General features: G+C 39.0%; 2 protein-coding genes and 2 non-coding genes across 7 annotated transcripts in view; 3 read left to right on the top strand and 1 right to left on the bottom strand.

The window, feature by feature from the left end:
- The first annotated feature begins 4,586 nt into the window (after positions 1-4,586).
- On the top strand, positions 4,587-110,513 carry CKAP5 (cytoskeleton associated protein 5). 3 transcript variants are annotated; one of them, XM_061201695.1, is made up of 44 exons: positions 4,587-4,663; positions 38,657-38,730; positions 39,221-39,414; positions 41,544-41,750; positions 45,436-45,607; positions 46,829-46,961; positions 47,360-47,460; positions 49,291-49,404; positions 57,620-57,724; positions 58,996-59,085; positions 59,191-59,355; positions 59,853-59,981; positions 60,748-60,930; positions 64,486-64,599; positions 64,889-64,999; positions 66,721-66,813; positions 69,181-69,366; positions 69,895-69,989; positions 74,737-74,794; positions 74,883-75,008; positions 75,623-75,762; positions 75,899-76,073; positions 76,654-76,767; positions 78,194-78,322; positions 82,222-82,416; positions 82,793-82,928; positions 84,400-84,488; positions 86,515-86,640; positions 87,828-87,977; positions 88,283-88,486; positions 88,696-88,831; positions 89,261-89,454; positions 90,438-90,610; positions 91,785-91,958; positions 92,180-92,300; positions 101,432-101,611; positions 102,105-102,292; positions 103,280-103,355; positions 104,115-104,303; positions 104,396-104,533; positions 104,961-105,044; positions 105,139-105,298; positions 108,918-109,069; positions 109,220-110,513. In XM_061201695.1, the coding sequence occupies exons 2-44, from the start codon at positions 38,674-38,676 to the stop codon at positions 109,463-109,465; spliced, it is 6,102 nt and encodes a 2,033-aa protein (XP_061057678.1). In that variant the 5' UTR covers positions 4,587-4,663; positions 38,657-38,673; the 3' UTR covers positions 109,466-110,513. The 3 variants fall into 3 exon arrangements, with proteins under 3 accessions (XP_061057678.1, XP_061057677.1, XP_061057679.1); XM_061201694.1 differs by having other exon boundaries at positions 4,612-4,663; positions 38,637-38,730; XM_061201696.1 differs by lacking the exon at positions 4,587-4,663 and adding an exon at positions 22,764-22,787.
- Positions 88,940-89,050, top strand: LOC133100180 (small nucleolar RNA SNORD67). Its single transcript, XR_009702421.1, has one exon. It is a non-coding gene; the product is annotated as a small nucleolar RNA SNORD67 (small nucleolar RNA).
- LOC133100181 (small nucleolar RNA SNORD67) lies at positions 92,350-92,445 on the top strand. Its single transcript, XR_009702422.1, has one exon. It is a non-coding gene; the product is annotated as a small nucleolar RNA SNORD67 (small nucleolar RNA).
- A 2,022-nt stretch (positions 110,514-112,535) lies between the features above and the next one.
- The window catches only part of F2 (coagulation factor II, thrombin), a 24,961-nt gene continuing 11,712 nt past the window's right edge, over positions 112,536-125,784 (bottom strand). For both annotated transcript variants that reach the window (XM_061203299.1, XM_061203300.1), the window contains exons 13-14: positions 112,934-113,004; positions 112,536-112,779 (exon numbers count right to left, since the gene is read on the bottom strand). In XM_061203299.1, the coding sequence (XP_061059282.1) occupies positions 112,636-112,779; positions 112,934-113,004 (215 nt within the window). In that variant the 3' untranslated portion in view covers positions 112,536-112,635. The remainder of the gene's footprint in view (positions 112,780-112,933; positions 113,005-125,784) is intronic.

Raw genomic sequence — 125,784 nt, 5'->3', positions numbered from 1 at the left:
CTTCCATTAACCAGCTGACAGAGGCTAAGCAGAGCTCAGCATAGGGAACAGAGTTTTATTTCCAGTCAAGGCTCCACCTCACAATTTTGGATTCCTTCACGAGGTGCCGTTAAAACAGATCCAGACAGCCTAATTAAGGGTCTGAGTTTAAATCCAAGGCTGAGGTTAGCCCCAGGCTATACAATCTGCTTATTTCATTTTACAAGACACAGAGAGCCAAGAACTCTCACTTATCCTGCCCTTCTCAGTGGTTTTTCCTCCAGCCCCTAAAAGCCTGTTGACAGCTTGCTAAGGTCCCTGTCTTTCCCTCCTGCCTACTTCCTTTTTGGTGGAGCTGATCCTTCTGTGGTCGAAGTTCTTGGGCAGCCTACATTTTGGGGCCTATGGGAAAAATGGGCGATGACAAAAGAGAAAAAAATGCTGTCCATTCCTTCATTCAAGCGGCACCTATTAAATGCAACCAAGTGCAAGATGGGATAGGCTTTGCCGTCTTGGAGGCCAGTCAAGGCACTAACCCCACAGACACTTGATGTCTGTGTTAATGTCACCACTGCTGTCTCCAGGGAATAATGCAGGGGGTACCTGGACTGAAAGTTGAAGTTAATCATTGAAGCTGCTCCTTTTAGGCTGGAAGTATGGATCCATGTCCCATGCTAGGGATGTTTCCACCAAAATGTAGCTTGTGATTATGATGGAATGAGCACTGTCCCAACACTATTAGACTTCTCAGAAATGCTCAGCACAGTTACTCAGCAGCCACAATGTTTGGCATTTGTTTCCTACTTCCAGTTGCAATAATACAGTGTTCACTTAGATATCTAATGCCCACAAGGGTTTCACTGTCCTATTACTAACCTCCATATGTGGAACTATTGAGAGACCCCAGGAATAAAGTAGGTACACATAACTCTAATAAATACATAGATAAATGCCATTTGATGATAATCCTAGACTGGCCAAACATTTATTGAGCATCTACTATGGGCAAGGTACTGTATTAGGTTTCTACAAGGCTCTACAGAATCTGCCATTCCCTTCTCTCCATTATCAGACCTCAGCTCCTACTACCTTCCTGCTGCCAACTACTCTGCTCCAGCTATACTGGCCACCCTGTTTCTCAAACCTGCCAGATACACTCCCAACTTAGGGTCTTTGCATAGCTGTTCCCTATGGCTGGCACTTTCTTCCTCTAGATATACTCATGGTGAACTGCTTTGCCTTACTCAAGTTTTTGTTCAAATGTGATCTCAATGAAACTCTGACCACCCTTTATAAAATTACAGTCCTTCCAACTCCACTTCCCAATCTCTTTTACCTTGTTTTATTCTTTTCTATTTTCCCATTTCACATATTGTCTAATAATATACCATATGATTTTTTTTTTGTTTTGTTTCCTCACTATAATGTGAGCACCATGAGAAGAGGGAATATTTGAGAGGAGGGGGTCTATTTTGTTCACTGATAATCCCAAATGCCTAGGACAGTCCCTGCACATACTAGATGCTCAATAAGTATTTATTGAATGAATGAATACATTAATGGAATCAGACATCTAATGCCCCCTTCTAGTGGGGCTGCACTTAAACCATATAAGACAAAAAGGGATTTTGCCATCTTGTTCTAAAACTCTCCAGGATCTAGACTTTGCACGTTATTTAATGATCAGATTCCAGGTTACCATCACTCTCCACTTAAATGTAATTTTCAGTTTATTTCTGGTAATATTTAAATAAAGTAAACATGCCAATGATCAATGACTGAAGAAGACTATTTCTATATATTTCTAGCCTGTTTCTCAAAAGTTATTGTGGACTTCCCTGGTGGTGCAGTGGTTAAGAATCCATCTGCCAATACAGGGGACACAGGTTCAAGCCCTGGTCCGGGAAGATCCCACATGCCGCGGAGCACCTAAGCCTGTGCGCCACAACTACTGAGCCTGCGCTCTAGAGCCCGCAAGCCACAACTACTGAGCCCACGTGCCTCAGATACTGAAGCCCGCATGCCTAGAGCCTCTGCTCTGCAACAAGAGAAGCCACCGCAATGAGCAGCCCACGCACCACAACAAAGAGTAGCCCCCACTCACCACAACCAGAGAAAGCCCGCGCGCAGCAACGAAGACCCAACGCAGCCAAAAATAAATAAATAAATTAATTAATTAATTTAAAAAAAAGGTTATCGTGAGCTTTTTGCTTCGATTGGCTCCTCTCTCCTACCTCCACCTGTGGATCTGTCCTCATCTCCTATCTTTTCACTCTCTCCACTCTCCCACTCTGTGGTCTCATCCACAATTTCATCTTTTCACTTTATGAAGGTGATTCCCAAATCTATATCACTTGAGTCCTAATCTCTTCTCACAGCTCTCACTCTGTATTTCCTGGGCCTACTTACATGATTCCATTTGCATGTCTCATTGGTATGCAAAAGTAAACAGGTCTGAAACTAAATACCTTGTCTTCCCTTTGAGACTGGCTTCTCCTGACTTTCTACTTCCATTTGGGCAATCAATGCCTCCCAGTCCCTAGGCTCAAATCCTGGCACACTCTGACTCATCTCCCGAAATGGGCCCCACCCTCACCTTTATACCTAATCTAGTCTGTTGCCAAATCCTTCCCTCTTTCTTGAATCTGTTCTCATCATTTCCACCGCTCATATCAGACTCCTAACTGGGCTCTCAACTCTAACCCATTTTAGAATTAGACAATCAAGCTAATTAGCTTTCCTAAAGTGCAATCCTGATTTTGTCACTCCCTTGCTCAGAAACCTTCAATGGCTCCCCACTGCCTACTTTAATAAAGTACAAATTCCTTACCCTAGTATTCAAGACCCTCCAAAAACTGTTCCTAACTTTCTCTGTTAATCTGTGTCCCACTACTTCCTAACATGAACCCTGTTCTAAATTCAACCCACACGTTCAACTCCCAACATACTATGTACTTTCTTGTCTCTGTGCCTTTGCCTGTACTTTTCCAACTACTAGACATTCTCCCTGCTCCTTCTATTAAAAAAAATTTTTTTTAACATGTCAGTGGTAAAAAATTCATTTCCCTCCCTGGCAAGTCCCATCCCTATTAAGTTTTTTGAAATTCCAGTAATGTTCTAACCATTTTCAGGCATGCACACAAATATACATACATTTATAACCATATATAATAAAATCATTCCATATATGTATGCTTTTCTGCAACTTGCCTTCTTTTCAATTAAAGTTGGTGCATTTTTCTAACCAGCACGTATAGATTAACCACATTCTTTTTAACAGTTGCATAGTGTTCTATTGACTGGATTATACCATAATTTATATAATAAGTTCCCTATAGATGAACGTATAAATTTCAGGGTTTGTTGTTGTTGTTGTTTGTTTGTTTTCTAAATCAGTGCTGCAGTGAATGTCTTTGTACATTTTTCTTTCCATACATGCATAGGTCTGTATGACAAATTCCCATCAGTAGCATTACTTGGCCAGAGATTATGTACATTTTACATTTTAATAACTGCTAAATTGGCCTCCTAAAAGTTTGTACCAATTATATTTTTACCAAGAGGTGAGTTTGAGTGTGTATTCCTCTAACTCTTGGCTAACCAAAAGTTGTTAAACTGTTTCATCTTTGCCAATTTGATGGATTAAAAAAAATTGTTTTATTACTTTCACCCATCCCCTCTCCATTTCTTAGTCTCTTGGCTACATATGCTTTAAATCCCAGATTAAAAATCCATCCCCCTAAAAAACAAACAAACAAACAAAAACCCATCCCCTTCCCAGATCCTCCCCCATCTAATTTCTCCCTTCAGTTAAACATCTACAGCTTTTCTTTTATATTGTTCTCATACTGCTTTGAATTTTAGCGACTAGTCTATATGTTTTATTCTTCTGACCACTGTAGTTTGCAGATTCCTTGGAAGTTAGGACCAATGTTTCATAGAAACATTGAATGTACAGCTAAACAAGAATTTTCGGACCAAATTAACCAAGCCTCTCATTTTTATAAATAACAAGATTATTAAGCCTTTTAAGAATGCATTACTGTTCAAAGCCCATTCCTAGACATTCAATTAGTGTGAGAATATTAAATCCTCACACTAAGTTTATAAGGGAAACATCATTATCCCGTCTTACAGATGAGGAAACTAAGCTCCAGATTATTTACTAAGAAAAGTGCTTTACTCAGAGCAGGTATAAGACCAGAATCCAGCATCCCGGTTCCATTCACCCTCCTTCCACTATAATCCAGCAGCCTTTCTGGTTTCCCTCACGCCCTTAGCTGCGCAATCAATATTTGGTGAATGAAATGACTCAAATAAAAAATTGCCAAGTGTTGACAGCAGTTTAAGTATCTGTAATTAAATAAAGCAAACCTGCTGACGGCCGGGGTGCACAACTCTCCACAGACCTTTCGTGCTTCTTTCCGGGGTTGTCTGCATCTTTCGCTCCGGGACCCTCTCCCCACCGGACCAAGCAGCGCCGGGTTCCAAGGGAAACACGGCTGCGCGTGGCCCCTTTAAGGCTGGGGGCGGCGCGTGCCCATAGTTCTTTCAAATGGACCAATAAGAAGGGCGATGGGCGGTCCGCCGAGGACCAATAAACAACGAGGACACTGCGGGGTGTGCGGCGGCCCAAGCGGTTTCAAACGGCTTAGAGCAGCCCCTCGGTTCTGACCCAGCGGAGGTGAGTGGACTGTGGGCTTGGCCCACCCGCCTAGGCCCTCGAGTTCACGAGTCGCGCGCGCGTAGCGGCCCTGAACCCCGGGCGGGGGGCCTCCGCGGACGCGCGCCTCCCTCGCCCCACGAACCCGGCGGGTCTGAGGCGGCGAAGCGGGGCGGAGGCCGGGGGACTCGCGGCTGGGAGGGCGGGGGGCGTGGGCGCTTGTGTGGGGCGGAGGCCGGGGCTGGGATCTGGGTGACCAGAGCGCGCCGCGGCGGGGTTCGGGCGGTAGCGTCCTGGGGACGCGTGCGGCCCAGGGCCGTGCCTGGTGGCTCAGGGTGTTTGGGTACTGGGGCGGGGGCCTGCGAGCCGGCCCGGCTACGGCGCCCCTCGCGTAATTGTCAAATGAATGAATGAGTAAGAGCCTCCGAGGGCTGCGGTGGTCGTGAAGGGCCTGGTCGCCTCAGAGCGTGACAAGGACAGTGGTACCGGGGCCTGCCCGTGCACCTGGGTCCCTGCCCGCACACCTGGGTCCCCACCGGCTTGCTGCGATTTAAACGATTCGGATCATACCGCTCCGCCCTTCCGCCTGGCTTTCTCTCTCAGAAGGTGTCAGTAGAGTTAAGGTATCTTTCCAGCTCTGAAGGTTTGGGGGACCAATACAATAGCCAGCAGTGTAGGTTAAGCAGGCCTTGCTACTTTAAGGTGAGGGCTTGGTAAACTAGATTCTTGCTTTTTAGCTCTTACCACTCTGGCGGTTGCGATAGCTACCCTGCAATGGTGGTAATTGTCGGGCTGGATTTAAATGCATCCGTTTTGTTTCTGGGATAGAAAACGGTGAAAGTCGTGTTGCCAGAGTGGCTGCTGTGTGTTAGAAAATATATTCGTGTTGATGAATCTTAACAATGAGTTTTTCATTCAGCATCAATAGAGGATGAAGAGGTTTTTGCAGAACTTGCCCCAAATTTATGCACGGCTCCAGTTTAATTCTTAGGGGAATCAAGGCTTCAAATCGTGGCCCAGAAATGCTCCCTGTCTTATTTTATGCATAATTATAGTAATTGAAAACTCATTTTGAGAGAGGTGAACTCCTCCTTTCTCCATTTTTATCACCCTGAAAAGTCCTTCTTTGACCTAAAGAGCTGATAAATTAAGCTAACAATCTTTTGAAACTTTTAAGAAATCATAAAAGATTTGGACTTTTCTTAAGTGACTGGATAAAGTGTAATGTTGTATTTATAAAATGATATAGAGAAAGGTGAAATCAATATATTTTGCCAGCATAAATTAAACCTAGTTGGTAAACTCATGAGAAAAAAATTTTGCACAAGTTTTTAAAGTTTGTTCACTCAGGCAACGGCAAGCAAAGATATTCCTTAATAATATACTTTATAACGTATTACTTTAAAAATTTTAACAGACAGCTTAATTTTAGCAGCAGAGTTTTAACTGCAATAAATTTGAGTATCTTAGTATTATGAACACTGTCCTAGGTTTTGGGGAGGCAATTAAAAATAACAAACATTTAACAATGTTTTAACTGCAATAAATTTGAGTACCTTAGTATTATGAACACTGTCCTAGGTTTTGGGGAGGCAATTAAAAATAATAAACATTTAACAATGTCTTAGGTTATTGTTAAAAATCTTGATGAGGAAGGAAAACTTTTCTTTATATTGGAGCAAAGCCAGACTCTTTTATGCTCCTTTGACTTAATGGAGTCTCATTCATTCATTCAACAAATATTGAGATTGATGCCTACCGTGTGTTAAACATTGTTCTAGATTCTGGGAATACACTAGTGAACCAGAAAAAGACAAAGCCCCTGACCTAAGGGAGTTTGACAGTTTTATCTCTCAAACAATTTGCTGTAGCAAATTGTAGTTTCTGTAATCCCTCTGGCCAGCTCTAGTCCTTGAACAAAATAAATGCTCAAATACTTTTACCAGCAGTAGTTAACATTTATTGAATATTCACTAGGTGCCACGTTTTATCTTTCTTTATTCTCACAACTTTTTACAGATGAGGAAACTGAGTCTTAGAAAGGTTACGCAGCTTGCTCAAAATCATACAACTGATAGAACCTCAGTTTGAACCCAAGTTAGTGTGTCTTCAGGGCCTTTGCTCGTAACCTCTGGTTGTTCTATGTGAAGTAATGAGATCTGTTAGGGAGAATTCAGGATCATTTTCTGGGTAGAATCTCCCCCCACCCCCTCCTTTTTTAAACTTCTGTCACAGACATAATGAAATATGATTCATTATGGGTTGGTGGGTTTTAGAGGGAAGATGGAGCAGTTCAAAATACAGTATTTACCATATGGGAGATGGACAGCTGTGACAGTGGGAGGGGGACTAAGTGGGGGCCTAAAATTGAGATCTGGATCTCATGATTGATGGATTCCTGGTGATCAATGTTGGAGAGGTTTGAGATTTTTTTTTTTATTTTAATTTTAATTAATTTTAAATGCATATTACCTGTAGAGTTCAGAACATGTTACTTAGCTTTTTTCTGTCAGGGCAGTTGCCTTGCCTACTTGTTTATCTCAAACACATTAAACTTATTCTTTTTTTTTTAATTAATTAATTTTATTTATTTTTGGCTGTGTCAGGTCTTCGTTGCTGCGCGTGGGCTTTCTCTAGTTGCGGTGAACGGCAGGGCTACTCTTCGTTGCCGTGTGCGGGCTTCTCATGGCGGTGGCTTCTCTTGTTGTGGAGCACCGGCTCTAGGCGCGCGGGCTCAGTAGTCGTGGCTTGCAGGCTCAGTAGTTGTAGTGCACAGGCTTAGTTGCTCCGTGGCATGTGGGATCTTCCCGGACTAGGGCTCGAAGCTGCGTACCGTGCATTGGCAGGCGGACTCCCAACCACTGCGCCACCAGAGAAGTCCTAAACTTAATTTCTTTTTGGCCTTTGTGTTTGTTGTTCTCTCTGCCTGGGACTTCCCACCTGCTCTACCCCTACCTCAAGCCTGTCTTTGTATATAGGCTTCACTCAGTTCACAACTCAAATGTCATCTCCTTAAAGAGGCATTTTCTAAGCTCCAATTAGAGTAGCCCTCTTGGTCATGTTTACCTCACTTTCTTTTCTTTTTTTTTTTTTTAAACTTCATAGCGTTTATTACTATATGTTAGGCCATTTATTGTTTGCTTGTATATTGTCTGATTTCCTCACAGAAATGAAAACAGAGCAGGGGAGCATAGTGTTTTGGTTTGTTTTTTTTTTTTTCATCTGTGAGGTTACCTCAATGACTCAAGCAGTGCTTGGGTCAAATAAGGTGGTCAGAAAATATTTGCTGAACAAAGTTGGCCAAAACTGGCATAGTTTTCTCCTTGTAATGAAGTGATAAAGACAACATATAACTAACCAGCTGGCTGTGTTACAGTGTCTTTGGATGTGAGCAATATCTTAGCAGACTAATTTGGAAAGTCTTCAACTAAGAATCATGGGAAAATGATAGCTTTTTGTTTGTGTTGACTGGCAGAGAAGGTAGATCTGGCTTCCCCCTACCACTTTTTTTCCCCCTATTTTTAAAAACTTTCAAATCTGTAGAAGTTTTTAGGGGTACTGGTCAGGTATAGTGGAATGTTCCTGTATTGGAATTTATCTGATGTTTTTCTCATGATTAGACTGGGGTTATGAGTTTTCGGGTGGAAGATCACAGAGAGAATGCCATGTTCATCACATCATATAACATCACATCAGCATGATTTGTGACTGTTGATATTGATGTGATCATATGGCTGAAGTAGTGTTTGTCAGGTTTCTTCACTGTAAGTTATTCTTTTCCTCTTTTCATACTGTGCTCTTTGGAAGGAAGTAATTATGTACGGCTCACTTATGGAGAGAGGAGTTGTGCTCCCTGTCCTTGGGGTAGAATATCTACATAATTTATTTGAATTTCTTCTGCATGGGACATTTGTCTCTCTCTCCCCATTTATTAATTTAATTAGTCAAACATTTATATCAGTATGAACTGAAGGATATTTTATACTTTGAGTTATATTCCAACACTACTTTATTTTGTTGCTGAAATTGTTCCAGCTTTATCCATTGAGAGTTCTTTCTGTTGACTCCTGTGCCCCTTTAACATTCCCACATCTGTGTGCGTGTGTTTGTGTGAGTGTGTGTGTGTGCGTGCATGCTATTTTTATTTAATTATATTTGAGCACTTCCCTACTTTCTGGCACTATAAGGTGCTCTAGGCTCATCTTGTATATTTCGTGTCACAGTGCTAGAATTAGCCATTTCTCCAAGAAGCCCTGGCACCTTTTATTGGAGAATGGTAATAGAAACCAAGATCTGGGCAGTAAGTGTTATCATTGCTACTGTGGTGTCATTTTTTTTGGGCCCTCTCAGCTAACAGAACAAAGAAATATAGATGTATATGCTAACTGGTGTATATAGACATGTCTATAGATATTTCTATATGTCACCATCTGTATCTATGTTAAGTTAAATATGAGTTCTTACTGATATTTCCAAGTCTAATCCATTACCATATGGATCATTCTAGCCTCCTCCCCCTTGTTGATCTGAATTTCCACTTCAACAGTGAGAAACTTGGCTTCCATCATCCATTTACTTAATTGTTCAGCTCCAATATACATGTATAGCAATATCTGAATCGTTAATTCACACTCCCATAGGAAACTTTATTAACTAGAAGTACAGTGCTTATATGCAGTTCCTTTTGCCTTTAGTTTTCAGACTCCATTCATTTCCAAAGTTACCTAGGTCAGTTCTTTTTCCCCACCCACTTAAGTGAGGTGGTTTCACACATTTGTAATATAGTTAGATTCTCTTGTCACAAGTCTGCATTCTTTTATGGGATCCCCCAATCTCCTAAATGACTTTTTAAGATTAGCATGCATTAAAGTTTACTCTTTATGATGTAAACTTCTGTAGGTTTTGACATTCATAATGTTATTTATCCACCATTACAGTATCGTAAAGAATAGTTTCACTGCCCTAAAAATCTCCTGTAATTCACCTATTCATCCTTTTCTCCCTTGCCTACCTCCTTGCAACCACTGATCTTTTTACTGTCTCCATAGTTTTTCCTCTTCCAGAGTGTAATATAATTGGAATCATACACTATGTACCCTTTTCAGACTGGCTCCTTTCACTTAGGAGTACCTATGTAAGGTTCTTCCATGTCTTTTCTTGGCTTGATAGCTCATTTCTTTTTTATTGCTGAATAAGATTTCATTGTATGGATGTATCACTGTTTGTTTATCCATTCACCTAATTGAAGGATATCTAGGTCACTTCTAGTTTTTGACAATTATGAACAAAGCTGCTGTAAACATTTTTTTGTGTGTGGACATAAATGTTTAGTTCCACTGGGCAAATACCTACAAGTGTGATTGCTGGATCATATGGTGAGACAATGTTCAGCTTTGTAAGAAGCTGCCAAACTCTCTTCAAAAGTGGCTGTACCATTTTGCATTTCCACCAGCAGTGAATGAGGGTTCTTTTTGCTTCACATCTTGTCAGCATTTAGTTTCATCAGTTTTTTTGGATTTTAGCCATTCTAGTAGGTGTGAGGTATCCCACTTTTTTTAAATTTTGTTCTTCGAGACATGACTTTTTTGAAGATAAATGATAGGTTTTTTTTTTTAGAGGAAACTTTTAAAAAATAACCTTTTTATTTTGTAATAATTTTCAATTTACAGAAAAGTTGCAAAGATACAGAATTCTATATACCTCTCACCCAGTCTCCTCTGTTGTTAACATCTTACATGGTACATTTGTCAAAATGAAGAAACCAATACTGATGCATTCGTTTTAACTGAACTCCAGATTTTGTTAGGATATATGTAGTTTTCTATTTATATCACCTTTCTGTTTCAGGATCCAATCCAGGGTAACCTGTTGCCTTTACTTGTCATCCCTCTGAGTCTCCTCTGGTCTTTGACAGTTTCTCAGTCTTTCCTTGTCTTCATGGTCTTGACAGTTTTGAGTACTAGTCAGTTATTTTCTGGAATGTTCTTCCTTAGGGTTTGTCTGATTTTTTTTCATTATTAGACAAGGGTTATGTGTTTTTGGAAAGAATGTTACAGAATACCATCATTTCCTATCAGGAAATATGTGATATCCACATGACATCACTGATGATGTTAACCTTGAACACTTGGTTATGGTAGTGTTTGCCAGGTTAAGTAGTAAAGTTACTATTTTTCCCTTTCTATACTTTTTTTTTTTTTTTTTAAGTTTTGTTGTTGTTGTTTATTTATTTATTTTTGGCTGCACCATGCGGCATGCAGGATCTTAGTTCCCCAACCAGGAATCAAACCTGTGCCCCCTGCAGTGGAAGCAGAGTCTTAACCACTGGAGCACCAGGGAAGTCCCTATGCGTATTCTTTGGAGGTGAGTGACTGAGTCTAGCCCATCCTCAAAGTGGGTGGGGGGCTTAAATTCTACTTCCTGAAGGGAAGAGTAGCTACATAGATTATTTGGAATTTTGTAATGAAGATTTGTCTGTTCTCCCCCATTTATTTTTCTGTTTAACCATTTATCTATATCAGTATGAATATCTGTTTTAAAATCTGATTCTTTGTTATTTATTTATTTTTGCTCAAATTGTTGCAGCTTTCAGGTTGGCTCCTCCTGTGTTCCTTTGACATGCTCCTATCCTTTTTTTCTTTTTGAGCATTTCCTTTCTGGTACAACAAGATGCTCCAGACCCATCTTATATTTTCCCTGTCCCAGCCCTAGAATCAGCCCTGGTTCCTTTTATGGGACAGTGATATTTAGAAGCCGAGATCTGGATACTAGGTGTGCTTATTGCTAGGGTGTCATTCCTAGGCTCTCTCAGGAAACAGAGGTAGGTATGTATGTATACTAAGTCATTTATATGCTTATATATACAGTTGTTTTATATATTTCCATCTGTATTTACATTAAGCTAAACATGAATTCATACAGGTCTCTCCAACTTTCAGAGGAAACTTATGTCCCAAACACATGTCCTCTTTGTGGTATGCTTTTTACTGAGATCTAACTTCCCCCCCCATAACTCTTTTTTTTTAATTTTTAATAAATTTATTTATTTATTTATTTTTGGCTGCGTTGTATCTTCATTGCTGCGTGTGGGCTTTCTCTAGTTGCAGCAAGCAGGGGCTACTCTTCGTTGCGGTGCGTGGGCTTCTCACTGCGGTGGCTTCTCTTGTTGTGGAGCACGGGCTCTAGGCATATGGGCTTCAGTAGTTGTGGCTCGTGGGCTCTAGAGCGCAGGCTCAGTAGTTGTGGCACAGGGGCTCAGTTGCTCTGCGGCATGTGGGATCTTCCTGGACCAGGGCTTGAACCCGTGTCACCTGCACTGGCAGGCGGATTCTTAACCACTGCGCCAACAGGGAAGTCCCCCATAAGTCTTTTTAAGTACCACAGAAAACATTGTTTTCCCTTACTTGGTAACAGCAATTGTTTATTCCTAGAATATGATCTTTGTTCAGAGATGCATTCAAAATAAATTCTGACTCAGTTGGAATGGTCAGACATTTTTGGCATAGATAGGATGTCAGATAAGCCTTGGTGACCTCCTGTCTCTTCAGACATAATTTTTATTATTTTATTAAGAGATTAGAAACCTAATTCTTTGATATCTTGATTATTTTTCTTAGAGGTTATTTTTAAATTTTTTTAAAATTTATTTATTTATTTATTTATTTATTTATTTTTGGCTGCATTGGGTCTTTGTTGCTGCGTGTGGGCTTCCTCTAGTTGCGGCAAGCAGGGGCTACTCTTCCTTGCGGTGCGCGGGCTTCTCATCGCGATGGCTTCTCTTGTTGCGGAGCACGGGCTCTAGGTGCACAGGCTTCAGTAGTTGTGGCACACGGGCTCAGTAGTTGTGGCTTGCGGGCTCTAGAGCTCAGGCTCAGTAGTTGTGGTGCACAGGCTTAGTTGCTCCGCGGCATGTGGGATCTTCCCGGACCAGGGATTGAAGCCGTGTTCCCTGCATTGGCAGGCAATTCTTAACCACTCTGCCACCAGGGAAGTCCCTTAGAGGTTATTAATTAAAGTGACTTTTAAATTCTTTCTATAAAGATGAGAAAAAAGTTGAGTAGTCTAAAGTATTTCTTGAAATGAAATTCATTTGTTTAATGCAGTTGTCTTTTTTCTTTTTTCAAGCATAAGACTTAAAGTAGTGTTTTATTTATCTGTAAGTTAAATACCAGGAAATAAACCAAAAAAGTATTTTCTGCAGTCTAAATTTTATTGACTTACTTCAAGTAGATCCTACTCCCTCTTTATGCACAGTTTCACCCTGCTTGGTTCTTTCTTCCTTTCTTTCTTTTTCTTTCTTTTTTCTCTTTCTTTCTTTCTCTCTCTTTCCTTCCTTCCTTCCTTCTTTCCTTCCTTCCTCCTTCCCTCCTTCCTTCCTTCCTTTCTTTCATTTTTGGCTGCGTTGGGTCTTCGTCGCTGTGTGCGGGCTTTCTCTGGTTGCGGTGAGTAGGGGGCTCCTCTTCGTTGCGGTGTGCGGGATTCTCATTGCGGTGGCTTCTCTTGTTGCGGAGCACAGGCTCTAGGCTCGCGGGCTTCAGTAGTTGCAGCACACAGGCTCAGTAGTTGTGGCACACAGACTTAGTTGCTCCGCGGCATGTGGGATCTTCCCGGACCAGGGCTCGAACCCGTGTCCCCTGAATTGGCAGGCGGATTCTTTTTTTTTTTTTTTTTAATTAATTAATTTATTTATTTATTTTTGGCTGTTTTTGGGTCTTCGTTTCTGTGCGAGGGCTTTCTCTAGTTGCGGCAAGCGGGGGCCACTCTTCATCGCGGTACGCGAGCCTCTCACTATCGTGGCCTCTCTTGTTGCGGAGCACAGGCTCCAAACACGCAGGCTCAGTAATTGTGGCTCATGGGCCCAGTTGCTCTGCGGCATGTGGGATCTTCCCAGACCAGGGCTCGAACCCGTGTCCCCTGCATTAGCAGGCAGATTCTCAACCACTACGCCACCAGGGAAGCCCGGCAGGCGGATTCTTAACCACTGTGCAACCAGGGAAGTCCCCCTGCTTGGGTCTTTAAATCAAGAGCTAAAATTAGGTAGCACTGCTCTAAGCTAAAGTGTTAGTTTGATCACAAAGTTTGAGGAAGGAAAGCTACAAAACATAAAACATTAAAATTCAAAAAAGCCATATTGGAACCATTTGGTTTTGATGCAAGCGCCCCTCATACCTCTTTGGCAGTACATCTTGAGGGTTTTGCTACATTGATTGCTCAAATGGATTATCCTGAAAAGTTTAAATAATTATTAGTCTACTTTGTTTAAGAAGACTGGGAGGTTTATGTATTTTCTTAGATTTATTTTACATGGAAAAAAGTTACATAAAATAATTGATGTTTCAGGGATAAACCTCTGATACCTGGCAAACTTGGCTGTCTAGAACATCTCTTTCTCTAATTTGTTTTGCTGTTTTATTTCTTTTATGTATTTATTTGCAGTGTTTTTTTTAAAATCATTTCATGTCCTTATTCACTTAAAATATGAAGTCTCTCATTTTTAGATTTTAGGAATTTTTTTCAGTACTATAATTACACACTTTTCTTCTGGTCCTTTTTCTTATGTGATACATTCCTTTTAAAAAAGAAAGTCTCATGAAAACCCCCTAGTCTAGAACTAGCATGAGTTCTTCATTTGGGAGTAAAGACCAGATCCCATATCAGAAATCTCTGAGCAGTAAAGGAAAACAGTTTTTTTATGCTTTAGAGGACTGCCTACTTATTTTGAGCTATGTTTAATATGGGGGATTCCTCCAAACGAAATATGGACAGTCCCCTTGAGTATTATAAAATGACATTTACTTGTTTAACTAGTAGTAAATCTGCTTTCTATAGGATAAAAAGGAATAGATTGCTTATACACCCAATGAAATGGTTTGTTTTAGATCAGAGAAGACTTGCCTTACTTGGTCCCAAGAGCTCTAAGCTAACTTAGGCCTTTCTTGAACCAGAGGACTGAAATGTGGGTTTGGTTAAGTCTGAAGTCTTTCTAAAATCTCTAGATAACTCTGGGATGATGCTTATAATAATAACACAATAATGATAGCCACTGTTTCTTGAGTGCTTGATATTTGCTGTGCCATCTGTTAGTACTACTTCCTTGCATAAAGTCACTGGCTTTGTATGATCTGGCCCTTTTCAGTCTGCCCTTTCTCTCAACTCCTGTTTTGGCCACATGAGTTGCAGTTCTGTTCTTTATCTTGCCTAGCTCTTTCAGGCTTTCACACACATGCCTCAAACATTCTCTTGTTAAATCTAGTCATTATGCCTATGCCTGGCTAATCCGTATTAATTTCCTTTAGTTCTCAGCCTAAATATCACTTTCTCAAGGAGACCTTCCCTGACCCTCCAGTCTAGATTAAGTGCCTCTGTTACACTCTTATAGTATTGCCCCTGGGCTACTGTATTTCACTTCCTGTACTCAGTAAGTAGATAAGTGCCTAATATAGAATAGCGTCAGATCATGAGATGCTACTCTGTATTAGGTACTTAGCTACATACTAAGTGTACTTGTGGGACAGAGGAGTAATATGAGTATTTGGGGGGATTCTTAACAGGTATAAAGCAGAAATCTCATTTTCACTTCAACAGTTCACCATTACAGTTAGTTGAATCACCTTAGGCAAGTTAGTTAACCTCTGTGCCTCAGTTTTCTCGTCTGTAAAATGGGGCTAGTATCAGTCTCAGAGTTATGAGAATTAAATGAGTTAGTATATGTGAAGTGCTTAGAATAGTGCCTGGCACATAATGAATGCTCCAGAAGTGTGTATTAAATAAGGAACCACATGAAGATGGATAATGAAACTGAGGCTCAGCTAGTGTGTGACAAAGCAAGCTTTAGAACTCAGATCTAACTCCAGTGCCCAACACAACAGTTTAGATTGAATTTAATTTTGACTAGAGTGCTCTATAATAAGATTTGTTACAAGCAACTGTTCTGCCTTGACTTTACCAAATGAAAGATTCTAAAATTAAAATTTCCCTCCTTTAATGGATTTTATAATCAAAAAGTAGGTACTAAGAAAAGTGACAAAAATCTTATAAATTTTTTGAAATCTATTACTTAATAATTTTTCACTTTGAAAGTGGGTTTACTTTAGAATTCCATTAAATATATCATGTTTCCCTTTTACATTTGAAATACGCATTCAACGTTTTATTTATAAACTCAAAGAACACATTTATTGTATATTTAAGATTTCTATGATTTGATGAAATTGTGCTATTTTAAGAATTATGTGTTAGAGGACGAAGCACTCTGCTGGATGCTGGGGTAATAAATAAGATTCAGGGGGCTTCCCTGGTGGTTCAGTGGTGAAGAAGCCGCCTGCCAATGCAGGGGACACGGGTTCGAGCCCTGGTCTGGGAAGATCTCACATGCCGCGGAGCAACTAAGCCCGTGTGCCACAACTACTGAGCCTGCGCTCTAGAGCCCGCGAGCCACAGCTGCTGAGCCCACATGCCACAACTACTGAAGCCCGTGTGCCTAGAGCCCGTGCTCCGCAATGAAGAGTAGGCCCCTTCTCGCCACAACTAGGGAAAGCCCGTGTGTAGCAACGAAGACACAACGCAGCCAAAAATAAAAAAATAAATAAATTTATTTAAAAAAAAAAAAAAAAAAAAAGATTCAGATCTTTCTTTCAAAGGAGATATGGTGTCCAAAAAATGTTAAGGGGAAGAATTGAGGTTTATGGGATGAGTATAGACAGATCCAGCTTCAAGGTGCCAGGCTGGAATTTTAAAGTTTTAGAGCTTTTAAAAACATTATGATAGAAAATATTGAAGCTTGTTGTTTAAAAAAGAAAAAAGACATGGCTAGGTATTAAAGTGAGAAGTAAAAATTCTTTAGCTAGTCCCATAGACACTGTTTTAAAGTGGTCATAGTTAAGTTTTCTATGGATCCATCCAGAAAAGTTTTATGTGCTTTCAAACATGTACAATGTTGTATTAGTTTTCTATGACTGCTGAAACAAATGACCACAAATTTGGTGGCTTAAAACAACAGTAATTTATTCTCTCACAGTTCTGGAGTCCAGAGTCCAAAATTTAGGGTGAGTGGGAGTTTAGGATTAAAATATACACACTACTGTATATATAAAAGAGATAACCAACAAGGACCTACTGCACAGGGAACTATACTCAGTATCTTGTAATAACCTATAATGGAAAAGAATCTTAAAATACATACATATATATATATGTGTGTGTGTGTGTGCGTGTATGTATGTGTGTATATCTGAATCACTTTGCTGTATGCCTGAAACTAACACAACATTGTAAATCAACAATATTTCAATAAGAATTTTTTTAAAAATTTAGGGTGAGTCTTACTGGAGGCTAATATTGAGGCAAAGCCATGCTTCTCCAGAGGCCCTGGGGAAGCACTCCTTCCTTGCCTCCTCAGCTTCTGGCGGCTCTTGGTATCCCTTGGCTTGTGTTGCATCACTCCAGCCTCTTCTGATCTTGCTCTTCTCCATGTTCACATCGCCTTCTCTTCTGTGTGTGTCAAATTTCCCTTTGTTACCCTCTTATAAGGATACATGTGATTGCATTCGGGGCTCGCCCAGATAATCCAGGATGATCTCCCCATCTCAATATCCTTAATTTAATCACATCTGCAAAGACCCTTTTTCCACATAAAACATTTAAAGTTTTCAGGGATTCCAGCCCAATATCTTTGGGGGTCATTATCAGCCTACCACCAATGTGTATGACCCTCTTTTTTATTTTTACTAAACACAAAAAAAGGAATTAGACTTTATAGGCTATCTTCCAAATTTCTTTTTAAAACTTAATAATAGATTTCTTCCACATCAGTATTTAAATATCTTCTTTAGTCTTCTTTGTCTTTTTTTTCTTTAAATACCTACAGAGCATTTTGTTGAATAGACAAGTATCTCACTTTTTTTTTTTAATTGCAGCTTAAAAAAAAGCATGTAACATAAAAATTACCATCCTAATCATTTTAAATTAACTACATTCACATTGTGGTGAAACACATCTCAAAAACTTTTTCATCTTGCAAATCTTATACACTGTACGCATTAAACAACTTCCTTTTCCTCCTTCCCCCAGCCCCTAATAACCACCATTCTACTTTCTGTTGCTAATTTAATAGTTTAGATACCTCATATAAGTGGAATCATACAATATTTGTCTTTTTGTGACTGGCTTATTTCACTTAGCATGATATCCTCAAAGTTTATCCATATTGTAACATGTAACCGGATTTCCTTCCTTTTTAAGACTACTATTCCATTGTATGTATTTACCACATTTTGCTTATCCATTCATTCATTCTTCTGTGGACATTTGGGTTGTTTCTACTGCTTTGAACATGGATGTACAAATCTGAGCCCCAGCTTTCAATTCTTTTGTATATATATGTACACACACTCATACATACACTTAGAAGTAGAACTGCTGGATCATATGGTATTCTATTTTTACTTTTTTTGAGGTTACTCCATACTGTTTTCTATAGCAGTTGCACCATTTTACAATCCCGCCAACAGTGTACAAGTGTTCCAATTTCTATACATTCTTGCCAACATTTGCTATTTTCTGTTTTTTTTTTAATTTGTTTGTTTATTTGATAGTAACCATGCTAATGGGTGTGAGGGATATCTCATTGTGGTTTTGACTTGCGTTTCTCTGATGATTAGTGATGTTGAGCATCTTTTCTTATGATTGTTGGCCATTTGTATATCATCTTTGTAAAAACGTCTATTCAAGTCTTTTGCCCATTTTTAATCGGAGTTTTATTGTTGTGGGAGTTCTTTTTTTTTTTTTAACATCTTTATTGGAGTATAATTGTTTTACATGTTGTGTTAGTTTCTGCTGTATAACAAAGTGAATCAACTATATGCATACGTATATCCCCATATCCCCTCCCTCTTGCGTCTCCCTCCCACCCTCCTTATCCCACCCCTCTAGGTGGTCGCAAAGCACCGAGCTGATCTCCCTGTGCCATGCTGCTGCTTCCCACTAGCTATCCATTTTACATTTGGTAGTGTATATATGTCAATGCTACTCTCTCACTTTGTCCCAGCTTACCCTTCCCCCTCCCCATGTCCTCAAGTCCGTTCTCTACGTTTGTGTCTTTATTCCTGTCCTGCCCCTAGGTTCATCAGACCATTTTTTTTTTAAGATTCCATATATATGTGTTAGCATACGGTATTTGTTTTTCTCTTTCTGACTTAACTTCACTCTGTATGACAGATTCTAGGTCCATCCACCTCACTACAAATAACTCAATTTCGTTTCTTTTTAAGGCTGAGTAATATTCCATTGTATATATGTGCCACATCTTCTTTATCCATTCATCTGTCCATGGACACTTAGTTTGCTTCCATGTCCTGGCTATTGTAAATAATGCTGCAGTGAACATTGTGGTACATGACTCTTTTTGAATTATGGTTTTCTCAGGGTATATGCCCAGTAGTGGGATTGCTGGGTCATATGGTAGTTCTATTTTTCGTTTTTTAAGGAACCTCCATACTGTTCTCTATAGTGGCTGTATCAATTTACATTCCCACCAACAGTGCGAGAGGGTTCTGTTGTGGGAGTTCTTGATATTCTCTGGATATTAACCCCTTATCAGATAAATGATTTATAAATATTTTCTTCTCTTCTGTAGGTTATCTTTTTACTCTGTTTATTATGTCCTTTGATACACAAAAGTTTTTAAGTTTGATATAGTCCCCATTGTCCTTTTTGCTTTTGTTGCCTGTGTATTTGGCATCATATCTAAGAAATCACTGTCCATTCCAGCGTCATGAAGCTTTTCCTCTATGTTTTCTCCTAGGAGTTTTACAGTTTTAGAGCTTACATTTAGGTTTTTAATCATTTCATATTAATTTTTATGTATGGTGTAAGGTAAGGGTCCAACTTCATTCTTTTGCATGTAGCTATCCAGTTTTTCCAGTCACCATTTGTTGAAGAGACCATCCTTTCCCCGTTGAGTGGTCTTGGCACCCTTGTCAAAGATCATTTTACCCTAAACGCAAGGGATTATTTTTGGGTTCTCTATTCTGTTCCATTGGTCTGTTTGTCTTTATGCCATTACCACACTGTTTTGATCATTGTGGCTTTTTAATGTGTTTTGGAATCAAGAAGAGAGTCCTGCAACATTTTTTTTCAAAAGTGTTTTGACTATTCAGGGTCCTTTGAGGTTCCATATGAATTTTAGGATTAATTTTTCTATTTCTACAAAAAAAAATGCTGTTGGGATTTTGAGAGAGATTGTGTTGAATCTATAGATTATTTTCTGATATATGGAATCTTAATAATACTAAATCTTCCAATCCATGGATATGGGATGTCTTTTCATTTATTTGTGTCTTCTTTAATTTCTTTCAGCATTGTTCTGTAGTTCTCAGTGTACAAGTCTTTCATCTCCTTGGTCAGGTTTATTCCCAAATATTTTATTCTTTTCAATGCTATTGTAAGTAGAGTTGTTTAAACTAACACAACTCTGTAAATCAACTGTACTCCAATAAAAAAAATTTTTTAAGTTTATTTTAGTATATGTAAGTTACACCTCAGTAAACCTGACTTAAAAGTTCTTAGATTGGGAGACCTCTTTTCCCTCTGATCCTCTGTTAACGCTACTTCTGACAGCTGAGAACACAGGTAACTAGGAGCAGTCCGGGTTGGGGGGGGCTGCTATACATTTGCTTTTTAGTTTTAAAAGGAATGTAACAAAAAAGGCAGACAGTATTTGTTGAACGTTATGTATTTTATTTACCAAATACTTATGTATAGCAATTAATTCTAGGCACTTTACAAATATAATAAACTTAACTCATTTAATTCTCCTAATAACCCAATAAGGTGAAAAAAGTCCTCATTTTACAAATAGAAAACAGAAGCACAGAGAGGTAGGAGTTGTCTAAAACCACACAGCTAATAAACGGCACAACCAGGATTTGAACTAAGCATTCTGGCCCCAGAGTCCATGCTCTTAATCTCTAACTTGGCCTCTTTCCTTCACTGAGTATGATCTAATAAAGAATTCCAGTTAATGCTTAAAACTTCTTTCCCCCTTGCTCTGGCTATGTGTACAATAAATATTTTTCTTATCTCTGCTTGATTTGTTGCAGGAAAAACATTACAGTGAAGAAGGATTTTTTAAAAGCACAAGAAATGCCACCTTTCTAATATATGAATTATCATTTTCCCATGTTTTCTTCCATATATAATATTTGCTAAATCATTTCCTAAACAGTTTCAACTTTGCTCTGTTAAGGAGAATACTTCTATCTGGTAATTTGTTGAATTGTGAAGGTTTTACGTGTCCAGTTTAGTCTATTCATGGTATAGTAAAGAAAAGGATACAGTAACCAAAATAAGATGGGCTGTGTTTGGGCTGTGATATTTGGTAAGATATCTAAGTATTATTTAAAATTTTTTATATAAAATGTCTTTGCTTTGGGGCAAAAGATATAAATCTGATTGTACTGAGCTGTACAATAAATGGATTTTTTTCTCTCTAAATTCTTAATTCACTAATAAGCACAGCACTGGGTATTATCCATTTGTGTGTGTGCATGTGCACATATACTCACTGCATTATGCTTATTGAAGTTATCTGGATTCCTGTGTCAAAATAAGTGTTGGTCATACCTTTTGTGATAATTATTTATTGAGTATTCATTTGGTATCACACGGAAAAAAGATGAGTGAGCTACATTCCAACCTTTGCCCTTGAGGTGCTCACAATCTAATGGGAAGGCTGATCTACAAACCATTACTCTCAGAACAGTGTGATAAGCTTGATACAGACAGAATGAAAGAAGGTCTTAATTACTTAATTCAAAAGTATCATTCACAGTTAAATGCACTTTAAAATGAGATTTTTTTGGCAGTTCAAAATCAGACTATTCTAATCTGAATCAGTTTCTCTTCATGATAACCTTAGCCTAGAATTTTCTAAGACCTTCAGAATAAGGGTAACCTGGGTCTGCTCCATATTAGAGCAGTCTTTGGGCCTGTCCTTTGGAATCTAAATTTCCACTTGAACCCCTGTTTGGGATGGAAGATGTTAGGGCACTTATAAATGGTCTTTAGCTTTACTAAATTGATTCCCATACAGGTTTGGTGGTGACTTACGGTTTTAATAAGGTATGTTTATTTGTCAAGATTAGATGAAGGTAACACCGGCTTAATAACCACATAAATTTCTTTCCTGACGGTATAAAGGAGACACAAAATGCATACAGACCTTATAATCTGAGACTGAGGAAAAATTCCTCCTATGAAAAGAAATTTAAAATTCATTAATGACCTGTGGAGAGCTCAGAGACCATTACTTAACTCCCTGAGATATTAATCCAGTTTCTACTACAATTTTTCACAAGAACTCTTCATATTACATTAGATGACTGCACATCACAATTGTATTTGCACGCAAGATTTCTTTATCTACATAGACTTGTAGTGAATTCTTGGCCAATGTTTCAAAGATCACATTTTACTCACAAGAAGGAGAATGTTATTTTTCTATTTTGCCCCCTACTTCCGTCTTCTATTGTTGTCTAGGATTCCTCGTGTTGTACAGAAGAGAAAGAAGTCACTGAGAGGGTGAGGTGAAGCAGTGCAGGCTGGCAGAATTCTTTTCTGTGCCTTTGAGTTGCCATTTGAAAAACACCGCTCAAGTTAATGGAAGAAGCCACTTACATCATGGGGGCTATATATTTACCCTGATGCTTTGACTGTTTCCTGCAGCAACTTTTTTCGCCCCTGGAGGAGGAATTAGGATTGTGATAGTAAGAACAGGTCACCTCCTTTGTTTCTGGAACATTATCTGTGTTGCCACAAAAAAAGAGGTCCCCACCCAGCTGCGGTGGAGTTTTCCTAGCTGGGCCTTCATTCACCTCTTGCCTTGGAAGCCCTCTGGGCTGGAAGGAGCACCCTGGGTCCTGCAGACCTCTGAGCAAAGGCACGCTGCGGCCCCTTTAAGCCGTCAGTGTGTGCCGGGCGGGGGCGAGGTGGGGCGGGCACTCTGACAGTGCGCTCTGGGCCCCGCCCCCGAGGAGGCGTTTCTCAGCGGCCTCCGCACCAATGCCACCACCGCCCCCGCCCGCCCGGTATTCCTGCAGATTCTGCCTTGGACCGTAGGGCCCCGACCTCTCCTCCCTGCCTGGGGAGCGTAAGTTGTCAAGCTGCGGGCGAGGGTCAAGCATCCCGTGCCCATGCCGGAAGTCCTGGTGGACTGTACAGGGGACTTTCCTGGCCTATCAGAGGCTAAGGCGGCGAAAGAGCGTAAACAATGCCGGCTGCAGTGAGCTAAAGCCTGGGGCATCTGCTCTACTTCTGGGTGGTGGCAGCGGCCCTAGGGTGCTAGTCTGGATATGCAGTGGTTGAGCGGTGCCCAGAACCTAGCTTTGCCCCAGCCTGGTTCCTACTTGGAATGAGGAGAGGATTGCTTTTACCCTGTATAATCCCACTAAGCTAGATGGGTGGAGCTGGATCTAGTGCCCTGGGCCTTGGGTCCTTAGCCTGGGATTTGGAGACCTGGGTAGCCTTGGGATGAGTAAGCATTAGATTTTCAGCTACCTTGGTACAATTGAGCAGTAACTCTCAAAGTTGACCTAATTCACAGCTGGGTTTAGCTCTGTGTCTCCCCAGAGGCCTGTGTTGGTATAGAGTCCCCCTTTTGAAGACACTGACGGTGTGATCATCTATTAGGGAGAGTCCAGTTAACCCTCTTTCCCACTGATATGAATAGCACGGTGTGAAAGAGTCAGCTATTTACCCCTCTCTGAAGGAACTGGTGGGAGGCCACCATCCCAGGACTAGTACAGCAAGCCCACCCAAGTTTGTTGAGATAACCTACTAGAGGAGCAGTTCGCATTTCTGGCCCCCTGATAAAGCAGAATACAATAGGATAACACTTGTCCTTGTTAATGAGAATTACCTGGAGGTAGTGAGATTTTTTAAATTAGAGGGAAAGGCTTGTCATTTTTGTTACTGGCTACTTAAGTGATGAGATTTTGTCTGGCTTGGCCAAGTAATAAAATATAAAGTTTTCTGTGACAGTTAAATAATTGCTATGCTTCTTTAATCCAGTTGGCCTTCTTAGACATGGTTTGAGTAAAGATTTCTGGGCATGTTTGTGTATTTTGTCTTATCCTTGTTTTATAATTATTTCCTTTTTTGAGCAAATTTACATCATTCTTTATTGGTCGTTCAAAGGGGTTGCTTTTTGAGTGGGCAGAATTTTTCCTCAAACTTCCCTCAGACTCATTCTGTGCTTCTGCAATAGCATTTCCTTAGCCAGAAGTGAGTCCAGGAATGGTAATCAGATCTAGATCTCTTGTGTTGTGATAGTGAAGAGCTTTTGAAGGTCAAGAGCTTGAGAATTAGCCATAAAATAGTTTCACTGTCATAGCTTCTTCCCAAATAGAAAGCTAAAACAGTATGTTTAGTAGCTGTATAACTATTCTTTTAAGATGTCGTGGTACAGGAATTTAAAGTAAAGCGACGCTACACATGGACCCTTGAGTGATGGGGAAGAGTGGTGGGTGGACTGAGAGATAGGAGACAAAGGTTCTAGCCCAACTCTAACATTACTGATGACAATCTCCCTGTGCCTTACTTTTAGCTGGTTGATGAATGAGAAAATGCATAGATTGCAGGGGTCTATATGTTAATGATAGTACATAATGCACACTTAAATATTGAAGACTAAACTGAAATTTATTCTAAGTTCAGAGTTTATTCCAAGTTGTGTCTTTATGTATGTCTTTGGAAACATTTCTTAACCTCTGGTCTAAAAATAAATAATTACATCTAAACCTTCTTCAGCAGTAGTGTGGACTTTATGGTATTTGAGCTCTTTGGAAGACATTTTAGATACAGCAGTGGTATAAAATGATAATATTTCTGTGGAACAGATTTATTTTAGCTGGCTCCCTTGCCTTTTCCTTTGTTTTAGGCTAGGGTAAAACCTCCTGAGAGTGCCGAATAATTTGAAATTTCTGAATATTTGTAGTATTGACTAGACTGAACCATAGCAAGCATCATATATAGGTCAAATTAATTTTATTAATGCTTCTCTTTGTTGGCAATTTTATTTACTCTTAGAGCATCAAACCTTGCTGTGTAATGAAGACTTGGTTTCATACATCTATGTTTATAAAATCCAGAACCCTCTGTTCATTCCTGGTGCCACATTTCCAGCTACTTGAAGATCATATTTCTCAAGTCTAAAACCAAACTCATCATATTCTTAACTTCTCCTCCACTCCCCCAAAACAAACAACTCAGAACTTTCTTCTGACATTTTCTGTCATTAGCACCACTGTTCTCCAAGTCATGTAGACTGGAGCCTCCTACTAGGTCTCCTACATCCTTAGTTGCTAAGGCTTATTGATTCTGCTTCTTTTTTTTTTTTTTTTTTTTAAACATCTTTATTGAAGTATAATTGCTTTACAATGGTGTGCTAGCTTCTGCTTTACAACAAAGTGAATCAGTTACACATATACATATGTTGCCATATCTCTTCCCTCTTGCATCTCCCTCCCTCCCACCCTCCCTATCCCACCCCTCTAGGTGGTCACAAAGCACCGAGCTGATCTCCCTGTGCTATGCGGCTGCTTCCCACTAGTTATCTATTTTACATTTGGTAGTGTATATATGTCCATGACACTCTCTCAATTCCCTTCAGTCTCCTCTGCTCATCCTTTCCATTCCTAGGAGTCTGGCTTCTATTTATCTTTGTCCTCAAGTACTGCAATAATTTCCTATCAGGATTCTACTTTCTCTCCCTTCCAATTCATTCTGCATATATTTATCTTTCTAAAGTAATTAGGACATGTCATTGCCCTGCTTCAAGTCATCAGCATCCTCTGCTGTTTAGCTTAATATTCAAGATTATACATGATTTGACCCTAGTCTGTCTTTCTGGTCTTATACTTAATAAATGGAGCCATTTAGTGTTCCCTAAACATGCTTAGTACTTTTCTACTTCCAAGACTTTGCCTTTCTCATTTTCTCAGCCTAAAATATCTCTTCTCCACTCCTGGTTTTGTTTTTGTTTTTATTTTTTTAAATCTACCTATCATTTATCACTGAGCTCAGATGTCATCCTTTCTATGAGATTTTTCACTGACCATCCCTTGCTTACTGGCAGTTGATCCTGTCCTTGAACTCCCTTAACCCTTATTTGTCTCTTGCTTAGGGCACTTTCCACATATAATACATTTTGTATTATGGTTATTTGTTTAGACATCTACTTTTACTCCTGTGAACTTCTTGAGTCATCATGGTTTACCCATAGGGAAATTAATCAAATGAATGCTTTAGGTAAAATTGGAATGGAGTAACTCCTTAGTGTTAGACCTATTATTAGAAAAGACTCTAACCTTTACAGCCAGCCCATTCACATGTAAAATGATTGGCAACTTTAACAAACCACTCTCATCTCCTAAGGACTTCTGTTAGTAAACTTTGTTATTTTATTTGTTTTTTTAACAGTTTTAATGAGATATATAATTTACATACCATTCACCCATTTAAAGTGTACAATTCACTGACTTTCAGTGTATTCATAGATTTGTGCAGCCATCACCACAGTCAATTTTAGAACATTTTCATTACCCCAGAAAGAAACCCCACACTCCTTAACACCCTTCTGATATCCCCAAATACCTCAGTCATAGGCAACCACTCATCTACTTTCTGTCTCTATAGATTTGCCTATTCTGGACAGTTTATATAAATGGAGTTATATAATATGTGGTCCTTTGCAACTGACTTCTTTCACTTAATATAAGGTTTTCAAGGTTCATCCATGTTGCAGCATGTATCAGTACTTCACTTCTTTTCTGTGTGTACACATAACGTAAAATTCACCATCTTAAGCATTTTTAAGTATACAACTCAGTGGCATTAAATGCATTTGTAATGTTGTGTAGCTACCACCATCCATCTCCATAATTCTTTTCATCTTGTAGAACTGAAATTTTATACCCATTAAACAGTAACCCCTCATTACCCTTCTCCATCCATCTGCTGGCAACAATCATTCTACCTTCTATCTCTATGATTTTGACTACTCTAAGTACTTGATATAAGTGGAATCATACACTATTTGTCTCTTTGTGGCTGGCTTAATTCCACTTAACTTAATGTCTTCAAGGTTCACTCAGGTTATAGCATGTGTCCGAATTTCTGTCCTTTTTAAGCTGAATGGTATTCTTTTGTATGTGTATACCACATTTTGCTTATCCATTCATCCATCAGTGGTCACTTGGTTTGCTTCCATATTTTAGCTGTTGTGAGTAATGCTGCTATGAACATGGGTGTACAGATATCTCTTTGAGATCCTGCTTTCGATTATTTTGGGCATATACCCAGAAGTGGAATTGCTGGATCATATGGTCATTCTGTTTTTAATTTTTTGAGGAATGGCCATACTGTTTTCCACAGTAGCTGTACCATTTTACATTGTCACCAACAGTGTACAAGGGTTCCAATTTCTCCATATCCTTGCTAACATTTGTTGTTTTCTGGGTTTTTGATAGTAGCCATCCTAATAGGTATGAGGTAATACTTGTAGTTTTGATTTGCATTTCCCTAATGTTTGTAATCTTGAGCATCTTTTCATGTGCTTATTGGCCATTTGTCTGTCTTCTTTGGATAAATGTCTAATCAAGTTCTTTGCCCATTTTTTAATCAAGTTGTTTGCTATTTTTGTTGTTGAGTTTTAGGAATTCTTTATAGTACTTAATTTTTACTACTGAATCATATTCCATTCTGTGGATTTACCACATTTAATCTGTTTATCAGTGGATAGACATTTGGGTTGTTTCCACTCTTTGGCTATTATGAATGTTAGTTTGGTTTTAATTTGCTGTGTATATTGAAAACAGCACTACATTTCTCTAAAGAGATCATTCAGGCCTTTAACTTGTGTGACTTTTCATGAAATTGTTGGTTTATTCTACATGTATTCCATTTTATGAACTCTGAGGGTCCTCTTCATTACTTCCTGAATATGTTCTGAATATTCCTAAGGCCTTTACTTTCCTTTGTGATAATGGCTAGTTAAAATTTGCAGATAGAGGCAAAGTTTAACTTACAAACAAGTAGCCACTTTAATGAATTTCCCCTACTGTCCCCCCTGCAAATATTCTAGAATTATATTTATAAATGTAAAACTAGTATGAGCTATAGAGATTATAGTCTACCACCCTTTTGTTTTTTTACTAATCTCAAGGAAAGATTTTCCTTTTTAACTGGTAGAGTCAATATTCAATGGAATAAGCGTTGTGACGGAGAAAGGTCGGACTACATGGATAACCCCAAATTATAATTAAAACTGTAGTCATTTCTTTCTTACGCAAAGACAGGTTAACAGTGTTCTGCGGCCCAACTGGGTAGCTAGGCTTGATTATTCGGCAGCTGCTGATTAGGGATGATTCCCCCTTACCAACTAACTGTATTTTAAATTTCCCTAAATTACCTAAGTCCTTTGGAGGCAAATAAACTTGTCTTTCTTATATACTCTCATTTGCTCTTTATATTTTTATTGAGTTAAGTAATCACCAAAATAATTCTTACTATTTATACTGTAGAGTGTGAATAGATTTCACTATAGATAATGTAGAAACCATATGTAGGTAAGTTGTAGGAATTTCACCAAACTAGGTATCAAGAAATCTCTTTTAGGGATTTCCCTGGTGGCACAGTGGTTAAGAATCCGTCTGCCCATTCAGGGGACACGGGTTCGATCCCTGGTCCGGGAAGATCCCACATGCCGCGGAGCAGCTAAGCCTGTGCACCACAACTACTGAGCCTGTGCTCTAGAGCCCGCGAGCCACAACTACTGAGCCTGTGTGCCACAACTACTGAAGCCCGCGTGCCTAGAGCCTGTGCTCCGCAACAAGAGAAGCCACCGCTATGAGAAGCCTGCGCACCGCAGCGTAGAGTAGCCCCCGTTCACCGCATCTAGAGAAAGCCTGCGTGCAGCAATGAAGACCCAACTCACCCAAAAATAAATTTAAAAAAAGAAGTCTCTTTTAGACCATTCTCCCCTACTTAAGTGACCTTGGGCAGGACGCTGAACCTCTTTTTCCCCATATGTAAAAAGAGGATAATGATACTTTATTTATTTATTTGACCCTTTTGAGGATAGAGATTAATAAGACAAAAAGCTTTTGCTCAAGAGAATCTTATAGTTTAGTAAGAGTCACATAATTAAGAATAATATGAAAAAGAAAGAAACTAAATCTGAATGAGATAATATAACAGCGTGCTTGCATTTACATTATGAAATACATAGAAAATGAATGATTGTAAAAATACATGTAAACTATAAAGTGCTACTGAAATACAGGATGGATGTTAACTGTTATTTTAACTAGGGACTTTGAGATGATTGTAAGCAGTGCCCTAAAGTCTTTTTTTTTTTTTTTTTTTTTTTTTTTTTTACAATTCTACATTCACATTTATTTATCTAATACATTGGAAATACATAGGAGAAAATAAAGTCTCAATAAGTAAAGGACAGAGCTAGCTTTCTTCAACTTTTTAAACCTTTCATATTTTACTCTTAAAACTACTGTTGTCCAACAACACTTATATATCACAGTGTTTCCACATCAAAACTGATGGCAAGTTACATGTCCTCAGGGAATGCCCTAAAGTTTTTGATCATAGAATTTGAAAGGTTGTAGATCAAGAGATTTTAACCTGGGTTAGAATTCAGGGACTCTGTAAATTTGTATGGAAAAATAATTACATCTTTATTTGCACTAACCTTTTAACTGAATTTTTTTTTCTTTTTTTTTTTTTTTTTTTTGGTCTGCGTTGGGTCTTCGTTGCTGCGTGCTAGCTTTTTCTCTAGTTGCAGAGAGCGGGAGCTACTCTTCATTGCGGCGTGCGGGCTCCTCATTGCAGTGGCTTGCTTGTTGTGGAGCATGGGCTCTAAGCATGCGAGCTTCAGTAGTCGTGGCACCCGGGCTCAGTAATTGTGGCTCACGGGCTTATTTGCTCCGCGGCATGTGGGATCCTCCCAGACCAGGGCTCGAACCTGTGTTCCCTGCATTGGCAGGCGGATTCTCAACCACTGCGCCACCAGGGAAGTCCTAACTGAAATTTTGACATTTTCTTCAGTTAATAATGTAGGCAAGGGCTTCCCTGGTGGCGCAGTGGTTGAGAATCCGCCTGCCAATGCAGGGAACACGGGTTCGAGCCCTGGTCTGGGAGGATCCCACATGCCGCGGAGCAAATAAGCCCGTGAGCCACAATTGCTGAGCCTGCGCGTCTGGAGCCTGTGCTCCGCAACAAGAGAGGCCGCGACAGTGAGAGGCCCGCGCACCGCAATGAAGAGTGGCCCCCACTTGCCGCAACTAGAGAAAGCCCTCGCACAGAAACGAAGACCCAACACAGCCAAAAATATAATAATAATAAATAAATAAAAGCAATCTAAAATAAAAAAATAAAATTTCTTCCCTATTTAAAAAAAATAAAATAAAATAATGTAGGCAATAAACTACAATAATATTATTAGAACCTATGCCTTTGTCACCAATAGAAATCATTTTCATAATATGATATGTAGTATATAAAAATATTTTTATTCATAACTTAGGAATTATAGTAGTTATTAAATCTGCTGCTAGATTTTATTTAATATATTAATGGAGAAGCCCATATATTCACATTTCAAAATATTTTGATAACTATATTATATTCAACATACATAACTATTTCAACATAACTGATTTAATATGATCATATATTTTATGCATTAAACAGTATTCTGAGGTGCCTATAGACTTGCTCTTTCAATCCTATAAAATTCCAAAATAAAGTCAACTGTAATTTAGTAATGAAATAAATTCAAATTTGGGATGCCAAATAATGATAGTAAATTGCTAACATTTTTTGAGCCCTTGCTAGATGCCACGTACCTAGTCTAAGAGCTTTACATGTACTGACTCATTTAATCCACACAACAATCCTCTGAGGTACGTATTATTCCCACTTTACACACAAGCATGCTGAGGCAATATATATTTGGCTAAGTAACTTACCCAAGGCCTCAACCTCAAGTTAGTGGTGGTTTTGAAGATACAGAATTCTTTTAATTTTTTTTAAGTGTAGATTTGCAGCCAGACATAGAAAGTAATAAAGTTTCCCTCAAGTAGCAAAAACTCAAATTTGATAAGACTGTTACTGCATTTTGGATTATTGTGGGGTTTTTTCTTTCCCCAGCATACATTAATTGATCATTTTATATGTGTCAGACACTGTACATGGTGGTCTAAGGGGCTCATCTACCTGTCCTGTAGATGCTGGTTTCATCTAAACTCTAACCTGGGGCTCTTCTCACTATGTACTCTCCCTCAGTACTATCATCCACCCCCTTGGTTTTAATTACATTTATCTACTGATAACTCCTAAATTTTTATCTCTCTCTTGAACACCAGGCTTGAATCTCCAGCTGCTTCCCACATCTACCCTTGTCTAGTGTACATGTCAAACTCAGCTTGCCCAAAACTTCATTTTCATCCATGTCTTACACTCCCTCTACAGTCACTCAGTAAAGACAGTCTTTGACATTCCTTGTATCTCTAAAATCTATCCCCTTTTCTCCACCTGCATTGCTACTACTCTAAGTTCCAGGCCATCATCATCCTTCATTTAGATTACAGCCTTCTAACTGATTTCCCTCCATTGTTACTGCCTTCCAAGACATTCTTTACATTGCTTTTATATTTACATTATATAGTCTTTGAAAAATGCAAGTTTGATAACATATGAAATTTTCCTGTCTACAGTCTTTCAGAATCTCCTTCTACCTTTGGGATAAAGTCCAAATTCCTTAACATCGCTTACAAGACCTTCCAGGGTCTGATCTGGACTACTTTCTAGCCTTACTCTCTGTACCCCTTTACTTTTCTTGTTGCATTTTATACTTTAGACTTGCTGAACTTTTTTCAATTCCTCAAACCACTATAATAAAAGAAGTTAGAATAGATGTTATGGCAGTTTCTAAACACTTAGCTCTATTTCTGTACTTAACTCTGAATGATAAGTTTGTGAAACAGCACAGGTCTTTGGACCACACTTTTAGTAGATTTAAACTACAGTATACCACATGGATGAATTTTACAAATGAAACATTGAATGAAAAAAGCAACTTATGGAAGACTACAACATTTTTCTAAGGCTCACAGATAAGCACAGTTAATTTTGTTTAGGAATATGTGACTGACTACAGCATAGAACCAAGTGAACTTTAGGAAAGTGCTTCTGTGGTAAGAAGGATGAGATAGGAAAGAAATGCACAGGTGCAATAATAATATTAGTAGTGTCCTAATTTTCAGTTTGGGTGGTTGGTCAATATATCAATTTTATTGTAGTGCTTCCTAACACATATATTGTATATATTTTCTTGTATATGTAAAAAGTTAAATTCTAAAATTAATTTTAAAATTAAAATAATTATGGGGAAAAATTAGGGAAGTCCTTTTTTTCTTAGTATTTTGATCCTGGAAAATGATAAAGACAGAGCAGTAGTCCTCAGTGTCGCACGTACACACAAAACACTATCCATTATTTCAGTGGCTGGGAAAGTTTTGTTTTTTTTAAAATAAATTTATTTATTTATTTATTTTTAAATTTTTGGCTATGTTGGGTCTTCGTTGCTGTGCGCAGGCTTTCTCTAGTTGCAGTGAGCGGGGGCTACTCTTCGTTGCAGTGCACAGGCTTCTCATTGTCATGGCTTCTCTTGTTGTGGAGCACAGGCTCTAGTTGCGCAGGCTTCAGTAGTTGTGGCTTGCTGGCTCTAGAGCTCAGGCTCAGTAGTTGTGGTGCATGGGCTTAGTTGCTCTGCGGCATGTGAGATCTTCCCAGGCCAGGGCTCGAACCCATGTCCCTTGCATTGACAGGCAGATTCTTAACCACTGCACCACCAGGGAAGCCGTGGGAAAGTTTTGGTATGAAGCAAGCCTTTCCTTTGAATGGAAAGCAGCAAAATCATAAACACTAATTTTTTAAAAAACTGAAGCTGTGAAGTAGTAGAAGCCATTTCAGAAAATATAGCACAATGACATCAATATTTTATTTTGATTTTTTTTGAAGATTTTTAATCACAGTTTCAATTTCGTTACTTGTGATTGGTCTCTTCATATTTTCTATTTCTTCCTGGTTCAGGAAGTTTATACCTTTCTAAGAATTTGTCCATTTCTTCCAGGTTGTCCATTTTATTGACATAGAGTTGCTTGTAGTAGTCTCTTAGGACGCTTTGTATTTCTGCGGTGTCTGTTGTAACTTCTCCTTTTTCACTTCTAATTTTATTGATTTGAGTCCTCTACCTCTTTTTCTTGATGAGTCTGGCTAAAGGTTTATCACTTTTGTTTATCTTCTCAAAGAACCAGCTTTTAGTTTTATTGATCTTTGCTATTGTTTTCTTTGTTTCTATTTCATTTATTTCTGCTCTGATCTTTACGATTTCTTTCCTTCTACTAACTTTGGGTTTTGTTTGTTCATCTTTCTCTAGTTCCTTTAGGTATAAGCTTAGATTGTTTATTTGAGATTTTTCTTGTTTCTTGAGGTAGGCTTGTATTGCTATAAACTTCCCTCTTAGAACTGCTTTTGCTGCATCCCATAGGTTTTGGTTCTCGTGTTTTCATTGTAATTTGTCTCTAGGTATTTTTTGATTTCCTCTTTGATTTCTTCAGTGATTTCTTGGTTATTTAGTAATGTATTGTTTAGCCTCCATGTGTTTGCATTTTTTACGTTTTTTTCCCTGTAATTGATTTCTAATCTCATAGCGTCGTGGTCAGAAAAGATGCTTGATATGATTTCAATTTTCTTAAATTTACTGAGGCTTGATTTGTGACCCAAGATGTGATCTGTCCTGGAGAATGTTCCGGGTGCACTTGAGAAGAAAGTGTAATCTGCTGTTTTGGGATGGAATGTCCTATAAATATCAATTAAATCTGTCTGGTCTATTGTGTCATTTAAAGCTTGTGTTTCCTTATTAATATTCTGTCTGGATGATCTGTCCATTGGTGTAAGTGAGGTGTTTAAGTCCCCCACTATGATTGTGTTACTGTCGATTTTCTCTTTTAGAGCTGTTAGCAGTTGCCTTATGTATTGAGGTGCTCCTATGTTGGGTGCATATATATTTATAATTGTTATATCTTCTTCTTGGATTGATCCCTTGATCATTATGTAGTGTCCTTCCTTGCCTCTTGTAACATTCTTTATTTTAAAGTCTATTTTATCTGATACGAGTATTGCTACTCCAGCTTTCTCTTGATTTCCATTTTCATGGAATATCTTTTTCCATCTCCTCACTTTCAGTCTGTTTGTGTCCCTAGGTCTGAAGTGAGTCTCTTGTAGACAGCATATATATGGGTCTTGTTTTTGTATCCATTCAGTGAGCCTGTGTCTTTTGGTTGGAGCATTTAATCCATTCATGATTAAGGTAATTATCGATATGTATGTTCCTGTTACCATTTTCTTAATTGTTATGGGTTTGTTTTTGTAGGTCCTTTTCTTCTCTTGTGTTTCCCACTTAGAGAAGTTCCTTTAGCATTTGTTGTAGAGCTGGTTTGGTGATGCTGAATTCTCTTAGCTTTTGCTTGTCTGTAAAGCTTTTGATTTCTCCATCAAATCTGAATGAGATCCTGGCCGGCTAGAGTAATCTTGGTTGTAGGTTCTTCCCTTTCATCATTTTAAATATATCATGCCACTCCCTTCTGGCTTGTAGAGTTTCTGCTGAGAAATCAGCTGTTAACCTTATGGGAGTTCCCTTGTATGTTATTTGTCATTTTTCCCTTGTTGCTTTCAATAATTTTTCCTTGTCTTTAATTTTTGTCAATTTGATTACTGTGGGTCTCGGCTTGTTTCTCCTTGGGTTTATCCTGCCTGGGACTCTCTGCGCTTCCTGGACTTGGGTGGCTATTTCCTTTCCCATGTTAGGGAAGTTTTCGACTATAATCTCTTCAAATATTTTCTCAGGTCCTTTCCCTCTCTCTTCTCCGTTTGGGACCCCTATAATGTGAATGTTGTTGCGTTTAATGTTGTCCCAGAGGTCTCTTAGGCTGTCTTCATTTCTTTTCATTCTTTTTTCTTTATTCTCTTCCGCAGCAGTGAATTCCACCATTCTGTCTTCCAGGTCACATATCCATTCTTCTGCCTCAGTTATTCTGCTATTGATTCCTTCTAGTGTATTTTTCATTTCAGTTATTGTATTGTTCATCTCTGTTTGTTTGTTCTTTAATTCTTCTAGATCTTTGTTAAACATTTCTTTCATCTTCTCGATCTTTGCCTCCATTCTTTTTCCGAGGTCCTGGATCATCTTCACTATCATTATTCTGAATTCTTTTTCTGGATGGTTGCTTATCTCCACTTCATTTAGTTGTTTTTCTGGGGTTTTATCTTGTTCCTTCATGTGGTACATAGCTCTCTGCCTTTTTATCTTGTCTGTCTTTTTGTGAATGTGGTTTTTGTTCCACAGGCTGCAGGATTGTAGTTCTTCTTGCTTCTGCTGTCTGCCCTCTGGTGGATGAGGCTATCTAAGAGGCTTGTGCAAGCTTGCTGATGGGAGGGACTGGTGATGGGTTGAGCTGGGTGTTGCTCTGGTGGGCAGAGCTCAATAAAACTTTAATCCGCTTGTCTGCTGATGCATGGGGCTGGGTTCCCTCCCTGTTGGTTGTTTGGACTGAGGTGACCCAGCTCTGGAGCCTACCCAGCTCTTTGATGGGGCTAATGGCGGACTCTGGGAGGGCTCACGCCAAAGAGTACTTCCCAGAACTTCTGCTGCCAGTGTCCTTGTCCCCACGGTGAGCCACAACCACCCCCAGCCTCTGCAGGAGACCCTCCAACACTAGCAGGGATGTCTGGTTCAGTCTCCAGTGGGGTCACTGCTCCTTCCCCTGGGTCCCGATGTGCAGACTACTTTGTTTGTGCCCTCCAAGAGTGGAGTCTCTGTTTCCCCCAGTCCTGTTGAAGTCCTGCAGTCAAATCCCGCTAGCCTTCAAAGTCTGATTCTCTAGGAATTCCTCCTTCCATTGCCGGACCCCCAGGTTCGGAAGCCTGACGTGGGGCTCAGAACCTTCACTCCAGTGGGTGGACTTCTGTGGTATAAGTGTTCTCCAGTTTGTGAGTCACCCACCCAGCAGTTATGGGATTTGATTTTATTGTGATTGTGCCCCTCCTACCATCTCATTGCGACGTCTCCTTTGTCTTTGGATGTGGGGTATCTTTTTTGGTGAGTTCCAGTGTCTTCCTGTCGATGATTGTTCAGCAGTTAGTTGTGATTCCGGTGCTCTCGCGCGAGGGAGAGAGCGCATGTCCTTCTACTCCGCCATCTTGAACCAGTCTCTCATTTTGCTATATACCTGGTTTCAGGATTTAATAAAGCTCAGGTTCTTGATGTCCCATCGCAGAAAGAATTCAGTGAGAGACAAAGTGATAGGTAAGAAGTGGATTTATTTAGAGAGAAACACACTCCACAGACAGAGTGTGGGCCACCTCAGAAGGTGAGAAAGGCCGACATCAATATTTTATATGAGGCAGTTAGGTTAGATAACCTTTTTCTTCATGTTTCAAAAAGCAACCAACAGGAAAAAAAGAAAGTGTTGCAGAGAATTCACAGAATACCAACAATCAAATATTATTGTTCACATTCTCTTGGCTGGAAAATGTTTTTAAAACTTTCATTGACTGTTTCTCTTTGAAAATCAGATAGGAAAGATTGCTTTTGCAGCTCAAACTTGTGCCAAGAAAGTAACATTAGAGGGTTTTAACCCAGGTTGCATATTACAATCACCTAGGAACTTAAAAAAATAAATAGTTTTGTTGAGGTGAAATTCATATAACATAAAATTAACCATTTTAAAGTGAACAATTCAATGGCATTTTGTACATTCACAATGTTGTGCAACCACCATCTCTGTCTAGTTCCAAAACAGTAACATTTCCATCACATCACAGTAAGACTCCTTACCCATTAAGCAGTTTCTCCCCACTCCCACTCTCTCCCCCTCTCTCCGCAACCCCCGGCAACCACCAGTCTCCATCTGTCTCTATGGATTGATCTATTCTGGATATTTCCTATGAATGGAATCATATAATATAGAACCTTTTGTGTTTGGCTTCCTTCACTTAGCATCATGTTTGTGAAGTTCATCCATGTTGTAGCATGTATCAGTAAGTACTTCATTCCCATTTATAGCTGAGTAATAGTCCATTGTATGTATGTTTCACAGTTTGTTTATTCATCCACGGATAGACATTTGGGCTGATTTTTGGCCATTGTGAATAGTGCTGCTATCAATATGCATGTACATGTACTTGTTGGAGTACTTGCTTTCAATGCTTTCAGTTCTTTTAGTTGCTGTATAGTATTACACTCAGTGAATATACCAATATTTATTCATTTCTCTTTTTGATGAACTTGTAAAAAGTGTTTCCAACTTTTGACTTTTCTATGAACAACATTGCTGTGAATACCCTCATACAGGTCTTCTGGTGCAGTTGGCATCAATTTCTAGGGTATGTACCTAGGAATGGAGTTGCTGGATAGTAGGGTATGTGCATTTTCAATTTAAATAATGTCATACTGTTTTCCAAACTGTTGTACTATTTTATCTCTCACTATTGCTGTATTAGAGTTCCTGTAGATTTGCTCTTAAGGTTTGACTCCTGCTCTAAAACACACTGCTGTTGTTTCACAGAGTCTTGGGGATTTTGAAGAGAAGTCTTAATGAAAGTTCCATTTACTCTAATAAACTTTTACAATTCAGTCTCTAGTAACTTTCCCTGGGATATTTCCTACATTTTAATGGGAGGCAACAAGTTGTAAAGAAGAGGCATAGACTTGGAATCTTAGTGTGATCTCACGGCCTGTTAGTTTTGTTATTTTTGGCTAGTTACTGAATCTTTGTGAGCCTAGTGTGTAAAGTGGGGAGAATGTCTTTCTTTCGTGTAGTTGTTGTTAGTATAATGAATCAACATGTTTAAAAAGTAGTTTGCACAGTGCCTGACTCATAGCAGATACTATCAAGGCATATATTCATTAGACAAATATTTATTGAAGACATATTTTATGTCACACCAGGACTGGGGATGGAGAGATTAAGCAAGATCCCTTTTATGTTATTTATAATATTGAAAAACTTGAAACAATTTAAATGTCCAGTGTTAGGCTTGGTAATTATGGTAGATTCATAAAATGGAGTGTAGTGCAGCCTTTAAACATCATGTTCTCAAATATGAGGAAATGTTTGTGACAATGTAAGAAAAAAATTACAAGAGGATTAGCCCTTTTTCATATAATTTATACACTGCATGTGCATTGAAAAAAATCTGGAAGGGTTCAAGTAGATACACTTCAGTGTTCATTGTGGTTACTAATTGATAGTGAAATTGTATTTTAATGCTTTCCTTATATATTTTCTATACTTTCCAGATTTTCTACAGCTAACATAGATTACTTTTTTTTTTTAATAAGTTTATTTATTTATTTATTTTTGGCTATGTTGGGTCTTTGTTGCTGTGCGCAGGCTTTCTCTAGTTGCAGCAAACGGGGGCTACTCTTTGTTGCGGTGCGCGAGCTTCTCATTGCGGTGGCTTCTCATTGCGGAGCACAGGCTCTAGGCACACGGGCTTCAGTAGTTGTGGCTCATGGGCTCTAGAGCGCAGGCTCAGTAGTTGTGGCGCACGGGCTTAGTTGCTCCGCAGCATGTGGGATCTTCCTGGACCAGGGCTTGAACCTGTGTCCCCTGCATTGGCAAGCGGATTCTTAACCACTGCGCCACCAGGGAATCCCTCATTTAGAATTTTTATTAACTTTTTTCGTTTACTTTTTAAATGTTCTATTAATGGAATTAAATGGGCATTTGACTAAAGAATGAGATTTTTTACTCTCGTTGGTTTACACATGCTAAAATAATAATCTCAGAAAAACCTTTTTGTCTTAAGAGACAGCTTGGTTGCTAGAATGAATAGATACCGATTTTTGTCTGACCAGGAATTACTCTTAATTCTAAGGAGAAACTGGAAGCACAATGGGAGATGACAGTGAGTGGGTGAAACTGCCGGTTGATCAGAAATGTGAACACAAGGTAAGACTTTTCTGGAACTCAAATTTCAGTGTCATTGGCTTGTTTTGTCAGCAGTTATACTGTATAGTATAGTACAAAGCTGCCTAATGATTACACAGTACAACTGGAGAAACAGCCTACTTTGGAGATTGGGCAGTTTCAGCAGGAAAATTTTTCATGTTTGAATTGTTACATCTTTAATGTCATATTACAAAGAAGTAATGACTAATACTTGGATACAAAGTGGGATACATTTATAGTGGCCTGTTTATGAATTCTAGAAGGCCTTGACAGAATATCATAAATATTAAACACTTACAAGAAAAAGTTTATTAGCTAATCTTTAAAAAAAAAAAAAAGCTATCTGGATTTCTTAAACTCCATTTTTGTTTCTAGTCTGGGGTCCTTTGTTCAGATTACCTGGTATAAGATAGTCATTCCACCCCGCAACCCCAACGGTAGATAATAATGTCATTAAATTTTGTTTTGTTTCAAAATACTTTTCTTTTAGCTGTGGAAAGCAAGGTTAAGTGGGTATGAAGAGGCCCTGAAGATCTTCCAGAAAATAAAGGATGAAAAGAGCCCAGAATGGTCCAAATTTTTAGGATTGATCAAAAAATTTGTGACTGATTCCAATGCAGTGGTTCAGTTGAAAGGATTAGAAGCTGCGCTTGTTTATGTTGAAAATGCCCATGTAGCAGGAAAGTAAGTAGTTTCTTTCCAACTATTCTGGTAAAAACCCCTGTCTCGTGCTACGTGGATTAATTTATGTATATTTATGGATCACTGTGCTTAGTTATTACCACTTTTAGAGGATATTCATTTCTTAACTTTCATAGCTCCTTGACACTTGTTTTTCATTTCAGTCTTTATCTGCTCTCAGAAGTCTAAATGGTACAAGAGATCTTTAGAGAGGAGCAAATTAGAAATCAGATCTTGAGTTTTTACCTTAAGGTTTGATGAGCAAGTGCTTTTCCTTTTGAGACTTTTGTATGAGAATTACTCCAAGAGGGAAAATCTTTTGTAACTTTTAGAAGAAACTGAGGTAGTTAGCAAAGGCATCAAAATTTCACTGAAAACATTTGGGCATTACTTAAATCTTTTTCTACAGTGGTTCCAGGCTAGGTGATCTTAGAATCACATCTTTCTCCCTATGGTTATTAGGCATTTTTATCTCTTAGGAGAGGTAATGCGAACTAAATAACCTCTGTAACTCCCAGCTTATTGGATGATAGAGGTTTCCAGTCACCCCAGTCTCCCATACCTGATAAACCTGACTTTCTAACACTAGTCTTTATGTCATTGAAAGGAGCCCTCCATACAAAAAACAAAAAACAAAAAAACAGTGGGGACCCTTGACCTAATTGCACAAGAAATATATACACACATCCCTAGGTATCTGCATGGGAATTGGTTCCAGGACAAAAGTCCCCACCCCTATGCCCTAGGATAGCAAAATCTACAGATGCTCAAGTCCCTCACGTAAAATGGCCTAGTATTTGCATATAACCTACATACACTCTCCTGTATACTGTAACTCATCTCTAGGTTACTCTCAATACCTAACACAATGTAAATGCTGTGTAAATAATTGTAACTACAATGTAAATAATGTGTAAATAGTTGTTGGCTGCATGGCAAATTCAAGTTTTGCTTTTTGGAACTTTCTGGAATTTTTTTTCCCAAATATTTTTGATACAAGTTTGGTTGAATCCGCAGATGAGGAACCCGTGGATAAGGAACCCACCAATATGGAGGGCCGACTGTACTTGACTCACCTCAGAAATTATACCAAGAAAGACAGTCATTAATTTGACAGTTTTGTTAACCAGCATCACTGAGTTCCCCTTGCCATCAGTGAGACCATTGCTTTTTTAATTTCATTTTTCTTCTGATGCTAGAAACTTTTTTGACAAATGCATATAATTCCAACCCACTCAGTTTCTCTCATTTCCAGTAGTACAGGTTTTATTTAATTTAGAAGAAACTCAAAGCAATAAAGCTACTGTAAAGTCTTGCCAAGGAGTCAGGAACAGCCTTTTGTTATTAAAGGTACATATCTATTCCCTCTGTGAAGAAATTCCCTTGTCCTAGAAAGTGTTTAAAATGACTTTCAAAAATTTTCCAAAAAAGTAAGAACTCTGTAATCTTATTTTTGTAAAATGTATCTGTTTATCTCTGCATATAGAAAAGTCTAGAAGGATGGATACCATAAAGTTGAAAGTAGTTTTCTCTGGTTTGTGAGATTTCAAGGGATTTTTGCTTTCTTGTTTAAATTTCCTATATGTGTAAATAGAAACTATGGTTCTGTGTCATTGTCTGTTGTGACATGTCTTAACCTCTTATGGTTTGCATAAGTTTTTTTTTTTAATTCTTGAACATAATTTTTTTTAACTTTTTATTTTATTTTGGAGTATAGCCGATTAACAATGTTGTGGTAGTTTCAGGTGCACAGCAGAGGGACTCAGCCATTGATATACATAGATCCATTTTCGCCAAACTCCCCTCCCATCCAGGCTGCCATATAACATTGAGCAGAGTTCCCTGTGCTATACAGTAGGTCCTTGTTGGTTATTTAAATACAGCAGTGTGTACATGTCGATCCCAACCTCCCTGGCTATCCCTTCCCCACAGTAACCCTAAGTTCATTCTCTAAGTCTGTGAGTTTGTTTCTGTTTTACTTGAACATAAAGTTTTCAGAGTCTCATTTACTTTATTTCTCAGCATTTTTTAAAAGTATTTGTTTCCCCCACTTTCCATGACCTTTTCCAGCTCTTTCTACTAAAGTGTGTTTTTATATGTATGGTTGTTGTTGTTTATAATCTGTATTACAGAACCACGGGGGAAGTTGTATCAGGTGTTGTGAGTAAAGTGTTCAACCAACCCAAGGCCAAAGCCAAGGAGCTAGGCATTGAGATTTGTCTAATGTACATAGAGATTGAGAAAGGAGAGGCTGTGCAAGAAGAGCTCCTGAAAGGCCTGGACAATAAGAACCCCAAGATCATAGTGGCCTGTATAGAGACACTGAGGAAAGCCTTAAGGTAAAACCTTTTCTTTTTGCTTTAGTTCTGTTAACTAGAATATCTCAATTGAGTTTGGGTTCCTGGTTTAAACAGAAATGAAAACTGTTGGGCTTGACTTGGCAGACCATACCAACCAGAAAAGTGACCTGGAAAAGCTAAAGCCATTCCTCAAGTGTGACACTTTGTATTCAGTAATTTTAGCCTTTAAGTGTGTTGCATAGTTATTTTATCTAAATCTCTTTCTTTCGTTTTTTTTTTATAAATTTATTTATTTATTTATTTTTGGCTGTGTTGGGTCTTTGTTGCTGCGTGCGGGCTTTCTCTAGTTGGCAGCGAGCGGGGGCTACTCTTCGTTGCAGTGTGTGGACTTCTCATTTCGGTGGCTTCTCTTGCTGCGGAGCACGGGCTCTAGGTGCGTGGGCTTCAGTAGTTGTGGCACATGGACTCAGTAGTTGTGGCTCGTGGGCTCTAGAGTGCAGGCTCAGTAGTTGTGGTGCACGGGCTTAGTTGCTCCACGGCACGTGGGATCTTCCTGGACCAGGGATCGAACCCATGTCCCCTGCACTGGCAGGTGGATTCTTAACCACTGCGCCACCAGGGAAGTCCCTAAATCTCTTTCTAATGAAAATGAGTGGGGGATATTTCTGACCTTTTCTCAGATTATGAATTGACTTTTTCATGGAAAAGCACTCCTCAGGGTAAGGAGCTCTCTTTCTCTTGTTATCCTCAAGCATAAATTTATGTACTTTGAAATGTTGGCTGAAGCAAACCTTTGTTTAGGTGCTTTTTAAAATAAAATAGAAGCAAATGCTATATGCCTTTAAACAGAAGCATAGCAACAGAAATAGAAAATAACTTTTACTCTTATGTAATAAGTTATTTTCAACCCTAGAATTAAGTGTTGTTTGGCAGTGAAGTTTTTCATGAATGGGATCTCTTTCAGGAACAAGTGGCTGTAATTTTCTATGGAAATCTGAATTAGACAAAACACTGGTTTGTTCTGATTTGGCAGTCCTTCTAATCTGATATCCTGTCCCCAATACTTCCACATGAGATACTTTAGAAAGCAGCTCTAGTGAAATCCTGAATGTATGACCTGTGGGTGTGAAGATCATCCCAACTCACCTCTCTTGTGATTTTGTATATGACCTACTTCTTGGAGAATATGCTTCCTTTGGTGTTTATCTTACATGAAAGTATCAAAATTCTTAAATTTTGTTAAACTGTCTTCAATTTATGTCAGTAAACTTTGTCTTTCACTTGGTTCATAATGTTCTTTTATAAAATTTGACTTTCACTTAGATTCTTTTGTGATAAAATTTTCCTCATCCTTAGCCTATTCTAGTATAGTAGGCATGTATTTTTATGAGTAGTAAATAGTGTGTTCATTCTGTTGTCTTAGAAATTTAGTGAATTGACTGCATTGTCAAGACGGTGCTTGTCTTAATAGATCTGTTCTGTCCTTAGTAATGGGTTTCTTAATAAAAATATATATTATACTATATTCTACCTTAAAATTAGAAGTTTCTAATCTGGAGTTCTGTAAACTCTGGCTATTTCATTTTTAAGCTGACTGGGAGAATAAGGGTAGAAAAAGGACAAGTTAGGTATATTGTCTTTTATGTCTTCCTTATAGATGTTGTTGTTTAGTCCCATCCCTGTATGGTTCTTTATTTGTCCTAAGGCATCTCAGAATCTATAGTAGAACTACTAAGATATCTCTCTGGGACCTTCAGGAACTGTTCAGTCCTTGGTTCCAGAGCTTCCTCAAGCTATCTATGTTAGTGGTAGCTTCAGGAGACCAAAAATGTTCTGTGGCCCCTAAAACAAGCTTTTAGAACTTTTTCCCCCCTATAATAATATGTGTAGTATCAAGATTAGGTTTTGTATTGTTAAGGTATCTATTTTCCATTTGGACCTGCTCCATCTGTTTGTTTTTTAAATATCTTTCAGAACTAGGCCAGAATAGTGAAACAAATAAACAAAAATCAGATGAAACAGTAGTAATGTAAAGGAAGATTAAGAGATCCCAAATGTTAGGTTCTTCAGACACTGTGATGAGTATTCCTAAACAGAATGGTTTATCGTTGCTATAAGTTCTTATTTTTCCTTTAGTCTTAAAGGTCTGCTGAACCAAGTTAGAATGTTTTTTTTTTCTATTAAAATAAAAGAGATTTTAAAGGAAATATTGAAGATCATCTAGTTTATTTTCATGCTATGATGGCTATATTTGAACTATTTACACAAACTGGTGTCTTGTTAAATATCACTTTCTAGGGAAAGTATTTTCAGTCTCCTTCTAACCTGTTAGAGTGTGTCAGTAGCTATTACTGAAACATTTTGTTGCATTTGTGTACATTAGATAATAGATAAATAGTATATATGGATCCTACTACAGAATGTCAGTCTTCTTTCATAACTGAATCTCTCTTGCTCCAGAATTTGTTATTCAGAAATGTTAGCAGTGAATCAGAAAGCTATATTTTTAAGTTGGGAACTTAAAAATATGATATGTGACAGATATATAATGTTAAATATACTGCCTTTTTATTTTATTTTTTTATAAATGTATTTATTTTTATTTTATTTTTGGCTGCGCTGGGTCTTTGTTGCTGCACGCGGGCTTTATCTAGTTGCAGCGAACAGGGGCTCTCTTCGTTGGTGCGAGGGCTTCTCATTGCGGTGGCTTCTCTTGTTGTGGAGCATGGGCTCTAGGCGCGCGGGCTTCAGTAGTTGTGGCATGCGGGCTCAGTAGTTGTGGTGCACGGGCTTAGTTGCTCTGCGGCATGTGGGATCTTCCTGGACCAGGGCTCAGACCTGCGTCCCCTGCATTGGCAGGCAGATTCTTAACCATTGTGCCACCAGGGAAGTCCCTATACTGCCTTTTTAAAGAAGTCAGAATGCAACTGTTTTCCCCATGGAAAACTGAAGCAAAGAGAGATTTAAGTTGCCTGAAGTTATAGTGTGATAGCTTCGAGTCAGGAATGAAAGACACACTGCCAGGATTGGTGATCTATCAAGTGGAGTGAATCCCCGTAATTACATAGAAGAGCTAATAAAAGCTTATTAAGGGACTTCCCTGGTGATCCAGTGGGTAAGACTCCATGCTTCCAATGGAGGGAGCCTAGGTTCGAACTCTGGTTGGGGAACTAGATCCCGCAGGCATGCCACAACTGAGTCCGCATATCGCAACTACGAAGTCCACATGCTGCAACTAAAGATCCTGCATGCGGCACAGAAGATCCCGCGTGCTGCAACTAAGACCCGGCGCAGGCTAAATAAATAAATAAATAAATAAATAAATAAATAAATAAGCAAGCTTATTAAAAGTAGATTTCACTCATCTAAATATTTATAAATTGATTTGTTTCTATTTTAAACTTTTTAATGTACATACATATATATTTAAGATGTTACACAGGTGTTGATCCATTTTAGATTTGAGTAATTCCTAGACTGGTTACCTAGAAAGTTTTTAAATGGTAATATTATTTTGGGCTCTGGACATTAAATAATATTCTTGGAAGAATGGCATCTCAATACAGATGTTGTTATAAGTTCCTTTTTTCTTCTTCCCTAAAAAAACTCAACCTATATGTCTCTATTATATATAGATACAGAACTATGTTTGAGTGAATTCAGGCTAACACTTTACCCAAGCATATTACATGGTGACAGTTTTTTTCCCAATTTTTACTTCTAGTGAATTTGGTTCCAAAATCATCTTACTGAAGCCAATTATCAAAGTGTTGCCAAAACTCTTTGAGTCTCGAGAGAAGGCTGTTCGAGATGAAGCTAAACTAATTGCTGTGGAGATTTATAGATGGATTCGAGATGCTCTGAGACCCCCATTACAAAGTATAAACTCTGTCCAGGTGAGACACAAAGTTTTTTGGTTGTCTTTGTATAAGGTTAATATGAAGATATTTCCTTCCTGTCACTGTTGTTGATATTCTGTCCTTACAAATAATTATTTTTCATTCTTAATTTTGAAATCAGTTTTTTCTGAGCATACCTGTTTCTACTGTTACTATGTCCTCTCAAGTTAAATACTATGCATTCACTGATGCCAGTAGGTTAGTGTTGAATCTATAGCAGTTTATAAGATCCTTTTTTTTATTAATTAATTACTTTATTACTTTATTTATTTATTTATTTTTGGCTGTGTTGGGTCTTTGTTGAGGTGCACAGGCTTCTTATTGCGGTGGCTTCTCTTGTTGCGGAGCACGGGCTCTAGGCATACGGGCTTCAGTAGTTGTGGCACGCAGGCTCTAGAGCGCAGGCTCAGTAGTTGTGGCTCCGCAGCGTGTGGGATCTTCCCAGACCAGGGCTGGAACCTGTGTCCCCTGCATTGGCATGCGGATTCTTAACCACTGTGCCACCAGGGAAGTCCTATAAGGTCCTTTTATAATACTGTTGGGTGGCAGGACTTAATATCTGTTTAGACAAAATGCATTCTATCTTTTATATTTCAGTTGGTTTTGGAGACATTATTTGTTGCAACTATATGTGAATTCATGAAATAATGAGAGTGTCTTAAAAAGTGGATTTTATTCTTCTAAGTTCTTAGTCATACATCTTCATCTTCAGTATAGTAGATATACATCAATTTGACTCATACTACAAAATGTGCACAATTTGGGCTTCCCTGGTGGCGCAGTGGTTGAGAATCTGCCTGCTAATGCAGGGGACACGGGTTCGAGCCCTGGTCTGGGAAGATCCCACATGCCGTGGAGCAACTAGGCCCGTGAGCCACAATTACTGAGCCTGCGCGTCTGGAGCCTGTGCTCCGCAACAAGAGAGGCCGCGATAGTGAAGAGGCCCGCGCACCGCGATGAAGAGTGGCCCCCGCTTGCCGCAACTAGAGAAAGCCCTCGCACAGAAACGAAGACCCAACACAGCCAAAAATAAATAAATAAACAAATAAATTTATTAAAAAAAAAAAAAATGTGCACAATTTAAATTTAGCTTTTCTTGTTTGCCTTATTAGAGCCACATAAATAAGAAATTGGGTTCTGATCTGTTAGTAAATATAAATATATTCTCTAATGGCAGAGATATAGATATGTTTTTAAAATATTTTATGATATTTGCAGTTGAAAGAACTAGAAGAAGAATGGGTCAAACTGCCAACAGGTGCTCCTAAACCAAGTAGGTTTTTGCGTTCCCAGCAAGAACTAGAAGCTAAATTGGAACAGCAACAGTCTGCTGGTGGAGATACTGAGGGAGGTAAGCCACTTTTCAACGCTGGTTTCTATAAAAATTAGCAAGAACTGGCCCTGCCACAGTAACCTGTGTTCACGAGGTACATTTTATAGGATTGCTGTTTAATGAAATACATACAATGCTATGGTTTGTAGGATTAATAATTCTGATCCCTCCTTTATCAAGATTTCATCAGGGGTATGAAAGGACAGCTGATAACTGTTTAATAAGTAAAGCTATTTCATTTTTTTTTTTTTTTTGACCACACTGCATGGCATGCAGGATATTAGTTCCCCGACCAGGGATTGAACCCATGCCCACCCCCCGCATTGGAAGGCCGAGTCTTAACCACTGGACTGCCAGGGAAGTCCCCATTTCATCCATTTTTTAAGGGTTGTTTTGTTTTGTTTTCCTCCTGGAAGGTGGTGACGATGGTGATGAGGTACCACAGATAGATGCTTATGAGCTTTTGGAAGCAGTAGAAATTCTTTCCAAACTTCCCAAAGACTTTTATGACAAAATTGTAAGTAATGGTAGACTTCTTTCATTTATTTCATTTTAAATAATTACTTGAATATAATTAGAGTGCTCTTCTGAGCCCTTTTCCTGGTGCACCCTCTTCCACCCTGTATCTTCCCTAATAAAGTGAGTCAGTTGTTTCTTCTTTGTTCCCATACTACTTTGTATATGTACCTACTTTAGTCCTTCTTTTTACTTCTTGCCAGAAACCTGAACATTATTCTCGACTTATATCTTTTCCTCATTGTCTGTCTGTTTTTTACCTTTAAATATCTCTCAAATTCATCCCCCTTTCTCCATCGCCAGGATTTCTTTCTCTACCCCGGGGTTACTTCTTTTCCCCCCCACCCCCACCCCAGGCTTCCTTGACCTTGGCACTGTTGACATTTTTTGCCAGATATTTCTTTGCTTGGGGGATTGCATGTGCATTGTTGCATGTTTAGCAGCATCACTGGCCTTTACCGATCAGATATTACTAATACCATTCCTCCAAGTCATGACAGTCAAAAATGTCTCCAGACTTTGCCAAATGTACCCCAAGAGACAAAATTATCCCCAATTGAGAAAGTTTTATCCCAACCATTACCATCAGCTCTTGCCTTGTATGCTGCTGTAGTCTTCTTACAAGATTCCCTGTCTGCTCTTGCCTCCTTCCCATCGTATTTCACAATATAATTAGAGGTGTCATTTTTGAAAATGGAAATCTTCCCATATTATTGCCTCATTAAAATCCTTTAGTGGCTTCCATGGGTTTTAAGATGATGTCTGAAATCATACTGTAGCCATTGAGGTATGATTTATGGTGTCTTTGAGGTCCCCACTTACCTTCCAGCCACATCTCTAATTCCTCTCACTCTCCATGCTCCAGTCATACTGAATTTCTCCTGGTATCAAATGTGCCAAAATTTTTCCCCCCTAAACTCTGGGCCTTAACATATGCTGTTCTTTCTGCCTATAACATTCTTCTCCCCCCACCCCATTTACCTTATAATAACTCTTCATTGTCTAGATCCCACCTTAAGCATCACTTCTTGGGGGAGGTCTTACCTGAAAGCCTAAACTGGGTTAAGTCCTCTTGTTGTATTACCAAAGCAGCTTGTACTTCTCCTGTCACAGTCGTCATGACCTGATAGTTATTTATTGAAGATCATCCTACCTCTGCTATCAGCTCCTTGAGTATCCTGTTATCTTCTGATTAACAAATAAATATTTGATAAATTGAATTCAATTGTAATCTCCTTCAGGGTGATGGGTTTGTCATCTTGTTTTTATCCCCAGTTCTCTCCAACAGTGGGTATTCGAATTCTAGTGAAGCATATTCTACTTTATGGCCACAAAACAAAAAATTAGCATTATACCTACAATCTGGAAAACTAATATCCAGGATTAGAACAGTATTGGTTGTTGGTTATATGTTTGTTCTTTTCTGGTCTTTCTAATGTTATCAATATGGAAGTTCCTCTCTCCTGTAGATGTGCCACTGTGAGATATGCTAGAAATGCTTTCTATTAATGTTTTCTGTTTAACACTTGCTTAAAGTTTACCTAGAAAATGAGAAGGAAAAGTCTATGGCATTTCATTCTGTTTACTTATTGTAGAACATTAGGGTTATGAAATGTTACAAAAATACTTTTAATATATGAACAAAGTTTTATGTATATGAACAAAACATTCTGATTGGCTACACAGTTTTGTAATTTTGATTTCTGACTAGCTTTAGAAAGTTTCTGAAAACAAAAAATATATATCTTTGAATTAGTAGCATGCAAGAAATAGACTTTTATTTTGCGCTCTTATTTTCTGTTCTACAAGTGACTCATATTGTGTCTTGTAGGAGGCAAAAAAATGGCAAGAAAGAAAAGAAGCCCTGGAAGCTGTGGAAGTACTAGTGAAAAACCCGAAACTGGAAGCAGGCGATTATGCAGATTTAGTAAAAGCTTTGAAGAAGGTAAATGTGAGGAGTTTCAGCATTGGTATCCCAACAGCAGACCAGGCCATTGAGTTTTTCTTCATCAGTCAGTCTTTTTTTACCACAGTTGCATTACCATTTAGGGAACACTATTAATGGTTTTTGAATTATAGGCATACATTTTTTTAAGGGTTATTTAAAATGACTGTCTTAGGTTAGTTTAGAGGGATTGGTTTTCAGTCTTTGTTTATTATCACTTTGACTTTAAATATGCTATTTGGTAGCTTGTACAAATGTCAAGAAATAGAGACTCTTGCTGATCTAGAACCAGATATTCTAGTTTTATAATTCTACAGAATGAGCTTTTTTAAATTGGCTCTATTTAACGGAACAGATATTAAATACGAAGAGTGTTTTTCATTAGATAGCAAGGGATACCACCCTGTATTATATCAGCATGTAAAGTGCAGGATCTGGGGATATGTGGTCAATTATAAAGCAGGTAAGTACTAAATAAGAAAGAAATATTTTAGAAACTACTCCTTTGTTATTGCTTAGGTCCAAACAAGTTGAATGCTGGGGTGGATATTTTTGTATGTACTGGTAAATTTTTTAAAAATTTACTCATTTAATTTACTTATTTGTGGCTGCATTGAGTCTTCGTTGCTGCGTGTGGGCTTTCTCTAGTTTGCGGCCAGTGGGGGCTACTCTTCATTGCAGTGCACAGGATTCTCATTGCGGTGGCTTCTCTTGTTGTAGAGCGCAGGCTCTAGGCGCACGGGCTTCGGTAGTTGTGGCACACGGGCTCAGTAGTTGTGGCTCATGGACTGTAGAGTGCAGGCTCAGTAGTTGTGGCACACAGGCTTAGTTGCTCCGCAGCATGTGGGATCTTCCCAGACCAGGGCTCGAACCCGTGTCCCCTGCCTTGGCAGGCGGATTCTTAACCACTGCACCACCAGGGAAGTCCCTGAAGACATTTTCTTGAATATAGCAAGGATGAAAATGTTTTGTTTGCTTCGTCAGCCTGAAATTGCAGAGGATTAGCATGGTGGCGGGAGGAGGTTACTCTTTAATTATATGTATATATAAGAGTAATTCTCATTATTCATAGTACTTATGTTCTGTAAAGTCACCACAGACACTGAATTAGCAAATGCTGAACCATTGCTCCAAGGGAAGATACAGCGTTAAGGTCCTGCAACCCTCTGGTCACATTTTCATGAACCGATCAATGCATAACCTTGTTTTATTCTGTTTGAAGACATCTTATTCAGTATGTATTATTGCTCCATTAACATTGAACTCACAGCCAACAGAAATATAACTCATGCCTGAACAAAGCCTACCTAACACATTTATTTTCTCCGAAAGGGACATCACAGCGCTTTTGCACATAGGAACACCAGACGACACTTCAGCAATACACTTGGGGGTCATTTTAAACAGTGAAAGCACCAATCAAAAGCACAAAAATGCAAAAAAACATGGCACTAAATAGACTATGAAAAAGATACTTGGTTACGGTATGAGAGCTGAAAGAAGAAGGCAGAGTATTGCATTGTTCATCTCAGCTGGGAATGTGCGCATCAGGCAACATAGATTTTTCCCAGCTCCGTGCTTGTCTGTGAGTGACCAGGAAAGTGCCTCAATTCTTGATTTGGGGCTTATAAGTTAATTTTAATGAGTAGATGAATTCACAAATATGAAATCCTTAAATAATGAGGATGGACCGTATTTTCTCACAGTCAGCCTTCCTTTGCTTTCCTCTAAGTAGGATTTGGAGACAGGGATATTATTTGTCAAAATCGTTGTTCATCAGTCTTCCATCTTGAAGAGCCAAAGACCCAGGCAAGACTACAGTCATCTCTTGGTATCCCCGGTGGGGGGAGGGGGTGTGTTCCAGGTACTCCCACCTATACTAAATCTGCTCAAGTTCCTTGTATAAAAAGGCATAGTACAATGAATACTGTTGACCCTCCATATCTGCAGTTACAGAGGACTGACTGTAATTAAAAGGGAATTGCCCTAGGGAAAAGATTTCACCAACCTGGAGCCTGGGAGGAAGAAGGAAGGGTAGAAGGTGGTAAGGGGAAGTGAGATTCTAGTGGCCTTGAAGAGAGCTTCAGTTTTCTGTAAGTTCTAGCATATAATTTTTATCAGGAATCTTATGGAAACATATATTGCACTGAATTCTCAATGGCTCAAATAAAAGCTTTTATTTTTCCCTGTGTAATGATCAGGAATGTTAATTGGAATCAGGAATGTTAATAGTTGATGTTCTCTACATACATTTTCTTAGGATATTAGCTTTTCAAATGAAGACTGTTCTGTGATTTCCATTGGCATTGTGACTATGAATATAAGCTCTCTCTGTATTCTATACAGAAAAGATTATGGATCTTTATATTTGGGTAGATATAGACAGTGGATTTCTGTGAGATCTTAGGGTAGCAGGAGGTACTTTCCCTCTTTACATGGTGGAGTGGGGGCAACCAAAGGCAACAAACAAGTAAAAAGAAACTTAATTTTGTGGCTAAAATATTTAAAACAATGAAAAGTTAATGTCAATGTAAATTAACATGAAACATGACATTTTGTGGGGTTTTTTTGGTTTTTTGTTTGTTTGTTTTTTGTTTTTTTATTTTCGGCTGTGTTGGGTCTTCATTGCTGCGCGCGGGCTTTCTCTAGTTGCAACGAGCAGGAGCTACTCTTCATTGCGGTGTGTGTGCTTCTCATGGCGGTGGCTTCTCTTGTTGCAGAGCACAAGCTCTAGGAGCATGGGCTTTAGTAGTTGTGGCACACGGGCTTCAGTAGTTGTGGCTTGCAGGCTCTAAAGCGCAGGCTCAGTTGTTGTGGTGCATGGGCTTAGTTGCTCTGTGGCATGTGAGAGCTTCCCGGACCAGGGATCGAAGCCATGTCCCCTGCATTGGCAGGTGGATTCTTAACCACTGTGCCTCCAGGGAAGTCCCGACACTTTGTTTTGGTTTTTTAAATCAGTTTACTGTTTTTATGTTTTTTAATTTGTATTTATTTATTTTTTGGCTGTGTTGAGTCTTCGTTGCTGTGCGTGGGCTTTCTCTAGTTGTGGTGAGCGGGGGCTACTCTTCGTTGCGACACATGTGCTTCTCATTGCGGTGGCTTCTCTTGTTGTGGAGCACAGTCTCTAGGCGCACGGGCTTCAGTAGTTGTAGCATGCGGGCTCAGTAGTTGTGGCGCACGGGCTTAGTTGCTCCAAGGCATATGGGATCTTCCCGGACCAGGGTTCGAACTTGTGTCCCCTGCACTGGCAGGCGGGTTCTTAACCACTGTGCCACCAGGGAAGCCCTATATATATTCTTTTTCATATTCTTTTCCATTATGGTTTATCCCAGGAAATGGAATATAGTTTCCTGTGCTATACAGTAGAACTTTGTTGTTCATCCATCCTATATATACTAGTTTGCATCTACTAATCCCAAACTCCCAATCCTTCCTTCCCCCACCCCCTCTCCCCCCCATATTCATATTATATTCACCTGTGTTGGTCTTTGTAGACCCATCCCTCTTCCCTCCGTAAATAGTTTCTTCTCTCTAGTGTCTTTATCAAGTAATCTTACTAATTTCCCAATTTTACCCTTTAATGCATATAGTAAAAAACTATTCATTTTGAAATTCCTTATGATATTCCTGAAATTATTTCATAAACTGTCTTCTTCTGAGTTGTCACCTGACCTAGCATATTTTGATGGCTTTCCTGTTCTCACGGGTTATAGTTCTTTATAAGATTCCCTTTCTCCCTCCCTCCCACCCCTCAGATAGCTTCTTTGACTTTGTCAGTTACCTATGGATATTGGTTGGTATATATTTTTTTCATCTTTAAGATGTGGGTTTTCAAGGTGTTTTATTATATAATCTCCATTGACTTTCTCTGTGTTATTAACACTTTTTCACTTGGTCTTTCTACATATTCTCCCTTAATTATTGCTTGTATTCATTATAGTTTTCTAAACACAATCATGATGGGTTTTGGGGGGTTTTTGGTTTGTTTGTTTGGTCAGCAGTGTTTTTGTTTTGATTACTGTTAAGTGGCTTACATTACTAGTTAAAGATAAATACTGATTATTACTTAAAATCACATTGTAGGCCTAGATTTATGGGAGAAGTGACAGCACTTTTAATTACAGAATATTTCCCATTATTTAGGTTAAATTAACATTGTGGGGGCTTCCCTGGTGGCGCAGTGGTTGAGAATCTGCCTGCCAATGCAGGGCACAGGGGTTCGAGCCCTGGTGTGGGAAGATCCCACATGCCGCGGAGCAACTAGGCCCGTGAGCCACAACTACTGAGCCTGCGCGTCTGGAGCCTGTGCTCCGCAACAAGAGAGGCCGCGATAGTGAGAGGCCCGCGCACCGCGATGAAGAGTGGCCCCCGCTTGCCGCAACTAGACAAAGCCTTCGCACAGAAACGAAGACCCAACACAGCCAAAAATAAATTAATTAATTAATTAATTTAAAAAAAAAAAAAAAATTAACATTGTGAGCTAAAGCTTTCTTTCCCAGCTCTAGAACAGAGTTGCTGAGTTTTTCCTCAACGCTGGAATAGAGTCCCCCCCACATACACTGTTTTTCTTAAAAATAAACACTTTTCCATATTCCCCACTCCTGTTTTGTTTTGTTTTTTGTTTGTTTGTTTGTTTTGGCCACACAGCACGGCATGCGGGATCTTAGGAACCCGTGCCCCCTGCATTGGGAGTACAGAGTCTTAACCATTGGACCACCAGGGAAGCCCCCCCGCCACTCCCATTTCCCAGTTAAGAACAACTTGTTTAATCAAACTGAGATGTGTGACAGTGAGTGTTAATAGGCAGATATTGTAATAGATGCCTGGTTCATGGCTCACCAATAAATTCATACAATCTTTTACTATATCCTGAACTATAATAGGTTCACAAGATCCTCTTCAAAACTTTACATTAGGATCATCAGTGTCTGAGATTCAACTTCCACTGGTTATTGATCTAATGGTAACTTTAGAGGTAGTCTCTTTTTTTTTTTTTTAAATTAAGAATGTCTTCTTTTTTTTAATTCTATTTATTTATTTTTGGCTGCGTTGGGTCTTCGTTGCTGCACGCGGGCTTTCTCTAGTTGCAGCAATCGAGGGCTACTCTTCCTTGCGGTGCGCGGGCTTCTCTTGTTGCGCAGCACAGGCTCTAGGCTTGCGGGCTTCAGTAGTTGCAGCACACGGGCTCAGTAGTTGTGGCTCTCGGGCTCTAGAGCGCAAGCTCAGTAGTTGCGGTGCACAGGCATAGTTGCTCCACGGCATGTGGGATCTTCCCAGACCAGGGCTCAAACCCATGTCCCCTACATTGGCAGGCAGATTCTTAACCACTGCGCCACCAGGGAAGTCCGAAGAGGTAGTCTCTTAAGGATGGGATTGAATGATGGCCTTTAACTGGGGCAGTATAACAAAATCACCTTTTGAGCTGTATTAAAATACTGATATCCAAATCCCATCACAAATTCATTGAACTAGGATCTCTTGGAATGGGACCTGGCATGTTTTTGATGACCATTCCTAGAATATACATTTAGATGTTAAATATAAAATCTAGCATGTAAATAATACCTGAGCTGCTTTGGTAAGGAAAAATAATCCAAACGTTTACAAATACCAATCATGTGTTCAGTACAAAACTGAATAGAGTTTTTACTCCATAGATTTATAGTAATTACAGATTTAACAAAATGTTTATTAGGACCCTGATCTCATCTTCTCATAAGGAAAATGAATTTGCCATGAGTTTAGAGGGAGAATATGCTTTAGTAAAGAGAGCAAAAGCTTTGGAGTCAAAGCAGACCTAGGTTTGAATCACAGCACTACCATTTGCTAGCTCTGTGACTTTGAGCATGTTAATCTCTATTTAATTTTTTTTTAAATAAATTTATTTATTTTTGGCTGTGTTGGGTCTTCGTTGCTGCACGCAGGCTTTCTCTAGTCGCGGCGAGCTGGGGCTACTCTTCGTTGCGGTGCACAGTCTTCTCAGTGCGGTGGCTTCTCTTGTTATGGAGGACAGGCTCTAGGCACATAGGTTTCAGTAGTTGTGGCACACAGGCTCAGTAGTTGTGGCGCACGGGCTTAGTTGCTCCGTGGCATGTGGGATCTTCCTGGACCAGGACTTGAACTCGTGTCCCCTGCATTGGCAGGCGGATTCTTAACCACTGCGCCACCAGGGAAGTCCTCTATTTAATTTTTGAAATCCACAAAATTGAGATAATAATAGTACCTGCTTTATAGGGTTTGAGTGAAAATTAAATAAAATAAGGATTATAAAGCACCTATAAAATTATGGCATCTAATGTTTTAAAATTTTTATTGGAGTATAGTTGCTTTACAATGTTGTGTTAGTTTCTACTGTACAGCAAAATGAATCAGCTATACATATACATATATCCTCTCTTTTTTGGAGATCCTTCCCATTTAGTTCACCGCAGTGCATTAAGTAGAGTTCCCTGTGCTATACAGTATGTTCTCATTAGTTATCTATTTTATACATAGTATCAATAGTGTATATGTGTCAATCCCAGTTCCTCCCACCCCACCCCCTCTTCCCCCTTGGTATCCATACATTTGTTCTCTACATCTGTGTCTCTATTTCTGCTTTGCAGATAAGATCGTCTGTACCATTTTTCTAGATTCCACATGTATGCATTAATATACAATATTTGTTTTTCTCTTTCTGGCTTACTTCACTCTGTATGACACTCTCTTTGTCCATCCATGTCTCTACAAATGATTCAATTTCGTTCCTTTTTATGGCTGAGTAATATTCCATTGTATATATATACCACATTTTCTTTATCCATTCCTCTGCTGATGGACATTTAGGTTGCTTCCATGTCCTGGCTATTGTAATTAGTGCTGCTGTGAACATTGGGGTGCATGTGTCTTTTTGAATTATGGTTTTCTTTGGGTATATACCCAGTAGTGGGATTGCTGGGTCATATGGTAGTTCTGTTTTTAGTTTTTTAAGTTGTTTTTAATAAATGTTAGTCTTTTAATCCTTACTCCTCAGCACTTAGGGAATATATGTAGGTGCCAAATAGAACTTCCTTGAATGCTATGCATTAGGGGTTCTTTAATTCAGGGACTCTGGAATGAAGTGTTCTGCTTATGAAATACCAGATCTTAAGGATAAAGTCCAAAATAGAATGGAAGCATTACTTCTACCTGGGAAAAGAGTGAAAAAACAAGGGTTTGGGAGCACTTAAAAGTAAAGCAGCTTTTTAACACCAGCTGACTTGAGCAGTATACCAAAGTAAAATCTTAGCAGGAAGGAACTGAGGCACAGTCACTGTCTTGCTAAATTGACACAAATGCAGCTACTACCTATGACTTTTGATAAGTTCTGGGCCTTGTAGGGTATGCTATAGGAGGGTGGTAATATAAACATTGCTGGAGGAGACTCTGCTAAGAGACTCTGAATACAAATCTGATGATCACTACGTAACTAAAATGGCAGCTGCAAGGCCAGAAGCTCCCTCAGAGGAATGGTTGCAATGGCATTTGCAATTTAGAGTCCACATCAGCTTCGTTTTTTTTTTTTAATTTAATTTTTTAATTGAAGTGTAGTTGATTTACAGTGCTGTGCCAATCTCTGCTGTACAGCAGAGTGACTCAGTTGTACACATATAGACATTCTTTTTTTAATATTCTTTTCCATTATGGTTTATCACAGGATACTGAATATAGTATAGTTCCCTGTGCTCTATAGTAGGACCTTGTTATTTATCCATCCTATATATAATAGTTTACATCCCATCAGCTTCTTGAAGGTACCTACAACAGTTTCTACTGGTGTTTCTTGGGTATAAATTTTAGAGCTGCTACTCTGTGGTGTCTTTTGGAGATACACCATCTTTTGGCTTTCCCTGCCCCAAAGCAAAGTCAGCAGGCCTCCAGCTTCTCTGCCATTATCAGAGTCACCTCCTGCACAGTTGTGCAATGCTGACAGCCCATACTACCACCAATGGAGAGTTAGCGATTTGACGTGGTCTTACGTATATTTTATCGGTAGAACTTTAAGATAGGAGACTAAACATAATGAAGGGAAGCTCCCAAATTTGATATTGTCAAGGAAGAATCTTTCCTCTTTTGTAGGAAACAAAGTTGGCTATTCATTACCTAATAGCTTTCAGAGTTCTTTTAAGAATAAATTTTCAGTTCTCTTCTATGGGGCTGTGACTCTTTTGTTTTCCTTTCTTTCTACCCTTTGTAGGTTGTTGGAAAGGACACCAATGTCATGTTGGTGGCTCTGGCAGCAAAATGTCTTACTGGCCTGGCTGTTGGGCTAAGGAAGAAATTTGGACAGTATGCAGGACACGTAAGTAACACTCCTTTTTTTGATACAAATCAACGTTATCAACGTTGGTGGTGAGCACGCTATAGTGTATACAGAAATTGAATTATAGTGTGGTACACATGAATCTTAGATAATGTTATGAACTAGTGTTACCTCAGTAAAAACAAATAAACAATTTTTTAAAGTATACTGATTTTCAGGTTTATAACTAACGCTTAGTATTAAAAAGTCTTTTATATTTCTCCATGGAAACTGTATTCCTTCTGATCTGTATCACTTCTATGAAATTTTTTTTAAAAATTGGGTTGGGGGAGGTGCGATTGAGCTTTGCTATATATTTTAGACCTTAAAAAGCAACTTTAATTTGCCTGCCAGCACAGTGCCTGGCTACATATACTCAATACATATACTTGGTATTCAATAAATATTTAATGAATTAGTGATAGTTTATAAGATAAAATAAACATTATAAAAATTCTAACTTTACTGATCTAAACTTAGTACTTGAGTAAGAAGATATAATTCTGATCAAAATTGCTATAATTTCTGGTACTGTTTCTTTTTTCTTTAGTGTAGTGAAGGGGCAGAAGACATCTCAGTCCAAGTGAGGGCTATCAGAATCTTGGGTGGGGAGGAAGAATTGTATACTATACCTGTTCCCCTACCCTAAATCCACCTAGTTGAGAATCATTTTGTCCAATAAGAGTTACTGATAAAAATGATTGTAAGGTTGCATATAAGGTACAGATGCAAACAAAAAAGGTTGAGAAACATTGCTGTGGCGGTATAGGCGTAAGATTGTTCCAGCGTAAGATTCTTGTGCCCTTCAAGAAAGGAAATGACTTCTTAATCCAACTTAGATGTTTACTTTTTTTGTTTATTTTGGTAGAGGCAAACATTGTTTTAATAAGTTTTATTGAGATATAACTTACATACTATAAAATTCACCGTCTTAAAGTATATAATTCAGTGGTTTTAGTATATTCATAAGGGTGTGTTACCATCACTACTATCTAACTCCAGAACATTTTTACCACCCCAAAAAGAAACCCTATATCCATTAGCAGTCACTCCCCATTCTCCCCTCCCCCCAGACCCTGGCAACAACTGATACTTTATGCTTCTGTGGATTTGAAGTTTCGTACAAATGGAATAATACACGTGTGGTCCTTTGTGACTGGCATCTTTCACTTAGCATAATGTTTTCAAAGTTCATCCATGTTGTAGCATATATCAGTACATCATTCCTTTTTTTTTTTTGCCGAATATATTCCAACTATTCACTTTTAAAGGTTGTACCAACCATTTTGGAGAAATTCAAAGAGAAGAAGCCTCAAGTGGTACAAGCCCTGCAGGAGGCAATTGATGCAATCTTCCTTACTGTAAGTTGAGTTTGTGGTTTTGTCTAAAGTAAAGTTTGTCAGTGTGATATTTTGATTGTTCTTTACATTTGAGAAAAGCTTATTGACCACATTTTCTTTCTAAAGACCACACTACAGAACATCAGTGAGGATGTTTTAGCAGTAATGGATAATAAAAATCCAACCATCAAGCAGCAGACATCTCTTTTTATTGCAAGAAGCTTCCGCCACTGCACTGCTTCTACCCTGCCAAAGAGCTTACTAAAGCCCTTTTGTGCTGCTCTACTTAAGGTATAGACTCGCTTTGAAATTGGGGGAATATTTTATACCTAGGCAAGATTTTGTTTTTTCTACTGATTGTGTACAGTGACTACTTGACTTTAAGACTGTAGATTATTGTCTTTTGAGGAGAGACCCTCTGTAGCTTTGAAAATTGAATCCAAATTCTTGTATTTATGTTCCTGTTCTTGAAGAAAAGCACAAATTAGCTTTATAATTTCACTGACTACTAAAACTTTTATTTCTTATTTGGCCCATAAACTGATATTCAGCTGGATCTGGTCAAGCATAGGCATCCAGTTTAGAGTATTTGAAGATCATTTGAGTATGAAGCATTTTAGATAGAGGGTAAGAGGAAGAGTAACTTAATTGGCAAATAGAAAGCTAAGCTTAGATTCTGTGCATTGTAAAAAGCAAATTCTTTATCTAACAACCATCAGTCTGAATTAAAATCAGTAATACCTAAAGAACCTTGTATTAAGATCATCTTGCTTACTTCCGGACTGTAGCACATCAATGATTCTGCTCCTGACGTCAGAGATGCTGCATTTGAAGCACTGGGTACTGCTTTGAAGGTGGTTGGTGAGAAAGCAGTAAACCCATTCTTAGCTGATGTCGACAAACTCAAGCTTGATAAGGTAGGTTAGTAATGGGTTGTAATGAAATTGGATAGCGGTCCTGTCTCTGTGCAATATGGGTTTGTTTACTGGTATCCTTTTGATCAGAATTTCTTGATTAGTAGAAATATCTTTCAAATTATAAAAAATAAAATAAAATAAAATTGAGTGACCAATCTGTAGAGGAGGTAAAAATGATGTTTTGAGTTAATTTCATTTCTAATATCTGGAAAATTGCCTTTCTAAATATGAATGTCTTCCATCAAAAATATGGTTATTGTTTGTTTTTAATTTTTATTGGAGTATAGTTGATTTACAGTGTTGTGTGAGTTTCTGCTGTACAGCGAAGTGAATCAGTTATACATATACATATATCAACTCTTTTTTAGATTCTTTTAGGTCATTACAGAGTATTGAGTAGAGTTCCCTGTGCTATACAGTAGGTCCTTATTAGTTATCTATTTTATATATAGTAGTGTGTATATGTCAATCCTAATCTCCCTATTTATCCCTCCCCCCCTTCCCCCCCGGTAAACATAAGTTCATTTTCTACAAAAATGTGGTTATTGTAAGTTTAGTAAATTCTCATTTGCATAGAAATATAATGTAAGATGTCATTAATGTATATCTACTGCCAAGAAAATATGGATAATTTATCTTTGTTGCAAAGGAAACTTTTCTCTCTGAATTCTCATGTAGTTGTGGTTTAGAAATGACTTATTAAGTAATGTAGTGATTGAGTTTCAAAGTTAGGCTCAATGATGTCTATCTCAATTTCATTCTCCAGATCAAAGAATGTTCAGAAAAAGTAGAGCTCGTACATGGTAAGAAAGCTGGACATGCAGCTGACAAGAAGGAGTTCAAGCCTGTGCCGGGAAGAGCTGCTGCTTCGGGGGCTACAGGAGATAAGGACACAAAGGACATTTCAGCACCCAAACCAGGACCCTTAAAAAAGGCACCTGCTACTAAGGTTAATAGATGACTTGGAAAATATGGTTTAAAAATTAGAATTTAGTAAGGTAGGGTCTGAATCTTAGGTTCAGGGTTGTTCTTCAATATGATTTCATTTGAGAGATGAACTCATTACAACATTCAAAATACAGCAGAGCATCTTTTAATGAAGACAGCATATTCCAATAGTACATTTGGTTATTTGAAACCTATATAGAGATAAAAATGGTAATAAAGATACAGGAGTACATTTTTTTAAGGCATCAGAAAGTATCATTAAATAATGAAATAGGGACTTCCCTGGTGGTGCAGTGGTTAAGAATCCACCTGCCAATGCAGGGGACACAGGTTCGATTCCTGGTCTGGAAAGATCCCACATGCCGCGGAGCAACTAAGCCCATGTGCCACAACTGCTGAGCCTGTGAGCCACAACTACTGAGCCCACGTGCCACAACTACTGAAGTCCACACACCTAGAGCCTGTGCTCCGCAACAAGAGAAGCCACTGCAATGAGAAGCCCGCACACCACAACAAAGAGTAGCCCCTGCCTGCTGCAACTAGAGAAAGTCCGCGTGCAGCAACAAAGACCCAACGCAGCCAAAAATAAATAAAATAAATTTATTAAAAATAATAATAATAATGAAATAGTATGGCAAGGTACATAACATTAATAACATAAGGTCATTTTCTAACTTAACATAAGGTCATTTTGCTAATAATGCTCTGGAATTGCAGCACCGAGTCTCCATTCCATCAGGGTCTCACTTTGTAGTGTAGAAGAGGGGGAAATGACCAAGGGCAAATATGGCATTCTTACAGTGAACACTTTTCTTGGACTGGATTCTCTTAAGCATGAAGTTATCTGCTGAAAATGCAAGAAGTTTGCTTCTCTTTTCCACCCTGAACCCCAGCCTGGAGTTAGGAGAAGAGAACTGATATTTAGTGAGCTTTACTTTATGAAGCATTTTACCTACATAATCTCATTTAATCATCATAACAACCCTTGAGATAAGTGTTTTGTGATCCCTGTTTTTCCAGAAAAGGAAACTAGGGCTCAGCAAGGTTAAATGTCCTGCACATGCTCTTACAATTCACTTGTTTGTTTATTCTGTCTCCCCACACTGTATTGTAAACTTTAAAGGATAGAGATCTTGTCACTGCTTATTAACCCCTTGTGCATAGAAGAGGCTCTGGCATGTAGCAGGAACTCTGCATATATTTGTTGAATGACCAGAGTTGCAGAACTGGGATTTGAACCCAGATATCTAGCTACAGAGTCTGTGTACTTTCATGTTATGCTGTCTCTTCAGTACTCCAGTACAGGGAGTTGGCAGCTATTTTCTCCTTTCTCACCAGCTCCTGCCTCTCTGGACAGTGACCTGGGCGTAGCACCTTAAGAGCTTTTCTTATCTTGCTGAACCTTTCCATGCTAGCCAGCTTTCTCTTATAAGGGATTCTTTTCCTTGCCTCAAGAATAAGCTGTGGATGGGGTGGGGAAGGACCTGCTTTTGTTCTTCTGAAAAAAATCAGTAGGACAGTATCAGCCAATAAACCTACTAAGCCAATAAACATGTATGTCTATGTTTAAAAAAAAAAAAAGTAGGAGATTTATAATTGAGGTGCCTCTCTAAACAGAGTACTATTATATACAAGAAAGGATCCAGAAGAGGTGTTCTAGTAAATCAAAGAGTGTAAAATTTTCTATTTTTACAGTGAGAAAACAATTAAATCTTTCTTCATGGGGTAGTTATTATGAACCAATAAAATCATAATGCTAATGTGAACTGGCAAGTGTTAGAGGTTTCCATTGGATTAAAAACCAGCATCTTAGCTTTGCTAACCCCACCTTAAAAGCTCAGAATATGTTCAAGATAACAGTGGTTTCAGAACAGCTCTGGATGTTCAAGACTAATTTGGTCCTCTGTCATTTTATCTTTTCTTTTTAGGTTTGGGCATTGCTTAACAAATATCCAAAATAGGTAGAAGGAATGATGTGAACAGTGATGTGTGTTGCCATATTAATGTTACTGCCCTTGGCTGTGTACCTTATGATAAACTGCTATTTTCTTGTGACCTTTCAAAACTGGGGGTGACATAAATTTAAATCAAGATATTTAAATAGAATATTAGCAGATAGAATCCAGTGGGTACAATAGAAAGTATGAGCAACTGAAGTTTATTTCAGGATTGCAAGGATAATTTGATATTAGAAAAATTACTGAATTTATAGATCAAAAGAAGTCTAATTTCAGACACTGAAAAGGAATATAGTAAATTTCAGCATGTCTTCTTGATAAAAATTCTTAACCACATAGAAATGGATGGAGGTCTTCCCTCGTGGCGCAGTGGTTGAGAATCTGCCTGCCAATGCAGGGGACGCGGGTTCGAGCCCTGGTCTGGGAAGATCCCACATGCCGCGGAGCCGCTGGGCCCATGAACCACAATTGCTGAGCCTGCGCGTCTGGAGCCTATGCTCCACAACAAGAGAGGCCGCGACAGTGTGAGGCCCACGCACCGCGATGAAGAGTGGCCCCCGCTTGCCGCAACTAGAGAAAGCCCGCACACAGAAACGAAGACCCAAACACAGCCATGAATAGATAAATAAATAATAAATAAAAATTAAAAAAAAAAAAAAATGGATGGATACTTTGACATGATTAAGTATATCATTTTTATAGATTATATGATCATATTCTTGGAAAACCCAAGCAAGTCAACTGGAAAACTAATAAAACAATAAAAAAAATTCAGTGAGATGGGCATCTTCAACATAACTAGAACACTCACTGAAATTGGCATAACACCTCTTTTCCTTCACAAATTAGATAGTTCTACAGTGAGTAATAACATATTCTCATGTTATTGGAGTACTTTGTGGTTAAATAGTGAGTAAATGTTTTAACTCAGAAACTGCCCTTTACTAGTGTAGGAAGGATCTAGAGGCATTTAAAGGCATCAAACATTAATTATCAAAGTAATCTGTAAATGTAGCATAAATCCAATTCATTGTTTTTATTTCATTTATCTCATTAGCTCATTTTGAATTAGAGGTTCTTTTTTTTTTTCTTTTAATTTTATTTATTTTTGGCTGCGTTGGGTCTTCGTTGCTGCTCGTGGACTTTTCTCTAGTTGCTGTTGTCTTCGTTATGGTGCTCGGGCTTCTCACTGCGGTGGCTTCTCTTGTAGTGGAGCACGGGCTCTAGGCACGTGGGCTTCAGTAGTTGTGGCGCGCGGGCTTAGTTGCTCCACGGCATGTGGGATCTTCCCGGACCAGGGCTCGAACCCATGTCCCCTGCATTGGCAGGCGGATTCTTAACCACTGCGCCACCAGGGAAGCCCTAGAGGTTCTTAATACAGCTTCTACAGATTCCCCGTGAATGATCTTCAGGAGGTCTGTCTGCCCTTGAAATTGCTAAATTCTGTGGGCACAAAAAATATGGGTCTTTTTGTTGTTGCTGTTGGTTGAGTGATCCCTCATTTTAATCAAATTTTTGAGGAATCTCTAACCCCAAAATGTCGAAGAATCACTATTCTAAATCCTTAAGTGGTTTAATATTTTTCTTTTTGCTTTTAGCCTGGCGGGCCACCGAAGAAGGGGAAACCAGCTGCACTAGGAGGCACAGGGAGCACTGGAACCAAGAGCAAGAAAGGGTTGGAGACTAAAGAAATAGTGGAGCCTGAGCTCTCGGTCAGTATTACACAGTATGCCTCAGACTCAAAGCCGTGGAAAGTCATTGCCCATGAGGAGACTCAAGTTCTTTCTTTTCTGAGTTGTGTAACATATAGTTAATGGATGTCTTTTTAGCTTATTGAAACTGTGCCTTGGACAGACTTCCCCTTTACAGTAGTATAATAGAATCCTCAGATACTAAAACACACCTATGGGAGTGTTCTTGTAGTTTTGGCTGGGGTAGTCTTACATTCTTGCCATCTGTTTCCTTAAGCAATTATTAATGTTAATGTTTTGTATCTTACAGATAGAAGTATGTGAAGAAAAAGCTTCAGCTGTCCTTCCTGCTACCTGTATACAGCTTCTAGACAGCAGTAACTGGAAGGAAAGGCTGGCCTGTATGGAAGAGTTCCAAAAGGTGGGTGCACAGGGATGAGTTGAATGTGAAAGAAAATTACATCATACAGAAGTGATGAATTGATAAATGAAGGACTAGCCCTAATTGCTGTATTTTATAACCAGTGAACATGTCTGTAGGGTGTTAACTAAAGATGAGGTGGTGTTTTTGTTTGCTTTTTAGCTGTGTAGTATTTATCTTTCAACATCTGCTTTCTGTGGCTTCTATCAGCTCATAACCTAAGTGATGCGTACTCAAGAAAATTAGGTTTATTCTGAATTATAAGGCTTACATGAATTTTATTCTATTTTTAATTAATTTTTTTTTTTTTGGCTGTGTTGGGTCTTTGTTGCTGTGCTCAGGCTTTCTCTAGTTGTGGTGAGCGGGGGCTACTCTTCGTCAAGGTGCGCGGGCTTCTCATTGTGGTGGCTTCTCTTGTTGCAGAGCACGGGCTCTAGGCACACGGGCTTCAGTAGTTGCAGCACGTGGGCTCAGTAGTTGCAGCATGCAGGCCCTAGAGCGTGCGGGCTTTAGTAGTTGCGGCGCGTGGGCTCAGTAGTTGCAGTGCGTGGGCTTTAGGGCGCGCAGGCTCAGTAGTTGTGGTGCACGGGCTTAGTTGCTCCATGGCATGTGGGATCTTCCTGGACCAGGGATCGAACCCATGTCCCCTGCATTGGCAGGCGGATTCTTAACCACTGTGCCACCAGGGAAGTCCCTGAATTTTAATATTATGGTATTAAACTTACTAGGCAAACAGGTCTCTTCACATAAACCACCCCTCATCCATTTCTATGTTTCCCTCTTTGTTGTCCTGATTCTCAGAAGAATAGACATTATCGCTTGGTATGAGAAGCTTCTTTAAAAAAATCTGTGTTGGACAGGAGCATGTTGGTTTATTTTGGCACACACTCTTTTTTTTTTTTTTTTTTTAATTTTTTTTTTTAATTTTTATTTATTTATGGCTGTGTTGGGTCTTCGTTCCTGTGCGAGGGCTTTCTCCAGTTGTGGCAAGCAGGGGCCACTCTTCATCGCGGTGCGCGGGCCTCTCACTATCGCGGCCTCTCTTGTTGCGGAGCACAGGCTCCAGACGCGCAGGCTCAGTAATTGTGGCTCACGGGCCTAGTTGCTCCGCGGCATGTGGGATCTTCCCAGACCAGGGCTCGAACCCGTGTCCCCTGCATTGGCAGGCAGATTCTCAACCACTGTGCCACCAGGGAAGCCCTGGCACACACTCTTTGATTCTAATGAGGAGGGGTGTGGAGAAACTGCCAGAATGCTGCGACTTGAGCCAGGAGTCCTGGCTTCCAGTCCTGCATCCACCACTCAGGCTTAGCCCTGAGGTGTGCGCTTCTTTGAAACCTGTACTTAAATGCTTCTAACCTACTCTACTTTGCTATGTTTTTAGGAAAATCAAATAAGTCAAAATATGTATTAGCAGTTTCTGCCATACATTGGGCAAATTAAAAGTGTTACTGTTACTTTCTTTGGGGCAAATTATTTGTGAATTCCTGAAATGTGAAAAAAAGAGTTTCAGTGGCATCACTATAACAACCATATACCAAACATCCAACTTAAGAAACGAAGTATTATAACAGAAAGTAAACAAGCTCTCTCTGTGACCCTCCTCATTTCCATTCCCCTCACTCCTTCAAAGGTAAACACTTAATTGATTTGGTATATACTGTTCCCTTGGAACTAATCATTAATCCCTTAACTCTCGTACTATCTTGTTTTACTTCAAGGCTGTTGAACTAATGGACCGAACTGAAATGCCATGCCAGGCATTAGTGAGGATGCTGGCCAAGAAACCTGGATGGAAAGAAACTAATTTTCAGGTATATTTCAATTAGAGATTTAATGTCTTTTATTGAAGTAATTTTCATTACATCATCCTATGGCGTATTAGAGAGGTATAGTTTGGTAATTTTTAGCTTGTTCTTTTTTTTAAAATCACTCAGCCAATGTGTCATGTAATTTTAAATGAACAGTGGAATGTGTCCATTTTGATTAAACACATAACTCTAACTTTGTGCATTTAGGAGTTTATATATATACAAATACTTATTGTTTGTTAATTCATATGTATGCATTTTTCTCATTATTTAGGCCTGGAAGCCCTCTAATATAGGGAGGGATGAACAATGAGATAGCTTTCTTATTTCTTTGCATAAAAAATAAATGTAGTCTTTAAATTGCCAATAAAAAATTACCACATAATCGGTTTAACTCATTAACTGATAATAGAGATGAAATTGAGCAGTACCGTTATTTAGTCTAAAAAGTAGGTGTAAAGGGAGGTATAGGAAAGTAATACATGAAGGAAAATGAGAAAAGAGTTTTCTTCTCCTCCTCTAGACATAGATAGAGCTGATGGGAAACAAAAGTTTGAAATGTATCAGGTTTATTTTTGGCTTCCTGCTAGTCTCTTTTTTACTTCTGTTTTGCCACCTCTTATTCTCTGTTTAGGACCTTAGCTCCCTTGCTCACTGTTCCCTTAGCACTGCATTATAACCTCATCCATACCATCCAGCTCCACAAAGGTTTCCCGTGCCAGAAGGTTCTGATGCTGCCTTCTTCCCCTCACACCACCACTTTTAAAACTCCCCTTACATAGCTTCTCAGATAGGTGAAAGAAGCACACCTAATTTGAGCTAATACCCTTCTTTGTATTAGATCCATAACAAGAGGTAATTTTATATCTTTTTTTCCTTTATAACAGCTTTCCTGAGGGTATAAAATTGTTTTAAAGGGTACAGTGCAGCTGTTTTTAGTCTATTCACATAGTTAGCAACTCCTACCACTATTTAATTTTAGAATATTTTCATCACCCCGAAAAGAAACCCCATACCCATCAGTAGTCACTCTCTATTCCTCCCCAAGTCCCCACCCCGAGTCCCTGGCAACAATTAATCTACTTTCTCTCTCTATGGATCACTTCTCCTGGACATTTCATGTAAATAGAATGATGTGGCCTTTTGTGTCTGGCTTCTACTTAGCATAATGTTTTCAAGGTTCATCCATACTGTAGCATATATCAACTCTACAGTCCTTTATTGCTAAACAGTATTCCATCATATGGATATACAACATTTTATTTACCCATTCATAAGTTGTTTGTTTTTTCTTCGGCTGTGTCACGCAGCATATGGAATCTTAGTTCTCCAACCAGGGATCCTGCGCCCCCTTCATTGGAAGCGCGGAGTCTTAACCACTGGACCACCAGGGAAGTCCCTACCCATTCATAAGTTGATGGGCATTTGCATTGTTTCTGCTTTGGGGCTATTGTGAATAATGCTGCTATGAACTTTCATGTACAAGTTTTTGTGTGAACACATGTATCTACCTAGAAGTAGAATTGCTGGGTCTTACGGTAACTCTGTGTTTAACTTTTTGAGGAACTGACAGACTGTTTTCGAAAGTGGCTGTACCATTTTATCTTTGCACTAGCAGTGCAGGAAAGTTCCAGTTTCTCTACTTCCTTGCCAACACTTGTTATTTAAATATTCAAACACGACAAAGGGAAATATTTTTGGTCAAAAGTGTCTGAAGTCCCAGACATCTGCCATCATCACATTAATATCTTTAAATTGTTTTTCACAGTTCCTTCCATTCTTCCACTTAAAAATCTACAAATTCTTTAAATCTCTCAAGTTCTGGTGTGTGTGTGTGTGTGTACACGAGGGTTGTAATTTTTTTTGTGGGCAACTCTAGTAGGAACTCTGAATTAGTATGGTCATTTTATTATGTATTTCAGGATGTATGCTCAGTACTATATGCAGATAACCATAGGAGAAGGAGAAAATAGAAATTATATTTTTCAATTCATAAACTTCATGTGGTAACATTGCTTGTTAATATTTTAAAACACTGAGTGGTTTTTTTTCTGTCTTAGCTGTCAGCTACATTAATTGATAACAAAGGATAAAAATTATTTTGTTTCTTGGTTTAAAATTTGATTTTAGTTTGGTCATGTTCTCAGCTGTTACATCTTCAGGCTGCTATAAAAATAAGTAAATAAATAAATGTCTTTGGGCAATTCTCTGGCGGTCCAGTGGTTAGGACTTGGCACTTTCACTGACGAGGGCCCGGTTCAATCTCTGGTCAGGGAACTAAGATCCCACAAGCCACGTGGCATGCCTCACCCCCGCCAAAAAAAATGTCTTTGGCTTACTCATAACTTTCTGATACTTATCCTTGTTCAGGTGATGCAAATGAAGCTTCACATAGTTGCTTTGATTGCCCAGAAGGGAAATTTTTCCAAAACTTCAGCTCAGATCGTCTTAGATGGCCTTGTAGACAAGATTGGAGATGTGAAATGTGGGAACAATGCAAAAGAAGCTATGACAGCAATAGCTGAAGCTTGTATGTTGCCATGGACAGCTGAACAGGTTAGTGACACAGAGCTTTCTTTCCTCAAGTTTTCCCAGTTTTTTCCCAAATTTTAATTTAAGGTTATTAGTTAAACTTTAGTTCTTTTTTTCTCAAGTAAAACCTTTTTTGATACTGTTTTACTTTTACCTTTAGTAATTTTTGCACTGTTGCCTGATAATTAAAATTGTCTTAGTCAAGAATATTCTATTAAGAATGAAAGTAATTTTCTCTTAAGACATTATAATCCACAGTGACCGCTAATGAAAAGTTGTAAACAGTCCAGATTGCCTTTTAAAAAAATTTTTTTATTGAAGTATTAGTTGATGTACAATACTGTGAGAATGCTTTTAATACTTCTGTCACTTACCTCATTTTCTTGTGTAAATTAAATATTTCATTCCTAAGGCATTCTTGCAGTTGTGTTAGCATCAGGAAAACCACGCTTAATCCACTCCTGCCTTAATGTCAAGCTATATTTCTGTGAGAAATATGAGAGAAAACACAGATCTGTTTTGGTTTTTTGTATGTTTGTTTTTCCACTCCAGGTTATGTCAATGGCTTTCTCACAGAAGAATCCCAAGAATCAGTCAGAAACTCTGAATTGGCTATCAAATGCAATAAAAGAATTTGGTTTTTCTGGGTAAGTCAGAAAGAAATCAAGTACATGTTTTGCCAGTCTTTAACTGGTGATTATATTTGTTGTAGCTATTGCTGCTTATTTCTGAGAAGCCAGAGCTGGATTGTCTATAATTTTTATAAAACAAAACTACCTTTGTTCCTGAAAAGCCTATATTGGCTTGTGCTCCTGCATTTTGATATCCACTAATATTAGAGTTCTCTAAGTTATTTTTCCTCAAGTATTTGTAACTGTCCCACAGAAAAGCCAGTTCCAAGGATTTCTAGTCAAATACATTTGGAAAATACTATATAAAATCACACTTGTTTAGAGATCTATAGTGCACGTTGGAAAATTAAAGGCTCTCAGAAGTCCTGCAATTGAGACACTTGTATAACCCACTCTTTCCCAAAGTTATTTGCCTGTTGAACACATTTGTTTACAGTAGTCCCCCGCTTATCTGTGGTTTCACCTTCCACAGTTTCAGTTACCCACAGTCAACTGCAGTCAAAAAATATTAAATGAAAATTTCAGAAATAAACAATTTATAAGTTTTAAACTGTGGGCCATTCTGAGTAGCATGATGAAATCTCACTCTGTCCTGCCCGGGATATGAATCATTCCTTTGTCCAGTGTATCCCACCCATCAGTCACTTAGTAGCTGTCTCAGTTACAGATCGATCCTTGTGGTATTGCAGTGCTGCTGTTCAAGTAACCCTTATTTTACTTAATAATGGCCCCATGGGACTTCCCTGGCTGTCCAGTGGTTGGGACTTTGCCTTCCAGTGCAGGGGGTGCGGGTTCGATCCCTGGTCAGGGAGCTAAGATCCCACATGCCTCATGGCCAAAAAACCAAAACATAAAACAGAAGCAATATTGTAACAAATTCAGTAAAGACTTTAAAAATGGTCCACATCAAAAAAGTCTTAAAAAAAAAAAAATTGCCCCAAAGTGCAAGAGTAGAGATGCTGGCAATTTGGATGTGCTAAAAAGAAGCTGTAAAGTGCTTCCTTTAAGTGAAAAAGTGAAAGTTCTCAACTCAGTAAGGAAAGAAAAAAATGGCATGCTGAGGTTGCTAAGATCTACAGTAAGAATCTTCTATCCATAAATTGTGAAGGAAAAAGAAATTCGTGAGTTTCACTGTTGCACCTCAAATGGCAAACATTGTAAGTGCTTAGTTAAGATGGAAAAGGCTTTAAATTTTTGGGTGGAAGTCATAAACGGAAAGAAAACATGACTGATGGCAATGTGTTCCACCCAAAAGCGTGCAGACTATGAAGATTTCAGTAAGGGATCCCCTGAAACAAGTGACACCAAGCCATTTGCTGCAAGTAAGGATGGCTACATAGATTCAGAAACAGGTTGGGACTGAAAAATGTAAAAATTACAGGAGAGGCTGCGTTTGCCAGTGAAGCAGCCGCTGCATTTCTGGTAGAGTTGAAAAAATTGATTAAGGAGAAAGAGCACACTCACATAACTTTTATTACAGTATATTGTTATAATTTTTCTATTCTGTTATTAGTTATTATTGCTAATCTCTTACTGTGTCTAATTTATAAATTAAACTTTATCATAGTTCCATAGGTATAGGAAAAAAATAGTATATATAGTACTATCCACGGTTTCAGGTATCCACTGGGGGGTCTTGGAAGGTATCCCTCCCAGATAAGGGGGGACTACTGTATTTTATTTAACAAAATTTTATAGACTTACTTTATGCCTGGCACTTTCTAAATAATAACTCATTTGATTTAATCATAAAAATCATGTGAGGTATTGTTCTCTCCTTTTATAGATGAGGAAACTAGGGCACAGAAAGCTTAAGTGATCTGCCCAAGTCACAGCTAGAAAGTGGCAAAGCCAAGATTTTTTTTTTTAATAAAGTTATTTTATTTATTTATTTTTGGCTGCATTGGGTCTTCGTTGCTGCGCGCGGCCTTTCTCTAGTTGCGGCGAGCGGGGGCTACCCTTCGTTGCAGTGCGCGGGCTTCTCATTGTGGTGGCGTCTCTTGTGGAGCACAGGCTCTAGGGGCTCAGGCTTCAGTAGCTGTGGCTCACGGGCTTAATTGCTCCACGGCATGTGGGATCTTCCCAGACCAGGGCTCGAACCTGTGACCCCTGCATTGGCAGGTGGATTCTTAACCACTGTGCCACCAGGGTAGCCCCAAAGCCAAGATTTGAATCCAGGCATTCTGGTTCCAAGAGAGAATACTGTAACTGCTGTGCTGTGCTGCATTTCTCTGTGCCATGGTGCTTGTCACAACATGCCTCTTAGTAGGCCACTTGTAAAACAGTGTTCTGATTCTACCAAATGAAGATATAATACTCTAGAAATTATCTTTTTTTTTGGCCGTGCCACTTGGCTTGCAAGATCTTAGTTCCCCGACCAGAGATCAAATCCAGGCCCCTGGCAGTGAGAGCACCGAGTCCTAACCACTGGACTGCCAGAGAATTTCCTAGAAATTATCATTTAAGTGTCATTCAAGCAAAGAATGTTGTTATGTCGGTATCTGTGGTGTCCTCCTATAGTTGAGGGTATTGTTGTAATCCCCTTTTTTTAAAAAAATTATTTATTTATTTATTTGGCTGCACTGGGTCTTAGTTGCAGCACGTGGGATCTTGCGGCATGCGGGCTCTTCGTTGCGGTGCTCGGGCTTCTCTAGTTGCAGCGCACAGGCTCCAGAGCACGCAGGCTCAGTAGTTGTGGCACGTGGGCTTAGTTGCCCCTCGGCATGTGGGACCTTAGTTCCCTGACCAGGGATCAAACCTGCATCCCCTGCACTGGAAGGCAGATTCTTAACCACTGGACCACCAGGGAAGTCCGTTTAATCCCTTAATTGTATAGTCTTTGATGTAAAACTAATCTCTTGGCATAAATGACATAAAAGCCATGTGAATATTTTCCTCTTTGCAGTTCATCCATGATTTGTCATTTATTCAACAACTACATATTGAGTACCTGTGATATTCCAGTCATTTGTTTCAGGCCCTTGGGAATACATCATGGAGTAGATTAAATTCCTCCTTTCATGGGACTTATATTTGAGTAAGGGGAGCTGACAATAAACAGTAAAAAATACACCAGAGGGCTTCCCTGGTGGCGCAGTGGTTGAGAATCTGCCTGCCAATGCAGGGGACACGGGTTCGAGCCCTGGTCTGGGAAGATCCCACATGCCGCGGAGCAACTGGGCCCGTGAGCCACAACTACTGAGCCTGTGTGTCTGGAGCCTGTGCTCCGCAACAAGAGAGGCCGTGACAGTGAGAGGCCTGCACACTGCGATGAAGAGTGGCCCCCGCTCGCCGCAACTAGAGAAAGCCCTCGCACAGAAACGAAGACCCAACACAGCCAAAAATAAAAATAAATAAATTAATTAATTAAAAAAAAAAAAAAAATACACCAGAAAGTATAATAACAATGGAATAAAAATAAAGCAGAATGGGGGTTAGTGGTATCACCTTGGAGTGTTTGGGATAGTGTTATTTTCTATAGGGTAGACAGGAATCCTTCCTGAAACAATGACTTTGGGACACAGACCTTCAGGACATGAGGGAGCTATCTGTAACAATCTGGGAGAAAAACATTCTTTTTTTTAAAATTAATTATTATTTTTTTTTTTTGGCTGCGTTGGGTCTTTGTTGCTGCATGCAGGCTTTCTCTAGTTGTAGTGCGCAGGGGCTGCTCTTCATTGCGGTGTGTGGGCTTCTCATCGTGGTGGCTTCTCTTGTTGCGGAGCACAGGCTGTAGGCGCGCAGGCTTCAGTAGTTGTGGCACGCAGGCTCAGTAGTTGTGGCTCGCGGGCTCTAGAGCGCAGGCTCAGTAGTTGTGGTGCACGGGCTTAGTTGCTCCACGGCATGTGGGATCTTCCTGGACCAGGGCTTGAACCCATGTCCCTTGCATTGGCAGGCGGATTCTTAACCACTGCACCACTAGGGAAGTCCTGGGAGAAAAACATTCTAGACAAAGGGAACAGCAAGTGCAAAAGCCCTGTGGCAGGAGCACACGTGATATATTTTAAAATAGCAAGGAGTAATTGTTCTTCAGAATGCAGTTGGAGTAGAAGAGTGAGGGAGTAGGGAGTGGTAGGAGATAAAGATTGAAGAAAGAACAGGGGCCCAGGTTGTGTAGGGCCTCAAAGTTTTGAATAAATTGGAAACCATTAGATAGTTTTGAGCAGAAGAATACGAGGATTATTCAGACTATAGTCAGAGAGAACAGATAGTGAGGATCAAGGGCAGAAGCAGGGAGACTAATTAGAAGGCTACTAAAATAATCCTGTCAAGAAATTATATGGCTTGGAAGTATTATGACTCAGAATATATTTTGAAAGTAGAACTAAGCAGGATATTGAACTTAAGAGAGAAGAGGAGTCAAGGATGACTCTGAGGAGTCAAGGATGGCCTGAGCAACTGGCGAATGAAGTGGCTATTTACTGAGATAGGGAAGACTGTGGGAAGAACAGGTTTGGGGGCGGGCTGTGGACAATCAGGAGTTTGGTTTTGACAGATGTAGGATATCTACTAGACATAAAAATGGAAATGTCACAAAGGCAGTCAGATATATGAATCTGGAGTTCAGGAAAGAGATCAACACTGGATTGATCTAATGCATATAGATAGTATTTAAAGCTTACTTTAAATGAGTGTAGAAAGAGAATAGGTGAAACTCGGGACATATCTAAAAGGAAGCTGGTTCTAGAGTCTGGCTTTATAAAACTCCATTGAGTATTTTGAGGTTTCACTTGTTTTTCATTCTAAGTATTATTTCTTCTAGATTGAACGTGAAAGCTTTCATTAGCAATGTGAAGACAGCTCTTGCTGCAACAAACCCAGTGAGTACATACCAGCATGTATAGGAAGAGTAGTACAGCCATCTTTATGGTTCTGTTCTGATCTGAAAAGTTCTTTTTGTTCTGCCAGGCTGTGAGGACTTCTGCCATCACCTTGCTTGGTGTGATGTATCTGTACGTTGGTCCTTCTTTGCGAATGTTCTTTGAGGATGAGAAGCCTGCCCTCCTATCCCAGATAGATGCAGAATTTGAGAAGGTAAAGATTCCACAAATGATACAATCCATAGTTGACTTGAGAATGCTCATATTAGTTAAGTTTAAACTTTTAACCCTTTGGAATGAAGAATATGTATGTATTTGCTTTTATATGTGTAAGGTATCCCTGGGAAGAATTCATAAGAAATTGATGACTTTGTGAGGAAGAGAACTAGATAGCTATAGTATAGGATGGGACATTTTCCCCTTTGTAGCTTTGGAATATCAAACATTTTGAATGTATTACCTATTCCAAAAGTACACTAAATATAACATTAAATTTTTTTTTTTAAGTAGAAAGAAACTTGACCTTCCTTGAATAAACTTTCTAATTGAAATTGCTAAGTTTTGGCAGACTTGCTGTGTATTGTCTTGGGCATACAAGTCAAAAGACAGCTTTATGATTGAGAAGTCAGAGTCTAATAGGTTTGTATAAAGATATCTTTTGTCACATAGTCTCAAAATTGGAATCTAAGTAGGAATTAAAATATGTGCTGTGTGAATATTAAGTATTATGAAGGAATATGAAAGTTTGACACAGGTACCATTCTCTAACCAGTTTGCTGTCATATTCTTCATCAAGTTCATTAGCCTCACTGACTTATATGTGTGTAGATGCAGGGACAGAACCCACCTGCTCCAACCAGAGGGATTTCCAAACACAGTACAAGTGGTACAGATGAAGGAGAAGATGGAGACGAACCAGATGATGGGGGCAATGATGTTGTGGATCTTTTGCCAAGGACAGAAATCAGGTTTGTTGCTAATGATTTATTTGATGTATTATGCTTAATTCTTAATGGTTTCTTCTGTTTCTCAGTCAAGGGTACTTCTGTGACATCATTGTTCTTTTAGGCATCTGGAATTAAGGATTCTGTCTTCTTTTTTCAGTGATAAAATCACTTCAGAGTTGGCGTCTAAGATTGGTGACAAGAATTGGAAGATCAGGAAAGAAGGCCTAGATGAAGTGGCAGGTATTATCAATGAAGCAAAATTTATCCAGCCAAACATAGGTGAACTTCCAACTGCCTTGAAGGGTCGACTCAACGATTCAAATAAAATCTTGGTATGTAGAATATATGCCTGTTTTTTTCCCTCCCCTCTCTGCCCCTGCAAAGGGATCCTTTTCAGTAACCTTCACCAGCAAAAACAAAAAGGAGTTAGTCACTCTATTGCTTTGAACTAGAAATAGCTTCCTTTAATTTCTTAAGTGTGCCTCAAGATATGTTGGTAGATGGCAAGTTTATTAATCAAATTTTCATGAATCTCAGATTTGCTGTTTACAGGGCTCTGATATTAAGTATTTTTATATAAAACTGCTTGTAATACACATAAGCAAGTTAATTTCTAATTTTTAAATTTGGATTTTTATGTGAGATGTTTCTTAAACTAGGCTTTACCTTACTTTAAAATTATAAAGCATTATAATCTCTAGTCTAAAATTCTAATATTCCAATTTTATGAACTGATGATAAAAGGAGACGCCATCACCCAAAATTATTCATAAGCTGATTAGTATAATGAGCTCATTTTTTAAAAGTAGGCCAGAAACTTCCTACTGCATTGACTGTATAGCAGCAAACTTGCAAAACGTTGAGCACACCTTGCTATGGTTTGAACATAAGGTGTTGGCTTTTCCCACCCAGGTGCAGCAGACGTTGAATATCCTCCAGCAGTTGGCAGTAGCCATGGGCCCAAACATCAAGCAACATGTGAAGAACTTAGGCATCCCTATCATCACAGTGCTTGGAGACAGCAAGGTAAAACTGACTCTTTTTACCACAGCTCTGTTCTGGAATAGGCCAGCCACGTGACTGGGCTAAGAATAATCCTTTTTTTTTTTTTTTTTAATTTATTTATTTATTTGTTTTTATTTTTGGCTGTGTTGGGTCGTTGTTGCTCTGCGCGGGCTTTCTCTAGCTGTGGCGAGCGGGGGCTACTCTTCGTTGTGGTGCGCGGGCTTCTCATTGCGGTGGCTTCTCTTGTTGCAGAACGCGGGCTTCAGTAGTTGTGGTGCATGGGCTCAGTAGTTGTGGCTTGCAGGCCCTTGAGCGCAGGCTCAGTAGTTGTGGTGCACAGGCGTAGTTGCTCCGCGGCATGTGGGATCTTCCTGGGCCAGGGCTCGAACCCGTGTCCCTTGCATTGGCAGGCAGATTCTTAACTACTGTGCCACCAGGGAAGCCCCAATCCTTTTCTTACATGTAAGAGTGCATGTAAACAGTTTATAAACTTTGTTAGAGAAGAGAATATTAGGAGGAAAATAGTAAAAATTTTTACCTCCCAGGCATTATTAAGGTGATCAGATATCTCACTTACTAGCTTTGTGACCCTTAGATAAGTTGTTTTTCTTCTTTGAGGTTCAGTTTTTTATCTATGAAATTTAATTCTTACAGAATTAAATAAGCATCTGTACATAAAGTACCTGTACCTGTCTCATACAGTATATACTCAAAAAACGGTTGCTATTATGATTATGATATCATTGTTTAAGGTGTTGGTATAAAGAGTGAATAAACATATAAATTTTGGATCATGTATTTTATTTTCTACCTGTTCCCTCAACTACTAGAGTAGGATCTTCTGGTACTTCAGTAAGATATTTGCAGTTTCACAGTCCTGGAATTTGTCGCATTGAAAGTTGCAAGCTCTTATGTTTATCCTTAATTGAATATTCGAATGTCTCTTTATTCATTTAATTTGAGGAATTGGACTATTTTAATATTTTTCACGTCAGTAAGTCATTCTCATTCTGTGAATGCAAATTAATATAAAAACAAAAATGTTCAATCAAATTGTTAATTTCAGTCTAACTATTAAGAGTTCTCTAGCAGGTAGAATTACATTCTTTAGCAGATAACCAGGGACATAAGAGTCCCCAGAAGTTCAGGAAACAAAACCTAAGAGTTTGTTCCCCTAACATGATATTTTATGCCCAGGTCACTGTTTTCCCTAATTAACTGAGTATAGGATCTTTACAATTTGGAGTTTTATGTTTCTAATTTACTTTGGAGTTTTAGTACAACATGGATCTACATTCTGTTTCAAAGAAGATGAAGTACGTTCCAAGTATGTTCATGTGGACTTTAGAGAAACCTCCATTGTTCGTGTTTACAAAGTAATGGGCTTTTCACTCCCTACCTCCAAACCATAGCAGTGTTACCTTTACTGATTCTCTCTTCCATTCAGAACAATGTTCGAGCTGCTGCCCTAGCAACTGTGAATGCTTGGGCAGAACAGACTGGCATGAAGGAATGGCTGGAGGGGGAAGATCTTTCTGAAGAGCTCAAAAAGGAAAATCCTTTCTTGAGGCAAGAGGTTAGTACCACAAATATGATTTGCTTTACTCATGTCTTTTACCTTCATAGAGGCTTGGACCTACCTAGTAAATATACATGAATGGATAGAATGAGTTCCATTATAAAATCGCTAATAAAATGAAACCAAATTCCTGGAGCTTTTTTATTCATGTGCTTTCTTTTCTTTTTTCCTTTCATGTGCTTTCTTAACAATAAAACTTTTTAAAGGACTAGCCTTTTTGTGAAGTTTTCTCTTTTCTTGAACTCTTAAATGGTAAAGTAAGAGGTTTTAATCATGACATAAAAATAGTTCAACATTCAAAAATCTATCAGTGTCACCCATCATACCAACAGGCTAAAGAAAAGTCATATAATCCTATCAGTTGACACAAAAAAAGGATTTGAGAAAATCCAACAGCTATTCATGATAAAAGCTGTCAGTAAGTTAGTAATAGAAGAGAATTACCTCAAGTTAAATAAAAAAGCATCTGCAAAAAACCTCTATAAATGATAATATTCTTAGTGGTTAAAGACTGAATGCTTTCCCCCTAAGATCAGGAACAAAGCAAGAATGTCCACTTTCACTGCTGTTACTCAGCATAGAACTGGAAGTTCTAGTCACTGCAATAAGGCAAGAAAAAGAAGTGAAAGGCATACAGTTGGAAAAAGAATAAATAAAACTATCCCTAATTGCAGATAACATGACTGTTTACATAGAAAATTCCAGGAAATCTACAAGTAAACTCCTAGAACTAATAAATGAATTCAGTAAGATTGCAGGATACAAAATAAACACGATCACATTTGACAAAAGTCAATCACATTTCTTTATAATACATTGAACATATGGAAACCGAAGTTACAAACACAGTACAGTTTACAATCACTCCAAAGAAAATGAAATCCTTACCTATACACTTAACAAAACAAATACAAAATATGTCTACTGAAAATTACAAAAATGCTGATGAAACATTCAAGGAAGACCCAAATAGATGTAGAGACATGCCATGTTTGTGGACTGGAAGATTTAACATAGTAGAAATTACAAATGTCAGTTCTATACATTTAATGTATACATGATTGATATATGCATTTAATGTAATTCTTATCAAAATTCAAGAAAGTTTTTTTTATAGACAAAGTCAAGGTTATTTTAAAATTTATATTCTAACTTAAACAATCTTGACAAAGGAAAAAAAATGGAAAGAGCCTCTCTACCATATATTAGGGCTTACTAAATTAAATTGCTAACATAATCAAGACACTGTGGGGAATTCCCTGGAGGTCCAGTGTTTAGGACTCCATGCTTTCACTGCCAAGGGCTCGGGTTCAATCCCTGGTTGGGGAGCTAAGATCCCCCCCAGCCAAGCTGTGTGGCAAAAAAAAAAAAAAAAAAGACACTGTGATAGCAAGGGGTAGGAGGAAGAGGATTAGACATAGATAGGTGGAGCTGAAGAGGAAACCCAGAAATAGACCCACACAAATATGAGCAACTAATTTTCGACGGTGTTTCCAAAGTAATTCAGTGGAGGAAGTGTGGCCTTTTCAACAGATGATGCTGGAGCAGTTGACATCCAGAGACAAAAAAAATAAACCTTACCTAAACCTCACATCTTACACCAAAATTAACTCAAAATGGATTATGGGGTTAAATGTAGAACATAAAACTATAGAACTTTTAAAGATAGGAGAAAACCTTCAGGATATAGAAATTCTTCAGGCAAAGAATTCTTAGACTAGACACCAAAACCACAATTCATCAAAGAAAAAATTGATAAATTGGACCTCATCAAAATTAAGAACTCTTACTCTCCAAAAGACCATGTGAAGAAGATGAAAAGACAGGCTATAGTGGGAGAAAATATTTGCAACCTCGATGTCTGATAATGGACTATCATCAAGAATATATATATATATATATATATAGATATATACACACACACACACATATATATATATATAAAAAGAACTCTCAAAACTCAACAGTTAAAAATCTAATTACAATATAGGCAAAAGGCATGAACAGACATTTCACTGAAGAGGATATACAGATGGCAAATAAGCCCATGAAAGGTGTTCAACATTATTGGCCATCAAGGAAATGCAAATTAAAACTGCAATGAGATATCACGGACAACTATCAGAATTACTAAAATAAAAAATTGTGATAACACCAAATACTGGCAAGATTGTGGAGAAACTTGAACACTCTCCTGGTGGAAATGTAAAATGGTATAGCCACTCCAGAAAACAGTTGGGCAGTTTCTTGTAAAACTATATGTGTAGTTACTGTATGACCCAGCAAATCTTGGGCATTTATTCCAGAAAAATGAAAATTTATGTTTACACAAAAGCCTATATACAAATGTTCATAGCATCTGATTCATAACAGCCAAAATCTGGAAACAGCCCAGATGTCTTTCAACAGGTGAATGCTTAAACTATTTTATATCCATATGTGTAATACTATTTAGCAATAAAAGAAACAAATTATTGATACATGCAACAAGTTAGATAAATCGCCAAGGAATTGTACTGAGTGACAGTGCCAATTCCAAACAGTTACATACTATATGATTCTATTTATATGAGTTTGAAATCTCATATTTTAGAAGTGGATAAACAGATTAGTGGTTACCAGGGATTAGGGAGTAGGAGGAGGGATGTGAGTGTGCTTATAAGAGGCAACACATGGGATCCTTGGGATGGAACTGTTCAAAATCTTGACTGCGGGAATACACTAACACATGATAAAATTGTAGAGAAAGCAATATAGACACATACACAAATGAGACAAAATCAGACTGGGGCAATCTGAGTATGATCAGTGGATTGTATCAATGTCAATATCCTGGTTGTTTATACTATAGTATAGTTTCATAAAGTGCTACTGTTGGAGGAAAGGGAGTAGAGTGGGATCTCTCTATTATTTCTTATAACTGCATGTGAATATACAATCATCTCAATAAATATCTCAACTAAAAAATAAATGCAGGGCTTCCCTCGTGGTGCAGTGGTTAAGAATCCACCTGCCAATGCAGGGGACACGGGTTTGAGCCCTGGCCCGGGAAGATCCCACATGCCGCAGAGCAACTAAGCCTGTGTGCCACAACTACTGAGCCCGCGCTCTAGAGCCCATGAGCCGCAACTACTGAAGCCCGCGTGCCACGACTACTGAAGCCCATACGCCTAGAGCCTGTGCTCCGCAACAAGAGAAGCCACTGCAATGAAAAGCCAGCGCACCACAACGAAGAGTAGCCCCTGCTCACCACAACTAGAGAAAGCCCATGCGTAGCAATGAAGACCCAACACAGCCAAAAATGAATAAATAAATTTAGTTTTAAAAATTAATTTTAAAAATAAATAAATAAATAAATACAGATTTCCCTGGCAGTCCAGTCGTTAGGACTCTGTGCTTTCACTACCGTGGCCGGGGTTTGATCCCTGGTCGGGGAACTAAGATCCCACAAGCCACACGGCATGGCCGAAAAACAAAACAAAAAATAAAACGAATATTTTAGAGATATAGAGAAAAACTGTCTATGTAAGGCAGAAAGCAGAAGTCCTGGTAGAACTTGTCATCTTCTGATCAAATAAATATTTTGCATCTTCTCTAGCTGAATAGTTCTTAGAATTAAAAAAGAAGTGAAAGTTTGAGATGCATTAAGAACTATTAAAGCTTTATAACTTAATGCTCAAATGTGGTCCAAAAAACTGTGTCCTTATCTTAGCTGATTATCTTCATTGCATGTTTATCATTTCATTGGACAATGGAAATGACTGATTTCACACTGGAAAGTTGTAGTGTGAGAACTAATTCAGTGTTTGGTACTGATAAAATCATTAAGCTGAAGATCATAAATAATGACAGTTTTCTACGTGCAGTGTGTAACTGGTCTTTATTTCTTTTGGCAGCTTCTGGGCTGGCTGGCTGAGAAACTACCGACTCTCCGTTCCACCCCCACAGACCTTATCCTTTGTGTTCCCCACCTCTACTCCTGCCTAGAGGATCGCAATGGAGATGTGCGAAAGAAGGCCCAAGATGCCTTGCCATTCTTCATGATGCATTTAGGATATGAGAAAATGGCCAAGGCTACTGGGAAACTAAAAGTACTACTACTTGTTGCTGCTGTTAAAAGCCATTTAGAAAAATATTGAACATGAATTTATATAGGCAAAAGATCATATTACCTCCTATGAGTTTCAACTTGAAATCCCAATGAGAGCAGAAATAAAATATTTAGTAGTGTAGAACTTCTAAAGAATCTGCTGCCTTTGCAGGGATGAAAATTGTGACCTTCTAGAATGGCAGCTAATTTACTGTGACTTCATAATGTGTTACTTCTCTTGCACTATGTGCTGCCTCCCTTACTTCATTGGTATTTCAAAACTAGGAGCTCAACGTTTTGACAGCAGATCTGTTAGTAAGCATAGCATGAGTATATCGTTTATGTGGCCTCTCACCTCTGTTATATTGTCTCCCTAGCCAACTTCTAAAGATCAGGTGTTGGCCATGTTAGAGAAAGCCAAAGCTAACATGCCAGCCAAGCCCGCTGCACCTGCTAAAGCAACTTCCAAACCCGTGGGAGGATCAGCTCCAGCCAAATTCCAGCCTGCCTCAGGTAACTCTTACTTTGAGAGGGTTAAAGGGGAAGGAAATAGCCAAGGGAACTCTTAAAGAAATCCAACCTTCATTTTTTAATCACATTTCCTCATGGCTTAGATCCCAAGTCCTCCCTCCATCTCCTTACCCTCCTTTCATAAACATTTGTCAGGTTACCTGTTTTATGCCAGGAACTGTGCTGAGGGTTTAAGGATGATTAATTTGATTTCCAACTCCAAAAAGGAGTTTTGGAGTATCACAATGAAATACTCCAGAAAGCAAGTGCTCAATCTTACTTCTAAGGTTTCCACAACTATTTTCTGCTATTGGATATTACAGTTAGAAGGAGAATTGGGACCATCTAGCTTAACCCTCTTTATTAACAGGTAAGGAACACCAAAGGTTAAGTGACTTGCACAAGGCCAAACAGCCAGCCAGTGCCTGAACCAGCAGAGACCTCTGCTTAACTCATTCATAGATGAGTTCCCCTTCCACTACACTTGGCTGTTTGCTGATCCATTCTAATTTTTTTTTTTTTTTTTAACTTTTGGGTTTATTTATTTATTTATTTATTATTTATGGCTGTGTTGGGTCTTCGTTTCTGTGCGAGGGCTTTCTCTAGTTGCGGCGAGCGGGGGCCACTCTTCATCGCGGTGCGCGGGCCTCTCATTATCGCGGCCTCTCGTTGCGGAGCACAGGCTCCAGAGCGTAGGCTCAGTAGTTGTGGCGCACGGGCTTAGTTGCTCCGCGGCATGTGGGATCTTCCCAGACCAGGGCTCGAACCCGTGTCCCCTGCATTGGCAGGCAGATTCTCAACCACTGCGCCACCAGGGAAGCCCCCATTCTAATATTTACTAAACTTCTTCAAGGGAAAATTCTTGATTTCTTCATCCTAATGTTAAAATTCCAAAATGTACAAGTAGAGCACTAACCTGTAACCACTGCTCTTCTAGACTTATTGCTTAAACAAAATAATAATATTCTGTTTAGTGGGGTAGAAATTATTGATGCTATAAAGTTAGAAATTTTACATGTAAAATGGTTGGTATCAAAGTATATATTCAGTTATAACATTTATTGGGATCTTGCTATATGGTATATATAGTTTACTATAGTATCAAAGATGATAGACTCTTCCCTTAAGGAAGTATCAGTCTAACAAAAAGGTTTTTTAACTGCTATTTAGAAAATGGTTTTAAACTGCAGTTTAAATGTTGATAAAGGAGATGTAGATTTTCTGAATTAATTTCATGAGGAAATCGGGGAAAAAAAAGATTAGGAAAAAAATCTAACTGAAAACGCTTTAAAAATGGATACATTTGTTTAAAAAAAACTTTTCAAAAAAATAAAATAAAAATAAAAATAATTTTTTTAATAGATATATTTAAAACTACTGGCTTTCTCACCATCATTATATATTTAACCTGCCCAGAATATAGTGATATTAGTTAGAGTTTGTATTTACAGTACGTGCCTTTTTTTTCTCAAAGCACCTGTTGAAGATTCTGTTTCTGGCACTGTAGAACCCAAGCCTGATCCAAAAAAGGCCAAAGCTCTAGGAGTTTCCTCTAAAGCAAAGGTATGTTAATTCTGCAACTTAGATGTAGAATTGCTTTTAAGTGTTTTATACGCTGAGTCATTCTTTTAGCAAAGATCATATTACATATGAAAGATTATTACTACTCTTGATATTATCTAATTATAAAGTGTTTATTTATACAAGTTTCTGTGGCTCACTTTTAATGTTACCTCAAAACAAAGACTCCTATTCTCAAGAGCTACTGCCACGGTTTCTGTCATCCAGGTCTTTGAGGGAGATTTTCAGTAGTAGGCAACTTCCTTTAAATTTGGCAGTTAAGTCATCATATTAGAAGGTGTTCTGATTAGACTAAAAGGAAGTATCTTCTGTCCCCACACCAATGGGATTTGATGCATCACCAGTCCTTTTAGCATCCATGCAGAGTTGGACAATTTAAAGAAAGGTTTTCAAATGCTCAACCTTAAATATCCCCTGGGTGGTTTTTCATTTAATTAAGTTTTTGAATCACAGCAAATTGTCATCAGTTTTTATAACAAGATTCAGAGCTTGTCACTGTATTCAGAGAATTGACTGTTTAATACTTACAAAAGGAAAATTACGGAACTGTGCAATCAGTAGTAAATCTAATAGTAAATCTAAATAGAGAAAACTATTTCATTAGCTGCATGTAACTGATGAAAGTATGCAGAGTAGGAAATGTTTTATTATCCAGTACATTTATTATTACATCCACATTATAGAAGGGGCATTCTGTGGCCATTCTTCTAAATATTTGTTACTCATTTTCCCTCCCTATGCTTGGGTCCTTCAACTCAGTGAGTTAATTTAAATGGGTAATTATCTTCTGAACTATCCAGTGAAGCTGTTCTTTTCCTGTCCTTCTCCCTCTCCTCATCCCGTATTTAACAAACGCTTATTTCAGTATTTTGATCACAAGTGCTTTGAAGTATTTTTGACTGTGTTCTTAATGCCACTTTCTTTTCAGTCTTTTGCAGTTTACGAAGCAGTTTCACATAAATGACCTCACATTTGTTTTGACTGAATGACTTAAGTGTTTGAACTAGAAAGAAATGCTGGCCTACTAAAAATAGCAGACTTTTGCTATATTTATAATATAATAATAATTCCAGTAATGAAATTCAAATTTTACCTTAAATATGTATACCATGTGTTCACAGTTTCTTTCCATCTGATACAAAGATTCTAAATCTTGGATTCTTTTTAAAAGCCACTTTTTAAAAAAAAAATATCTATCTATTTATTTATTGGCTGCATCAGGTCTTAGTTGAGGCATGCAGGATCTTTCGTTGCAGCACGCGGGCTTCTCTCCGGTTGTGGTGCGTGGGCTCCAGAGCACGTGGGCTCTGTAGTTGTGGCACACGGGCTTAGTTGTCCCGTAGCATGTGGGATCTGAGTTCTCTGACCAGGGATTGAACTGGTGTCCCTTGCATTGTAAGATGGATTCTTAACCACTGGACCACCAGGGAAGTCCCTAAAAGCCACCTTAGTAACTTAAGTATTTAAAATGTTTCTAGCAAATTTCTCTCTAGAAACAGGTTCAAAGGGTCTCTAGTTATAGTAATGTTATAGAGATACATTTTATATACAGAGAAACAGAAAAGTTTTCTCAATTATGTGAAATGTGTGAATACCATTCAAAATGTCATTAATATGGAAAGCTATAAACAGTGTTGAAGATTTCAAGAAAGAAAAGAACTATCCATTATATGTCAGTTATATCAATAATTTTTTTAAAAGAAGTATCCAAGAAACAAAAATAGCCTGTAACCCAGACCAGTGATATATAATAGCAGCTTTTCCAACCACATCACCTGCCAGCCCAAGGACTAACCAACAGTTACTTAAGAGTGCTATTAGAAACATTTTTAGAAAAGCTGTACACAAACATATCAAATGCAAGATTCTATGGTTCATTTGTTTGTTTCATTTGGAATATGATATAGAAAGGTGTCTCTGGTTTATATAGTGCCCTTTTGCTGGGCAGTAACAGCGAATTCCCAAGAAGTAGTCTAGCTAATCAGTATTCCCTGTACCTTGGTTGTAGACTGCACAAGGAAAGAAAGTGCCAAGCAAAACCAGCTTAAAGGAAGATGAAGACAAATCTGGTCCTATTTTTATTGTTGTTCCAAATGGAAAGGAGCAAAGAATGAAAGATGAGAAAGGATTAAAGGTAAGAAAGAAATAAGAATCTTCAGGAGTTTTTGCTTGTTTGTTTTAGTTTCGTTTTGTAATCAAGAATAATTTTTTTGTCTAAAATTCATATCATTGTGAAATATCTAATAATTAACTGAATCTTTTGCTTATAAATTATATCTTGTTTCTGGAAGACTATTTTTGGGGGGTTTTTGGGGGGGTTTTTTGTTTGCTTTTAGAATCAAAGACTGGAAAGTAGTCACTGATTTTTTTATCAACTACACATATGTAATATGCTACTCCTTTATTTTTTCTTGTACCTGACACCTTAAAAGATAGATTTGATAACTATATATGGCTAGTTTGATCATTTTGCTTTTGATGTTGTTTTGATTTTATTAATCAGTTAAAACTTTTCAAAATATATACATTAGAATTTTTAAAAATTCAAACAATACAAAAAAAGTACAGAAAGTATGAAAAGCATGTCTCCCACTCCAGTCTCCCTACACAGGGAGGATGTTATTACCAGTTATTTTGTGTATTACTCCAGAAATAATAATATTCCATACCTATACAATCATATATATATAAATATATAGCCCTCGTTTTACACAGATGGGAACATGCCATACTCTTTGTTCTGAATCTTACTTTTTTCTTTTAATGGTATTTGAAATATATATCTTAAAGATCATTCCATATCTGCACACATGTATGCATACATTCTGTTTATTGGTGCATCATATGTATGTACCTTTCTTTATCCTCAACCCACTATGTTGAACATTTAGGTTACTTCTAATCTTTCACTCTTATAAGCTATACTGCCATAGGCATCTTTGAATATAGGTTTTGTGCACATATGTAAGTATATTTATATTAAACTCCTAGAATAATATGTACATTTAAAATTTTGATAGATATTTCAAATTTGCCCTTTATTAAAATTGTACCAACGGTATCCACCATGTTATACAATAATAGATCATTGATTTTTCTAGTAAGAATTGCTGAAAATTCTATTCCTAGAAGATTTTCAGAGTTAAGCTTCCAGAATTATGACAGACAGATTGAGAGTACATTTTGCATTCATACTTAATTATACATTAATCTTGGTGAATTTAAAAATATCCTATTAAACTGATTCCTGCAGCTGCTTTAGAGTTCTCTACCACATTTCAGTTGAACACCTTACAGCTCCTTTTCACTGTTTTTTTTCAGGTGCTGAAGTGGAATTTTACTACTCCGCGGGATGAATACATTGAGCAACTAAAAACTCAAATGTCTAGCTGTGTGGCTAAATGGTTACAAGATGAGATGTTTCACTCAGACTTTCAGCATCACAACAAAGCCCTTGCTGTCATGGTTGATGTAAGTTTGCAACAAAATAAATATGCATGAATCTCAGGCATGAAAATACTGAGCCCTGTGAAATAATCGGAAGTTTGCATGAATTGAGAAGGAACTGGAATACACCATGTTCTCTGTTTTTAGAACTTTCTTATTATGTGATAGAATAAATGACTATATGTCTATAATTTGGGGTCTTAAATGGAGGCTTAAAAATCTATCATTTTCTTTTTGCACTGCAGTAAAATTTGAGAGTTACTTGCCTAATAGAACTTAAATTTTTATACAGTCTAATTTGTGAGGGTTTTGTATTGTTTTGTTTCAAGCACTTGGAGAGTGAAAAAGAGGGTGTCATTGGTTGCCTGGATCTTATCTTAAAGTGGCTTACCCTGCGGTTTTTTGACACCAATACAAGCGTCCTAATGAAAGCCCTAGAATATTTAAAATTGCTCTTCACCCTGCTGAGTGAGGAGGAGTATCATCTTACTGAGAATGAAGCATCTTCCTTCATCCCCTATCTCATCCTCAAGGTAATGTGTTGTTCTCACTTTGGAAGATTACTCAAGTTCCCAGCCACTTCAGTTCCTGTACTTTTATTCCCTCTCCCCTCTTCATTTATTGTATGATGATGATACCTTCCACCGCTCATTTTATTCTTTCAAGGTGTAGTGACACACAAGGGGGTACCTTTGCTACTCAGAAAATGCCTCACTTAATCATTATTTTCCTTGTTGACTAGGTCGGAGAACCAAAGGATGTCATTCGTAAAGATGTCCGTGCCATCCTGAACCGGATGTGCCTTGTCTACCCAGCCAGCAAGATGTTCCCCTTCATCATGGAAGGAACCAAATCCAAAAACTCTAAGCAGAGAGCAGGTAAAGCAACGATTTAAGTTGAGCCCTACGTCTGCAACAGTGACCTCTAAAAGAAATAATTTATAGATGAACCAGGAAATTTCTTGATTCTAACCTTCTGGTTTGGACTGTGAGAGTGATGAGTTGCACACTGGTGGAGCCACAGTATCAGGTGATACAGGCACCACTCAGTACCACCCTGGTGACAAAATCAAGTGCACAGGGGCCATCTGACTCACAGGCATCTCTTTCTTCTAGGAGCCCTTGCTATAACACCATTGTTTCATTGTGTATTTTATAGAAGGCAGTAAACAAGGAAGAATTCAAGGCAGAGCCAGAATAAGACTTTAGACCTTCATGTATGCCAGGGAAAATGTATCTAGTAAAGATAGGTCTGTCTCTATGCCAAATCTCTGTTGAGTCTCCTTAATCTAGCCTTTCTCTCCCCAGAGTGCCTAGAAGAACTAGGGTGTCTGGTCGAGTCCTATGGCATGAATGTTTGCCAACCAACCCCAGGAAAAGCCTTAAAGGAGATAGCGATTCACATAGGAGACCGTGACAACGCTGTGCGCAATGCTGCCCTCAACACCATCGTCACAGTGTACAATGTACACGGGGATCAGGTGTTCAAACTGATTGGAACTGTGAGTGACTTTTCTCTGAACATTTTCAGCATGTTGTGAATTGCAAGATCACTTAGGTGTCAAGTTTCATGCCATCTCAACTCTAAGTTTTTACCACTTTTTGTTAAAACTCAACCTATCGATATGTCCTAGAATCCATATAAACCTTTGAGGGTGTCTCTGATTACTGTAGGACATTTAGGCTGTGTTTTACTGGAAATTAGATTTTCTTTTCTGAGCATTCCCCTCATAACAATTTGCTTTAGATGAAAACTATTTTTGAATCAAGAAATCTGAGCTAGTCTGGGATTTAAATTCTGCCTGGCAATCTCCTCAGTAATTTTTAGTGCATTTATTTTCTAGTGAACAAGTACTCACTTGTGTATAATGTGGATTTTGGTATCTGTCAGATCAAAAGGGTCTTGAGCTGCAGCTATGAGCCAGACTCTCCAAACATAGAAGGTTCTGCTTTTGACTCTTTACTTCCTCTGAGCCAATCACTACTATGGCTGGGCCTGTTCTTCACTCCAGTTACCTCTTTAGTAGCACATGTATTTACCCTGTGCTTATATATTTTTACTTGTATTAATCTCATTAAATCCTCACTACAAGGCCAGTGAAGGAAATAAAGCAGATGGGAATTTTACAGATGACCAAAAGTGAAGCTTCTTGCCCATAGTGACACAGCTAGTTAGTGGTAACACTAAAAAATGAGGAAGCTTCATTTAATTCTTGACCTTTTTATTTGTAGTTATTCATAGCCTTTCCTTTTCTGTCCTTTCCTTCTTTCATATGTTCTATTATATAGCAAGTTAGGTTTCAGCAATAGTTGATTTTAAAATGATGTCGTGTTTTGAAAGGAAACTTACCCTAATGTACGAGGTTCTGTTTGCTTTGACATGAAAATGGATATTAATTCTTGGGTCTTCCAATTAGGTTTTTAATTCTCTTCATATTCTAGTAGAGGGGTGTGCTAATAAGTTAAATTTGGCCTCTTTTGACAGCTTTCTGAAAAGGATATGAGCATGCTTGAGGAGAGGATTAAGCGGTCAGCAAAGAGGCCTTCTGCTGCACCAGTAAAACAGGTGGAAGAGAAACCTCAGCGTACACAGAGCATAAGCTCCAATACCAACATGCTACGCAAGGGACCAGCTGAGGACATGTCTTCCAGACTCAAGTATGTGGATGGAGATAGTTGTCTGAGAGCATCTCTGTGGACTTTGCCTTGTGTGCTCAGAGCTTATCCTGTAACATAATCTTGAGTTCTTGTAGCCATTATCATGCATGACACAGTGTCTGGGTAAATGTCTTGTAACCAAATGTTAAATCCTTCAGTCTTCATTGTCTTTGTCTCAAAACCACTTCTAAATAGTCTTGTGCCTTCTTTCACTGCTTTTCCGTGGACAGAATTATGTATCGCACTTATAGGATGTAAGTACTGCCTGCTAATTTCTCATTAGCAGGGCTCTTATATCTTTCTAACTTCTGACTTGGATTCATCCCCTCTGGAGGGCTATTGGTGTAGACTTTATAACCAGGTAGAGGGTGTCCAAGTATCCCATGAATCAAGCCTTCCCTGAAAGTCCACTGGCCAGCAGAAGTGTCAACTCAATGTCATGTGGCTAAAATATGGGCTCACCTTCTTCCTTGTGTTATGTTTGGTCGTGCACAGGTTCCTATTCATCAGATAAGGCTGAGTAAAATGCATGCAACCCAGAATTGGCTTAGGGACTCAAAAAACTGCCTTCTAAGCAAGATAGCTCTATTTTGGATCATATCATGAGTATAATTTTAACCAATTTGAATTTGGAGACTGTGAATATCTATTGCTTGGATGTAATGCTGGCCCTGACCTGAGAGTGAATATTCCTAAAAAGAGGTGATTGTCCCTCAAGTATAAAATTTACTGAACACTGCATGGGATGATGCTTATAATTAGAAAAACGTAAACACTGGTTAAATTGGTAGAAAAGAACCAGGCAGTCTAGATAGATATTTCTTAAATTTCTGCCCAGAAGTAGTGAGCTTTGAGTCAATATAAATATTCTTTATTATTTACTGCCCCAACTGGAATAGCATACAAGGTTTGTTGGCTTTAGTGAACTAGAGAGAATACTTACAACTTGGCAGTGCTGTAAGTACAAGTCAGTCTTCTCTCTTAGGATACTCATGAACCAGTGTTGTTGCCCATTGAAGGCACTTGCTTAGACTCAAGGACTTAAATCATTCAGGGGGGCTGAAACCAGAAGTTGAACATCTGTCTTGCAGCTTTGGGGCAGCTGGCAGTGCTACTCTTGCCCTTTGGTTAAGAAGTCTCTTTTAGTTCAGGAGCCTCCTTTTGCTTCCCTTAGCCAAGCCCGAAGCATGAGTGGGCATCCTGAGGCAGCCCAGATGGTTCGCCGAGAATTCCAGCTGGATCTAGATGAGATTGAGAATGACAATGGTACAGTCCGATGTGAAATGCCAGAACTTGTTCAGCACAAACTAGATGACATTTTTGAACCAGTCCTTATTCCTGAACCCAAGTAAGTTAACCCATTTCATTTAAGTATATGCAGTTCATGATCATCAGAGTGTATATGTTGAAAAGAGCTCTCTGTGCAATTAGAACTTTTTAGAACAGATTACTATCTAACTAATAGCGGTTCTTTACTAAAACCTGGATCTAGTGGGGAATTGCATAATTCCAACTCATTGGGATACCTTATAATAAAGATTGAATATTTTCCTTTGCTCCGCTCTCTAGGATCCGGGCTGTTTCTCCACACTTTGATGATATGCACAGTAATACAGCATCCACAATCAATTTCATTATCTCCCAAGTAGCCAGTGGTGACATCAACACAAGCATCCAAGCTCTGACACAGGTAATGGGGGTATTACCCATGATAGTAATTCCACTGGTGGCTATAAGGCTGTAATAGTGATGGTTGCACACTGGTTACAGTATTAAGGGAGGCAGGCAGTGTTCAGTACCTCCGTGATGAAAAAAGTGCACAGGGACCACTGCCAGGCATCACTTGCCTCACAGGATAGAGCTGTGATAGAGCCTTGCTTTTTACAGTTGCATTCTTTCACCAGAGGCTGAAAAACAGCAGTTGGTAGGAATCAGCTCTCATGGAACTTGCTTAGATTTTTGGTGGGCAGAGACAAACAAATAAAATATCAGATAATAGTAACTATTGTGTAAATATAACTCAAATGGGGTGATGGGAGAGAGGGAACTAAGTACTAGTTACTTAGATTGGTGGTTGGGGTTCAAGCAGAGGACAGCTAGTACAAAAACTCTAGGGTAGGAATGACCTTGGTGTGGTCCAGGAAACAGTACAGGCCCATGTGCCTGGAACGTAGTGGGTAAGAGAGAATGGTACAGAATGAGATTTGAGAGGTGGATAGAGACCAGATCATGTGGTGTTTTAAAAGCCCTGAGGGAGGTTTTGGATTTTAAGTGTGATGGGAAGCCATTAGAGAATTTTGAGGAAAAAGAAGCTGCATGTTTTTAAAAAACCTTTCTCTTCTTCCTCTGCTTCCCTTCCCTAACAGTCTAGTCATAAAGCCAGGAGGAGGGTAAAACAAGGTAGGCACCTACCTTGTGGCAAGGGGGTGGGAGTAGAGAGCCACAGTGGCCCAGTGTGAGGGTCTTCAAGCCCAAACGTTGTGAGGAGGCTGTCATTCAGGAGGGGTGACACACAGCCGGGATCAGAGCCAAAGCAGGACGAGGAAGATGTCCGTGGGGGGAGCCAGTGTGGCATGTAGGACCCCAGGCAGGGTGAGGAGGACATCCATGTGTGCTGGAGGGGAGCAGGGCGGCATGCGGCTGGCTCAGAATAGGGAGTCAGAGCCAAAGCAGAAGATGTGGGCCTGGGGAACAGCTGGTGGCAGAGGTGGGAGATTGGTTACAAACAAAGGGATTGGTCAAATAAATAAATATAATAAGGAAAATGGGAGCCAAGTTTCTTACTGTCAGAGAAGGGTGATACAAATATGGAAGGACAAGAAAATAGAAACTCTGGTGTTGGACCAGAATTAGATGTGTCAGTATGAACTCGTGGTTTTCAGTACACAGATGTAGAAATAAATACCAATGTAAATGTATGTGCGTATGTATATATGCAGCATATAAATGTATGTTACAGATGATATGCATATATTCCCTAGCTCTTTCCACTGAGGACCTGAGAACAGCAACACACCAACAGCAATGCGCACCCCCAGATCTTGTCTCCTAAAGACCACTTTCCTCTAAAAGGAGTAACAGCTCCTTAAGAAGTGGCAGATTCCAGAGCTGAATCAGGGAAAGTACGGGATGATTCTGGAGTATCTTGTGCTAGACAGCAAGGATAGGCTCAGAGAATTGTAGGGACGTGTCAGAAGGACACACAGGCCAACTAGAACAGACTCCCTGTTGGAAGAGAGCACAGTTTGAACATCAAAATAAATAATAATAGTAATGAGTTATAACCCCATAAACAATACAATTTGTAAATGTATTGAATTTAATAAAATAGGAAACCACAAGTCCATGCACATATAAGCTAATTAAAAATTTGAAGAGAAATGGAATATTTACATAGTTTCATAATACCTCTCCACAAAATACAAAGGACTAATATATTAAAAGTACCCCCAAAATACAAAATACCATGAATAATTTGACAGTAGAGAAGCCTAGCAGATACCACCTTGAGTGATCGAAGTAAACATCATCAATCACATGACAAAATGAAATAATGTACCACCTGATAGGATCCAGTGGGAATTCTGCATTACTTCGCTGAGATTCCTGATGTCGTCTATTCATGAGAAAACATCAGACAAGTGCAAATTGAGGGACATTTTCAAAATCTCAAGGTGAAGAAAGTCAAGGAAAGACTGAGGGAACTGGTCTAGAGTGCATGATTCTAGACGGGCCTTTCGCTATAAAGAACATAATTGGGGCAACTAGAGAAAATGGGATAGAGCCTGAGGATTAGGTGGTAGTAACATCAGTATTCCTGATTTTGATCCTTGTATCATGATTATGGAAGAGCATGTCTTGTTAAAAAGAAATATATGATGGGACTTCCCTGGTGGTCTAGCGGGTAAGACTCCACGCTCCCAATGCAGGGGGCCCAGATTCGATCCCTGATCTGGGAACTAGATTCCATATGCATGCCACAGCTAAGTTCGCATGCTGCAACTAAGAAGCCCGCATGCCACAACTAAGAAGTGCACATGCTGCAACTAAAGATCCCGCGTGACACAACTAAGACCCGGCGCAGCCAAAATAAATAAATGAATAAATATTTTTTTTAAAAAAAGGAAGAAATATATGCTGAAGTATCAAGAGGGTCATGGAGCATCAGACTGACAACTTGCAAATGATTCAGGATTTTAAAAAGTTCTTTTACTATACTTCCAACGTTTCTATAATGTTTGAACTTATATTAATTGGGGAAAAAGTCACTTCTGGCCACTCCATAGAGACCAGATTATAGGCAGGGCAAGAGTGGATTCTGGGAGGCCTGTTAGACTGTTAGGAAGCTATGGTCAAAATTCATATGAAAGATATGTGCACTAGGACGATCATTGTGGAGAGGAAGAAAAGTGAATGGTTTCAGGGTATCTTTCAGAGGTAGAGTCCACAGGACTTGGTGATAGATTGGATATGAAATGTAAGGGAGGAGAGGAATCAATAGTAACTCCTTGCTGTTTGGCTTGAGCAACTGGGTGGATGGTGGTGCTGTGTACGGAGATGGGGAAGGATGGAGGAAGAGCAGGCTTGAGAGATTGGAAATCAAGAGATACGTCTTTGCTGTGTTAGGTCTGAGCAGAAGGGCAGAACCGGAATCCCAGCACAAGGTTTTTGATGTTGCTTGACAAATAGTCTCCTGTTAACGCTTTCGCTGTTGGAAGAAAACAAATGGCGGGGAGTCTGGAAAATAGTGACTTGAATGCATGCATCCCTGTTGCCTTTCTCTATCAACTTCAGTCCAAACCCATTTGCCTTTTCTGAGCAGGAGGAGCTGGTGGGTCTGGTGGGTAGTATCTGAAGTATCTAAGCAAATCTCAAGCCCTATCTGGTACAAGTACAAGACTTTTTCCCATATGGGCCTAAGGAAAACCTGAGGTTCAATAGTGCGGAGCCCAGAGAAGAGGATCAAAACACCAGAAATCCTGGAGAGAGATCTCTCCTCATCTGTGGAGATCGGTAGGTGCCCTAAAGGGCAGTGGTGGCTCATGTGAGTGCTAATAGGAGTAGCTGGTGTTCTCCCTTTGCCCCTAAGGAGCTACAGGGAGCTGAACAGAAAGGCTGAATTCACTCTCTGAGCCTGGCAGTCTCTGACTTTTGTACCTTTAGAGACCAAAGAGCAGAAATGCCGGCTCTTGGTACTTTGCCAAACGACTGACAGCTTGCCAGTTGGCATACCACAAGCCTACAAGGGCAGAAATGCTCTGTCTCCCATTTATTGCCATTGTTGAGGGTTTCCAAAAGGTAGACCCAAGACTGAATCTTGAATATGTAAAGAGTAATAACATGCCTTAAGGCACCCAGTAACTGGGAAGAAGAATAAAACAAAATAACCAGAACAGCAATGTCCTGGCAAAATGAAATTGCTAAAGGAGACAAGATGACCACAATGGGGAAGGGCATGGGGTGCAGAAAGATTCTTCCAAGCAAAAAAACCATGGTTTTAGAGTTTTAAAAAATTGAGTAGATGGACTGAAGGAGATAATGATCACTACAGAAACGGAATTAGTGACCTGAATGCCAAGAGTGACAAGATCATTCAGTGTGCAAAGGACTCTCTTTTAAACAAATGATGGTGGGAAGAATGTTTATCCACATGCAAAAGAATGAAGATGGACTCATACCATATACAAAACTTAACTCAAAATGGATCAAAAACATAAGAGCTAAAACTATAAAACTCTTAGAAGAAAACATAGGGGAAGACCTTCATATAGTGATTTTGGCAGTGATTTCTTGGATATGACACCAGGCAACTAAAGAAAAAATAATTAAATTGAATTTCATCAAAGTTAAAACATTGTATGCATCAAAGGACACTATCACAAGAATGAGAAGGCAACCTATAGAATGAGAGAAGATATTTGCCAATCATATATCAGAGAAAGGATTAATATCCAGAATATATAAGAACTCCTATAACTCAATGACAAAAAAAACAAAACCCAGTTCAAAAATTGGCAAAGGACATGAATAGACATTTCTCTAAAGAAGATACACAAATAGCCAATAAACAAGTAAAAAGATGCTCACCATCATTAGTCATTAGGGAAATATAGATCAAAACCACAATGAGATACCACTTCACACCCATTAGGATTTTTTTTTTTTTTCCAAATGGGAAATAGCAAGTGTTTGCCAGGATGTGGAGAAACTGTAATCTGTGTGTATTGCCAGTGGGAACATAAAGTAGTGTAACCATTGTGGAAAATAGTTCAGCGGTTTCTCAAAAAGTTAAACATAGAATTACAATAAGATCCCCAGATCCCCTCTTAGAAAGCAGGGATTTAAACAAATACTTGTGCACCAATGTTCACAGCAGCATTATTCACAATAGCCGAAAGGTGTAAACAAGCCAAATGTCCATCAACAGATGAACAGATAAACAAAATGTGATGTGTATATAAATTTATATATACACAATGGAATATTATTCAGTCATAAAGAAGAATGAAACTCTGACACATGCAACAACATGGATGAACCTTGAAAGCTAAATTATGCTAAATAAAATTAATCAGGCACAAAGGGACAAACATTATATGATTCCACTTATTTGAGGTACCTAGAATAGCCAAATACAGAAACTAGAATAGAGTTTACCGAGGGCAGGAGGGTTGATAGAGAGTTATTTAATGGGTACAGATTCTGTTTGGTATAATGACAAAGTTCTGGAAATAGGGATGATGGTTATACAACACTGTGAATATACTTAATGTCATTGGATTGTATACTTAAAAGTGGTTAAAATGGTAAATTTTAGTTATATATATTTTACCATAATAAAAAAAAAAACCCTGAGCAACAAAAAATTAAAGTACCTAGGAGTGATCAAGCAGTGTATAATATGTAAGACCTTGACAGAGAAAATTTTTAAGTTTTGTTGAATGACATTATTTTGTTGCATTTCCAAATAAATAGAAATATACTATGTTCTCAAGATTCAGGATTATAAAAATGCCAGCTTCTCCTCAAATAATATCTGTAAATACAATGCCATTCCAATCAAAATCTTAACAGTTTTTTTTCTTCAGTTGAGAAGCTGATTCTAAAATTTATATGGGAAATCAAAGGGCCTAAGAATAGCAAAGACGGTTTTATTTTAAGACAATTTTTTAAAATAAAAACACAGTGGAGAGGATTTACATCACTGGGTATCAACAGTGATTATAGAGCCACTGTAATTAAGTAAGTGTAGTACTGGCCCAGGGAAAAGCAGACAGACCATTGGGATGGAACAAAGAGCCCAGAAATAGACTCACATCTAAAGGAAACTTAGAGCAGAGGAGTCATTAAAAATCTCTTAACAAATGCAAAAAGTAAAAGATATACTGACCAAATTCTTTGCTGATAACCCAACAAAATTTTTAGTAAATGATATTAATATCACAAAAATATTGGCTACTTGGAAAGTATGAAACACCCTCCTAACTAACTCTTTCATCAAAAAAAAAAAAATCAAAACTCTTAGCAGTGAAGGAAAGCATTTCACTCTACAGCTATACTCTGAAGCTACTGAACTCAGAAAAATATATTGCATGAAATGCATTTATTATTGAAGAAAGGCTAAAATAAAGGAACTTAGTACTTATACTTAGAAATTCAAAAAATAAAAAATAAATCAAAAGAAATTTGAGAGTAGGTAATAATAAAGCTAAAATTCATGAAATAGATTTTAAAGATAATAAATCTAAAAGCAGGTTCTTGTTAAAAAAAATTAAAATTAAAAATCCTGTACTAGCCTGATTAGAGAGCAAAAATGTAAGTATCAGGGATGAAGAAGGAACCAACCATAGATGTGGAAGAGATTTTTTTTTTAGATAACACACATGTAACCCTGCAGAAACTTGAAACAACTGATCCCCCTCCCAAATTTTTTGAAATAACCAAGGAATTTAGGGAGACCATTAAAAAATAAGGAAGGAAACCCAGAACCTAAAAAGAAAAGACAAATTTGATCATTTAAAAATTTTAAGATTTTAATCTGGAGAAATTTACCATATACTGTCAATAAACGAGTGTTATATTGTGGAATATATTTGCATATGACCGATAAAGGATTAATAGCAACAGTAAACAGAACTCTTATGAACTCTTGAGAAAAAGAGAACCGGGCTTCCCTGGTGGCGCAGTGGTTGAGAATCTGCCTGCCAATGCAGGGGACACGGGTTCGAGCCCTGGTCTGGGAAGATCCCACATGCCGCGGAGCAACTAGGCCCGTGAGCCACAATTACTGAGCCTGCGCGTCTGGAGCCTGTGCTCCGCAACAAGAGAGGCCGCGATAGTGAGAGGCCCGCGCACCGCGATGAAGAGTGGCCCTCGCTTGCCGCAACTAGAGGAAGCCCTTGCACAGAAACGAAGACCCAACACAGACATAAATAAATAAATAAAAACAAATACTTTAAAAAAAAAAAAAAAAAAAAAGAGAACCTAATAGAAAAAAAACTAATTCAAGGATATGAATAGGCAAATCACAGAAGATATCCAAATGGCCAGTAAACACATGAAAAGATGTTCAGCACCTCCTCCGCCACAGAAACGCAAATTAAAGTAACAATAGATGATCACTTATTTTATTTATTTATTTGTTTGTTTATTTATTATTATTTTTTTGGCCGCACTGTGCGGCATGCGGGATCTTAGTTCCCCAAACAGGGATCAAACCCTCACCCCCTGCATTGGGAGCGTGGAGTCTTAACCACTGGACCACCAGGGAATTCCCAAGATAATCACTTTTAAACCATCAGAGTGACAGAAAGTAAAATGAGTAATAAAACATACAGCTGATAGAGATGCTGAAAAAACAGTACTCTCATACATTAAACGTAGAAATGTGAATTACATGTTAGTGCCTTTTTAAAGAAAGCAATATAGTAATATATACTATACCGTAATTTAAAATGTTTCATCCTTCAGCCTAAAAAGTTAAACTCTTGGTGCACTTTTTTTTTTTTTTTTTTTTTAACTTATTTGGCGGTGCCGGGTCTTAGTTGCAGCATGCGGGGATCTTTGTTGCCGCGTGCAGAATCTTTGTTGCAGCTCACGGGATGTTTAGTTGCGGCATGCGGGCTCTTTTAGTTGCTGCATGCGGGAATCTAGTTCCCTCACCAGGGGCCGAACCCAGACCCCCTGCATTGGGAGCGTGGAGTCTTAACCACTGGACCACCAGGGAAGTCCCATGGCGCACTTTTTTTTTTAGAAATTAAAACACAAGTACCTTGGGATATATATACACAAAGATGTTTATTGTAATATTACTTATAGTGGACAAAATATCCAAACTGGAAACATGTTGAAACAGTCAGGGAATGATTAAGTTTTGGTATGTGCACATGTGGACTATTATGCAGCCTTTAAAAATAGAACCGTTTTGGGCTTCCCTGGTAGCGCAGTGGTTGAGAATCTGCCTGCCAATGCAGGGGACACAGGTTCGTGCCCTGGTCTGGGAAGATCCCACATGCCGCGGAGCAGCTGGGCCCGTGAGCCACAATTACCGAGCCTGCGCGTCTGGAGCCTGTGCTCGGCAACAAGAGAGGCCGCGATAGTGAGAGGCCCGCGCACCATGATGAAGAGTGGCCCCCGCTTGCCACAACTAGAGAAAGCCCTCGCACAGAAACGAAGACCCAACACAGCCATAAATAAATAGATAAATAAATAAAGCATGACACAAATTAAGCAATGTGAATACCATCAAGCTTTCATCATCATTTAAAAAAAAAAAAATAGAACCGTTTCTGTTGACTTTAGGGATTTTCATAATTTTCTGTTAGGAAGGCTAGATGCAGAGAAGTATATGTACTATAAATATTCTTATGGAATAAACAGTGCCCTAAACCTTGACCCTATCTATGTGTGCATGTGTGGTTATAAATGATTCTGTGAACATGAAAGAATATATATCAGGTTGTTGATGTTAATTACCTTGGAAAAAGAGTAAGCCCCCCTCCAAAAAAATATATATTTGTTTTTATTTTGTCCATGTTGAAACAGAATTGTTAAACAGTTCTAGTTATATAAAATTGTATGTGCTTATGGGTATACATGCATAAAGAAATGAAAGTAGGACCACTGGCTTCCTCAACACCAGAGGGCACTATTCACATTGCAGTCTGTATAAATGGTGACCCCTGGAGTTGTGCAGTATAGCAGCCCTGCATGAAAGGATGGTCATGAAGATTATTGGCATGATTGTCTCAGGGTATAATTTATGTAATCATAAAAATAAAGATCTTTTTACAGTAGTGAATAGGAAATACATGTTTTTCCCATAGTAAATAACATTTTACTATTAGTGACAACCAGTCTACTGAACCAAAAAGAACCTGGATCCAGCTGTGGGAAACCTGAGTTTTGAGTTTGAACTAAGTAGCCTGATCTTACTGAGCCTCACTTTTCTCATATGGTAAATGAAGATCTTACTCTCAGTCCTGTCTACCTCTTAGAGCTGTTGGAATGATCAAATGAGATAACGGGTATAAAAACACTCTCTTTAATAAATTAGCATTTAAACATAAGGATTATTATTCCTTAAACTAGATGGTGAGCCTCTTAGGAGCTGCAGTTAATTCACCTAATAGTCTTGCTCTGTAAATACTTGTTGAATGATTGAGTCCCTAAGGACTAGTTATTTATATGTAAGGTGACTGGGTTTTTTCAAGCTAAGATATTAGAAGTGCTTTGCTAATAAATATTACAGAGACTTACAGTGTCTTCCTGCTACTTAGAAGTATGAAGCTTGGAAAATACATCTTGGATTTTTGTTATCAGATTGATGAGGTCCTGAGACAGGAAGACAAAGCAGAAGCCATGTCTGGCCATATTGATCAGTTTCTGATAGCCACATTCATGCAGCTGAGACTCATCTACAACACACATATGGCAGATGAGAAATTGGAGAAGGATGAAATCATCAAGTTGTATAGCTGTATCATCGGCAACATGATTTCGGTAAGGACACCTCTGCAGATCATGAGCTTCCCTTCAGTCTCTCATCCCACCCAGGTTCTCAGGCCTGAGTTGGTTCAGATGTTCCAGTGAAACATGTGAAACATATGTCATTTGTGGAATTTTACATGTAAGCCATTGGCTATTTCCACTGGATGTTGGGCAACACTCCAGCTTACCTTATTGTTAGGATACTTACAGACTACCTGAAATTCTGCTTCCTGCCAGTTTCTTCATCAGTCATGGTTGGGCCTTAGCTGGCTTTTCACAGATGACTGCTCACATTAAAAATACTTTTATAACAGGAAGGAAGCACACCAATTAATTTTGGCTATTCTTGACAGTTTGGGAGAGTGTAGTGATTTTTATTTTTTCCTAATACTCTGAATTTTTATAAATACAATATAATCATTTATTAGAATATGCCACCCATGTTTATCTTCCTTGATCTGTATATTGAGTTTCATGCCTCTCTAACGCAATTATGATTGGATAGCTGTTTCACATAGAAAGCCTCGCCCGAGAGGCCTCCACTGGAGTTTTGAAAGACCTGATGCATGGCCTCATCACCTTAATGCTGGATTCTCGAATTGAAGATCTGGAGGAAGGGCAACAGGTGATCCGCTCTGTGAACCTCTTGGTGGTGAAAGTTCTGGAGAAGTCAGACCAGACCAACATCCTGAGGTATATCTGTACTCTGAGCATTAGAGCCTGGAACAGCCTCTTTTGTCTACCCATAGAAACCAGGAGGCACTTAGATCAGTTGTAAGCTTAGGTTTGCCTGATAAGTTGATTTATTACTCTTCTCTTCCTCAAGAGAAGGTATTCCAACCTGAGACAGCAGTTAAAGCTAGTTAACAACTCAGTAAACTAGCCAGTATTATATGAGTTTTCTAGAATAGGACTGTGGAGTTTGTCAGTTACCTTCTCTTCTGTGTACATTTCATGTACATTTCTTTCTTTCTCAGCTACCAGTGACAATGAAAAATAGTGACAAGCTTTACCATTTACCAAGTGGTAACTTACAAAGCTTAAATGATGTTTATCTTCTTAATGACTGAGTGTCAAGTAATCAAAGACAATTCCTGATCCATGAGCTCTCAATTTCTCAGATGGATAAAGAATTCTTACACTTGGCTTTCTTTTTTTTTTTTTTTTTAATTGTATTTATTTTTTATACAGCAAGTTCTTATTAGTTATCTATTTTATACATATTAGTGTATATATGTCAATCCCAATCTCCCAATTCATCCCACCACCACCACCCTCCTGCCACTTTCCCCCCTTGGTGTCCATACGTTTGTTCTCTACATCTGTGTCTCAATTTCTACCCTGCAAACCGGTTCATCTGTACCATTTTTCTAGATTCCACATATATGTGTTAATATACGATAATGGTTTTTCTCTTTCTGACTTACTTCACTCTGTATGACAGTCTCTAGGTCCATCCACGTCTCTACAAATGACCCAATTTCGTTCCTTTTTAATGGCTGAGTAATATCCCATGGTATATATGTACCACATCTTCTTTGTCCATTCATCTGTCAGTGGGCATTTAAGTTGCTTCCATGATCTGGCTATTGTAAATTACACTTGGATTTCAATTACTGATTTTAATTGGAATGCAGGTTTGAAACTTATTAATGTTGTTGTGTTGGGTTTGTTTTCTAGCGCCCTACTTGTTTTGCTCCAAGACAGCCTGCTAGCAACAGCCAGTTCTCCCAAATTCTCAGAGCTTGTTATGAAGGTGAAGTTGAAATAATTTGATCTCTTTCTTTCAAAGTGTGGGGAAAGAGGGGTTGGAACTAACTCAAATCAGTCAAGGCACACCTGAAAAATATAGTTGCTCTCCATTTTTCCCTTCCTCCAATTTATACCCCTAGCTCAGGCCTAAAAAATTCCTGGCCTCAAACGGTGAAAAGGAAGAGCTATTTTGTAAATATCTCACCAGTTCTAGAATCAAAAGGCAAGAAGTTTGATGAGACAAATTTCATTTCTTTTGGGGGAAAAGATATGTATAGATTTATAATGTTTTGGTCTATTTTTGGAAGAGCAAATGAACACATCTGTAACATTATAATACTGTTATTATACTGTAATAGTGTAAGATATTTTGTTTCCTCAGGTTAGATTTGATTAGGTAATATGAACTACTCTATTCTCGGGTACCAAACAAACCCAAGACAGAATTTCCACATTTTCTCATCGTTTAGGGCCCCATCTCTAGGGAGTGGGAAGGAGGAATGGAGATGGTGAGGTAGATGGCTCGTCACATGTTAGCCAGTGACATGGTTGAAGTAAATAAAACTGTTCGTGTTTAGCAGCTGAACTTGAAAGATGAGGTGCCACATTCATATCCCTGACCATCTTTTATTTTTTTTTTTTTTTTTTTTTTTTCCTGACCATCTTTTAGAAGTGATCCCAGAGCTTAGGGGAAATGAATGGTGACAGAGATTATTCTCATTCTTCAGTGACTCCTTCTAACTTTAGTTTCTTTTTTCAATAGTGTCTCTGGAGAATGGTTCGACTACTGCCTGATACCATCAACAGCATTAATCTGGACAGAATTCTTCTGGATATACACATTTTCATGAAGGTCTTCCCCAAAGAGAAACTAAAGCAATGCAAAAGTGAATTTCCCATAAGGACCCTAAAAACGCTGCTGCACACTTTATGCAAATTAAAAGGGCCCAAGGTGAGTGAGAACAGCAGCCATTCCCAAGGGAGCTTGAGAGAACCTCACGGATGTGGCATCGCTGCCATTGAATGTGCACGTTTCTTCCTCAGATCCTAGACCACCTAACAATGATTGACAACAAGAATGAGTCAGAGTTGGAGGCCCACCTCTGCCGGATGATGAAACACAGTATGGACCAGACCGGGAGCAAGTCTGATAAGGAAACAGAAAAGGGAGCATCTCGAATTGTGAGTGTCCTGACTTGAAAGATTGAGGGATGTGATCTTGTCAAAGGGATAAGCCACCGGAGCCTTTCTTTCTCAGGGCCTAAGATGAAGGCTCAGGGATTGGTCCAATCACCTTGACGTTTTCAAATATAAACTATAACCTTGGGCTTTTTGTTCCTAAGAAAGGTTTCTGTGTCTGTGCCTAGGGCACTGGTCCCTAGATAAATCCACTGTGAGCTCTAATTAGGGAGGGACTTTCCTTATCAAGTTTAATTGAAAACCTGAGATTGTTAATGTTTCTGCTGCAGCTCCTGCAGCACTGGTGCTTCTGTTATTTGTAGGAACATACCTGGAAGGTCTGGATTTGAGATATTTTCAGTTTTTATCCAACCACTGGTTCCTAATTAATAACTCAGGTCTAACCAATCATTCCTTCTTGTGTCTTTAGGATGAAAAATCATCGAAGGCCAAAGTGAATGATTTCTTAGCTGAGATTTTTAAGAAGATTGGTTCTAAAGAGAACACTAAAGAGGTGAGAGGGAAAGGGTTGAGAGGGAAAGGGATCTGCTTTATGGAAAAGAGTCACTAACAGCCATCCCCACCTCTTCCTTTTTCTTGTTAACCAGGGCCTAGCAGAGTTATATGAATATAAGAAGAAATATTCAGATGCTGACATTGAACCATTTCTGAAAAATTCCTCACAGTTCTTCCAGAGCTATGTTGAGAGAGGCCTTCGGGTGATTGAGATGGAGAGGGAGGGCAAAGGCCGTATTCCCATTTCAACAGGTATGGTTTCCTCTGGTAGCTCCAGGAATAAGCTCAAAATAGCTCCCAGCGTCAGCAACTGGAGGTTTTTGATGGGTTTACATTTATATCTGTGCACCTCAGTACTTAATGGTCACCAGTGATGCAGAGAGTAGTCAACTCTCAGTCACCTGCCTCGACCCATCGTCAGTGTTTGGCAACAGCAACGTTCTCTACCCTTCAAACAGTTTCTCCCCTGTGCTCCCGGTCCTCCGTGCTCTCTTGCTTTCCTCCTTCCTCGCTGCTATTCCCCCTTGCCCTCTCTGACAGATTCTTCCTCTCCCTGAACTCTTAATGTTGACGTCCCCCTGGATTCTGTCCATGATTATCTCTTCTTTCTTACTCTCATCCCCTTAACTAATCCATCTACTCTCATCACTTTAAATACCATTTCTATGCCAGCAAAGCCCGATTTTGTCCAATGTCCAGCTCAGACCTCCTTCCTGATCTCTGCTGATAGATCGTGTGTGACATCTCGCGGGGTTTCTGGTATAGTAGACATCATAAACTCAGCGTGTCAAAGACCAAGCTCCTGATAATCCCCCAAAACCTGCTCCATTTGCATTCTTCTCCATCTCACTGGATGGCAGCTTTGTCCTTCTAGTTTGCTCAGACCCCCAGCTTTTGAGTATTCTCTTTTTCTCTGTCAGGAAATCCTTTTGGCTCTACCTACAAAACATACACAGAATCCACCCACACTTCTCATCTCCTTCACTGCCACTGCCCTGGTCTGAACAGCATCTTCTCTTACATGGATTACAGCACTCTCCTATACCATCTCCCCGCTGCCACTCTCGCCTCCCTGTAGTCATTTCCACACATAGCATCAAGACAGCGCTCCTCAAACATTTTCCAAAGGCTCTCCCTTTCACTCAGCGGAGCAAAAAGCCTTACAAGAAAGGCCTGTGAGGTCTGACATGATATGGTCCCCTGATAGCTCTAGAACTACCTCTCTCCTACTCTCTCTGACTTCTGTTCCACTTCAGCCTCAGCAGCCCCCTTGCTGTTCCTGGAAGGCACCAGGCGTACACCTTCTTAGGGCCTTTGCACTGGTGGTTTCTTGCATGTAGATTGCTCTTCTCCACGACAGTCTTTGTTTCCTCCACATCTTTGTCACTGCTTCAGTGAGGCTTCATTTAAAATTTGCAACCTACCCCTCACCCCCCCATAGTACATAACCTCCTCTAACACACCATGTAACATAATGTTTATTAGATTAATTGTGTGATGTCCGTCTCTGCTAGAATTTAAAATCCACAAGGGTGGGAATTCCATGGCGGTCCAGTGGTTAGGACTCTGTGCTCTCGCTGCTGAGGGCCTGGGTTCAATCCCTGGTCGGGGAACTAAGATCCTACAAGCTGCGTGGCAAATCAATCAGTCAATCCACAAGGGTAAAGATTTTTGTCCGTTTTGTTGCCTGGCACGTGGTGGGCACTCAGTAGGTATTTTGTTTAATATGTGAGTGAATGCTTATCCCGATGTTAAGCTGAAATATTACTGTCCCCCCAGTGAAAACGCCTATACTGGTGAGTTACTGCTCAAGGATCTAGGGACAAAAGGAAGATTTAAGAGGTATCAGTTACAAAAAATAGCTGTCAAGAACCTTAAACCAAAAAAAAGACCCAACTGCTAAAGTTCCCTCATCATGTAGAGTACAGCCCTCACATTGGTCCTGCATTTAGTTCTTTCTGAGTTCGGTGAAGCTCACCTACTCTTACATTCTAAAATTTGTTTGCCTGTGAAACTGTTCCTTTGTGGTTTTCAGATTCCAGTCATGTTCTCTCTCACCATGTATCTTTCTAGGCTGCAGCGTCAATTGTATTCTCTTAAATTGTTTCTTTTTGTTGTTCTTGTTTTTTCTTTGTTTTTTAATATTTTTTTAAACATTTATTTATTTACTTATTTGGCTGTGCCCGGTCTTAATTGCGGCACGCAGGATCTTCGATGCCGTGTGCAGGATCTTCGTTGCAGCATGTGAGATCTTTAGTTTCGGCATGCATGTGGGATCTAGTTCCCTGACCAGGGATCAAACCCAGACCCCCTGCATTTGGAGCGCGGAGTCTTAGCCACTGAACCACCAGGGAAGTCCCTTTGTTGTTTGTTTGTTTTTCCAATAGTTGTTCTTGTTTTTAACACCTTAAATTACCCCTCTCCGAGACCTGGAGTCTGTTTCTTTTTTTTTTTGGAGTCTCTTTCTTGAAGCACAGCGAGCAGTGTCCAGTAGCCACGTGTGGACATCCCATGGTTGAGCTGATCAGGGTAGAGCCTCCGTTTCTCATTTCCAGAATCCTTTCTTGTGATGTTCAACATTTGCAACACAAGCATGTAACCCCACTGGTAACTGAATGCCTTAAAGTGTTCAGTCTTCTCTTATTGCTGCCTTTTGCATTAGTCTTCATTTTTCACCCTCCTCTCAGAGTGTTCTCATCTGTACATTAAAAGATTCCTTTTTCCCTAGAGTAACCTCTTTTCCTTGTCAGTTTACCGTTTTTCTTCCCAGTACTTTATCTTTTGACTAATTTAATGCCTTTTCATTGATGTCAAACTGGATATTTTAAATGCCTGCATTTTTTGATTGTTCCTTCTCAGAAATTTAGAACTGTGATGGATTTTGGTTTGGTTTGGTTTTCCCCTCTACTGCCAGAATATTGATCTCGGATGCTCCAGTTCCTACCCCTCCTTTGTTGGACACCGCAGTTTACCCCTCTTCCTTATGAATAGACAGTAGCCTTGAGCTCCTTGCTGTCCTCCCCAGTTTGAATAAGAGCTTTGCCCTGTGTATCACCTGGTCCAAACCTAGTCTAATTCTTGCAAACATTTAAAGTCCTTAGGGGGACTTCCCTGGTGGCGCAGTGGTTAAGAATCCGCCTGCCAGCGCAGGGGACACGGGTTCGATCCCTGGTCCGGGAAGATCCCACATGCCGTGGAACAACTAAGCCCATGTGCCACGACTACTGAGCCTGTGCTCTAGAGCCCGCGAGCCACAACTACTGAAGCCTGCGCACCGCAACTACTGAGCCCGCATGCTGCAACTACTGAAGCCTGCATGCCTAGAGCCTGTGCTCTGCAACAAGAGAAGCCACCGCAATGAGAAGCGCGGGCATCGCAACGAAGAGCAGCCCCCGCTCGCCATAACTAGAGAAAGCCCGCGTGCAGCAACGAAGACCCAACACAGCCCAAAAAAATAAAGATGAAATAGCAATAATTCTTCAAAAAAAAAGTAAAATAAAATAAAGTCCTTAGGTTCTTCACTTGGGCACTTACCATATACTCAGGAGTAGCTTAGGCTCTTTGGATTGCCCAGGTCAGCTGTGGGATTATAAGAATACAACCCCTGCATAGCTCAGGATGTAGATGGATGGCCCAACTTAACATTCAGTGCCCTCCTCTATCAGTTCTGGAAGTTCTCATTAAGCGTATCTTGTATACTTCAGAGCACCCTTTATCACCAACTCCAGGTAGATTCTTGTGGATTTTTTTAGTCTTCAAGTACAGTGGTGATATTCAAGGCCCAAATTGTTCCCTTTGGTGGGAGGTTAATGAGGGCAGTCGGGGTGGGGGGGGTGTATATCTGAATATTCCTTCTACATTTCCTACTTAGGCATCTCCCCCCAGATGGAAGTCACATGTGTGCCCACTCCCACAAGCACAGTGTCCTCCATAGGTAACACAAATGGAGAAGAGGTGGGACCATCTGTCTATCTGGAGAGGCTAAAAATCCTGCGACAGCGATGTGGTCTGGACAATACAAAGGTACTGCTCCTCTCCTTCTGTGTGGGGCAGGGAGGGCGATGACCAGGTCAGGGACAGGCTGGCCGGAGAAGCAGTGTCCCAGCCTCAGTGAATGTTGCTCCAGAGCCACATCCTGACCTGATTGGACAATGTTTCTTCTTCTTTCAACAGCAAGATGACCGACCTCCGTTGACCTCTTTGCTTTCCAAACCAGCAGTTCCTACCGTTGCCTCTTCCACAGACATGCTGCACAGCAAACTCTCTCAGCTCCGGGAGTCACGGGAGCAGCACCAGCATTCAGACCTGGATTCCAACCAGACTCACTCTTCAGGAACCATGACTACATCCTCCTCCTCCACAGCTAACATTGATGACTTGAAAAAAAGACTGGAGAGAATAAAGAGCAGTCGCAAGTGAAGCCGCCCCACTCCCCTGGCACCCTGCAGCTTTAGTTTACTAAACTAGGAGTCCTCATAGTTAAAGTGGCCTTGGCAGGCCCAGTGTACACAAACTGGTTGTATGTATCATACCGTGGAGCTGGGGGAGGAGTCGTGGCACACGTCTTTGCACATCCTCCACTTCTCTCCGCCAGCACCCTGCCTCTCTAGAAGACTGTCTGTGTCTTAGTTTAGTGTACAGACCTGTAAACAGCTGCCCTGCTCTCAGCTCAGACTAGTTTCCATCTCCTTTTTCTTTTATTTTTAATTGCTCATTTGTAAAGTTGTCCTAATCTTTCCTAGCTTTTAACTATTAGAAACGCTTTACTAGTTTTCCTTTGAGTTTGTGAGCTCTTCTCCTTGTAGCCCTGAAGGGTCACTGTATTCTGTATGAATGCATGGCATGATACAACTAATTTAAGAGTCTTTTATAAATAAAGTTTGCATTAACTATAACTGTGTCCCAAGATGCTCCATATCTGGGAGTGTTGGGCAGCTCTCCATCACCTGTTCTTGGGACCAGCTGGGTATTCAGCCAGTTAGAGAAAGGTTCATAATTGCTGCTTAAGGAGCTCTACCTTTACTTGGCTCACAGACTTGGTCCTTTCACTCCTTTGGAATAAGAGGCACTCACCTCTCCTGCTTTCTGCATGCAACTCCTAGGGGAGCAGAGAAATCTCATTCTTCCCTGTTTTGAGATTTTGGTCACGACTTCCATCCCATCATCAATCAATCACCATGGTTCCAAGGAGCTCTTAGGCTCCCTACTACTTCTGCTGCCCAAGTACATATGACATTGTGCCCAGGGATTAGCTGGGCTACAGTGGCTGTCACACCACAACTAGATTTGGGGTCATCTGACTAAAGGAGTACAGAGAGCATAGGGGCTTCCTGCCTGGTTAGCAGAGTCTCTGAATCGAGACTAACAGTTCCTTCACACTCAGTTCAGTAAAGACTAGAAATAAACAGGATTCACATCTGCAATAACATTCCACAAGACCTCCTTCCACAGTCAGAAAACATTAAGTCCAAAGGAACTTTTCTACACCACCTTTTACTGAACTGGTGTTAAAGAAATGAAAGGTTGATGGAAAATGAGTCCTGTATTGATTCTAGTCATGATTTTCAGATGGCTCCTGTGCTGCCTGAAATAATAAATTAAACTTGCCTCTCTCCCTTATAATGCACACAGGAAGTAGGCCTTCACTGAAGGGAAGATAGAGGAGTTGGTTGCTGTGGAGAAGGAACACATTTAGAAAGAATGGCTGTGCTTGGGTCTGCAATTAGCACAGCTAATTTGAAAAACCAAAGTCCAGCAGTCTTGTGAGAACGTGCGCCCTTGTTTAAAAACCAGATTTTGGGGTATTACAACTAACTCTTAATCCCTTCCCCCTGCTCTGGTTAAAGCTCAGGGCTGTCAAGATCCTGCAAGCTCACTGAGTTCCCAGTTTTACCCTGCTTTCTGGTCAACTAGAACCGAAGAATGAGGAAGAATTAGAACTCAGTCCTAATTCTCTCTTCCCTGATGTATTAAAAAATGGGAATGGAAAAAAAGGGGAGGGGAAGGGGGTAAAGGTTACCTACCTTAAGTCCCTTCCTGCTTTAAGCCATGATATCTAAAGATCTTAGATCCTAGGCCGAGAAGGTGACCACAAGGCACCCGTGCTCCACCCCCCCTCCAAGCCCAGGAGTGAGACTTCTCAACAGTCCTCCAGACGGTCACCAAGTGATCAGCACCTCACACCAGTGGCAACTCGCTGTCACACGTTATCGTAGGCTGTAGTGCCTCCTTCCCCGAGTCATAAATGCACCCAACAGAAAGAGCAATACACCAATGTCAGCCAGAAACTCTGGAGCTACGTGGAAGGGCAACGATGTGTCAGAGCCGTGCTCCATCCCAGACAGTAACCTCTGCCAGCAGTAACCTTGAAGAATGTGCTGTGAAAAGGCATTTTGAAAGTTCTGTGACTCCTAAGATTTTGCCCAAACCCTGTAAGAATCCACTTCTACATCTTCTTGTTCCCATTTCTCTGAAAAACAAATTACTCAAGTCTGATAACTGCTGTGAGAGTAGAAACTCCAGGAAGCAGCAACTTCAACACTATGCTATTTCAGAGACCAGAGAGGGAAGTGGGAAGTGGCAGAGGAACTTTCACCATGCCAGGCAGTAGTGAGAATAAAAGCAGCAGCGACTTAACGGGGAGCTGACCAGGTACCAGGCACTTTGCTAAGTACACGTGCAAATGGCCTCATTTAATCCTCAAAACCTTATTAGGTAAGTAATGTCATTATATACATCTTATACTAAGGGAACCGAGGCTCAGGGAGGTCAAGTGACTTAACCATGGTTATCCCCCCCCTTTTTTTTTTTTTTCCTTTGGTCATGCTGCGTGGCTTGTGGAATCCTAGTTCCCTGACCAGGGATGGAACCTGGGCCCTGGCATTAGAAGCGTGGAGTCCTAACCACTGGACCACCAGGGAATGCCCGTGATTATCCCTTTTAAGGCTGGGGCCAGAATATGAACCCAGGCAGTCTGGTGCTAGGGCCCCTACTCAGAACTGCTATCCCACAACCCTCGTGAGTGAAGACACTTAAAATACTGAGCCTTTGGGCGGCACAGATCTGATATTTTAATAACATAAGAAAGATGTAACTACTCCCCGCCTCACTAGCCTACCCTCCTCCAGCCTCTTCTCTGGTCCCAGCACAGCTCTTCACAGCCTAGAGTGGCTAAAAGCACAGGCTTCAGTATCTCCTATATTTCAAGTCAGACTTTGACCCTTCTTAGCCATGTGACCTTGGACAAGGAACTTCTCCAAGTCTCATTTACTACCTTTTGTGAGGATTAAATGAAATAATCTATTAAAGCCCCAAGTCTGGAACATTTTAAATGCTCATAAATTCAGGCTGCCATCTCCCCTCTCACTGGACCCTGTTCTAGGGGTGGTGGATTCTTTAAGTCCTGCTTGTCCAGGAGTAGGATTGGCTCTTCCTGAGCTACCCATGAACAGCACTGTGAGCACTGAGGCTCAGTGATAGAGTCACTTTTATTGAGAAATATAGTTTTAGGAACAAGCCACAAAAATAATTCTTTCACTGGATTGGCTTCTGTGATTTTGCAGTGAGGAGCCTAGAATGTGGGTGGCCCCCTAACTTCCAAACCGTTCAGTGACCTTCTGTATCCACTTCTTCAGGCGGAACACATGTGTGTAGAAGCCATATTTTCCATCCCTGTCACAGCCTTCACCCCATGAGACGATGCCCATTTGATACCAGCGGTTGTTAAAGGGGCTCTGAGGAAGAAACATGGGATTTCCAATAGAGTCAAGTCCAAGGTAGTGTCAGTATTACCCTGTCAAGCAATTGTTTCTGAAAACTTGGGTCCCTCCTCATCCACCCCAGAAGGATCTACCCACCAGCTCCTGGCCTTCTGGGAACTCAGCTTACCTTCATGACAAAGGGTCCCCCACTGTCGCCTTCACAAGCATCCCCTCGTTTCCCTTCACCGGGCTTGTAACCTTGAAAGAGAACAGCAGTACTCAGGGAGGGGTGTAGCTCACACTCCAGCCACTCTCCTCTTCAAGAGATACTGCTGGTGAGTGTCCACTGACTCCTCCTAGCCATCCTTGACTCTGCTCATTTCCTCACCCCACACATCCAATTCTTAGGCAAACCTTGCCAGCTCAATCTTCAACGTACATCCCCAATCCAACCACTCCTCACCACTTCTGCACCTGATCCCATCACATACACCTCTCCCCTGAACCACTAGTTTCCCTAGTTCTACTTTTGCTGCCTACAATCCATTCTCCACCCAAAAAGCAGAATGACTTAAAAAAAACACATTAAACTGACAGGTGAGAGAATAATGAGAATTATGGCAGTTACCTTTATCCACATATCTCCACATATCCTCCACAAACAACATGAAGAACAACAACAAAGCTACACAAAAACCACACCTTCAACATAACTCGAATACAGAGAACACCCAAACTTCAAACCACTTTATCTAACTGTACATCTAATATCAAAACTTGTGTGGAGATGAGGAGGGAAAAATATCCACTAGATCAAAGAAGTGGATGCAATGAATTAGGAATCTTGTAAATAACCCCAAATCTACAAAATGAATAGATGAAATAGATGGAAAGTAAGTAGATCTATACCAAGATACTATAGGAAAACAATAAGAACAAAAATACCTCAGCTAACAAAAATTCTTTCCCAAACACAACCATGAAACAAGAAAACTAACTGAATTAAATATCCTCAAGCAAATTTTTGGTATGTGAAAAAGAATGAATCAGAAATTCAAAAATTAGGGACTTCCCTGGTGTCACAGTGGTTAAGAATCTGCCTGCCAATGCAGGGGACACGGGTTCAAGCCCTGGTCTGGGAAGATCCCACACGACGTGGAACAACTAAGCCCGTGCACCACAACTGTTGAGCCTGTGTCTAGAGCCCGCAAGCCACGGCTGCTGGGCCTGCGTGCCACAGCTGCTGAGGCCTACCCGCCTAGAGCCCGTGCTCCGCAACGGGACAGGCCACTGCAATGAGAAGCCCACGCACCGCAATGAAGAGTAGCCCCCGCTCGCCGCAACTAGAGAAAGCCCGCGCGCAGCAACAAAGACCCAACCCAGCCAAAATAAAATAAATAAAAATAAATCAAGAAAATTTTTTAATTCAAAAATTAAAAATAAATGGACAGGGACTTCCCTGGTGGTCCAGTGGTAAAGAATCCTTCCTGCAATGCAGGGGACGCAGGTTTGATCCCTGGTCAGGGAACTAAGATCCCACATGCCGCAGGGCAACGAAGCCCACACGCCACAACTACTGAGCCCGCGTGCCTCAACTAGAGAGCCCGTGTACCGCAACGAAGATCCTGTGTGCTGCAACTAAGACCTGATGCAGCCAAAGATAAAAATAAAAAAATAAATGGACAAAACAATGGGAAGTAATTAAAAGTTAAAAGCAGAAAGTGGTCAAAATGGAACTCAGACTGAAGAAATGAGTCCCTCAAGAAGAAAAAGAAAGCAATGGAACAGAATTAATATGTATAATATAGTCCAAGAAAACTTCACAGAAATAAAAGATTGGATGTGCATATTGAAAGGATCCACTGGGAACCTGGCAAAGCTGATCTGAAACACTGAACTCTGAGACGTATCCTAAAAAAAACTGAGACTTCAAAGATGAAGAAAAAACCTTCAACGCCTCCAAGCAAAAAACCCAACTCCCTTATAAGAGCAAAAGAATTACACTGGCATCAGATTTCAAAAACAACATACAAAGCAAGCAACAATAAAGCTATATTTTCAAAAAATTCAAGGAAGGAAAATGTGAACCATGGATTTTATATTCAATCATGCTGAGCTTCAGGTGTCAAGGCTACAGAAAACCAGTTATAAACACATAAAAACTCAGGAAATTCTATACCCATAACCCTTCTTGAAAAATCGACTAGTGGACAAGCTTCATCCAACCAGGAGATGAATGCTTCAGCAAAAGGACTGATTAACTGTCTGACAAGTAGAAAAAATACAACTAAAGTATGAGAGGAGAAGAGAAAGAGGAAAGTAAACTCACTGATTGTAACAACTAAAAGAATATAAGAAACTAAGGGCATTTCAAAAAGGTTTAAGACCAAAGATAATGAGTAGAACAAAAATGCAAACCTTACTAAGTATATGAAATTATTTGAAAAGTAAAGAAAAGATCACACAGGGATAAAACACAGTAAATGAAACATAATATACATAAAAATAACAAAATCATATGAGATACTAATTCTATCAATCATATCAATAAATATGAATGGGCTTAACTCACTTTTTAAAAAACAAAAAGATTTTTAATTTGACTCACAAAGCAAGACTCAATGATGCTATATATGAGACAAAACAAAGTGATTCATAGAGGCTAAAGTTAAAGGGATGGACAAAAGTATATCAGGAGAATGGAAACAAAAAGAGAGCAGGGATAGTGAAGCTGAAGTTGAAAATAAAGAAGGACACTTTTAGTGCTAAAAGCCACAATTCACAATGAATAATTAACAGTTATAAATATCTGCACCAAATAACACAGCAACTGCCTTTATAAAGTAAAAGACTATAAATGATGCAAGGAGATAGACAGAAATACATTAATAATAGAATTCAACACACCAAACTCAGTACAAGACATATCAAGTGAACTGAAAATAAACAAGGATATAAATGACCTAAATAACAACTGATAAGGTACATTTATGGATATATATATATATATAGATATATATATAGAGAGAGAGAACTGTACACGTGGATAAAGGAGAACACATCTACACACCTCAAGCACACATGTACATTCACAGAAATTGATCAAACGGTTCTCAGAAAAATCAGTTCCATAAAGTAGAAATATTACAAACTATATTCCTGGATTATAATACAGCAAAACTGAAAATCAAAATGCTAAAGGGCCCTCCCATCTGGAAATTTTAAAACCACCTATTAACTCTTGAGTGAAAGGGGAATACACACTGAAATTAGAGAGTTTCTAAAAAAAAAATAATAATTCAAACATAATTCAATAATTCAAACATAGTGTTTTCCATGAATGGTGTTTTCCATTCATAGCCCTACTCAGTAAAAATTAAAGATCAAAAATAAATTAACCAGGGACTTCCCTGGTGGTGCAGCGGATAAGACTCCGAGCTCCCAATGCAAGGGGCCTGGGTTCAATCCCTAGTCAGGGAACTAGATCCCACATGCGTGCCACAACTAAGAGTTCACATGCCACAACTAAGGGGACGGTGTGTCGCAACTAAGGAGCTGGCGACCCGCAACTAAGACCCCGCGCAACCAAATAAATAAATAAATAAATTTAAAAAATAAAATAAAATAAAAAATAAATTGACCAAATTGGCAGCTCAAAAAGCTTTTAGAAAAAGAACAGCAAAGTGAACCAAAAGGAAGCATAAGGGAAAAAAATTAAGATCAAAGCAGAAATTAATGAGGTACAAAATAGAAAAATAATAAGCCTAATTAATAAGTCAAATTCTTAGGTATTTTGTTTGTTTCTTTCCAATCACTAGCTAATTTACTCAAGAAAAATAAGGAAGAAAACACAAATACATAAAATAAGGTGCCAAGGAGGAAAAAAAACATAAGAGAAGACACTGTAGCACAAGATACAATATAGACTTGAACAAATTGAAAGACATTTCTTGTCCTTGGATAGAATGGCTCAACATCAAAAACAAGTCAGTTCTCCCTAATTTAATTTATAACTTTAATGTAATCCCAATAAAAATACCCACAAGTTTTTTATAGAGCTAGATAAGTTGATACTAAAATTCATGTGGAAAAACAAACATGCAAGAATTGCAAGGAAAACACTGGAAAAGAAAAACTACAAGAGAAGACAAGCTGTACCAGATATTAAAACATACTCTAAAGCCTCTATAATGAAAACAAGACAACATTTTAACAGAATAGACAACAGACCAGAAGAACCAAACAGAATGTCCAGAAACAGACTTAGGCACACATAGAAACCTAGTATGTGATAAAGGCGACATCTCAAATTACTGGGGCAAAGACAGAATTGTTTTTTTGTTTTTTTTAGTATTTTTAAAAATTTATTTATTTATTTTTGGCTGCATTGGGTCTTTGTTGCTGCGTGTGGGCTTTCTCTAGTTGTGGCGAGTGGGGGCTACTCTTTGTTGTGGTGTGCGGGCTTCTCATTGCAGTGGCTTCTCTTGTTGCGAGCACGGGCTCTTGGCGCACAGGCTTCAGCAGCTGTGGCTCGCGGGCTCAGGAGTTGTGGCTCGCGGGCTCTAGAGCTCAGGCTCAGTAGTTGTGGCGCATGGGCTTAGTTGCTCTGCGGCATGTGGGATCTTCCCGGACCAGGGCTCGAACCCGTGTCCCCTGCATTGGCAGGTGGATTCTTAACCACTGCGCCACCAGGGAAGTCCCCAAAGACAGAGTTTTTAATAAATGGTATAGAGACAGCTTATTAGCCATTTAGAAAAAGATAAATTAGATCCATACCTTACATCATATGCAAGAATAAACTCCAAATGACTCGGAGATCTGAGTGTAGAAAAATCAAACCAAGTACTAGAAGAAAATATGAGTGAATTTCTCTATGACCTGGGTATAAGGAAGGTTCTTTTAACTCTGACTCAAAATCCAGGTGCAGTAAAATGAAAGATTAAAAAATTTGACTACATAAAAAAATTTAATTGGATGGCCAAAAAATAATAAAGGATAAGGAAAAAGAAACTGGAAGAAAATATTTGCAAAGTATATCACAAATAGAGGCCTAAATCACTAACATATGAAGAACTCCTTAAAAATGATGGGAGAGGGACAAAAAAATGGACCATAAAAACATGAACAGACAATTCACAAAAAAAGATATAAAAATGGTCATTAAGCATATAAAAAGATGTTCAATTACAAAATATCGGAAATCTAAATACCCATACACAGGAAATGGTTGAAGACACTATCATACATCCTCCTAATGTGACTATAAAATTTTCTTTTTTATTGAAATATAGTTGATTTACAATGCTGTGTTAGTTTCTGGTATACAGCAGTGATTCAGTTATACATATATTTTTTTCATATTCTTTTCCATTATAGTTTATAACAAGATATTGAATATAGTTCCCTGTGTTATACAGTAGGACCTTGTTATTTATCTATTTTATATATAGTTGTTTGTATATGCTAATCCCAAATTCCTAATTTATCCCTCCCCTCTCCTTTCCCCTTTGGTAACCAACGGAAAGTTTGTGTGGTAAGTTTGTCTTCTATGAATGGATAAAGATGATATAAGATGTGCGTGTGTGTGTATATATATATATATATATATATATATATATATATATATATATATATACACACACACGAACACACACACACACACACACACACACACAATGGAGTATTACTCAGCCACAAAGAAGAATGAAATAATGCCATTTGTAGCAACATGGATGGACCTAGAGATTATCATACTAAATGAAGCAAGTCAGACAAAGACAAACATCATATGATATCACTTACATGTGAAATCTTAAGAAATGATATAAATGAACTTATTTACAAAACAGAAACAGACTCACAGACATATAAAAATTTTTTTTAATAAGGAAAAGCTCTATAACCAAAATGGAATGAATTTTCAGGATACATTAGGTGAAAAAAGCAAAGTACAAAAGAATATCTATACTGTGCTACTCTGTGAAAAGGGAAAAATAAGAAAATATACATGTGTCTGCTCATTTGTGCAAAAAGAAACAGAAGAAGAATAAACTTCAAACTACTGAGATTGGTTAACTGCAGGGCCTGGATGGAAATGGGGTGCAAAGGAAGGAGGTGGGAACAGGACAGGAGGAAAAGGGGAGTATCATTCTCTGAGTGTACCTGTATAAAGAATCTGAGTTTTAGACCATGTTAATACAGGCACACCTTGGAGATACTGTGGGTTAGGTTATAGACCACCACAATAAAGCAAGTCATATGAATTTTTTGGTTTCTTGGTGCATATAAACGTTATGTCTACAGTATACTATAGTCTATTAAGAGTGCAATAGCATTATGTCAGAAAATATATATAGGACTTCCCTGGTGGCACAGTGGTTAAGAATCCACCTGCCAATGCAGGGGCCACGGGTTCGACCCCTGGTCCGGGAAGATCCCACATGCTGTGGAGCAACTAAGCCCGTACGCCACAACTACTGAGCCTGTGCTCTAGAGCCCACGAGCCACAACTACTGAGCCCTCACGCCACAACTACTGAAGCCCGCGCGCCTAGAGCCCATGCTCCGCAACAAGAGAAGCCACTGCAATGAGGAGCCTGCGCACCACAACAAAGAGTAGCCCCCGCTCACCACAACTAGAGAAAGCCCGCGTGAAACAACGAAGACCCAACACAGCCAAAAATAACTAAATAAATGAATAAAAAATATATATACACATACTTGAATTTAAAAATATTTTGTTGCATACAAACTACTATGTATAAAATAAATAATCTACAAGGATATACTGTACAAACAGGGAATACAGTCAATATTTTATAACTATAAATGGAATATAACCTTTAAAATTGTGAATCATTATGTTGTATACCTAAAACTTATTGTACATCAACTACACCTTAATAAAAAAAAATATATTTTGTTGCTAAAAAGTGCTAACCATCATTTGAACCTCCAGCAAATTGTAACCTTTTTGCTGGTGGAGGGTCTTGCCTCCATGTGGATGGCTGCTGACTGATCAGGGTGGTGGTGCTGAAGCTGGGGTGGCCGTGGTGATGTTTTAAAATAAGACAACAATGAAGTTTGCCCCACTGATGGACTCTTCCTTTCAAGAACAATTTCTCTGCAGCATGCAGTGCTATTTGATAGCATTTTACCCACAGAAGAACTTCCTTCAAACTAGGAGTCAATCCTCTCAAACCCTACCACTGCTTTATCAACTAAGTTTACGTAATGTTCTAAATCCCTTGTTGTCATTTCAACAATCTTCACAGCATTTTTAGCAGCAGTAGAGTCCATCTCAAGAAACCACTTTCTCCTTATCCGTTAAAGTTTTATCATAAGATGGCAGCAATTCAGTCACATCTTCAGGCTCCACTTCTAATTCTAGTTCTCTTGCTATTTTCGCCACATCTGCAGTTATTTCCTCCACTGATGTCTTGAACCCCTCAAAGTCATCCATGAGGGTTGGAACAACTTCTTCTAAACTCCTGTTCATGTTGGTATTTTGACCTCTTTCCATGAAATCACAAATTTTTTTTTTGAATATTTGAATTTTATTTTTTTATACAGCAGGTTCTTATTAGTTATCTATTTTATACATATTAGTGTATACATGTCAATCCCAATCTCCCAGTTCATCCCACCACCACCACCACCCCCGCCAATTTCCCCGCTTGGTATCCATACATTTGTTCCCTACATCTGTGTCTCTATTTCTGCCCTGCAAACCAGTTCATCTGTACCATTTTTCTAGGTTCCACATATATGCGTTAATATACGATATTTGTTTTTCTCTTTCTGACTTACTTCACTCTGTATGACAGTCTCTAGATTCATCCACGGCTCTACAAAGGACCCAATTTCATTTCTTTTTATGGCTGAGTAATATTCCATTGTATATATGTACCACATCTTCTTTATCCATTTGTCTGTCGATGGGCATTTAGGTTGCTTCCATGACCTGGCTATTGTAAATAGTGCTGCAATGAACGTTGGGGTGCATGTGTCTTTTTGAATTATGGTTTTCTCTGGGTATATGCCCAGTAGTGGGATTGCTGGGTCATATGGTAATTCTATTTTTAGTTTTTTAAGGAACCTCCATACTGTTCTCCATAATGGCTGTATCAATTTACATTCCCACCAACAGTGCAAGAGGGTTCCCTTTTCTCCACACCCTCTCCAGCATTTGTTGTTTGTAGATTTTCTGATGATGCCCATTCTAACTGGTGTGAGGTGATACCTCATTGTAGTTTTGATTTGCATTTCTCTAATAATTAGTGATGTTGAGCAGCTTTTCATGTGCTTCTTGGCCATCTGTATGTCTTCTTTGGAGAAATGTCTATTTAGGTCTTCTGCCCATTTTTGGATTGGGTTGTTTGCTTTTTTTAATATTGAGCTGCATGAGCTGTTTATATATTTTGGAGATTAATCCTTTGTCCATTGATTCGTTTGCAAATATTTTCTCCCATTCTGAGGGTTGTCTTTTCGTCTTGATTGTAGTTTCCTTTGCTTTGCAAAAGCTTTTAAGTTTCATTAGGTCCCATTTGTTTATTTTTGTTTTTATTTCCATTACTCTAGGAGGTGGATCAAAAAAGATCTTGCTGTGATTTATGTCAAAGAGTGTTCTTCCTATGTTTTCCTCTAAGAGTTTGATAGTGTCTGGTCTTACATTTAGGTCTCTAATCCATTTTGAGTTTATTTTTGTGTACAGTGTTAGGGAGTGTTCTAATTTCATTCTTTTACATGTAGCTGTCCAGTTTTCCCAGCATCACTTACTGAAACTGTCTTTTCTCCATTGTATATCCTTGCCTCCTTTGTTATAGATTAGTTGACCATAAGTGTGTGGGTTTATCTCTGGGCTTTCTATCCTGTTCCACTGAAATCACAAATGGTCTTAATGGCATCTAGAATGGTGAATCCTTTCCAGAAGGTTTTCAATTTCCTTTGCCCAGATCCATCAGGGGAATCACTATCTATGGCAGCTTTAGCCTTATGAAACATATTCATTAAGATAATAAGACTTGAAAGAAAAAATTACTCCTTAATCCATGGGCTGCAGAATGGATGTTGTGTTAGCAGGCATGAAAACAACGTTAATCTTGTGGTATGCCTTCATCACAGCTCTTGGGTAACCAGGTGCATTGTCAATGAGAAGGAATATTTTGAAAGGAATCTTTTTTTTTCTGAGCAGTAGGTCTCAACAGTGGGCTTAAAATATTTAGTAATCTATGTTGTAAACAGATGTGCTGTCATCAGGCTTTGTTGTTCCATTTAGAGAGCACAGGGAGAGTAGAGTTAGCATAATTCTTAAGGGCCCTAGGATTTTCAGAATGGTAAATGAACACTGGCTTCAACTTTTAAGTCGCCAGCTGTATCAGCCCCTAACAAAAGAGCCAGGCTGTCCTCTAAAGCTTTGAAGCCAGGCAGTGACTTCTCCTCTCCAACTATGAAAGCCCTAGATGGCATCTCCTTCCAATATAAGGCTATTTTGTCTACATTGAAAATCAGTTGTTTAGTATAGTCATTTTCATGAATTATCTTAGCTAAATCTTCTGGATAACTTGTTGCTTTACCTTGTAGTTTTATATTATGAAGACAGCTTCTTTCCCTAAACCTCATGAATCAATCTCTGCTAGCTTCAAAGTTTTGGCTTAAGGGAATGTTATGGCTGATTTGATCTTCTATCCAGACCACTAAAACTTTCTTCATATCAGCAATAAGGCTGTTTTGCTTTCTTATTTATGTATTCACTAGAATAGCACTTTTAATTTCCTTCAAGAAATTAATTTTAAAAAATTTTAAAAAATAAACTCTCTAATGAAGAAAAATTAAAAAAAAAAAATTTCCTTCAAGAACTTTTCCTCTGCATTTACAGAGTGGCTAACTGTTTGACACAAGAGGCCTAGCTTTTGGCCTGTCTTGGCTTTAGACATGCCTTCCTCACTAAGCTTAATCACTTCTAGCTTTTTATTTAAAATGAGAGACATGCAACTCTTCCTTTCACTTGAACACTTAGAGGCCATTGTAAGGTTATTGATTGGCCTAATTTCAATATTGTTGTGTCTCAGGGAATAGGGAGGCCTCAGGAAAGAGACAGAGATGGGGGAATGGCTGGCTGGTGGAACAGTCAGAACACACAGTTTGCTGTCTTGGCACAGCTCATGATGCCCCAAAACAATTGCAATAGTAACACCAAAGATCACTGATCACAGTTCACCATGACAAATATCATAATAATGCAAAAATTTGACACATTGTATGAATTACTAAAATGTGACACAGAAACATGAAGTGAGCAAATGCTGTTGGAAAAATGGCACTGATAGACTTCCTTGACGCTGGATTACCACAAACCTTCAATTTGTAAAAATAAACCAGTATCTGGGAAGGGCAATAACGCAAAGCACAAACCTAAGTGTCTATCAACAGATGAATGGATAAAGAAGATGTGATATATATATATATATATATATATATATATATATATATATATATATATATATAAAATAAATACTACTCAGCCATAAAAAAGAATGAAATTCTGCCACTTGCAACAACATGGATGGACCTAGAGGGTACTATGCTTAGTGAAATAAGTCAGACTAAGAAAAACAAATACTGTGTTATCACTTATATGTGGAATCTAAAAAATAAAACAAATGAATAAATACAGCAAAACAGAAACAGACTCACAGATAGAGAGAACAAACTAGGAGTTACCAGTGGGGAAAGGGAAGGGGGGAGGGGCAAGACAGGGCTAGGGGATTAAGAGATACAAACTACTATGTATAAAATAAGTAAGTCACAGGGATATATTGAACAGGAAATACAGCCATTATTTTGTAATAACTTTAAATGGAGTATAATCAATAAAAACATTAAATCACTATGTTGGGGGCTTCCCTGGTGGCGCAGTGGTTGAGAGTCTGCCTGCCAATGCAGGGGACGCAGGTTCGGGCCCTGGTATGGGAAGATCCCACATGCCGCAGAGCAAGTAGGCCCGTGAGCCACAATTACTGAGCCTGTGCGTCTGGAGCCTGTGCTCCGAAACAAGAGAGGCCGCGATAATGAGAGGCCCACGCACCGCGATGAAGACAGGCCCCCACTTGCCGCAACTGGAGCCCTCACACAAAAACGAAGACCCAACACAGCCAAAAATAAATAAATAAATAAATAAATAAATAAAAATTTATTTTAAAAAATCACTATGTTGTACACCTGAAACTAATATAATATTGTAAATCAACTATATTTAAATAAAATTAAAAATATGTAAATAAATAAAGCAAAGCATAATAAAACAAGGTATGCCTACAGTCCAAAAATAAACAAGTAAAAACAATAAAGATGGGAGGGAGGACCCAAAATTGAATACAATCATGAAACAAATGAGCCTAACTGTATTTTAAATAAATAACACAGGGAAGGGGGTAATAATTACCCAAGTTACTTTAAGACACAGTACTGTGACTATTTATATATATATATATATATATATATATATATATATATATATATATTCAGGCTAAAAACAGAAACAACCATGAAGAAATGCTAAACTCTAGCTTGTAGGATTATTTTTCACAGCCATGGATGAGTGATTCTCAAACTGTGTATTCTTGTATTAACCAAATAAGTAAATACATTACATATAATAGGAGTCAGATTTCTCATTATCAACAGAGACTGTTACAAATGTGGAAAGGGAGAAGCTAAAATTAATCCTATTGCATTGCATGAGGGAGGAACACTCCCCAACTCATTCTATGAGGCCACCATCACCCTGATACCAAAACCAGACAAAGATGTCACCAAGACAGAAAACTACAGGCCAATATCACTGATAAACATACATGCAAAAATCCTCAACAAAATACTAGCAAACAGAATCCAACAGTACATTAAAAGGATCGTACACCATGATCAAGCGGGGTTTATCCCAGGAATGCAAGGATTCTTCAATATACGCAAATCAATCAATGTGATACAACATATTAATAAATTGAAGAAGAAAAACCATATGATATCTCAATAGATGCAGAAAAAGCTTTCGACAAAATTCAACCCCCATTTATGATAAAAACCTTCCAGAAAGTAGGCATAGAGGGAGCTTACCTCAACATAATAAAGGTCATATATGACAAACCCACAGCCAACATCCTTCTCAATGGTGAACAACTGAAACCATTTCCACTAAGATCAGGAACAAGACAAGGTTGCCCACTCTCACCACTATTATTCAACATAGTTTTGGAAGATTTAGCTATAGCAATCAGAGAAAAAGAAATAAAAGGAATCCAAATCGGAAAAGAAGAAGTAAAGCTGTCATTGTTTGCATATGACATGATACTATACATAGAGACTCCTAAAGACTCTACCAGAAAACTACTAGAGCTAATCAATGAATATGGTAAAGTAGCAGGATACAAAATTAATGCACAGAAATCTCTTGCATGCCTATAAACTAATGATGAAAAATCTGAAAGAGAAATTAAGGAAACACTCCCATTTACCACTGCAACAAAAAGAATAAAATACCTAGGAATAAACCTACCTAAGGAGACAAAAGACCTGTATGCAGAAAACTGTAAGGCATGGATGAAAGAAATTAAAGATGATACAAACAGATGGAGAGATATACCATGTTCTTGGATTGGAAGAATCAACATTGTGAAAATGACTATACTACCCAAAGCAATCTACAGATTCAGTGCAATCCCTATCAAACTACCAATGGCATTTTTCACAGAACTAGAACAAAAAATTTCACAATTTGTATGGAAACACAAAAGACCCCGAATAGCCAAAGCAATCTTGAGAAAGAAAAACGGAGCTGGAGGAATCAGGCTCCCTGACTTCAGACAAAGCAACAGTAATCAAGACAGTATGGGGGCTTCCCTGGTGGCGCAGTGGTTGAGAATCTGCCTGCCAATGCAGGGGACACGGGTTCGAGCCCTGGTCTGGGAAGATCCCACATGCCGTGGAGCAACTAGGCCCGTGAGCCACAACTACTGAGCCTGCGCGTCTGGAGCCTGTG

Source organism: Eubalaena glacialis, chromosome 10 (genome assembly GCF_028564815.1).
Source record: "Eubalaena glacialis isolate mEubGla1 chromosome 10, mEubGla1.1.hap2.+ XY, whole genome shotgun sequence".
Classification (NCBI taxonomy): Eukaryota; Metazoa; Chordata; class Mammalia; order Artiodactyla; family Balaenidae; genus Eubalaena; species Eubalaena glacialis.
The sequence above is the reverse complement of the archived record's forward strand: the minus strand, read 5'-3'. Positions and strand labels throughout refer to the sequence as shown.

Coding starts and splice junctions, on each gene's coding strand:
- CKAP5 (XM_061201695.1), top strand. CDS start 38,674: ATGGGAGATGACAGTGAGTGGGTGAAACTGCCGGTTGATCAGAAATGT. Junction 65,000..66,720: donor GTATGGAAGAGTTCCAAAAG/GTGGGTGCACAG, acceptor TTTTACTTCAAG/GCTGTTGAACTAATGGACCG. Junction 74,795..74,882: donor CTCTTGCTGCAACAAACCCA/GTGAGTACATAC, acceptor TTGTTCTGCCAG/GCTGTGAGGACTTCTGCCAT.